Source organism: Salvelinus namaycush, chromosome 11, assembly GCF_016432855.1.
Source record: "Salvelinus namaycush isolate Seneca chromosome 11, SaNama_1.0, whole genome shotgun sequence".
Lineage (NCBI taxonomy): Eukaryota > Metazoa > Chordata > Actinopteri > Salmoniformes > Salmonidae > Salvelinus > Salvelinus namaycush.
This window is the reverse complement of record NC_052317.1, coordinates 18,704,893-18,844,286: the sequence shown is the minus strand read 5'-3', so window position 1 is coordinate 18,844,286 and position 139,394 is coordinate 18,704,893. Positions and strand designations below refer to the sequence as shown.

General features: G+C 43.2%; 4 protein-coding genes and 2 long non-coding RNA genes across 6 annotated transcripts; 3 read left to right on the top strand and 3 right to left on the bottom strand.

The window, feature by feature from the left end:
• Window positions 1-12,751: 12,751 nt before the first annotated feature.
• Window positions 12,752-15,239, bottom strand: buc (bucky ball). Its single transcript, XM_039003141.1, has 5 exons — window positions 15,083-15,239; window positions 13,331-15,007; window positions 13,102-13,212; window positions 12,868-12,969; window positions 12,752-12,783 (listed from the first exon to the last, which is right to left on the bottom strand). Exons 1-5 carry the CDS (start codon window positions 15,237-15,239, stop codon window positions 12,752-12,754), a joined length of 2,079 nt encoding a protein of 692 aa, XP_038859069.1.
• A 920-nt stretch (window positions 15,240-16,159) lies between these two features.
• LOC120055254 (E3 ubiquitin-protein ligase RNF31-like) lies at window positions 16,160-26,114 on the top strand. Its single transcript, XM_039003140.1, has 22 exons — window positions 16,160-16,243; window positions 16,585-16,786; window positions 16,992-17,138; window positions 17,371-17,526; window positions 17,615-17,671; window positions 17,844-18,131; window positions 18,364-18,532; window positions 18,853-19,025; window positions 19,189-19,422; window positions 19,788-20,123; window positions 20,399-20,584; window positions 20,889-21,095; window positions 21,261-21,434; window positions 21,669-21,767; window positions 22,868-22,957; window positions 23,086-23,200; window positions 23,878-23,990; window positions 24,261-24,371; window positions 24,537-24,585; window positions 24,673-24,769; window positions 24,898-25,063; window positions 25,149-26,114. The coding sequence occupies exons 2-22, from the start codon at window positions 16,586-16,588 to the stop codon at window positions 25,197-25,199; spliced, it is 3,219 nt and encodes a 1,072-aa protein (XP_038859068.1). The 5' UTR covers window positions 16,160-16,243; window position 16,585; the 3' UTR covers window positions 25,200-26,114.
• Window positions 26,115-37,100: 10,986 nt separating this feature from the next.
• LOC120055539 (XK-related protein 4-like) lies at window positions 37,101-100,907 on the top strand. Its single transcript, XM_039003405.1, has 3 exons — window positions 37,101-37,792; window positions 89,297-89,496; window positions 99,949-100,907. Exons 1-3 carry the CDS (start codon window positions 37,101-37,103, stop codon window positions 100,905-100,907), a joined length of 1,851 nt encoding a protein of 616 aa, XP_038859333.1.
• Window positions 59,724-60,823, bottom strand: LOC120055540. The gene is made up of 2 exons (XR_005477700.1): window positions 60,588-60,823; window positions 59,724-60,118 (listed from the first exon to the last, which is right to left on the bottom strand). It is a non-coding gene; the product is annotated as an uncharacterized LOC120055540 (long non-coding RNA).
• Window positions 100,908-109,717: 8,810 nt separating the features above from the next.
• Window positions 109,718-113,230, bottom strand: LOC120055888 (transmembrane protein 68-like). The gene is made up of 8 exons (XM_039003924.1): window positions 113,102-113,230; window positions 112,597-112,651; window positions 111,927-112,323; window positions 111,435-111,602; window positions 111,068-111,261; window positions 110,791-110,851; window positions 110,554-110,693; window positions 109,718-110,437 (listed from the first exon to the last, which is right to left on the bottom strand). The coding sequence occupies exons 3-8, from the start codon at window positions 112,249-112,251 to the stop codon at window positions 110,333-110,335; spliced, it is 993 nt and encodes a 330-aa protein (XP_038859852.1). The 5' UTR covers window positions 112,252-112,323; window positions 112,597-112,651; window positions 113,102-113,230; the 3' UTR covers window positions 109,718-110,332.
• On the top strand, window positions 113,133-120,749 carry LOC120055889. The gene is made up of 6 exons (XR_005477730.1): window positions 113,133-113,816; window positions 113,920-115,047; window positions 115,660-115,769; window positions 116,393-116,654; window positions 118,118-118,434; window positions 118,574-120,749. It is a non-coding gene; the product is annotated as an uncharacterized LOC120055889 (long non-coding RNA).
• Window positions 120,750-139,394: the final 18,645 nt, after the last annotated feature.

Genomic DNA, 139,394 nt, shown 5'->3' with positions numbered 1-139,394 from the left:
TTTTGACCAATCACATCATCTCTGAAAAAATATCTTATTGGTGTAAAGACCAATTAAATCAGATATTTTTCAGAGCTGATTGGTCAAAAAAGTATAGATTGGGCTGCCTGTCTAAACTGTGTGTGTGTGTGTAAGGATAAATAATCTAGCTAATGCGCAAACTTGACTGCTAGACCTTTATCACTCAGCAGCCTTAGGTAAAGTTTGTGAATGACATTGCTGCACATCTGTTTTCAAGGCAATCTTTGTCCAGGTTGAATTTGAGTTAAAGAAGCAGTTGTGAGTTTGACTACAGACTTTTTCGGTCATCTAAAAAAAACACCTGGATAGAGCTGTAATGTGAAAGCTAAATATTACATATAGGCACACATTACTAGTACCATATAGCCTTATTCATGACGTTGCAAGTTAAAGTCATGTGGATATAATGATGGCGCCGGAGGAGATGGCTGACGCTTTTCGGGCGCCAAACCAACTGTGCGTGTTTTTGGGTATAATTTGTAACTTATTTTGTACATAATGTTTCTGCCACCTTCTCTTATGACCGAAAAGAGCTTCTGGAGATCAGGACAGCGATTACTCACTTCGTACTGGATGCAGTTTTTTTCTTTAACGAGTCGGACGTGAAGGATTTACTTCAGACACCTGACAAGGCCCAAATCTCCATTCGCATGAAGAGACATCGGGGACGTAGGTCGGGGTGCCTTGTAAGGATCCGACGGCAAGTGAGTAATCTACCTCTACCATCAGTCCTATTAGCCAACGTGCAATCATTGGATAACAAAATGGATGAGCTCTGATCAAGACTATCTTACCAATGGGACATTAAAAACTTATATCTTATGTTTCACCGAGTCGTGGCTGAACGACGACATGGATAACATACAGCTGGCTAGGTTTTCGGTCCATCGGCAATATCGAACAGCTGCCTCCGGTAAGACAAGGGGTGGCGATGTGTGCATCTGTAAATAATAGCTGGTGCACAAAATCTAATAGGTTTTGCTCTGAGGTAGAGTATATCATAATAAGCTGTAGACCACACTATTTCCCAAGAGAGTTTTAATCTATATTTTTCGTAGCTGTCTATTTAACACCACAAACCGATCATGGCACTAAGACGGCACTCAACGAGCTTTATAAGGGCATAAGCTAACAGAAAAATGCGCATCCAGATGCGGCGCTCCTAGTGGCCGGGGACTTTAATGCAGGGAAACTTAAATCCGTTTTACCTAATTTCTACCAGCATGCAACCAGAGGTTTTAAATTAACTCTAGACCACCTTCACTCCACAGACAGACATGTACTAAGCTCTCCCTTATCCTCCATTTGGCAAATATGGCCATAACTCTATCCTCCTGATTCTTGCTTACAAGCAAAAACTAAAGCAGGAAGTACCAATGACTCGCTCAATAAGGAAGTGGTCAGCTGACGCAGATGCTAAGCTACAGGACTGTTTTGCTAGCACAGACTGGAATATGTTGCGGGATTATTCCGATGGCATTGAGGAGTACACCACATCAGTCACTGGCTCCATCAATAAGTGCATCGATGACGTCGCCCCCACAGTGACTGTACTTACATACCCCAACCAGAAAGCCATGGATTACAGGCAACATCCGCACCGAGCTAAAGGGTAGAGCTGCCGCTTTCAAGGAGTAGGACTCCAACCCGGACACTTAAGAAATCCTGCTATGCCCTCCGACGAAACCATCAAACAGGCAAAGCATCAATACAGGACTAAGATTGAATCGTACTACACCATCTCTGACTCTCGTTAGTTTGCAAGCCTGCCACATCTATTATGGACTACAAAGAGAAGCACAGCCACGAGCTGCCCAGTGACACGAGCCTACCAGATGAGCTAAATAACTTCTATGCTCGCTTCGAGGCAAGCAACACATGAGCATGCATGCATGAGTGCATCAGCTGTTCCGGACGACTGTGATAACGCTCTGAAAGCTACACTGCCCTTTCCCCTGAAAATAAAGGAGAGCCGCACACTCTAGGAGCTCAGATGCAAAAAAAATGTTTTATATAATCTCAGAGACCAATTGGTACACTGATTTACCACCCCAAGATATTCCTGAACAACGTCTATTTGCGCCCCTACTGGATGGAAGTTAAGCGTAATGGCTGTGCTCAATGCAATGACACTTATAAAATGTAGATCCTTCAAACACCCACAAACAGGGAAATCGATCCCAATCAAAGGTGTTATTACGTGCTCCACTAAGGCAGTTATTTATCTGATAACTTGTCCTTGTGGTAAAAATAATGTGGGTAAAACAGTGCGAATTAAAAGTACTTGGTGCATCGTAGCACCATTAGGTGCAAAAACTTGACTTACCCAGTTGCGGCCCACTTTTTGGAAGCAAACCACTCGATTTCGTCTCTGCGTTATATTGGCATTGAACATGTCACCCTCCCTAGGAGAGTGGGTGACCTTGATAATTTATTGTTAAAACGAGAGGCTGCCTGAATCTTTAACTTAAAGACCCTTGCTCCCTTCGGTCTCAACGTAGACTTTGATCTGAAGCCATTCTTGTGATTATTGTGACTTTGCCATTGTAATTGTTTGTAAGCTTGTGTAGTCTAAAATGAATCTATGATAGTATGCTATCCATTTGTTTTTTGTATGCTGTTCTTTGTATGCCATTTTAATATTTGAGACTTAACCAATGATTAGGCCGCACTTGGCCATGATTACAGACACCTGTGTGTCTTTTGACACTATATAAATGAGTCATCCCGTAGTGTTTGTGATTATACCCTGATGAAGACAGCTTGGCTGTCGAAACGTTGGATATTACATTTTGCATCTGAGCTCCTAGAGTGTGCAGCTCTCCTTTATTTTCAAGTTTTCTACTCCGCTAGCCAGCACCTCGCCTAAATAGGTGTGCGTTTCTTTTTCTTCTAGATTACACTGCCCTTTCCCACCTGGACAAAAGGAACACCTACGTGAGAATGCTATTCATTGACTACAGCTCAGCATTCAACACTATAGTGCCCTCAAAGCTCATAAGTAAGCTAAGGACCCTGGGACTAAACACCTCTCCTCTGCAACTGGATCCTGGACTTCCTGACCGGCCGCCCACAGGTGGTAAGGGTAGGTAATAACACAGCCACCACGCTGATCCTCAACACGGGGGCCCCTCAGGGGCGCATGCTCAGTCACCTCCTGTACTCCCTGTTCACCCATGACTGCATGGCCAAGCACGACTCCAACACCATCATTAAGTTTGCCGACGACAACAGTGTTAGGCCTGATCACCAATGAGACAGCCAATAGGGAGGAGGTCAGAGACCTGGCAGTGTGGTGCCAGGATAACCTCTCCCTCAATGTGATCAAGACAAAGGAGATGATTGTGGACTACAGAAAAAGGAGGACCGAGCACGCCCCCATTCTCATCGACGGGGCTGGGGTAGAGCAGGTTGAGAACTTCAAGTTCCTTGGTGTCCACGTCACCAACAAACTATCATGGTCCAAACACACCAAGACAGTTGTGAAGAGGGCACAACACCTATTCCCCCTCAGGAGACTGAAAAAATTTGTCACGGGTCATCAGATTCTCAAAAAGTTCTACAGCTGCACCATCCTGACTAGTTGCATCACCGCCTGGTAAGGCAACTGCTCTGCATCTGACCATAATGCGCTACAGAGGGTAGTGTGTACGGCCCAGTACATCACGGGGGCCGAGCTTCCTGCCATCCAGGCTTCCTGCCATCCAGGACCAGGCGGTGTCAGAGGAAGGCCCAAAACATTGCCAAAGACTTCAGCCACACTAGTCATAGACTGTTCTCTCTGCTATCGCACGGAAAGTGGTACCAGAGCTCCAAGGCTAGGTCCAAAAGGCTTAACAGCTTCTACCCCCAAGTTATAAGACTCCTGAACAGCTAATCAAGTTGATTAGGCCATCTCACAGCCCTATCAGAAAGCGTATTGGGTATTTTTTAGATTAGACTGAATTCATCTTTGATTTGGGACTACTAGACAATGAATCTGCTGTGCCTTTCGCAATTGACAGTGAATACATTTTACTTTAGAATTGTTGTGTGCGTCTATAGAATTCAGCTGTCATCATTAGCAAACTACCACACTTATTTTTTAAATATAACTAGGCAAGTCAGTTAAGAATAAACTCTTATTTTCAATGACGGCCTACCCCGGCCAAATGTGGACGACGCTGGGACAATTGTGCGCCGCCCTATGGGACTCCCAATCAGGGCCGGATGTGATAAAGCATACTTATAAATCCCATTTCCATCCACATTTATTTCAAATGCCTCCACTACTCCAAAAGACCAAAATACAAGGAATTATTTTTAAAAAAGTTTAATTTTGTTGTAGGTAGGCCTATAAATAGGGTTATTAAAATATCTTTGTCATTTGTTCTCAGTCTGGTCAGTCAGTACCTGGTGTTTTTTTCCCATTTGCTCCTGTAGAGAAAAATATAATTAATTCAAAATGGTTAACAATTTTCATGATCATTGAACCATTTTAATATCTTCTATATAGGATCTGCTTGTCTTTTCAAAAAGGACATCAGAACTCCAGCATAAGGCTTCATCTTGGAATATTCATGAAGATCATTAAATGGTTCTACTTGCCTCTGGTTTTACCAGATCTGCCATAATACCCATTACAGTGTTCTTGGTAGCCATTCCTCTGGGTGTTCCGCTGTCCAAGGGAGTTTGATGGGTTAGTCTGTGCCTGTGTTCTGTCTGTGGACAAAACCAATAACACCATCAGGTATTCAGCATTGAAAACACCAACACAGTGGAAAATAGTTATATGTTGAACATACCCTGTGGTCCATTTTGCCATGGTCTCCGTTTCTTTTTATTATTGTTCGGGCCATATCCAGTTTCACCAAATTCATGACCAGGCCTGGCCTTGTTTGCTTTCCTGGAATCTGCAGGAGAAAGGTAAAATGTACATGTGTCATTTTCCAGCATCGTTTCAAATGTGCATTTGTGTAAGAATACATTGGTGTAAAGTACTTAAGTAAAAATACTACTTAAGTAGTACTTTAAAGTATGTTTACTTTACTATTTACATTTGACAACTTCATACTTTCCTAAAGAAAATAATGTATGTTTTACTCCATACATTTTCCCTGACATCTAAAAATGTGCGTTACATTTTGAATGCTTAGCAGGACAGGAAAAGGACCCAATTCACACACTTATCAAGAGAACATCCCTGATAATCCCTACTGCCTCGGATCTGGTGGACTCATTAAAACACATAAGCTTTATTTGTAAATTATGTCTGTGTGTTGTAGTGTGCCCCTGGCTATCGGTAAATTAACAAATGTAATTGTGCTGTCTGGTTTGCATAATAAGCCATTTGAAATTATTTATGCTTTTACTTTTGATACTTAAGCATATTTTTGCATCTCCATATACTTTTGATACTTAAGTATATTTAAAAACATATTTTAAGACTTTTACTCAAGTAGTATTTTACTGTGTGACTTTCAATTTTACTCATTTTCTAGTAAGGAATCTTTACTTTTACTCAAATATGACAATTGGGTACTTTCTCAACCACAGTGTACATCAAAATCTTACAGTAATTCAGACCAGTTTATGAAATTATTTTTAAAAGAAACAGGCTTTGCCCTCTTACCCATCTGTCGTTTCTGATTCTGTGGAATGCCACACTGCTGCTCCTGAGGCTTGAGGAGATCAGGGGCCACATTTCCCTCATTCAGTCTGCCTGTGGGGCTCTTCCTGAAACTCACTATGTTTAGCATCGGCTCATGACAGGAGCAGTTCCTCTCCTGTAGCTTTGAACACTTCAGACCACACACCTTGAACTGTCTGTTTGAGGAAGGAGCCGTTAACATCCTAATATCTGTGATCATCTGCTTGCAGCCCTGTCGACTGGGTACAACAGGCCCAGTCTGTTTGGCAGGCTCCTTCTCTTCAATCTCCATTTCCTGGTTGCAGGGACCTGGACAACTGTAACCGGGCTCTTGGTCTCCTGCCATACATTTGGAAGCATATGTTTCAGGGTCATCTGGAGAGCAGGGAGGGCTCTGAGCCCTGTGCTCTGTAACTTCCAGAGGCTTCAGATTTGGGCTACATTGAGCCTTGGGTTTCAGTGACCCTTGAGTGCTATTCAATGATCCTTCAAGACTTGGGATCATTGTACTTTTGCTTGAGAGCATAATAGGCAAACCATCCACACTGGATTTTTCCACAGGCTCCACTGACCAAACAAACTCATTAGCATTTCTCTGTATTTGCCTATAATGGAATGACTCCTGGCATGGAGTAGCATTCTCTTCAGACATTTTCTCAGCCTCTTTCACATTTTCTAATGTCAGCGAAAACCGCCGACTTCTCCTCCTCTCTGTTATATCAATGACCTGACTGGCTCTGAGGCCTTGATTGACCTTAGCAGGATCAGATTCTCTCTCAGTCACCACCTCAGGATTCATAAGGACGTTCTCTATCAGCAATTCCTTGGAGGGGACATATGGGGCCAACGACTGCACTGACCATACTGACTCATTCAACTTTTTCGGTACCTGCCTATAATGAAAGGACATCTGGCTTTGATCAGCTGAAACTTTCTCAGACGACTCCTGTGCCACATCTTCTGGCGCCATCAGTCCATTTTGTATCAGCCACTCTGTAGAAGGGACGTATGGTGCCATTGACTCCACTGACCACACAGACTCATTCACCTTTGACTCCGTCATCAAGTCATGAAAGATAAAAGGTAGCTTCAGTATTTTGTAGTGGCAATTGTCTAAGTTCGGAACACCTTCACAGCTTCCTGTCATGACCACGTTGGAGCCCTCTGTGGTATTCTCATGTGTAATTTCTTGGGTAAGAGTCTGACCACATTTGGGTGCCCTCTCCATTTTGGAAGATGGCGAACCTCCACCAATCAACACATCTGGGAAGGAGGACGACGCACACCTCTCAGCCATGATAACCTCATCCTCCTGGTCAGAGGAGCTACACATGGGGACCATGCCATCAGCAGAGCTAACTGACCACACATCATGATGCACTAGGTGGCCTCCACCATGGACAGGCTTCCCCAGTGCCTCTATAGAGGTCCTGCGTGAGTGGATGGTCTTGGTTCCTGCAGGCGGGTCTGTGCCAGTACCCTGGCCCCTCACTATCCCCTGGAATCCAGTTTCGAAGGCAATGGGGGAATTTGGTTCTGCTTCCGGGCGGCTCTGTTTCTCTGCATTGGAGCTTGGCGAGGATGGGTTGGTGGAGTTGGTAGAGTTGGTGCCCCTTCCAGAATCTGACCCAGCCAGAGGGGCAGCCGAGGGAGCAGAGTCTTTCTCCGCTTCAGGTGGTGGTTCAGTCTGTACTTCGGAGTTGACCGTCTCTCTGGGTGTGGTGTTCTGGTAAAACGTTCTCAACCTATTGTTGTGGTTCTGGTAGACCATGGCAGCAGGAGGAAACTGGTATTGTCTGTACTCAGCAGGGTGCAGCTGGGCATGGGGAAGAAAATAACCTGGAGCCTCCATGTATGGGTGGGGAGGGAATGGTGGCATAACCATACCCGGCATACCGTAACCTAAAGACAGAATTAGAAGGGATGAGCATCATTGAATTGAATCAATTATTAAATAAAAAGACAGCTGAAAAACATGGGGTTCCTCAAATATTGGAGGTGTACATTTTGAGTTTGTACAATGTAGTAGATTAATCAGAACAAACATTTGGTTTAATTATCATTAATATTACTTTATACACCCAGACTGAACATTTCATAGCTTTTATACTACAGAGTATGAAAAAGGATTCAAGCGTACCCATCCCTGGAAAGCCAGAGTATGGGTTGTAGGGCATGGGCCACTGGTAGTTGTAGACGGGAGGAGGAGGAGGGGGCTGCACAGGCTGCACGTAGAAGTAGGGTCGAGGCTGGTGCACATGATGGGGTGGATGTTCGGTCAGATGAGGCCCTACTCCTTGGGGTCCATGCACCGAGTGCCGTGTACCAGGGTTAGGCTGACGAACTGACTGGCGTGGCCCAAGGTGCCTTGCTACCGCATGTCGATCAAACGGGGTTGCTGCCATAACTCAACTAGTCAAAGAAAGAGATTGTAACTATAAGGAAATACATTGAATCAATGAAAAGTCTGACATTGTAATTAAATAATAACCTGAATTCAATCAATGTCATTGAATAATAAGTGCATCTTACAAATGGTGACACTACAACAATTAACTCCAATTTCCCTGAATAAGAAAATAACTCCAAAACAGAGCACACAAATGTTTGAAATGACCTGATCACCACCAAAACAATAGATCAACTTGCGTTGCCTAACAACACGCTGATTAAAAGTGGAAAATAGACACACCTGGCATTAAGTAGATGATTATGAGAGGTGTGGTTTCAGTTTCAAAAACAGTTCCTTATTTGGATTGGTTTACCGCCGGTTGCAAAGCTACCAGTAATTTACCAAAGTTACTGGGATCTTTGGTAATTTAGGTAATTAACAGGTAATCTATAGCAATCTATTGTAACTTTGGTCATTTACACTTTAATAACTTTTTACAAAATGTATTCATATAGTATACTTTTTTAAATATTGGTGTCCATATTGTCCTTGAGTTTCTAGTGGTTAGACCAGGGGTATTCAACTCTTATCCTACGAGGTCCGGAGGCTGCTGGTTTTCTGTTCTACCGGATCATTAATTGCACCCCCTGGTGTCCCAGGTCTAAATCAGTCCCTGATTAGAGGGGCGCACTGACAAAATGCAGTGGAACTGGCTTCGAGGTCTAGAGTTGAGTTTGAGGGGGATTAGACCATATGGTTCAAGAGAAAATAGCTGAATTAATGAAACAGGCATATAATCAACAATGGCATTATTTTCAATTAACTTTGCAACTATTGACTTTTTTCGACAACTCTCACCAGTTTGGTGGCAAAACATTTACAACAAACACATATTGACATAGTAAATTAAAAAATTAAAAAATGTGTAAAAAAAAATTCGAGGATATTATATATTTTTTTTAACCTTTATTTAATTAGGCAAGTCCTGCAGGGACGGGCGCTGGGATTAAAAATTAAAAATAAATATAGGACAAAACACATCACGACAAGAGAGACAACACTACATAAAGAGAGACCTAAGACAACAACACAGCATGGTAGCAACACACATGACAACATGGTAGCAGCACAAAACATGGTACAAACATTATTGGGCACAGATAACAGCACAAAGGGCAGCTGGGGTGAAAGAGGAGCGATTACAATAGAGGAAACCAAGTCTAGATTTAACTTTAGCCTGCAGCTTTAATATGTGCTGAGAGAAGGACCGTCTAGCCATACTCCCAAGTACTTGTATGAGGTGACTACCTCAAGCTCTAAACCCTCAGAGGTAGTAATCACACCTGTGGGGAAAGGGGCATTCTTCTTACCAAACCACATTACCTTTGTTTTGGAGGTGTTCAGAACAAGGTTGAGGACAGAGAAAGCTTGTTGGACACTAAGAAAGCTATGTTGTAGAGCGTTTAACACAAAATCTGATGATAGGGGTAGCAACCATAAAGAAGAAAGGGTAAAAACCATCTGACCCAGATGATTTTTTGGGGTCACGTTTCAGGAGCTCCTTTAGCACCTCAGACTCAGTGACCGCCTGCAGGGATAAACTTTGTAGCGGGGCAGGGGAAAAAGAGGGAGAAGCGTCGGGGCTAGTTGCATTAGAAGGGGTGGGAGATTAGGAAATGTTGGACGGGCAAGGAGGCATGACTGACCCCTCCTGTCTCAGCCTCCAGTATTTATGCTGCAGTAGTTTATGTGTCGGGGGGCTAGGGTCAGTCTGTTATATCTGGAGTATTTCTCCTGTCTTATCCGGTGTCCTGTGTGAATTTAAGTATGCTCTCTCTGTCTTTCTTTCTCTCTCTTTGAGGACCTGAGCCCTAGGACCATGCCTCAGGACTACCTGGCATGATGACTTCTTGCTGTCCCCAGTCCACCTGGCCATGCTGCTGCTCCAGTTTCAACTGTTCTGCCTGCGCCTATGGAACCCTGACCTGTTCACCGGACGTGCTACCTGTCCCAGACCTGCTGTTTTCAACTCTCTAGAGACAGCAGGAGCGGTAGAGATACTCTTAATGATCGGCTATGAAAAGCCAACTGACATTTACTCCTGAGGTGCTGACCTGTAGCACCCTCGACAACTACTGTGATTATTATTATTTGACCATGCTGGTCATTTATGAACATTTGAACATCTCCACCTGGCACAGCCAGAAGAGGACTGGCCACCCCTCATAGCCTGGTTACTCTCTAGGTTTCTTCCTAGGTTTTGACCTTTCTTGTAAAGCAAATGAAAGTCCAGTTAATTTGCTTTACAAAACACACTTCACAAAAATATAACCGGAAATCAGTTAATTGAAATAAAAACATTAGGCCCTAATTTATTGATTTCACATGACTTGGAATACAGATATGCATTTGTTAGTTACAGAAACATTTTTTTTTAAAGGTAGGGGCATGGATAAGAAAACCAGTCAGTATCTGGTGTGTCCATCATTTGCCTCATGCACAGCGACATCTCCTTCGCATAGAGTTGATCAGGCTGTTGATTGTAGCCTGTGGAATGTTGTCCCACTCCTCTTCAATGGCTGTGCAAAGTTGCTGGACATTGGAGGGAACTGGAACACGCTATAGTACACATCGATGCAGAGCATCCCAAACATGCTCAACGGGTGACGTCTGTTGAGTATGCAGGCCATAGAAGAACTGGGACATTTTCAGCTTCCAGAAATTGTGTATAGATCCTTGTGACATGGGGCCGTGAATTATCATGCTGAAACATGAAGTGATGACGGCGGATGCATGGCACGACAATGGGCCTCAGGATCTTGTCACAGTATCTCTGTGCTTTCAAATTGCCATCAGTATAATGCAATTGTGTTCGTCGTCCGTAGCTTATGCCTGCCCATACCATAATCCCACCACCACCATGGGGCACTCTGTTCACAACGTTGACATCAGCAAACCGCTCACCCCACGACACCATACAGACTGTCTGCCATCTGCCCGGTACAGTTGAAACCAGGATTCATCGAATATGAGCATTTACCCAATGAAGTAGGTCACGATACCAAACTCAAGTCAGGTCAAGACCCTGGTGAAGATGACGAGCACGCAGTTGAGCTTCCCTGACAGTTTGTGCTGAAATCCTTTGGTTGTTAAAACCCACAGTTTAATCAGGCTCAGACGATCCTGCAGGTGAAGCCGGATCTGGAGGTCCTGAGCTGGCATGGTTACACATGAGCTGCCAAAGTGAGGCCGATTGGACGTACTGCCAAAATCTCTAAAACCACATTGGAGACTTAAGATAAATTAACATTCAATTTTCTGGCAACAGCTCTGAAGGACATTCCTGCAGTCAGCATGCCAATTGCATGCGCTCTCAACTTGAGACACCTGTGGCATTGTTTTATGACAAAAACTGAATATTTTATTGGCCTTTTGTCCCCAGCACAAGATGCACCTATGTTATGATCATGCCATTTAATCAGGTTCTTTATATGCCACGTGGATGGATTATCTTGGCAAAGGAAAAATGCTTACTAACAAGGATGTGAACGTGCACAAAATAAGCTTTTTGTGCTAATGATGAATGTCTGGGATCTTTTATTTCAGCTCATGAAACCAACGCTACGTTGCGTTTATATTTTTGTCCAGTATAGTGTGGTCTGCAGTCCCCATTACCCAATGATCAAGTTGAAACTTCATGTGTGAAGTTAATGGTCGTCAGCAAACATGTCACCTATTACAGTCAGAATAAAGAACTGTGGTGATCACAAGGCTGTGCTGGCTCCCAGATTACCTTGAACAAGTCAGACATGCCATTGATTAAGGCTGTTATAGTACAGATGTGAAGTGGTCTGCTCTTCCACGAAGTCCATAATGTAAGGATAGCTATCAATTACATTTTGGGTCTTTCAATTACTGATCCATCTTGTAGAGCACTATCCACACCTTTCATGAAACTGAGGCATCAAACTATTCTTCATGATGAATGTAGCACTAGTCTCTTAAAAAAGTCATTTTTTAAAGTGCAATGCAAGGATTTTAATGACACAACAACACTGTGCAGACAAGTAGATATCAGTTTGTCAACATTACACTGCAATGCTTAAAATATCTGCACAATAATAAAAACAAGACACATTTAGACTGGCTCTTAGCTACAAACTAGCCCAACAATTATTTCTTTGCATCTCCTCTCCAAGCCACTGCATTTCCACTGCTTGATACATCTTATTACCTGGGCTTCATCCTCAGTGAACGACACAGACACTGAAAAAGAGTTTAAAAGCTGCAGAGTAGACTGGACCTACACCTCCCAGGTCCATTCTGGTCTGCAGGTCAACATGGGGGTTAGTGTCACAGTACGGTCTGTGAGGCTGCAGCCCAGGCTGTGATAAGGATGAACACAGCGTCCAACATGGGGGTTAGCGTCACAGTACGGTCTGTGAGGCTGCAGCCCAGGCTGTGATAAGGATGAACACAGTGTCAACATGGCTACCATCATCAAGCAGTGGAAATGCAGGCATCTACTGTGTAGCTAGTTGTTGAACTGCCGCCTGAGATTCTTTTTTAACCACGTATACAAACATAACGAGTGTCTATTAATTTATTACAATGTGTTTTGTGTGTATTTCATAGTGCAAGTGAATTTATATATATTAGGTAATACATTTAGAATAAATATATTAGGAGCGGTGCAATTCTTAAATAGGCTAATATCTTGTGCCCCTTCTCTTTGTGGTCCCTGAAAAAATAAGAAAATAAGTTAGTTATCATTTCAAAACGTGACAAAAGTAGTAGTATCTCTATACTGCAACACAACCCTTACCTCTGCCCCTCTGGCAGCGAGAGAACTCTGATTCTTCATGATCGTCATAGTCAGTCCTTCGGGGCCTCTGCTGAACAAATGGCCTTCTGCGTGGGGGTCTCACTGAAGGACACAGAGGGAGGGAAGCATGAGCTGGGACACCAATAACGGCCAGGTCAAACAGTGAATGACTAGTGAAAAGTAGAGAACTGATCAAGGCAATGGGTAACTCGGCAGTTTGAACAGGAAACTCACTTTGTTCTTGTGACCCATTGTACGGTCTCCAAGACTTTGGCTTATATTTGGCACCAGAACTCCCCCAGCTATCGTGGTCTGATGCCACAGTGCCTTCTCTCCAAGGTTTCTCTGGGAAACATGACAAATTCACAACATCACATTTGTAATGAATGACACGAGGATTAAAAGTAAAAACACTATTTAGAAGGGGACATCAGACTACGTCAAGAGATGGAAAGAATCTTACCATTATAAGGCCTGCATGGGGCATTTCTTTGTCCTCCTTTCCCTTTATACTTGTCAGCTTTGACAGTAGCTTTGTGGTCCTCACAGCAGTCAAAACTCCAGAGGTAACCGTGCGCCTGCTCTTCATGACACATGACTTCATGGTGGTCCTCACAGCAGCCCCTCTTTGGTTTACTGTTAGGAAACTGGCAAGCAGAGGGCTGAGGCACTCTGTTAGGGTGATGTGGTTTCTTCACAGGCACCTGACAGGCGCGCAACAGCTCCCCTCGCTCATTGTAGTCATCTTCCTCTAGCACATCTTCATCTGTTTCCTCCCGCTCAACATAACGGCATGGCCCTTGTGAGTCGCCTGGCCTCGACTCTTCCGCCAGGCTCAGGCCACAGCTGAGACAGGTCTTAGAACATTCTGCAAACCCTTCTACTGGGTTGGATTGAGTTGGTACGTTTTCCTTACCAGATAGGTCAGGTGTTTCGCAGGTTGCCTCGGCTAGCTTGCCGCCTCCCACATACACATGACCACCAGAGATAAGGTCCACATCTTCGATATCAGTGGAGAAGAGCTCGTCTCTGGAGGAGAGCTCGTCTATGGATGGGCTGAGGACACTCTGGCGCTCCTGGGCCACTTGCGGGTAGTAGCTACAGTAGTAGGCACTCCCAAGCGGGGACAGATGGCTTTGCGGTGGAGGCACCAGACTGGACGCAGCGGAGTCAACATACCACAGTGGATCGTCCAGCAGCATGCCTGTAACCTGATCACAGGGCAGCCTGAGGATTCTGTAAGGCAAGTCAGAGGACTCTGCCTTGGAGGCTAGATTATCTACAGGGTCCTTCAGCGCAGAGGCAGATGGAATCAGAACCTTGTCACAATCTTGTTCTGGAGCCAGACAGTCAAGTGAGTGGTGGTCATGTGAAGCCCCATTCAGTTCAAGGCTCTGTGTCAAGGCCCCAGAGTCACGTTTTACATCCTCTGGAGGATTAGGCTGTTCTCTGGACTGCCACTCTATCCCAGGTTCTTCAGTGTTCAGGTGGAGCTTCTCAGAGTGGCATTGCTGCCTAGACTCCTCCAGACTCTCCTCATGGACAGAAGAGCTGTCAATGGGCAGCACCCCAGAGCCCAGGGACCAGCAATCCTGCTTGGCCATCTCCAGGCAGCTCTGGCTGGATTCTGCATCATAGACCAGTGCTGTAATAGTGGAGTCACTGAATACGCTGCTGGGCAGAGAGGAGTCCCTCTGCCTCCTCTTACCCTGCTGGGGTTGTCTCTGTGGCAGAGGTCTCAACTCCAGCTCCCTACGCGTCCCACTGAATTCTTCTTCCACATTTCCAGAGGAAGAGATGGTTGTCTCAGAGGTTAGGGACCCTAGGTCAGATTTAGGGTTTAGCTCACTTTCTTCAGGTGGCTTCTCATTGGTTCTGAGCCTGTCCAGACTGTCGATCAGGTTGTGGACAGTGTCGCTCGGATCGGTTTGAACCTCTGAACATGCGGTCTCTCGCAATACACAGGCCTGTTGCTGGTAGTGGTGGCGGTACTGTACGTCGTAGGTCGCAGAGGAGATGTGGGGGTTAAACACCCTACTGTAATCAACAGGCTGCATCGGAGCCTGGGGAACCACATAGCCAGGATACTGCATACCAGTATATGGATATGGAGCCATATATGGACGCACATAAGGAATAACTGGAAATAAAGACATTTTAAATTAAGATGTAAATTAATTTGTTTAAGATGCTAGAAAAATGTGTGCTATTGTACCTGATGGGGGAAGACCATACTGGCCATATGGGTTCATATTCCATTGGTACATATTATAATAAGGTTGAGTTGGTGGTTGAACATAGAAAAATGGTCTTGTGTGATTAGTTGGATGGTGTGGTTGCCCAACTCCCATTGAGTGTGAAGGATTATTCATATCTGAACGAAAGGAGAAATTAATTAGATGATTTGACACTTTCCACAACAAATATTCAATTGAGTAATGTCACAATTGATCAAACCCAGTACACTAATAAATAATCACCTTCCATTGCTTGGTCAGGGCTGAAAGACAGCACAGGATATTATACACCGCAATTCTAGTGCAAAGAGGAAACAAAAAGTTAACGTAAGCCTACACACATCATTAGATGGGCATCCTAAATCGGTGTAGAAACTGGTAGTGTTGCAGAGGCTCTGCCTTCCATTCAAATAAGGCGACAATCTGACTGCATCCACGAACAAGAAATATGTATTATGCCATTACATCAGAGTAATACACATGAAAATGACCGGGGGGGGGAAAAAGTACAAGGACTTACATGTGACAGTGACGGTCCAAAAATAAATAAACCGTAGGCGTGCACGAAACGAGAGCAACACAAAACTCTGCCTTTCTTCACCCTCCCCACCATATTTATAACCTACTGCGCCTGGGCATTGCAACACCCGCGCCCCACACCAATTAGCGTGTAATCAACTGGATATTTTTCAGGTGAGTGACAGGCAAATTAGGCAATTAGTCATTTTCACCACAAGGTGACACCAAAACTTCACAAACAATGTACTGCACTGCTGCTTTGCGACGTTTCCTCAGTCCAAGCCATATTGGCTCCGGGATCTCTGTTTGAAAATTAGGTTTTGACACACAATGGCGATGCACGGGGGTTAGTTTCTTTGCGCAAAGCAGAATACGGCATTTTTCTCACGCAGTTGTTTACATTCGTAGCTAGTACTGCAGATATATTTTACTACGACCCTGTTACTACTTGTTTTAGAATAACATTTTATATAAAAAATATATATAAATACATGTTTTTAGCGCACAAGTCTGTATTGAGGTGCGTGACATGGTGTTTTGAAAGCACCCGCTTTTGAATGAAATGCCATCTCATCGTGATTCAATGGCTGTCACTGCAGACAGTTGAGCGAAAACACTGGGTAAGCAGATTGCTTATATGACAGTATTTTCACATAGGTAGAGATATAATTTCCACTTCAACTTTAGTTAGCTAGTAATTGTGTTGTTGCAAATATAGAGTACTGCAAATGCAGTAAAAGTCTGGTGGCTGTGTGTGTTCCTTGATATGACAGCCTTGTGACTTAACGGCCACACACTGTCGGGGCTTACAGGTAACGTCTTATGAATGAATGAATGAATGAATGAATGGATGTCAGTAAGGCAAGCATCTTGCTCATCAACCCTGCCTGTGGTGTGGCAGTGCCCTCAATGATTTGCTATCTGATCTGTGTGATGATGATGACTGATGTCTCTTTTCCAGGATGGCTAGTACCCTTTCAGACCAGCTAGAGGAGGTACGATGCCATGCGGAAGCTTGTCTGTATTCCACTGGCTCAGTGCTGGAGGTCCGTGCAGGAATATCAGCCATGGCCAACATACCCTTACCACCATCGGTCAAATACCGCTACATTGCTGCGGAGACTATGATAATTGAAAACGGCGTCAATAACAACAGGAAAGAAGTGAGTTAGTTTGAGTGTACTTGAAACATTAAACAATGTCCATATCACAATGACATAATTACCTTCACTTAGCCTACATCTTGGAATAGTGAACTCCTCTCTCTCTCTCTTTATACATTGTACTCATATTTTTGTTCACTGTCTATTCTTTTCTCAACCTTTTTCTGTATCAAACTTTTTTCGTCTTTGTCCTCTCTCCTGCCAGACCATAGGTTCCCTGCAGAGATTGTCCACAGCACTGAACATTCTGGAGAAGTATGGCTGTAACCTCACCAGCTCCAGTAGGCCCAAGTACTGGCGTGCTGTCAAGCACAACAACCCCGTCTTCAGAGCAACAGTAGATGCCATTCAGGTGAGGATGTCTTCAATACAGGCAGGTGAGATTCTGGATGATGATATGTAGTCTACTGTCTTGTCACTATTGTCTTATTGGCATTATGTTGATATAGGCTTAGTTCAATATGAGTCTATAGCCTACTACCTTGCTAATGAAGTTAATTGTGCACACACCACAACACTAACGTTATGCCAACAGTATTGCATAAAACCCTCTATATCCTTTCCTCTCCTCTGTTCTACCCCAGGGAGGAAGGGCAGTGCTTTGTCTCTATGGTTACTCCAATCAGCAGCCAGACGGCCTGAGTTTCCCTGATGAGGTCATGGAGCCTAACATTGAGAAGGTCGCAGCGGTCACCTTGGAGGTCATGAGTCTACGCATGGAACTGGACATGCTCATCAAGGTCTGGACCAATGGCAGTTATTCTGAAATATTTCAAAGAGGTTTCTAAAGTCAGTTGTACCACTGAGTCGTTGTTGATGTTTTCACAGGAGGCTCACCCCCACCCAGAGTTCTTTGAGAGAATTATCCCATCACTGAACCAACAGGTATTTTTCCTATCTCCCATAACCTATCCTCTTCCTCTCTGCCTTCTACATGTTTTTTTTTTGTTCACCCTATTTGCCTTTCTCTACTTCAGGCAGTTTTTATATTTGTGTGGTTTTGTGCCTGGTAGTTTCCACCACCATCAGATGACTGAATTCTCCTTTATGATTCCAGGATGACTTCGGACCCATTTCTGATGCGGTAGCTATTCCCTCCAGCCTCAGAGAGAGCCAGCCCCTGTACATGTCTCTGGCTTCCCTGGCTCAGTCTCCCACTAGTGCCTTTCTTCCAGTACGGACTGCTAACGCCTCAACATCCACCTCTATCTCTACCAGACACACAGGTTGGAAGTGTGTGTGTGTGTATTTTTTACATCTGAAACTTGCATTCAACTTTCCTTGTTTCTCTTCCCCTTTGCAGACAACTGCACTATCTGTGCTATATTCCCAGTGGCTGCCCACTGTAACTCTTGTGTCCAATGGCTCTGTACTGAATGTGATAGACTGTACCACTCCTCTGTAGAGCGAGCCAATCACCACAGGACTGTCGTGGCATCCTCTAAAATGCGAAAGAACCACAGGTAAGACATGACAAGTAAGACAAAATAAAAACTGACAGGAAAGGGTGAGAATCGCTACATTTTCAAAGGTGGTGATTATTGCTGAAATGCAACTCCCTGTGTGTTGGGCACTAGATTCACTTCCTCCCTCTCTTTCCCAGCAGCTCCCTCCTGTCATGGCACTGTACCCACTGTACCAGGGTCAACTCCAACCAGGACGTACTGTGTGAGACATGTGAGAGACCACGCCTGGCCTCCTCTGGCTCTGCTAAGGATGAGTTCCCACAGCCCTTCACCATCACTGGTCAGTATACACACACACACACACACACACACACGCGCACACACACACACACACACACACACACACACACGCGCACACACACACACACACACACACACACACACACACACACACACCCAACCAACCAACAATGTTTGTGTTTTAATAGTGGTGGTTTGCCTTTTTTGCACTCCAGTCAGTCTCACTCCTCTGTATTTCCATGTATAGTTGTTTATTGTCTGAAAATGGGAAGACACTCTTGGTGTATATGAGCTGTTGAGTTAATATTCACCTCTTCCATAGTCCTGTGTTGAGTGTGTTTTCACTGTGTATGTCACCAGAGTGGCAGTGTAAAAGCTGTACGGTGGTGAACGCGGGCAGTAGTATCCTGTGTGAGGTGTGTGAGCGCCCCCGCCTGGCCACCAAGCCTCCGGCAACCCCCACACGCCCCCCTCCTACACCCAACCGGCCTGCTGCTCCGGTACTGGGTATGCCAGGAGACCCAGACAGCCAGGTAAACTACTGTTAAAGTCAATGCAGAAGCAGCACATTTTGAGTTGAAATGAAAGTTTCAGATTGTGCCTTTATCACCATGTATTACAGTTGATATTGTTCCTCTATTCCTGTGAGTGTCTAAGCTCACTCAAATTGTCTCTTCTTCTCCCATCCTTCTGCAGTGGATGTGTCAGTTCTGTACTTACATCAATTACACTCCAGCATCAGTGTGTGAGATGTGTGACCTCCCCCGCCCCGAGCCCGCCAAAATGCGAGTCAAACTCCACCCTCCATCCCAGGTCAAAAGGGTCCCCGTGCTGTCCGTCAAACCCAAAGACCCACCCATGGAGGACCCTGATTTGAGGAGACAGAAACTGATGAGAGAGGAGGGGCTAAAGCTGATCCAGCTCATTAGAGTGAGTGAAGGCTTTCTGTTTTATCTATAATATGGTGTATAATCACATTACCCCACTACTTGTAATATTACAAGCTATTAGCTAATTTAAGATTTTGGTTCAGAAAAGTTTTTATTGTACCATTGCTGGCCAATTTGGTTGCAGTACTATTAAAACTACAGACTACAGATTTCAGAAAACAAACGATGTGTAAAAAAATAACCTTAGCATCCTCTAGGTGTGTAATATACAGTGTGGTGAGTAGCAGCAGCTGAGGCCTAGTGAATATGTATGACAGATTGGTTTCTTTATTTCCCTCTCTCTTCCTGTCTCTGTTAACTCTTTCTCCATCTTCTCATCTGTCTGCCTGTCTGTCTGTCTGTCAGGATGGAGAGAAGAAAGGAGTGAGTCCAGAGGAAGTGTACACAGGCATGCGTGTCTCCGGGGACGGAAACATCCTTCCCTGTGATTGGCTCAAAGCAGAGCTACCTCACTTGCTCGACCAGATCTGTGCCACGGCCTCTTCGTCTCGAGCAGCAGACCTGAAGGCCGGACAGAACCAGAACGGTACTGGTACTGCAGAGGATACAGGTGTGGAGGAGGAGCAGACCAGAGGGAGAGGAGTGACCCTGTCCAGGGCTGAGGCCAAGCTGGCCTGGCTGTCTGCAGGGGGAGACACTGAGAGAGCAACGAAACAGGCTCTCAGAGACAGACACTCTAAGGTGAGAGACAGGTCAGAAAGTCTATTGCCCATTAAGAACTGGTCTAAGGTCAGTTGTACCGTCACTTTTTTCACTTTGCTGACAGCTATGTGCTGGTTTCCCAGGCCTAGATTAAGTCTAGTCTTGGACTAAAACTGACATTCAATGAAGATTCTCTACTAACTATTTTGAGTCCTGAATTAGGCTTAATCTTGGTGTGGGAAATTGGCCCCATATGTAGGAGATTAGCCTTCGAACACTCAAGGAAGGGTTTGGTCTCTCATGTACCTTTGCAGGTAAAGGAGCTGTGTTCTCTGGGGTTCACTGACGAGGTGCGGTGTCAGGAGGTTCTGAGGCAGAGCGAGGGAGAGGTGCGGGGGGCTCTGTCTCTGCTGCAGCGACCCCTCATGGAGCCCTTCCACCAGCGCATGTGGAGCGACCAACCTGAGCCACCCATCGACATCAACCACCCCGACAAACAGGTGGGTCACTGGGGCTCTCTGAACTCCACTATATTTTTCTGGCCATACATTTAGCTGAACACAGAATAGCTATATTGATGATAATCTGTTTATACCTACCACCATTAGAAAGGCCCACAGGTCATACATGTTCTTCAGTCATCTTGACAATTGCTTGATGTCTCACAGTGATAAGAGTTATTTTGAGTGTGGCATATCTCTCCTTTCATCATTCCTCTGTATCTGCTTGTCCCCTTCACTGGTCTGATCTCTCTCTCCTCTCACTCTTCCCCCTCCACTCCCCCCCTCTTCCCCCTGGGGCCAGCGTGTATGCCGGAGGCTGCTGGCGGTGTATGACCTGCCCAGCTGGGGCCGCTGTGAGCTGGCCCTGTCCCTGCTGCAGGAGCGCACCGCCCCCTACACCCTAGACGACGTGGTACAGGCCGTACGCGAGTCACATGACCGAGACTTCATCCGCCGGGTGCTGGCCAAAGAGTGCCCCATCTGCCTGTCAGACTTTCCCCACAGCAAGGTACTCTCTCAAGTGTGTGTGTGCGTCTGTGTGCACAAGCTTGTCTTTACTCAAAATGTAGCAGAAGCTTTTCTCTTTTCTTTTTTTGTTGTTGTTGCAGTATCCCACCCCCCCAACTCTCCTAATCCTTTCTTTCTTCCTCTCCTCTCTTCTTCCCTGTTTCAGATGCAGTCTCTGACCTCCTGTCAGTGCTCGGTGTGCTGTGGCTGTTTCCAGCAGCACTTCACTATCGCAGTGAGAGACAAGCACATCAGAGACATGGTGTGTCCCGTCTGCTGGGAACCTGACATCAACGACCCCGAACACCTCAACAGCTACTTCTCCACCCTGGACATCCAGGTAGTATATCACACAGAGAACAACGTCACACAACATCTCCCTCAGATTTTCTCTTTGAAGAGAGAAGAAACAGTGAGAAAAAACACAATTCCAGGATTTCAGAGGCTTCTCTCCCTTCAAAATGCAGTTGTTGGTGGTGTCAGTGTTATCTCACGAGACCATACATTTGTTTTCTGGGTGTGTGTATGATGGTAACACCTGTAATCATATTTTCCTGTGCGTGTGTGTGTGCAGCTGCGGGAGTGTCTGGAGCCGGAAGTGTATGATCTGTTTCATAAGAAGCTGACTGAACAAGCCCTCATCAAGGACCCCAAGTTCCTCTGGTGTAGTCATGTGAGTTCTAATCACATAATAGCCTTGAGCGGGTTTTTAAGGTTTATTTCCTATGTGTACAAAGGCAAAGGAAAAATGTTAGAATGTTTGTTTCCAGACATAATTTGATAATCCCCATTGAGGCGGCCATAAAATCACAGTAATCACACTTCACTAGCTAAGAAATGGCAGTATACAGTGCATTCGGAAAGGATTCAGACCCCTTTCCACATTTTGTTATGTTACAGCCTTATTCTAAAATGTATCAAATCGTTTTTCCCCTCATCAATCTACACACAGCACCCCACAGTGACAAAGAAAAAACAGTTTTTAAAAAGGTTTGCAAATTTATAAAATTAAAAAAACTGAAATATCACATTTACATAAGTATTCAGACCCTTTACTCAGTACTTTGTTGAAGCACCTTTGGCAACGATTACAGCCTCAAGTCCTCTGGGTATGATGCTACAAGCTTGGCACACCTGTATTTGGGGAGTTTCTCCCATTCTTCTCTGTAGATCCTCTCAAGCTCTGTCAGGTTGGGTGGGGAGCGTTGCTGCACAGCTATTTTCAGGTCTCTTCAGAGATGTTCAATCAGGTTCAGGTCTGGGCTCTGGTTGGGCCACTCAAGGACATTCAGAGACTTGTCCCGAAGCCACTCCTACATTGTATTGGCTGTGTTCTTAGGGTCGTTGTCCTGTTAGAAGGTGAACCTTTGCCCCAGTCTGAGGTCCTGAGCAGGTTTTCTTCAAGGATCTCTTGGGGACCTTCAATGCTGCAGGCATTTTTTGGTACCCTTCCCCAGATCTGTGCCTCGACACAATCCTGTCTCGGAGCTCTACGGACAATTCCTTCAACCTCTGCTTGGTTTTTGCTCTGACATGCACTGTCAACTGTGGGACCTTTATATAGACATGTATGTGCAATGTGCATTTGCAGGTATGTGCAAATGTCCAATCAATTGAAGTTACCACAGGTGGACTGCAGTCAAGTTGTAGAAACATCTCAATGATGATCAATGGGAACAGGATGCACCTGAGCTCAATTTCGAGTCTGATAGCAAAGGTATTTCTGTTTTTTTATTTCATTAACTATTCCTGTCTTCCCCTTCCTACTGTCAGTGTTCCTATGGGTTCATCTATGATGGAGACCAACTGAAGGTCACCTGTTTCCAGTGCAGGAACAGCTTCTGCGCACAATGCAAGAAACCTGTAAGTGACAAACATCCACTCTATTTATGTGTGAGAGAGGGTGATAGAAGGGGATTTTTCTTTGGAGTGAAGCTGGAGCCTAATCTGTATATCATCCTCTCTTGTCTCTGTCACCGTGCATTCTCTAGTGGGAGTCTCAGCACGGTGGTCTGTCGTGTGAACGGTACCAGTCCTGGAAGAGAGAGAATGACCCAGAGTACCAGAGGCAAGGCCTGGCCGGATACCTGCGTGACAACGGCATCAGTGAGTCTCTCTCACACACACACACACACCTTCTTAAACACCTCCTCCATTGAGCTACTGTATCTTTTAACCAGGAAAGGCAGGTACTTGCGGAGGTGTGAACGGCCAGACACTTTACTAGATGTTGGGCTGAGAGAGATCAAATTGGTCTTACTCATAGTTCCTCTTCCAAACCAGTACATTTCATTAGCATCATGAATAACACTCCCATAGAGGTACTGTAGACCTTCTGCCTGAACTAAGCCAGAAGACTAAGGACAAACCGGACTGCTGCTGCTTTTAACTGTTTGTCGGCACAGTCCGGTTTGTCCTTAGTCTTCTGGCTTAGTTCAGGCAGAAGGCCTACAGTACCTCTATGGTAGTGTTATGGGACCGCATAGAATATTGTCTGTCATTTTCTGTTCATTTCTCGACAATTCATGTTGAATTGTTACCTTTCATTGACACTCAGCAGGTGTTCTACTGCACCTCAGCAGGTGTTCTACTGTATTTACCTTTAGACCCTGTTTTACCAAGTTAGAGCAAGTTAGACCCTTTAAGTATTTACAGTCTCTTCCATGACCTTCATTTGTGGGAATTATTAAAACTTGTTTAGTTCCTTTCCCTGATGCATTCTCATGTGTACTCTCCCAATACCCGGGAGTCGTTTCCCTGAATTTACTTCCTCTTTCCCTCAGCATGTCCAAACTGCAGGTTCCAGTATGCCCTGTCCAAAGGAGGCTGTATGCACTTCAGCTGCTCCCAGTGCAGGTACCAGTTCTGCAGCGGATGCAACAACCCCTTCCACACTGTAAGTCCCTTAAATGGCTTGGTGTGTTTGTGTTGTTCATTTGTGTGTCGTTCATTTGTGCATCATCGATTGTGCTAGTTCCTGGCAAGGTTTTATCTTATGGGAGTTGACTTGAATGTCACTTTAATGTGGGTGTTTGTTTTTCCTTCTCTCTGCTACTCTCTCCCTCCCCTACTCTCCCACCATGTCTCTCTTTCTTTTCTCTCTCTCTTGCACTCTCTCTTTCTCTCCTTCCTTTTCCCCCCTCCTCTCTCCCTCCCTCTTCTGTAGACTTGTGCAGTGATCCATTGTAGTGTGACAGGCCTGCATGCCCATCACCCTCGAGACTGTCTCTTCTACCTGAGGGACTGGGAGCCTGGCAGACTACAAGCCTTGCTGCAGGTAGAGACGCACACGACACACACACGGATGCTCACACTCCATTACAATCACCATAACCACATTATAGCACCCTGACTCACATTCAGTTATAACTGATTTTATTGCGAGAATATCTGTAGATGGACTGCATTAAAATGATTGTTTATTGTTATTGTCTGTTTGCAGAACAAGGGTGTTGAGTTCAATACTGACACCCCTCCAGGAACTCAAGCAGGTAAGATTCTATGTGTTATTTTCTTTTTACTCAGAAAAACTGAAACGGAGAAATACTAAGATATATAATTGTCTTTCTCTCTCTCAGGGCTGTGCGGAGTGATAGAGCAGAAGGATGAGAGTGGGCAGCAGACGGACTCGGCCTGTGGGGCTCAAACTCAGCCTGGCCATGCAGGACTGTGCGAGTATGTTTCCTCTCACTGCCACCACCAGTATTTTTCAAGGACTCAAAGGCGCTTTAGAGAACAACAGAGTTCTCCCATGATAAACATGCATCGATGTAACTAACTGGTTTTTGTCTAATCTATTCCAGGAAACACTACAGAGAGTACTTGGTGAGCCTCATCAATGGCCATTCCATCGACCCGGCCCCTCTCTTCAATGCCAACGAGCTGGTGCTGGCCTGTCGGAGATACCAAGTGGATGACGCCCGGGGGGAGCTGGAGGACGATGTGACGTACTATACTCGAATACTGGAGGTATGCTTTGATGGTCCTTGTGGAGGGATTTGTCTTTTTCCAAATATTTAGTCACTTGGTTTGAACATTTCTAATCTTATTTCAGAAACTTATTGATGAAGTACCACTTGGAGACAAGGTTCCACGGAAGAAATGAAAACTACTTGTTTGTTCGTTGAAGTGTTTTTAGTATTGAGTGTTGGGATTTTGGCTCAATAGGCCATCAAATGTGTTTGCGTCAATGTGACTGTTACACCACACAGCAGAAAGCTATGCTTACATCCCCATTATTGTGCTACAGTTATTTATGATTCTATATTAGGGCTAAATGCTCAGTTGCACATTCATTTAAAACAGAGATGTATGCGAGTGGGTGTGTGGGTGTGTGCATAACATTTCAAGACTGATAACAGGGTTACAGCTTAAATAACCAGTTATATTTAGAGGCATCGCTTCATTGCACACAGTCTGGAGGTGCATGCTCTTAAATGTATATTTCTGTCTGGGGAAAAAATGATATATATTTAAACACCCAATAAACCACTAGATTTTCACACCAACTCTAATCTAGCACACCTGATTCTAATAATTAACTGGTTTATATGCTGAATCAGGTTAGTTAAAACAGGTTGAGCCGAAAACCTGCAGGAGGGTAGAACTCCAGGAACGGGGTTGGAGAGCCCTGCAATAAACCAAAAGATCAATCATCCACTATGGTTCTGCAATGCTTTTTATCCAAAATGTTCCTGGTATGCTTGCTGTAAGGGAGGTAGTTGTGTCCTCAGAGTAACTGCAGGGTTGACATAGTTACTGGAATTTTTTGGGGGGGATTGGATCAGTACAGCCCCAGAGGTAGGATTCTGCTTCAAGACTGGACATTTTGAAACTGGAGATTGTTTCCCCTCCAGGTATCATTGTGAAGTATTTCTACAGTAAATAAATCATACACAATCATTAACAATAAACTTCAGATTTTACTTGAGATATTAATTGTTTTCCCTTAATTGCGTTTGTCTTCAGTGTCAGTGAATTATGACTGAATATCACTTTGTGTAAGTTGGCTATGACTAATGTGGGACTGATTATAAAGGATGTGGCCCACTGTGTGTTGCAGCCCCAAGCGCTATGATTAGCAGCCACTGTTATTCACTGTTCAGACTCTGAAAAACACACAGAGCAAGAACTTTAGTGTAACTCAGACCTTTGAAATTGCATTTATTCTACACCAGGTTTCAATGTGCTTATTGACTTACATGTATATGCTCAGTCTATTGTTTGCATAAAATCATGTTTATTAAAAAAAGAGCAGCCTTGACATTTTACGGTCAAAGAGTATTTTAAAACATTTGAGCTTGAACAAGCCTATTGACGGCTCAAATATGAATAATCATATGTGTATTGCTGTTTTTCACTCCAATACTAAGTCAGATGAGTCAGCTGCTGACATGGCTGCTAATGTCTTGTGACAGATGAACTCTCTTGTGCTTGTCTCTAGGATGTTTTGGGAAGCGAAGCAGCCATAGTCTGAGATAGATATCGGTACGGCAGCAGGATCAGAGACAAGTGGAGAGGGGGCAGGGAGAGCCTGCAGGTTTATGGGTACTGCTGTGATGGTGTCTCTGTGCCACAGGGCAGGCGTTGGAACAGAGCAAGGCACACTGCCAAAAGACAGAACTCGTATTTGTACCCCCTGCTTAGGCCAACCATCCAGTGAGTGCCCTGAAGAGATGGGGGTCCTGATGAAATGAACAAAATAGGAAATACACTATACGGCAACATGTTTTCCTGACATATAACACACACCCTCAGGTCGTGGGATTTAGGTTAACCTAAGCCAGAATTGTTGTCATGAAATATAACGTTTTATTTCAAGCTCAGCCAAGCTAGATCAATTGTGTTATTGCTCTATCTGCTCTGGAATTGACCTCTGGGGTAGTTTGACTGGGGTTGGTGATGATGGGGAAGGGAATGGCTTTTTAACATGCACCACAAGACCTGTTTGACCTTCATTATCCACAGCCAGATAGCAGCCCTGCAAAGCAAGTGTATCTGTGGAATGTTTATCAGCCAGCTGTGTCAAACTAAATTGGCTCCATCAGATAAATTTAAAATGAGAACATTCAGTCTGTCAAGGGGCAAAAACTGAAGGATGACAAGTGAACTTGAAAAACACCAATATCATCAAGGGGGGAAATTGTAAACATTAAAAGCTTGAGACTATAAAATACACATAGTGGTAGGTTAGGTTTGTTTACCACAACACTATTGATTACACTGATGCAGGTTGTGACAGTGTTACAGAAGCCAACTTTTTTTGCTGCATAATAGGCCTACAGTACAAGTCAAGCTGACTATCAAGTGCTTCATACTGGATGGATGTTTGACTGGCATGTGCATGGGCTGACATATAAAACAGGTTTTCTGTCAGGGGTCTGACAAAATGGTTTGCAATTTCAATTTTCATACCATCACTATTATTAACAGTCAAGTCTTGTCCTCGGGCTTGCTGAAATGGAAGTGAAATGGAATCTACCAATCAGGTTGTAAGATTCGGAGACGCTACAGTAAAAACTGAGTGCTGTATGTCTAGATTGGTTAAAACCATGATGAGCAGCTAAAGGGACATCCTTATGAAATCAATAGGTTTAGTACCGTTGATAAACTATCAATACATATTTATGTATTTTACTGTCAACACTGAATGAATTAAAAGCTAAAATATCGAACTGTTGTTTAATGTTTAAAGCAGGTTGGGCGTCATCAGTACTTACAGTTGAAGTCGGAAGTTTACATACACTTAGGTTGGAGTCATTAAAACTAGTTTTTCAACCACTCCACAAATTTCTTGTTAACAAACTATATTTTTGGCAAGTCGGTTAGGACATCTACTTTGTGCATGACACAAGTATTTTTTCCAACAATTGTTTACAGGCAGATTATTTCACTTATAATTCACTGTATCACAATTCCAGTGGGTCAGAAGTTTACATACACTAAATTGACTGTGCCTTTAAACAGCTTGGAAAATAACAGAAAATGTCATTGCTTTAGGAGCTTCTGATGGCTAATTGACATCATTTGAGTTAATTGGAGGTGTACCTGTGGATGTATTTCAAGGCCTACCTTCAAACTCAGTGCATCTTTGCTTGACATCATGGGAAAATCAAAAGAATTCAGCCAAAACCTCAGGAAAAAAATTGTAGACCACCACAAGTCTGGTTCATCCTTGGGAGCAATTTCCAAATGCCTGAACGTACCACATTCATCTGTACAAACAATAGTATGCGAGTATAAACACCATGGGACCATGCAACCGTCATACCGCTCAGGAAGGAGACGTGTTCTGTCTCCTAGAGATGAACGTACCTTGGTGCGAAAAGTGCAAATCAATCCCAGAACAACAGCAAAGGACCATGTGAAGATGCTGGAGGCAACAGGTACAAAAGTATCTATATCCACAGTAAAACGAGTCCTATATCGACATAACCTGAAAGGCTGCTCAGCAAGGAAGAAGCCACTGCTTCCAAAACCTCCATAAAAAAGCCAGACTACGGTTTAGACTATGACACATGGGGACAAAGATCGTACTTTTTGGAGAAATATCCTCTGGTCTGATGAAACAAAAATATAACTTTGGCCATAATGACCATCGTTATGTTTGTAGGAAAAAGGGGGATGCTTGCAAGCCGAAGAACACCATCCCAACAGTAAAGCACAGGGGGGTGGGCAGAACTGAAAAAGCGTGTGCGAGCAAGGAGGCCTACAAACCTGACTCAGTTACATCAGCTCTGTCAGGAGAAATGGGCCAAAATTCACCCAACTTATTGTGGGAAGCTTATGGAAGGCTACCTGAAACATTTGACCCAAGTTAAACAATTTAAAGGCAATGCTACCAAATACTAATTGAGTGTATGTAAACTTCTGACCCACTGGGAATGTGATGAAAGAAATAAAAGCTGAAAGAAATAATTATCTCTGCTATTATTCTGACATTTCACATTCTTAAAATAAAGTGGTGATCCTAACTGATCTAAGACAGTGAATTTTTACTAGGATTAAATGTCAGGAATTGTGAAATACTGAGTTTAAGTGTATTTGGGTAAGGTGTATGTAAACTTCCGACTTCAACTGTACTTGCCAATCTTACCATTGTAATAGCTAGCTAACTTGTTCAAGTGAGAGGTTCAAATACAAACTGAAGAGAGAGAGCGAGGGAGTAGTCTATATTTTTATGTGGCTGATATGTAATTGTCCACAGAAATCAGTGGCCTAGGTATTTAGCTAATCTGCAGCAGGCAGCGAGGCCAGCTTGACTCCTCCCATCTCTTCACCTGAACTCTGGTATTGCCCTGAGTGTCTGGGCACCGCCACCCAGGCATGTCACTCCCTCTCTCACACTCCTCTACAGATCATCCTGCTGGAAAGAGACAGGGCCAAGGCATGGGACAGGGTCAGCATCCCTCTCCAAATAGACCTTCAGATTAGAACACTCATGGGCTCCATGCAATGTCAACATGGAGCTTTTGCTGTTGAATTTTATTGAATTGAAGCAGCACTTGAGTTTTTGCATTTCTTTCTGGGTCATTCCACGAAATGAGTGCCTTTTACGTCCTGTTGATATTTTAAGTCGAAATTGTGCTCAAATATTGAATTTGAAAAACCTGTTATTAAATGAGGTGGCCTTTAATATAGAGCACATGGAAAATGCAATAAATCTGATTTTTTTATGTGAATAAAATTCTGCTTTGTGTCCCTCTGTGCATCCTCTGTGACTTCTAGGAAGATTTTAACCCCAACATTTTCCCAAGTTTTCACCATCATTGTAAAGCCCTAGTTTTTTAAATCTTTGCTTTGACAAAGTCATTTCTGAAGATTACAAATTATTTAATGTGATGAGTGATTAATTTTAAGGTAAAAAAATACATGTCCAACTTTTTAAGGTCAACCCTGTTACGTTAACGGAACTCTCGTTTTAATATGGTGAAACATTGAACATCTAATAGTCAAATCATAGTGTAAAAGTATGCAGGTGAGCTGGTTCTACTCTTTTGGACATTTTCTGTTGTTTTGTGGTAGAAAACTGAGGGGGTCGAGCATAACACGTCAACTCTGTTACCCATAGATATACAGGCTAGAAATGTTATGCACACAACAAGCTATCATTCCCCCTGTCATGAGGGATATATGGCTGATTTAAGATGAAATCGTCAACTCTGTTACTGTCAACCCTGTTACTGTCAACCCTGTTACTTTATTTGGCACTTAATAGGCACTTACTATAGTAATTTGTTTATTTAACCTCTTGAGATGGGAACATTTTGGTGAAATAAAAAGTTACACTACTCAAAAGGCACTTAATTAGTGAAACGACCCATCTGTATTACCAAGATATTGCCAAAAGCCCTCTGTTGGCTACTCCAAGGACAACATTTTATGTTGTGGTTGTTATTACTTTGCCCCTGTTCCTATACACCACAATCTAGCACAAGTCAGCACGTAAGTAGCTGCTTTTTCATAAATGTCAGCGATACATGCATCATTCTGTGTTGTTTACCAATGAAAACACCTCATTTGAAATGTCATGGCAATTAAGTCTGAGCTAATTAATTATGTTGCCCCCCTGTTTCCTCTAGCCAAGCCAGCCCCCAAAGTAGACCATGGATCACAAGCACCCTCCCACTGGGCACACACTGGTCGAATCAACGTTGTTTCCACGTCATTTCAACAAAATGACGTGTAACCAACGTGGAATAGACAATGAATTGACATCTGTGCCCAGTGAGCTGGTCTCATACCCAGGGGCCAGACAGACAGTACCCAGACAAGATCTCTCAGAAGGGCTAGGCCAGACAGGCACAGTGTTCCCCTGCCAGTGGGAGTTACACAGTAGAACGAGTGACAGATTGACAGATTTAGAAATAATTAGAATATTGTACTCAGCCCATTGGCTGAGTTGGCAGTTGACAGCGGGTCTTTGATTTTGTTGTTGTCTGCTGCTTCTCTCTACCCCTCTCGCTTGCTCAGAATGACAAATAAAAGGAGAAATCAAAGAATGACGCTAATGAAAATTAACATTTATTGGTTGGTTAGTGACTTGTTACACTCCAAAGGTTTTGGTATTTCAAACCCATTTCCGCGGACTATTTTGTCAACATTATTTTGGCACTGTACCATAGCTTTTCAATGTTTTGACACTTGCCATTTTATATTATAGTACAGTGCCTTCTGAAAGTATTCACACCCATTGACTTTTTCCACATTTTGTTGTGTTACAGCCTGAGTTTAAAAGTAATTAAATTGAGAATCTGTGTCACTGAACTACACACAATACCCCATAATGTCAAAGCGGAATTATGTTTTTAGAAATGTTTGCAAATTAATTAAAAATTAAAAGCTGAAATGTTGTGTCAATAAGTATTCAATCCTTTTCTTATGGCAAGCCTAAATAGGAGTAAAAATGTGTTTAACAAGTCATATAAGTTGCATGGTTTCACTCTGTGTGCAATAATAGTGTGTAATATGAATTTTGAATGACTACCTCATCTCTGTACCCCACACATACAATTATCAGTAAGGTCCCTCAGTCAAGCAGTGAATTTCAAACACAGATTCAACCACAAAGATCAGGGAGGTTTTCCATTGCCTCGCAAAGAAGGGCACCTATCGGTAAATGGGTATAAATTAAAAAAGCAGACATTAAATATCCTTTTGAGCATGGTAAAGTTGTTAATTACACTTTTGATGGTGTATCAATACACCCAATCACTACAAAGATACAGGCAACCTTCCTAACTTAGTTGCTGGAGAGGAAGGAAACCGCTCAGGGATTTCACCATGAGGCCAATGGTGACTTTAAATCAGTTGCAGAGTTTAATAGCTGTGATGAGAGGAAATTGAGGATGGATCAACAACATTCTAGTTACTTCACAATGCTAACCTAAAGTGAGTGAAAAGAAGGAAGCCAGTACAGAATACAAATATTCCAAAACATGCATCCTGTTTGCAATAAGTTACTAAAGTAAAACTGCAAAAAAATCTGCCAAAGAAATGAACTACCACTATTCATATTTTCAAGCATGGTGATGGCTGCTTCATGTTATGGGTGTGCTTGCCTACGGCAACAATTAGGGAGATTTGTGGGATAAAAATACATGGAATAGAGCTAAGCACAGGACAAATCCTAGAGGAAAACCTGGTTCAGTCTGCTTTCCAACAGACACTAGAAGACAAATGCACCTCTCAGCAGGATAATAAACTAAAACACAAGGCCAAATGTACCCTGGAGTTGCTTACCAAGAGGATATTGAATATTACTGAGTGGCCTAGTTACAGTTATGACTTAAATCGGCTTGAAAATCTATGGCAAGAATTGAAAATGCCTGTCTAGCAATGATCAACAACCAACTTGACAACTTGAAGAATTTTAAAAAGAATAATGTGCAAATATTGTACAATCCACATGTGCAAAGCTTTTCGAGACTTACCCAAAAGGATCCACAGCTGTAATCTCTGCCAACGGTGATTCTAACGTGTATTGACTCAGGCGTGTGAATACTTATGCAATATATTTCTGTATTTTATTTTCAATACATTTGTAAACATTTCTAAAAACATGTTTCACTTTGCCGTTATGGGGTATTGTGTGTAGATGAGTGAGAGAAAAAAATGAATACTTTCTGAAGGCACTGTAAATCCAAGACGTCTAACCCAGTTTGAAAAAGTTTCAGACGAAGCCTCTTCTCATGACAAGCCTTGTTTGGTTCAGTGGACAAGCCTCCCTGTGTCACCATCTTTACAGTTAGATGCCAGTCTGAGAGTGGCTCTAGATAGCAAAGGCTACTGTCCCACTTTTAGCATGTCAGCTCTCTTACTATTCGAACGGACCTGTCACAATGGCATGTTGTCTCACCGCAGGTCCTCACTCTGTTTGGAACGTTGGGGTTTGTTGCTGAGCAACTACGGCTGTCATTAATAACAAAGGAAGAAGATTCTTCGCTTGACAAAGTTATCACATTTCATTCAAATTCAGAATGATGAGCATGTTTTCTGTCAGGTCTGCTGATCGATATACCTTTTTTCAATATTCATCACCTCTGAATTCTGCATTTGTGTGTGTTTTACATAATATAATCATTGCAGATAGCAAGTGTAAAATGAACCCACACCCTTCTGACAGAAAGGTCAGACTGATCTGAAACTCAGTTTATGTATCATGTGTGTTACAGGATGGTATATTTTAGAATAGAATAGAATTCTGTAGAATATACGTATAGTAACTATAGTATAGCATGTGAATTACAGTAAATAGACTGTATCCATTGAATTGATACCATGTGTTTTAGGAGAGGATCACAGCAGCCTGCCTGGTTCTGATGACGTATGATGCTGAGGGCTGCTCTATTAATATTGCATACTGTAGATATGTCCCAGATATTTGATGCAACACTGGGCTTTGAATAGACAATGTCATCTGGATCTTTTACTATACAGTGCAAATGAAGCATGCATATTTAGCGACTGCTTTCTTTTATGATAATAATAATCTAGGTTGGAAACATATTTTAAATAAAAAAGACTCCAGTGAGTTTGTATTGTGTCAAGTACTTAACAGTAAGAGACAATGAGGGGTTAAATGCGGAAGACACATTTCAGTTGAATACTTTCCGTTGGACAACTGACTAGGTATCCCCCTTTCCTTTCCCTTTCCCAGTACATTCAGGTGAGTATTTATTTGCTGGTTGCCACTTATGCAACTGATTCAAGAGGCCAGTGGAGTTGTATGATTGCTCCTGTCATAAAAAATGTACCTTGGAAATCATTAGGAGGAATTAATGATGGAATTCAGAGCTAGGCATAGCTATCCATTTGACAGAGCGCCTGTTCAAATCAATAAGAGTAGACAGCAGTAATTAAATTGTGGTTGCATAGGGAGGGATGTCTCCTCCACAGAACAGGAGTCTCTCTTGAATAACTAATATGCTTACTGCTGAAAGATTTTAACAGGGATTTATGGTGGAGTAATTGAAAGTGAGAATTCCACATGATAAACATGAATATGTGTGAGAATTCATTGCTGCAGACAGTTATGAATAATGTACATTTTCAGTTACTTCAAATCAAGAGGTGAGGGGTAAAGGTAGGAAGCACAGCTATAAAACATGAGTGAGATAATGTGGGGGCTGTCCCTAGTTCTGTGAGGTGGCCCTTATTTCATCCAGGCAAAACTTAAACAGCTCACAGCAGCCCTCCTCTTTAATGAGTTCCATCTAATAAGAATAAATATATTGTTGAGGTTCTCTACTACAGTAGTGTTGGTACCCGGGACCAGAAATCGGCACGGGCATTGCAAACACACCGGCCCATTTCTTTCCTTGAGGCCACCAAACAGACAATTTTTTTCTAGAGTCCCCCGTTGTTATCCAAATAAACATTATGCGAAAAAACCCGCAATTCAGACAGGCCCACTGGGCCAAAGATGGCCCAACCCATCTGACATTTGCCCAAACTGCATTTAGGAAAGTCTGTTTCTGGTTGGTACGGAGTGAGCCATTCCTCCACAGTGTGTTGTGCTTATGATGTGACAGGTGAGCTAGGAGAGGATCCAGCACCAGGTGACAGCTAGCCTGACAACTCACACTAAATTCTCTCGCTGCTCTGTCGTTCGCTACATACTTTAGTCCGAGACTGCCATCATTGAAGTTCTTTATGGTGACGAGGTGCACGAAAGGCGTTGTCAGTGATTGGATCGTCTCTAACTAATCAGAGTATCAAAGCCAATGACTCATTTTATAACCCCGCATGCTTGAAAAGAAACGCCTGAAACTAGATCCCCTACATACTGGTCTTGACAAGATGGAAGAAAAACTGGCACAGGTGGTTCTCTTCTGCACTGTTCAACCAATCCAGTAAATGTGGAGGAGGAGTTAAGATGGAGTGTTGCCTTCTTAATGTCCAAAAGAGGAAGCCACACCACAGGCTCTCTTTCATTTCCCCTGAAAACCAGAACATCCAGTTGTTGTGGACTTGGCAGAGGCTACACATTTCCAAACCGCTGCTTTACCTACGTGTGTTCTGGCTCTGGCCCAACCCATCGGTTTCTGGACCTATCAGATCCAGACTCATTGCGGAGAAGAAACTAACGTCTGTGGGTGTGGCGTAGCGTTTGGCCAGAGCAAGGAGTCTGGGTAGCCAGGCAAGGTGACAGCACCATCATTCTGGCCTAGTTACCCATAGGTCGTGTGGCTGTGGCAGTCAGAGAGAGAGAGATGGCCACAGGTACAGCAACATGGCACAACACTGGCCAGTGGTGGAAGGAGATGTGTGACGCTCATCTTCACGTCAGTGGGGCTTGAAATGGGATCTGCCAAACGCTAGCAGTTCGAGTCACGCCAAGGTATTTATCCTCCCCTGCACCACTAATGACAGATGGTCACATCTTTGAAGATTTACCATGCGTCGCAGATTGGCTGCCTGGGTGGGAGGCTAAGGTTGTCATTCGGGGCCCCTAGGTGCCGCAGTGACACTATATAAGCCATTATGGGTGTGTTATAGTGTTTAGGAATATAGAGCTATAGAGTTGTCCTCTTTCCCCCATCTCCTCATTCTCACTCCTCTGTAGCATCACCTGTCTGTCAATCAGTCATTGGGCGTGGATAGATTTTTCTTTGTGACAGGGTCCATATTTATATCTGGATGCTCTCCATCTCTCACACATGGACACAATTCATTAACTATTTTCCTCATTTTAGACAGCTAATACAATCAATCTCTCAGTTTTAAATCGCAAATAATAATATTTTAGTGTCACTGTTCAGCATTTCAACAAAATACCATTGAAGCAAGGCTGTGGCCGTGTTTTAAGGTTGTACATGTATATAGCGTGGTCGTCCTCTGGCCATGCGTGCAGCCAAGCTGCGAGGAGGGCGTGTCAAAATCACAGCGGTTGTGCGGCTGTGCTTCAAATAGCCTATGGTGCGGTCAAGGCATAGCCTGTTATAACTGCGGAGATCATTCATTAAAATCGCAGTCAATGACTGTGTCGGGACCCTCTAGTAATAAATGACGGGACTTGATTGCTTACCGGTGCATTCTGTATAAGGGTAGCTGTAGGCTACATACAGTATGAAAGTGAGTTGACGCGGGAGCTGTCCATGGTGCTGAACCGTTATACGCACTGTACCAGAATACCCAGATGAGAAATAGGCTACATATGTGAATAGTGGGATAATTGACTACTTAACCACAAATCAACACTTTCTAGTGGGTGCGTGCGTCACTGCTCCAGTTATTTATAGCTATTGTATTATTTCATAGTGGCAGCAGGAGAGCCCTATTCCCTCCCCACTGGGCACAGACGTCAGTTCAACGTCTAGTTTTAATTTACATTTGGTTGAGTTGTTAACTAACATGAATTCAACGTGATTTAGGTTAAAGGTTGGGTGAAAAAAATACAAAATTCTCTGAAGTTGATGACTTTTTGCAAATCCAATCAGTTTTCCACGTTGATTAATCGTCATCACATTGCATTTTGGGGTTGAAATTATGTCGATTCAACGTTGATTCAATCAGTTTTTGCCTAGTGGGTCTGGATTTGGTTAATAGCCTATTGTATTTTGCTCATCGTTGGTCAAGTATAACCTACCTGAAATATTGGCCAGGCCTTCGATTCATTTTATTGCAGTCCTCTGGAATATATATATATACTTTTTTTTAAATTAGCCTATACATTTGGTTTAATTAGGCCTATCAGAGTGAATTGCAATATGCTGTAGCTCTATTGTCGCTATTGGGGAGAAATGTGAGGTGAGGAGCGACAGAGGAAGAGTTGCGAAGCAATGATGTCATAGTTTCAAGTATGTGCCTTGGGAGAGCATATGGTTCGTACCCGCTGCCGAGCGGTAGGGTTGCTTTGTTATGAACAGGCGGCGCTGTAGCTGGCGGAAGAGGAGGTCGCCCAGCCCAGTATCTCTACGCCTGGAACACAGAAGCCGAGGGGGAGACGAGAAAACGGGAGGAGAAAAGACGGTGTTGGCTGGAGGAGAAAGAAAAAGCTACGATAATGGCCGCTAAATCTGATGGGGTATTGAAAATTAGAAAGAGCGATGTAGCGTTCACGCCTTTGCAGAATTCGGACCACTCGGACTCAATACAAGGACTCGTTCCAGGATCGCAGCCGGATTCGGGAACCGGGGATGGGGAATTCGTGAATGGGGAATCGCGGTGCTGTGGTTCTAATTCGACATGTCTTCGCCTTGGCAGAGAGCAGCAAACAAAATACACGATATGGGACTGTCTATGGATTCTCGCTGCAGTGGTGGTGTATTTCGCCGATGTAGGCACCGACATTTGGCTTTCTGTCGACTATTACCTCCGTCGCGACTACTGGTGGTTCGGGCTCACGCTATTTTTTGTTGTGCTAGGGTCGTTCTCCGTCCAAGTCTTTAGTTTCCGATGGTTCGTCCACGATTTCAGCACCGACGAGAGCTCCAATGCCGCCGGTGCGGCAAACTGCTCATCCCACATGGACGGGAAGCTGCTGAGCGGTTCTGCTTCACATGGAGATGTGGGCGCCCAACCGTCCACACCTCAAAGACAGGCATCCACCGCGAGCAAGAGCAACACCACAACCAACAGCAACAGCAACAGCAGCACCGCAACCCCGACGAATAAGACAAGCTCGGCGTCCTGTTCATTATTCATATGGTCCGCGCAATCCGTCACCCACATCTTGCAGCTTGGACAGATATGGAGGTAAGCGTTTGATATGCTCTTTCGAATGAAGAGAGTAGCAGCCCATTAGCCTACGTGTGTTAACTTCTGACTGCACGTACCTCATAGCCTACACTTAGCTCCCATCATGCCCAAGAGGGTCTACTGTTATTCATTATTAGGCACCAACTGCCATAGAACGTATAACATTTCAGGTTTTACGCGCACTGCAAAGCATTCTGAGTAGCATACCCTGAGTAGCTTCTTGGTGGGTTATAGGTGTTATATCTTAAATAAACAATCATAGGGAGATAAATAGTCTGTCGTAAAACAAAATGGTATCATGTTTCATGATGTGATATCCTTGTGAATGTGCTTGGTCCAATGGCGAGCTAGAAGTTGTGCATGTTCAATTGAATTCTTCACACCATACAGTATAGGGCTAGATGTATGTAGCCCAGCTTAGTATACAAATGGGAAACTCTTTACAACTATACCTATTATTTACAAACAAGTACATTATGTGTGATGAAAGAAACAGTTAAAAACCACATTGATTTCCCTAAATTAAGAATATATCAAATGTGTATTGGAGACATTTGGGATCTGAACATTGAGGGTGAGGGTATGTTGTGTGTTTATTGTGTGTGTGTGTGTGTGTGTGTGTGTGTGTGTGTGTGTGTGTGTGTGTGTGTGTGTGTGTGTGTGTGTGTGTGTGGACCAGGCCATCAATACACACTCTTTTGCAAAAAGCACATCATGTCAGAAGAAATGGATTGTAAATTCACCCACATCAAGTTCAAAATCTATAGATAGAAACATATACCGAGGCATGATATTGAATAAAATCACATTGTAAATCCATTATTAATGAGATTGAGCTTTAACTTCAAGAATGTATTTAATTAAATACAGGGGGCGTAACAAGCTATTAGTGGATATTGGTTCCATTCTCAATTCAATTTCTCTCTGGTGCCATCCTATTTTTTGTATCCATTCTGTTCCAGTCACACACATGTTATCTGCGACTGGGCAATTTAATGTGGGTGTGTTCGCACATGCATTATTATTTGCATGTGATATTATGTTTTATTGATTTTCTGTTTAGCTCCTGGCCATGCATGATAAGGGCATCATATCATCTACAATAATGTACATTTCATGGGGGCTTGCACCCTTGACTCCTTATGTAACTCCTTGACACTGCCACACTTCAGCACTTGAGCATTTAGGGAAAGAGGAAATTCAGTAGTACAACTAAATGCCTTCAACTGAAATGTGTCTTCCGCATTTAACCCAACCCCTCTGAATCAGAGAGGTGCGGGGGGGCTGCCTTAATTGACATCCATGGCGCCCGGGGAACAGTGGGTTAACTCCCTTGCTCAGGGCCAGAACGACATATTTTTACCTTGTCAGCTCGGGGATTTGATCCAGCAACCTTTCGGTTAAATCAAATCAAATGTATTTATATAACCCTTCTTACATCAGCTGATATCTCAAAGTGCTGTACAGAAACCCAGCCTAAAACCCCAAACAGCAAGCAATGCAGGTGTAGAAGCACAGTGGCTAGGAAAAACTCCCTAGAAAGGCCAAAACCTAGGAAGAAACCTAGAGAGGAACCAGGCTATGAGGGGTGGCCAGTCCTCTTCTGGCTGTGCCAGGTGGAGATTATAACAGAACATGGCCAAGATGTTCAAATGTTCATAAATTACCAGCATGGTCAAATAATAATAATAACAGTAGTTGTCGAGGGTGCAACAAGTCAGCACCTCAGGAGTAAATGTCAGTTGGCTTTTCATAGCCGATCATTAAGAGTATCTCTACCGCTCCTGCTGTCTCTAGAGAGTTGAAAACAGCAGGTCTGGGACAGGTAGCACGTCCGGTGAACAGGTCAGGGTTCCATAGCCGCAGGCAGAACAGTTGAAACTGTAGCAGCAGCACGGCCAGGTGGACTGGGGACAGCAAGGAGTCATCATGCCAGGTAGTCCTGAGGCATGGGTCTAGGGCTCAGGTCCTCCAAGAGAGAGAAAAAAAGAGAGAATTAGAGAGAGCATACTTAAATTCACACAGGACACCAGATAAGACAGGAGAAGTACTCCAGATATAACAGACTGACCCTAGCCCCCCGACACAAACTACTGCAGCATAAATACTGGAGGCTGAGACAGGAGGGGTCAGGAGACACTGTGGCCCCATCCGATGATACCCCCGGACAGTGCCAAACAGGCAGGATATAATCCCACCCACTTTGCCAAAGCACAGCCCCCACACCACTAGAGGGATATCTTCAGCCACCAACTTACCATCCTGAGACAAGGCCGAGTATAGCCCACAAAGATTACGGTTACTGGCCCAACGCTCTAACCACTAGGCAACCTGCCGCCCCATTTAGTTTCATCATTGTTATGTCACATTGTCTGGTGCATTGAGAATACTGTAGATCTGACTCCACCAGGGTGTGTATCCTCAGAGAGTAGACAGGGTATTGTTGAGACACGGCAGTGAGCACAGTAGTCTGGGGAAATCAGGCAAAGTTGAGGGCTGCATCCCAAATGGCACCCTATTCTTTATGTAGTGCACTACTTTGGACCAGAAGCCCTGGTCAAAGTCGTGCAGTATATATAAGTAATAGGGTGCCATTTGAGACAGACAAGGTTTTATAAATGGCTGTGTGTTAATGAAGTTCATCAGACCCAGTGTGAGCCATGTTGGTTCCTGACAACGGTTATGACATGACATCATGTGTATTATTAGCACAATGATTTTGTAATTGTTTGTCCAAACAGGTTTCCATCATATATTTCTCCAAATACTCACGTTGGATATGGTTTATGGTTTGAATAATTCAGTTATTTCTGAATTATGAGTAACCTTTTGTCAAATGCATTTTCTGTATTAGTTTACTCATATTTCACACACACAATGTAAATTGCTTTTCAGTAAAGTTTTCCCCTTTCAATTGCAGCTGTGGGGTTATTAATATGGCTGTCAAACCTCCCCATACAGTATTTGTATTTGTATTTATTATGGATCCCCATTAACTGCTGACAAGGCAGCAGCTACTCTTCCATGAGTCCAGCAAAATTAAGGCAGTTTTATAAAATGTAAAAAACATTACGATACATTCACAGATCTCACAACACACTGTGTGCCCTCGGGCCCCTACTTCACCACTACCACATATCTACAGTACTAAATCTGTGTGTGTGTGTGTGTGTGTGTGTGTGTGTGTGTGTGTGTGTGTGTGTGTGTGTGTGTGTGTGTGTGTGTGTGTGTGTGTGTGTGTGTGTGTGTGTGTGTGTGTATAGTGCATATGTTATCGTGTGTGTATGCAGGTGTCTGTGCCTATGTTTGTGTTGCTTCACAGTCGCTGCTGTTCCATGAGGTGGTTTTTATCTGTTTTTTAAATATAATTTTACTGCTTGCATCAGTTACTTGATGTGGAATAGAGTTCCATGTAGTCATGGCTCTATATAGTACTGTGCGCCTCCCATAGTCTGTTCTGGACTTGGGGACTGTAAAGAGATCTGTTGTGGCATGTCTTGTGGGGTATGCATGGGTGTCCGAGCTATGTGACAGTAGTTTAGACAGACAGCTCGGTGCATTCAACATGTCAATACCTCTCATAAATACAAGTAGTGATGAAGTCAATCGCTCCTCCACTTTGAGCCAGGAGAGATTGACATGCATATTATTAACATTAGCTCTTTGTGTACATCCAAGCGCCAGCCATGCTGTCCTTTTTTGTGGACCTGACCACACGACTGAACAGTAGTCAAGGTGCGACAAAACTAGCGCCTGTAGGACCTGCCTTGTTGATAGTGTTGTTTAGAAGGCAGAGCATCGCTTTATTATGGACAGACGTCTCCCCCTCTTAGCTACTACTGTATCAATATGTTAACCATGATAGTTTACAATCTAGGGTTAATCCAAGCGGTTTAGTCATCTCAACTTGCTCAATTCCACATTATTTATTACAAGATTTAGTTGAGGTTTAGTGAATGTTTTGTCCCAAATACAATCCTTTTAGTTTTAGAAATATTTAGGGCTAACTTATTCCTTGCCACCCACTCTGAAACTAACTGCAGCTCTGTTAAGTGTTGCAGTCATTTCAGTCGCTGTAGTAGCTGACGTGTATAGTGTTGAGTCATCCGCATACATAGACACTCTGGCTTTACTCAGTCAGTGGCATGTCATTAGTAAAAAAAAAAAAAAAAAAGCAAGGGGCCAAAACAGCTGTCCTGGGGAATTCCTGATTCAACCTGGATTATGTTTGAGAGGCTTCCATTAAAGAACACCCTCTGTGTTCTGTTAGACAAGTAACTATTTATCCACATTATAGCAGGGGGTGTAAAGCCATAACACATACGTTTTTCCAGCAGCAGACCATGATCGATAATGTCAAAAGCTGCACTGAAGTCTAACAAGACAGCCCCCACAATCATTGTTATCCTAAATTTATCATCAGTAGTCCAGATGTTTGTTGTATACGTCACATCTTTGGATTGACACTTACAGTACCAGTCAAAAGTTTGGACACGCCTACTCATTCAAGGGTTTTTCTTTATTTTTACTATTTTCTACATTGTAAATAATAGTGAAGACATTAATACCATGAAATATCATATGGAATCATGTAGTAACCAAAATGTTTTTTACACATCAAAATATATTTTACATTTGAGATTCTTCAAAGTAGACACCCTTTGCCTTGACAGCTTTGCACTCTTGGCATTCTCTCAACCAGCTTCACCTGGAATGCTTTTCCAACAGGAGTTTACGAACATGCTGAGCACTTGTTGGCTGCTTTTCCTTCACTTTGCAGTCCAACTAATCTCAAACCATCTCAATTGGGTTGAGGTCGGTGATTGTGGAGACCAGGTCACCTGATGCAGCGCTCCATCACTCTCCTTCTTGGTCAAATAGCCCTTACACTGCCTGGAGGTGTGTTGGGTTATTGTCCTGTTGAAAAACAAATGATAGTCCCACTAAGCGCGAACCAGATGGGATGGCGTATCACTGCAGAATGCTGTGGTAGCCATGCTGGTAAATAAATCACTGGCAGTGTCACCAGAAACGCATCCCCACACCATCACACCTCCTCCTCCATGCTTTACGGTGGGAACTACACAGCCGTTCTATTCTGTGTCTCACAAAGACAGAGCGGTTGGAACCAAAAATCTAAAATTCAGACTCATCAGACTACAGGACAGATTTCCACCGGTCTAATGTCCATTGTTTGTGTTTCTTGGCCCAAGCAAGTCTCTTCTTATTATTGTTGTCTTTTAGTAGTGGTTTCTTTTCAGCAAATTGACCATGAAGGCCTGATTCATGCAGTCTCCTCTGAATAGTTGATGTTGAGATGTGTCTGTTACTTGAACTCTGAAGCATTTATTTGGGCTGCAATTTCTGAGGTGCAGTTAACTCTAATGAACTTATCCTCTGCAGCAGAGGTAACTCTGGGTCTTCCTTTCCTGTGGCGGTCCTCATGAGAGCCAGTTTCAGCATAGCGCTTGATGGTTTTTGCGACTGCACTTGAAGAAACTTTCAAAGTTCTTTGAACTTGGTATTTTACCAAATAGGGCTATCTTCTGTATACCACCTCTGCCTTGTAACAACACAATTGATTGGCTCAAATGCATTAAGAAGGAAAGAAATTCCACCTTCTTTTTTTTTAGCAAAGCAAAGCACACCTGTTAATTGAAATGCATTCCAGGTGACTACCTCATGAAGCTGGTTGAGAGAATGCCAAGAGTGCAAAGCTGTCAAGGGGTGGCTACCTCAAAGAATCTCATATATAAATACATTTTGATTTGTTTAACACTTCTTTGGTTACTACATGATTCTATATGTGTTATTTAATAGTTTTGATATCTTCACTATTATTCTACAATGTAGAAAATAGTAAAAATAAAGAAACCCAGGAATGAATAGGTGTGTACTGTATCTCACAATGGAATACACCCGATTGCATTTCAAATGAGCAGCCAGGCAGCCTCAGTGTATACAGTATATTCAGTGCATTCGGAAAGTATTCAGACCGCTTGACTTTTTCCACATTTTGTTACGTTATGGCCTTGTTCTAAAACTGATTAAATATTTTTTTCCTCATCAATCTACACACTACCCCATAATGACAAAGTGAAAACAGATTTAGAGATTTTTGCAAATGTATTAAAAATAAACATACCTTTTTTTACATAAGTATTCAGACCCTTTGCTATGAGACTCGAAATAGAGCTCAGGTGCATTCTGTTTCCATTGATCATCCTTGATGTTTCTACAACTTGATTGGAGTCCACCTGTGGCAAATTCAATTGATTGGACATGACTTGGAAGGGCTCACACCTGTCTATATAAGGTCCCACAGTTGATAGTGTATGTCAGAGCAAAAACCAAGACGTGAGGTCAAATGAATTGTCCGTAGAGCTCCGAGACAGGATTGTGTCGAGGCATAGATCTGGGGAAGGGTACCAAAACATTTCTGCAGCTTTAAAGGTCCCCAAGAACACAGTAGCCTCCATCATTCTTAAATGGAAGAAGTTTGGAACTACCGAGACACTTCCTAGAGCTGGCCGCCCGGCCAAACTGAGCAAGCTTCTGCCCCGCTTGCTCAGTTTGGCCGGGCGGCCAGCTCTAGGAAGAGTCTCGGTGGTTCCAAACTTGGTCAGGGAGGTGACCAAGAACCCGATGTTCACTGACAGAGCTCCAGAGTTCCTCTGCGGAGATAGGAGAACCTTCCAGAAAGACAACCATCTCTGCAGCACTCCACCAATCAGGCCTTTATGGTGGAGTGTCTATATGGAAGCCACTCCGTAAAGGAACATGAAGCCCGCTTGGAGTTTGCCAAAAGGCAGCTAAAGACTCTCAGACCATGAGAAAAAAGATTCTCTGGTCTGATGAAACCAAGATTGAACTCTTTGGCCTGAATACCAAGCGTCACGTCTGGAGGAAACCTGTCACCATACCTATGGTGAAGCATGGTGGTGGCAGCATCATGCTGTGGGGATGTTTTTCAGCGGCAGGGACTGGGAGACTAGTCAGGATCATTTATTAGTGTATCTGTACTTTACTATTTCTATTTTTGATGACTTTTAGTTTTACTCCACTACATTCCTAAAGAAAATAGTCTACTTACTCCATACATTTCCCTGACACCCAAAAGTACTCTTTACATTTCCAATGCTTAGCAGGACAGGAAAATGGTCCAATTCACACACTTATCAAGAGAAAATCCCTGGTCATCCATACTGCCTCTGATCTGGCCAATTCACTAAACACATGCTTCTTTTGTAAATGATTGTGTAAATGTTGGAGTGTGCCCCTGGCTATCCGTCAATTAAAACAACAAGTAAATCATGGCGTCTGGTTTGCTTAATATAAGGAATGTGAAATGATTTGTACTTTTGATACTTATGTATATTTAAAACCAAATACTGCTTTTCTTTTTACTCAAGTAGCATTTTATTGGGTGACTTTTACTTGAGTCATTTTCGATTAAGGTATCTTTATTTTTACTCAAGTGTGACATTTGGGTACTTTTTCCACCACTGTCTACCAGCTGGACCAAACCGTTGAGGTTTTGCTCCAGATCCTCTCCAGATCCACCCACCTTTTCCACGATAGCTCACTGGCAATTGGATTCGGAACACATCATTTAAGCACAGAATTCACTGGCCCTGGAAGAAAACATCTAGAGTTCTGCTTTCTGGTCACGCCCAGTGTCCATGTTATCTCTCACTACTGTAGAAATACACTATCTCTGGAAGATTGATCATCATCAGAGTGATCGTATAACGCTTGTATAGTTTAATGAGTCAATGGGCCAGACTTCTGCTATACATACTGTATATTGCTATACAACTCTAACTTCATGAGTCAGTCCCTTATGTATAGAGCTTGTATAGAGCTATTATGTACATTGTAATGTATACAGTACAACACTCTTTATTGAATCCAATGCATTCTCTAGCTGCATCCTCATTTTGTCAACCATTGTGTTCATACTGAATCCTGTCATGGAGATGCCTCTCCTTCTATACTTCCCAAATATCACCCTATTCCTTATGTAGTGCACTACTACCCTATGAGCAAAAGTAGTGCAGTATATTAGTAATAGGGAGCCATTTGGGACGCAGACCTTGTCTTGTGTGTGAAGTATCATTCTTAGGACGCCATGTATAAGTGATTTATGGTAGCATCAGTGTATCTTCAATCTGTACTAATGACTACATTTTGTGTAGGATGATGTTAGTAGGCTATTTTGTATTTGGAAGACTGTCATATTTCTAATCTGTGCATAGTATGCATCACAGGTTGTAGTTTCAAGTTCTGGTTACAGAGAATGAGGCATATTTGCTGTTGATTTATTTTTGGAGTACAATTGTCAACACTATTTCACAGAGTTCTGAATTAAAACACGTACATAGTCTTCAATGGTAATAGTTTTCATGTTTTGATTAGTTAACAGTCCCCTGTTCGCCAGGGGCACTGTGAGAGTTATTTAAGAACTATTCAAAGAGGTAGGGTTTCAGACATTTCTGAATATGGGCAGGAACTCTGTCGTCTTGACTTTAGGGGGAAGCTTGTTCCACCATTGGGTGCCAGGAAAAAGAAGAGCTATGACTGGGTTGGGAGCTGCCCTCCTGTAGAGGTGGGAGGGCTAAGAGACCAGATGTGGCGGAACGGAGTGCTCAGGTTGGGATGTAGGGTTTGAACATACCCTGAAGGTAAGGAGGGGCAGTTCCCCTTGCTGCTCCATAGGCAAGCACCAGGGTCTTGAAGATGATGCGAGCTTTGGCTGGAAGCCAGTGGAGTGTGCGGAGGAGCGGAGTGACATGGGAGAATATAGGAAGGTTGAAAACCAGGCGGGCTGTGGCATTCTGGATAAATTGCAGGGGTTTGATGGCACAAGCGGGGAGCCCAGCCAACAGAGCTGAAGTAGTCTAGACGGGAAATTACAAGTGCCTGGATTAAGACCTTCGCCGCTTCCTGTGTGAGGAAAGGTCGTACTCTACGGATATTGTAGACTATGATCCTGCAGGAGCGAGTCACTTTTTTGATGTTTGCAGAGAACGACAGGGTGTTGTCCAGGGTCACGCCAAGGTTCATTGCACTTTGGGAGGACACTGTGGAGTTGTCAACCATGATGGAGAGATCTTGGAGCGGGCAGGCCTTCCACGGGAGGAAGAGCAGCTCTGTTTGGTCGAGGTCGAGCTTGAGGTGGTGGGCCGACATCCAAGCTGAGATGTATGCAAGGCACGCATAGATGCGTGTCCCCACCTGGGTGTCAGAAGGGGGAAGGAGAAGGGTAGTTGAGTGTAATCCGCAAAGCAATGATGGGAGAGACCATGTGAGGATCTGGAAGAGCCGAGTGACTTAAAAAAATATTTGTGATCAACTTTAATATTGCAGAAAGACTATAGCTACCACAAATGTAGTTGTCTGCATCACTTTTGTCTGCATCACTTCCAATCCCCCATATATTTTTGCAAATATACATACATATATCACACATATCTTTAAAAATATATATTTCCTTTATTACCCTCCAACCTTACCACCCCTCCCCCAATTGGAGCAAACGAGTGAACAACCACGCTTAGGCCTGTATTTCCAGCTTATACATACTATATACATTTTATGGACACAGTCTATTTTACAATAGTTTCATTTAGTTTGTTTTTAACTCTTGTCCTTCCTCTACTCTCAACCTCTCCCATATATTTATGATGTTCATCCGGTTTGATTTCTATTTGCCATATCTTTCAAACTGTGCTCTTTTCAAAAAAGTTCTTAACCTATATATGTTTTACGGGCACAATATGTTTTACATTAGTTATCTTGTTGTTATTAGTCCCAACCTTCAGCTCCATTCAATCCTTCCCATCTATCTCTTAACACCATCCATATTGGATTTCTATTTGACATAACTGTGCTGTGATGTTTCACAAAAGTTCTGAACCTTTCTATTCTCATTGTTTCTACAAATTTTAAATTGAAAGTATTATTATATTATTAATCGATTGACTATGACTTTTCAGATCGCCCAGTAGTGCTCCAGGTAAATATTGCAATTCTTCAGCCATTCCTGGACCTGTGACCAAAAATAAGCTACATATGGACAATACCAAAACAAATGATCAAATGATTCTGTCTCTTCGCAGCAAAATCTGCAGAGCTGGGAAGGTTGTATCCCCCATATAAATAACATTTTATTGGTTGAAAGAATTCTGTATAATAAAAAATCCAAGTTTTGCGCATCAGTTCATAAACCATGTGCCATGGAATCAGTCCCTCAAATCTCTTCCCAACTATTTTGCAATCTATATGGCACAGCTGTCAATTTTTTGGTCCTTAAATGAAACTGGTATACTATTTTTATTTATCACAATTTTCTTGAACCAATTATGGTCTTTAATGCAGGGCCGACAGACAAGTTCCTTACTTTTTTCCACTTCCACTTTCCTTTTGTATATCTGAGTTTTGTTTGTTCTGTCTTTTCTGGTGGATTAAATTGAAATTGCAACCAACTTTCTATGGCTTGTTTTAAAAATAGCGAGTGACTTGGTGAAAAGAGAAAAAAGGAGAGGACCTAGAACCGAACCCTAGGGGACACCAGTAGTGAGAGCACATGGTTCAGACACAGATCCTCTCCACGCCACCTGGTAGGAGTGACCTGCCAGGTAGGATGCAATCCAGGAGTGTGCAGAGCCCGAGACGCCCAACCCTGAGAGGGTGGAGAGGAGGATCTGATAGTAAACTGTGTTGAAGGCAGCGGATAGATCTAGGGGGATGACAACAGAGGAGAGAGAGTCAGCTTAGGCAGAATGGAGAGCCTCTGTAACACAGAGGAGAGCGGTCTCAGTTGAGTGAGCTGCCTTGAAGCCTGACCAGTTAGGGTCAAGAAGATCATTCTGAGAGAGATAGAGAGTTGGTCAGACAGCAGGCTCAAGTGTTTTGGAAATAAAATAAATAAGGGATATATATAATATTTTTTTTACCCCCTTTTTCGCCCAAATTTTGACCTTGTCACATCGCTGCATCTCCCCAACGGGCTCGGGAGGCAAAGGTCGAGTCATGCATCCTCCGAAACATGACCCGCCAAACCGTGCTTCTTAACACCCGCTCGCTTAACCCGGAAGCCAGCCGCACCAATGTGTCGGAGGAAACACCGTTCACCTGGCCAGCCGGACATCACTAGTCACAGGATTTAATCTGGCAAGAGAGGGGAGAAAGAGGTCAAGGTGTAGGGTAGTTCTGTGTGAATGGGATTAGTGGGCTCAGTAGGCTGAGTGAATGAGGAGCGGATGCCATCAACCTTTTTTTTCATTAGTGGTTGACAAAGTCGTTCGCAGAGTGAGGGGAGGGGGGGGGGGGGGGGGGGGGGGGGGGGGGGGGGGGGGGGGGGGGGGGGGGGTGGAGGATTAAGGAGGGAAGAGAAAGTGGAGAAGAGTTTCGCAGGGCTGGAGGCAGAAGCTTTTAGAGTGATAGAAAGCAGCTTTAGCAGTGGATACTGAGAAAGAGAAGGTGGAGAGGAAGGATGATAGGTCCTCCAGAAGTGTAGTTTTCCTCCATTTCCGCTCAGCTGCCAGCAGCCCTGTTCTGTTAGCACGCAGTGAGTCATTTGGCCATAGAGCAGGAGGGGAAGGTCGACCCGGCCGGGAGGATATGGGACACTGAGATGCAGACAGGGAGGAAAGTAGGGTCGAAGAACCAGAGTCAGGAGACAGGAGGGAGAAGGATTTAGCAGAGAGGATAGGATAGAAGAGGAGAGAGTAGTGGGAGAGAGACAGCGAAGATTGCAGTGGCGCATCTGGGTAGGGATGGAGGAGAGATGGAGAGAAAAGGAAACAAAGTAGGGATCAGAGACACGGAGGGGGTTACAGTGAGATTAGTAGGCGAACAGCCTCTAGTGAAGATGAGGTACAACATATTGCCTGCGTTGTGAGTATGCGGTGACTGGGAAAGAGTGAGATCAAAAGTTAATTAAATTGAAATTAATTGAAGTCAGGCGTCGGGGGGTTGAAGTCGCCTAGTACGATGAGTGGTGAGCCATCATCGGGAAATTAGCTTATCAAGGTGTCAAGCTCATTGAGGAACTCTCCAAGGGCACCTGGTGGGCAATAGATGACAATGTTAGGCTTGAGTGGACAAGTGACAGTGACTGCATGGGATTCAAATTAGGAGATGAACAGATGAGTGAGGGAGAAAATAGAAAGTCTCCAGAAATGAGTAGCACGGTGCAACCACCACGACTACCAGATGCTCTCGGACTATGAGAGAACACCTAGTCAGATGACGAGAGAGCAGCTGGAGTAGCAGCGTTCTCTGGGGTAATCCATGTCTCTGTCGGTGCCAAAAAGTGTAGGGACTGGAGGGCAATATAGGCTGAGATTAACTCCGCTTTATTGAACGAAGACCTACAGAGAGGAGAGAGGAGCGAACTGGGATAGAAATCACACACATACTTGCCAAAGCTACAAAAGAGCTAAATGAGATCAGAAAATAACTAGGTAAGATACTCAAGTGAGAGAGTGATGTGGAGCCTTCCTCTCTTTACTTCCTCAAACAACTCGCCAGAACAACTCGGAAGAACGTCTTTGTTTCGGCGACAACATTGTCGTTTGACAATACCACCGTTTACAGCTGCCACTGAAAAAACAGGGGAAACTAAAGTACCAACAATAATTGCCTAGCAAAGGTGAAAGACTTGCCTAGTAGAGGTGAAGAAAACACCCCCTAACATACAATACACCCACAAATTATCACGACTGTTAAACAAATAGGCCTGAAACTAGTCCACAGCAACAGTCACAAGTACTGAGCAATGATTTAAGTAAGCTACTAGGTAAAAGACAGCAATTAAATTAAATTGCCCTAGCAAGACAATACCAACAGCTAAAAATTCTGCTGGAGAAGGCAGACGTTTAACGTGTGCCCAACCAATTGTGTTTTTTTGTTTGTAACTTAGTTCTTAAACTTATTTTGTACATAATGTTGCCGCTACCGTCTCTTATGACCAAAAATAACTTCTGGACATTACTCACCACGCGATTACCCACCACAGACTGGCAGAATCCTTTTTTTCCTTTAACGAGTCTGACGAGCCCAACGCGAACAATATACTGCTTTCTCGGGAACAGGCCCAGATCTCCGTGATTTGTGTGAAGAGGAGGCAGAGAAAAAGGGGCCAAAGGGAGGTCTGCCTTCTGAGAATTCGTAGGCGATCAAATAAACCCCCACTTCCTTCCATTCTGCTAGCAAACGTTCAATCGTTGGAGAATAAAATGGATGACCTACGAGCAAGATTAAACTACCAACAGGACGTTCAAAACTGTAATATCTTATGCTTCACGGAGTAGTGGCTGAACAACGACACTATCAACATACAGCTGGCTGGTTATACGCTGTATCGGCAGGATAGAACAGCGGCGTCTGGTAAGACAAGGGGAGGCGGGCTATGTATTTTTTTATAAATAACTAAGGAATATCTAAGTAAGTCTCGAGCTATTGCTCACCTGAGGTAGAGTATCTCATGATAAGCTGTAGACCACACTCTACCTAGAGAGTTTCTGTATTTTTCGTAGCTGTTTACATACCACCACAGTCAGAGGCTGGCACTAAGACAGCATTGAATGAGCTGTATTCCGCCATAAGTGAACAAGAAAACGCTCACCCAGAGGAGGCGCTCCTAGTGGCCAGAGACTTTAATGCAGGGAAACTTAAATCAGTTTTACCTCATTTCAATCAGCATGTTAAATGTGCAACCAGATGGGGAAAAAAAACCTCTGTGTGTGGAGTAAAGGTGGTCCAGAGACGCATACAAAGCTCTCCCTCGCCCTCCATTTGGCAAATCTGACCATAATTCTATCCTACTGATTCCTGCTTACAAGCTAAAATTAAAGCTGGAAGCACCAGTGACTAGATCAATTAAAAAAGTGGTCAGATGAAGCAGATGCTAAACTACAGGACTGTTCTGCTAGCACAGACTGGAATATGTTCCGGGATTATTCCGATGGCTTTGAGGAGTACACCACATCAGTCACTGGCTTCATCAATAAGTGCATCGATGACGTTGTCCCCACAGTGACCATACGTACATACCCCAACCAGAAGCCATGGATTACGGGTAACATCCGCACTGAGCTAAAGGAGCAGGTTGACAGCTTCACGTTCCTTGGTGTCCACATCACCAACAAACTAACATGGTCCAAGCACACCAAGACACTCATGAAGAGCGCACGACAAAACCTATTCCAGCCACCCTAGTCATAGACGGTTGTCTCTTCTACCGCACGGCAAGCGGTACCGGAGCGCCAAGTCTAGATCCAAGAGTCTTCTAAACAGCTTCTACCCCCAAGCCATAAGACTCCTGAACACCTAATCAAATGGCTACCCAGACTATTTGCATTGCAACCCCCCCCCCCCCCCCCTCTTTTACACTGCTGCTACTCTGGTGTTATCATCTGTGCATAGTCACTTTAACTCTACCTACATGTACATATTACCTCAACTAACCGGTGCCCCAGTACCCCCCTGTACAGTGCCTTGCAAAAGTATTCATCCCCCTTGGCGTTTTTACTATTTTGTTGCATTACAACCTGTAATTTAAAATGATTTTTATTTGGATTTCTTGTAATGGACAAAATAGTCCAAATTGGTGAAGTGAAATGAAAAAAATTACTTGTTTCATAAAATTCTAAAAAATTCTAAACGTAAAAATGGTGCATGCATATGTATTTACCCCCTTTGCTATGAAGCCCCCAAATAAGATCTGGTGCAACCAATTACCTTCATAAGTCACATAATTAGTTAAATAACAGACCACCTGTGTGCAGTCTAACTGTCACATGATCTGAGTGTATATATACACCTGTTCTGAAAGGCCCCAGAGTCTGCAACACCACTAAGCAAGGGGCACCACCAAGCAAGCGGCACCATGAAGACCAAGAGATTCTCCAAACAGGTCAGGGACAAAGTGTGGAGAAGTACTGATCAGGGTTGGGTTTTAAAAAAATATCAGAAACTTTGAACATCCCACAAAGCACCATTAAATCCATTATTTAAAAAAATTAAAAGAATATGGCACCACAACAAACCTGCTAAGAGAGGGCCGCCCACCAAAACTCATAGACCAGGCAAGGAGGGCATTAATCAGAGAGGCAACAAAGAGACCAAAGATAACCCTGAAGGAGCTGCAAAGCTCCACAGCGGAGATTGGAGTATCTTTCCATAGTACCACTATAAGCCGTACACTCCACAGAAGAGTGGCCAGAAAAAAGTAATTGCTTGAAGAAAAAAATAGGCAAACACGTTTGGTGTTTGCCAAAAGGCATGTGGGAGATTCCTCAAACATATGGAAGAAGGTACTCTGGTCAGATGAGGCTAAAATTGAGCATTTTGGCCATCAAGGAAAACACAATGTCTGGCGCAAACACAACACCTCTCATCACCCCGAGAACACCATCCCCACAGTGAAGCATGGTGGTAGCAGCATCATGCTGTGGGGATATTTTTCATCAGCAGGGACTGGGAAACTGGTCAGAATTGAAGGAATGATGGATGGCACTAAATACAGGGACATTCTTGAGGGAAACCTGTTTCTGTCTTCCAGAGATTTGAGACTGGGACAGACGTCCACCTTCCAGCAGGACAATGACCGTAAGCATACTGCTAAAGCAACACTCGAGTGGTTTAAGAGGAAACATTTAAATGTCTTGGAATGGCCGAGTCAAAGCCCAGACCTCATTCCAATTGAGAATCTGTGGTATGACTTAAAGATTGCTGTACACCAGCTGAACCCATACAACTTGAAGGAGCTGAAGCAGTTTTGCCTTGAAGAATGGGCAAAAATCCCAGGGCCAAGCTTATAGAGACATACGCCAAGAGACTTGCAGCTGTAATTGCTGCAAAAGGTTACTCTACAAAGTATTGACTTTGGGGGGGTGAATAGTTATGCACGCTCAAGTTGTTTTTTTCTTTTTTTTTTCTTGTTTGTTTCACAATGAAAAAATATTTTGCATCTTCAAAGTGGTAGACATGTTGTGTAAATCAAATGATACAAACCCCCCCAAAAAATCTATTTTAATTTCAGGTTGTAAGGCAACAAAATAGGAAAAATGCCAAGGGGGGTGAATACTTTCGCAAGCCACTGTATATAGTCTCGCTATTGTTATTTTACTGTTGCTCTTTAATTACTTGTTACTTTTATTTCTTATTCTTATCCCAAAAAATGTAAACTGCATTGTTGGTTAGGGGCTCGTAAATAAGCATTTCACTAAGGTCTACCTACACCTGTTGTATTCGGCCCATGTGACTAATAAAATTTGATTTTATTTTATTGAATCATATGATGCTACATAAGCTACTTATGGTTATATGATTCCCTCCCACATACTGAAGTATACCTAAAGGTGCACAAACTGTCTTTTGTGTAAAATACAGTGTGTACTGTGTCAAACCTACTTCCTCTCACTTACACATTGCAGTATATTAGTACTTGCCCACTCAATCCCAGTAGACCATGTATTTATTTACCTAGTGTGGGGCAAGCTGTTGCTATAACATCAGAACACCATTCTAGAGGATAACTCAGCAATGCAATGCTGTAGAGGCAGCTGAAAATAAACCACAGCAATTAGACTTTTAATTAGTAGTTTTCTGATTACGTCATACTATATGCTTACCTGTTGACACCTGCTGGCTAGTTAGTCTGGATGAGTAACTGCCTACCTGTATTGTGGTGTGATGTTGGATGGTGCTGGGAGGGAGAGGCCCCACACACCAGATGGGCTCATACTGCCCACCCAGCATCAGGAAACAAAAAACCCAACAACTGGTGTCGCTCTCTCCTAATTGCCCCATAGTGAAACAGGTTGTTTCCGCTCCCTTCCAGTACTGCAGTTTGAGTGCCTTTCTTTTAATTAATGTTGCAACATGCCTCATTTAACAAACAAACAACTTCAAAGTTAATCAGTGCTGCCATGGTGCGCGGTGTACATAATGTGTATTTATTCACTGCAGACCCCCATCCTTCCAAAAGGATGCCTTACTAGGAAACACCCTGTGAAATGCATGTATTCTTTTTTTTTTTTACAGTTCCCTGCATGTATGTCCTGTCTGCTTTGGAATGGTCAGCCTTTGGACAAAACAATGATGACAAACCTACTTAACTACCACTTGTTTATTATATTCACTGTGAGGCTAATACATTTAATGACTGACTGACCTAGTGGGGGCAACTTAATGACACAGCAGGCTAACCCTGTGCATTCCATATTGATCATTAAGAATTTCTACTTAAAGAGCAACTTGGTCCTGAATGTTTGTGATGCATTACAGCCCTCTTTAGTGGGTATTGATGCTCCTGATGGTTTATTGGCAGTTTAATATTTCATTTCTGTATGGCTTGATTGCGTCTTACGTGTACAAGGTGGACTATAAAGTATGATTGCGTGATTGACCGTAACATCCCCTGTGAGAGTCGTCAAACCATAGATTGTGTAGAAATTAAACAGATAATTTTTATTCTGTATAATGCAGTTGTTAGTTAACTGTGGGAAATAGTGAAAACAATATTATACCTCTGACTCAATGTCCAAAATAAGGTGTGACAAATTTAAACCTCTGTTTTTAACCATATTTGTTTGAGTATGGTGTATTGAATATTAACTTGAGGAATTACAAAGCAAATGGAAGTTGATTCAATTTATAATCGGTAAACATAGGAAAATTCCTAAGCGCTGCGTACCTCACAGAGGAAAGCTGTTTCCTTAAACTGCCACATTTCAGAGAGACTGCTTCTTATACCAGTGAATGGCCCAACAAGTAAGCCTCCTAAATGTATTACTGTGGTCATGAGTGGAGCAGCTTGCTTCCATTGAGCTCCTCCATTATGGAGAAGGCATTCTGTAGGCTTTAGCAGCATGGGGGACTTAAAGCTGATACATACTCCCCATTCAAGGAGTAGAAGGATTGTATAGGATTGGAACCCACTGCTCCAGTCAATACAGAGCGGGAGCAAGCAACACACTCTAAGTCCCATAATGCACAAGGCTCCCAGGGGGATACCTGGCTGGAGTGTTCCATCAACAACACTGCTCCAACACCCCCTCTGCCACTTTCCTCCATGTCAGTTTTTTAAAATCATCTCCCCACCAGCCAATGACACACAAGGTTCCATAAAGACTATGACCTGTGCTTCTTTTTCCTCTATTTCCTATAATCAGAACACAAGAGTCAAAGGGAGGATAGAGGAAGTATTTGCTCTCCCACTGATGACATAACACAGCACTTCTTGTTCCTGAAGGAGTCACAGAGAGAGTAGAGGAGAACAGTGTCTCCATCAGGGAGGGATGTCCACCTTGGATGAACATTTAACCAGATGCTCAGCCTATCGAGTTGCTCTTTCTCCGTTTTCCCCCCTCAACCCACCCCCTCCAGTTTTGGCTGGACCTGTCACTGTCCATTTGTTCTCTGGATTAAAATGAAGACCCTTACCCCATAAAGCGCCCCCAACAATTTCCAACAATTGTTTACAGACAGATTATTTCACTTATAATTCACTGTGTCACAATTCCAGTGGGTCAGATGTTTACATACACTAAGTTGACTGTGCCTGTAAACAGCTTGGAAAATTCCAGAAAATGATGTCATGGCTTTAGAAGCTTCTGATAGGCTAATTGACATAATTTGAGTCAATTGGAGGTGTGCCTGTGGATGTATTTCAAGGCCTACCTTCAAACTCAGTGCCTCTTTGCTTGACATCATGGGAAAATCTAAATATTTTTTTCATCTGTACAAACAATAGTATGCAAGTATAAACACCTTGGGACCACGCAGCCGTCATACCGCTCAGGAAGGAGACGCGTTCTGTCTTAGAGATGAACGTAGTTTGGTGCGAAAAGTGCAAATCAATCCCAGAACAACAGCAAAGGACCTTGTGAAGATGCTGGAGGAAACCGGTACAAAAGTATCTATATCCACAGTAAAACGAGTCCTATATCGACATAACCTGAAAGGCCGCTCAGCAAGGAAGAAGCCACTGCTCCAAAACCGCCATAAAAAGCCAGACTACGGTTTGCAACTGCACATGGGGACAAAGATTGTACTTTTTGGAGAAATGTCCTCTGGTCTAATGAAACAAAAATAGAACGGTTTGGCCATAATGACCATCATTATGTTTGGAGGACAAAGGGGGCCGCTTGCAAGCCGAAGAACACCATCCCAACCGTGAAGCACGGGGGTGGCAGCATCATGTTGTGGGGGTGCTTTGCAGCAGGAGGGTCTGGTGCACTTCACAAATTAGATGGCATCATGAGGGGGGAAAATGATGTGGATATATTGAAGCAACATCAAGACATCAGTCAGGAAGTTAAAGCTTGGTCGCAAATGGGTCTTCCAAATGGACTATGACCCCAAACATACTTCCAAAGTTGTGGCAAAATGGCTTAAGGACAACAAAGTCAAGGTATTGGAGTGGCCATCACAAAGCCCTGACCACAAATTTGTGGGCAGAACTGAAAAAGCGTGTACGAGCAAGGAGGCCTACAAACCCGACTCAGTTACACCAGCTCTGTCAGGAGGAATGGGCCAAAATTCACCCAACTTATTGTGGGAACCTACCCGAAAAGTTTGACCCAAGTTAAAGAATTTAAAGGCAATGCTACCAAATACTAATTGAGTGTATGTAAAGAAATAAAATGAAAGAAATAAAAGCTGAAATAAATCATTCTCTCTACTATTATTCTGACATTTCACATTCTTAAAATAAAGTGGTGATACTAACTGACCTTAGACAGGGAATTTTTACTAGGATTAAATGTCAGGAATTGTGAAAAACTGAGTTTAAAAGTATGTAAACTTCCAACTTCAACTGTATTGTTGCTGCTACCATCTCTTATGACCAAAAAGAGCTTCTGGATATCAGAACTTGAATTATTCACCTCGAATTGGACGAGGAGTTCTTCTTCAATGAGTAGGACGCAAGGGATATACTATGGACACCCGACCAGGCCCAGAGATTCACTGGAAAAAGAAACGTAGATTTCGTGGAAAGAGATCAGGATGCCTTGTGAGGATCAGGCGACGAGAGGCTAATCTGTCCTTGCCTTCCGTTCTGCTAGCTAACGTTGAATCGCTGGAAAATAAATGGGACGAACTGAAAGCACGTATATCCTACCAACGGGACATTAAAAACTGTAATATCTTATGTTTCACCGAGTCGTGGCTGAACGACGACATTAAGAACATACAGCTAGCTGGTTATACACTATCGGCAGGACAGAACAGCAGCCTCTGGTAAGACACAGGGCGGGGGCCTATACATATTTGTAAACAATAGCTGGTGTACGATATCTAAGGAAGTCTCAGGGTTTTGCTCGCCTGAGGTAAAGTATCTCATGATAAGCTGTAGACCACACTATCTACCTAGAGAGTTTATCTGTATTTTTCGTAACGGTCTACATACCACCACAGACCGAGGCTGGCACTAAAACCGCACTCAATGAGCTGTATTCCACCATAAGCAACAGGAAAACACTCATCCAGAGGCAGCGCTCCTAGTGCCCGGGGACTTTAATGCAGGGAAACTTAAATCAGTGTTACCTCATTTCTATCAGCATATTAAATGTGCAACCAGAGGGGAAAAAATTCTAGACCACCTTTACTCCACACACAAGCTCTCCCTCGCCCTCCATTTGGAAAATCTGACCATAACTCTTATCCTCCTGATTCCTGCTAACAAGCAAAAATTAAAGCAGGAAGCACAAGTGAGTCAGTCAATAAAAAAGTGGTCAGATGAAGCAGATGCTAAACTACAGGACTGTTTTGCTAGCACAGACTGGAATATGTTCCAGGATTCTTCCGGAGGAGTACACCACATCAGTCACTGGCTTTATCAATAAGTGCATTGAGGACGTAGTATCCAGTGACTGTACGTACATACCCCAACCAGAAGCCATGGATTACAGGCAACATTCGCACTTAGCTAATGGGTAGAGCTGCCGCTTTCAAGGATGCTTATAAGAAATCTCGCTATGCCCTCCGACGAACCATCAAACAGGCAGCCACCCTAGTCATAGTCTGTTTTCTCTGCTACCGCACGGCAAGCGGTACCGGAGCGCCAAGTCTATTTCCAAGATGCTTCTAAACAGCTCCTACCCCCAAGCCATAAGACTCCTGAACAGCTAATCAAATGGCTAGGGATTTTTAGGGATTTTCTTAGAACTGCATTGTTGGTTAAGGGGTTGTAAATAAGCATTTCACTATAAGATACCTGTTGTATTCGGCGCATGTGACAAATAAAATTTGATTTGAAACTACTACAGCTACTTCTCCGAAATGGCCTCCCAGAGTGGAGCCAATAATAGAGCAGTCATGGTGCCAACCATAGCTCTTCAGGCTGGCCAGCAGGTTGCACATCTCTCAAAGATTAGCTCCCAGGCTCCATGTCGGTGTGAGTGTGTGCCAGAGTCTTGAATTGGCACACAGAGGCTCCATTTGAAAACATCTGTCTCACGTGTGTGTGTGTGTGTGTGTGCACGCGTGCGTGCGTGCATTATAGAATTATAGGATCGCTATGGTGTGTGAGGCCTGGGTATCAGCCAACGTGCCAGGCAGTCCTGGGTCCATGCCTCTACAATCTGCCCACCATGTGATGGGATGTTAGGATCTTTCTCCACCACCTGGATGTTGAATATACCCCAGGCTTAGAGCTGACACAAGATAGTCAGGATGACGTCATTCAGGAGCTTCTTTATCTATTAATAAGTGCAGTAACTTCTGATTATGGGCCATTACAGAATAGATCCACTACATAGTATATTAACCCTTGTAGAGATGAAACGGTATGAAAATTTCATATCACGATTATAGTGACCAAAATTATCACGGTTATCAGTATTATCACAGTATTATTAAAATGTGCTGGACATTTTCAAAAAGTACTGATACACACACTGAAATCATTTCACCAAGTTTTATATTGAAAACAAATAAACAACAAATAAAATTAGCAGCACTATGAAATTTGTGTGTGCATAAACATTAAAATAATAACGTTAACATTAAAGATGCCACCATGTGGCCATGAGAGGTAACAGTTTCCCTAGTGCAGATTTAAATGAACACAACCTTAAGTAGGAAAATCAAATAAACAAACAACAAATAAAATTAGCAGCACTCACTTTGTAGTGAGGCACGCCAAACTTCATCAGCCTCAGAACAAATTGAAATGGCATCATGTCCTTTGCAATGAGGTCTTGAGCATTTTTTGGATGCTTTTTAAATGCTTGCTCGAGTGTCTGTCACAACTGTAGATGAGGAGGGACCAGTAGCATCACAGGGTTTGCCTGCTGCTCGCCCACTCTGTAAACAAGGGAATAGCAAATGTATTATTATTATTATTATTATGTGTTACATTATTATTAACACACAATTTACATAAATACAAATTAGTCTTAAGAAGATAGTAATTGCAATGAGCCCAACAATTGACATAAATACAGGAGTCTTGTATAGGAGTCTACAGTGTTTCTCCTGTTGGAACACTTTTACAACCAAGTCGACGTCTGCCGGATTTTAAATGAACAAAATATGTTGGTTGGGTGACTTAAAACTACATAACGTGTTATCGTGTGCAATGGGAGAATAGAGTCTGCAGACACCCAACGCATACAGCAGCAGAACAACGTGTAGTGTTTTTACAAGAGTAGGTAACACTGAAAGCTTCAGTTTACATTATTGACAAGCTATTAGCAAGTCAGACAGACAAACCATGACATTTTCCCCCATTCCGAAGTCCCCACATCATGTATTGAGCTAAAAGTTAACTTACCTTGTATTCGCTATAAAGTAATGGGTGGTGATCACGAAGATGACTCAAGAGATTTGAAGTGTTGCCCCCTTTCGCAGCGATTATTTTCGCATGTTCTGCAGACAGGGTGACCATCTTCGATTAAGTTTCCCTCAGCACTCTTGTAAAACCAAAAATACGACCACACTTCAGATTTGGTTCTCTAAGAAGCCTGAAAAATCTCCCGGCGCTGGCGCTGTCACTGCCTTCCGCCATGATTTCACACGAAACAAACCCCACGTTGCATGCTGCGCCTGCGTCAAACTGTTGCTAACTTTAGTGAATGCTGGACAGTATTTACCGTGAGTTTTTCAAACCGTGGTAATGAAACACGGTTTTAATGATAATTCAAATTTGAAACGGTAATACTAATCGTTTCATCCCTAAACCTCTGCATTATGCTCACAGTTTACGAATGTAGTGATAATAGTTTTCTTTACAAAAAATCTGACCGATTTAAATATTTCAAACACATGAATGACTTCAGAATCGTATCACATTATGATGAACTGCCTGCATGAAGACTTCAGATCTCTATATAAAAGTTGTAAAAATTATTACAGGGGTGCTCATATTTGCGGTTGGCAGGCTTCTGTCATGCGCATCTCAGATTATGGTCTTTAACGTAGGCTCCTGCCGAGTTGATTGGTCTCCATGGCAATGGAGGTAGAGACTAATGGCTATGCCTTTTCTTTGTATTTCTTTCATTTCTGATGTTGTTGAGAAATTAACCTGGCAGTGAACAGCTACCTGTCTGTCTGTCTGTATGTCTGTCTATCTGTCTGTCCGTGTCTTTCTGAGGCAAAAAAATTACTTTCTATGCCTGTGATATGTGATTGTCCCACCTAGCTATCTTAAGATGAATGCACTAACTGTAAGTCACTCTGGATAAGTGTCTGCTAAATGACTATAATGTAAAAAAGAATGGCTGATATGTAAGAATGTGCTTCATTAATGGTATTTTGTGGTGATAGAATTACATCAGCAGTGATTGTCATCACACACTGTCTGTTGTTTGATGGTAACTGGCAGAAATTTGGGGGAAAAAATGTTTTCACAGAAACAGAGTACAATCACCTACATACTGCTATCAAACACCCACACTACTTTCAAGCTCACAATATTAAGGCTCTTCCTCTGATACATGAAATGGCCTAAAGCAAAGCAGTTGTTGTATTGCATGTTTTACATATTAAATTTTGTACCGAAAATAGATACTAGATTTTACATGGCCACTTCATAAGCAGACACTTTCTGTCATTCCATCCTTTACCTGTACTAACATATGAGGTGTTTGTGCATGTTTGTGTATGTGTGACAGAGATGCTCTCTAAAGAGGCCCTGTGCTATGTGCGTTTTGAAGATTGTCACTCCCTGAGTCCTCAGTCAGAGCAAGGCTGCTGTGTGTGTGTGTGACTGTGGCTATGTGCAGGCCAGGCCAGGGAACAGTGCGTTGTCAGCAGGACAGCTTCAGCGTGAGCCATGATGTGCAGGCAGTCAGTCCTCTCCTCAGAGCCAGGATACTGCTGCCTGCTGCTATCCAAACACAGGGCCTGGTGGGCCATTGTAGTGTCAGGGGTCCTGGCACCTTAGGCTCACTAGACAACCCTACACTCACAGGACACCATCCCCCTGACCTTGGGTGTGTTGTGTGTGTGATCTTGAATGCACACTTTTCCAATATTATATCAAACTGTTAAATACAAAATAGTTCTCATTTCTAAAAATAGAAATGTAAGATTGGACCAGTGTAAAGAAAGAAACTAGCACACCACACTTCTTCCATTATCAACCGATAGCAGGCGAGTGACAGGGGCTCTGTCGCTGCTGCAGTAGTCTAGTTTGCTGCTGTCACTTCTCGTTGATTGTGTTCTCTGACTTTGTCTCCAGGCGGTGTAGAGGCATGCCGAATCTCACCATGACAGTTCTACAGATGTAACTCTGGGTTTGATTATTCAGGCCAAGGCTCTGGTGTTGATACATTCACTTCCTGCTAATCCTACTGCTGCAGTCCCCACTGTCAAGTCAAACCATTCTGACCTCATCATGCCTGCCTTAAAACCACTCACCCCTACTGTCACAGTAAACTATAACGACACAAGGCGAGACCCAGATACAGACACTGGAGGCAGATGGTTTGAGCTCTGATATTTATTATAGTCCAAGAGGTATGTAAAAGGCAAGTCGGGGACAGGCAAGAGCTCATAACCAGTTCAGAGTCCAAAACGTTACAGGGTAGCAGGCAGGCTCGAGGTCAGGGGCAGGCAGGCAGGCTCAGAGTCAGAACAGGCAAGGGTCAGAACCAGGAGGAGGAGAAAAAACAGAGACTGGGAAAAACAGGAGCTAGGAGAAAAATGCTGGTTGACTTGGCAAACAAGATGAACTGGCACAGACAAACAGAAAACACAGGTATAAATACACTGGATAATGGGGAAGATGGGTGACACCTGGAGGGGATGGAGACAAGCACAAGGACAGGTGAAACAGATCAGGGTGTGACAGTAAACATTACTAAGAACATGCGCATGAAGTAAATCGATAGGCCCTTGTGCTTATTTGATGGATGAGAAAGAGTTTTCATTGTGAACATGGTGCTAAACACACCAAAAAAAGGTTATTTGGCTTGTAATCATAGTGGATCCCTTTTTGGTGCTATATACAGTGCATTCGGAAAGTTTTCACACCATGAACCTTTTTCCACATTTTGTTATGTTAAAGCCTTATTCTAAAGGGGATTAAATAAAACATTTTCCTCATCAATCTACACACAATACCACATAATGACAAAGCAAACACAGGTTTTTAGATTTTTTTGCAAATGTAATAAAATAAATAATAATAATACAATTTTTACATTAGTATTCAGACCCTTTGCTATAAGACTCGAAATTGAACTCGGGTGCATCCTGTTTCCATTGATCATCCTTGAGATGCTTCTACAACTTAATTGGAGTTAAAATTTAAATTAAATTGATTGGACATGATTTGGAAAGGCACACACCTGTCTATGTAAGGTCCCACAGTTCACAGTGCATGTCAGAGTAAAAACCAAGCTATGAGATTGAAGGAATTGTCTGTAGAGCTCTGAGATCTGGGGAAGTGCACAGATCTGGGGAAGGGTACCAAAAAAAATCTGCAGCATTATAGGTCCCCAAGAACACGGGCCATCATTCTTCAATCGAAGAAGTTTGGAACCAAGAAGACTCTTCCTAGAGCTGGCCGCCCGACCAAACTGAGCAATCAGGGGAGAAGGGCCTTGGTCAGGGAGGTGACCAAGAACCTGATGGTCACTCTGACAGAACTCCAGAGTTCCTCTGTGGAGATGGGAGAACCTTCCAGAAGGACAACCATCTCTGCAGCACTCAACCAATCAGGCCTTTATGGTAGAGTGGCCAGACGGAAGCCACTCCTCAGTAAAAGGCACATGACAGCCCGCTCTGAGTTTGCCAAAAGGCACCTAAAGGACACTCAGACCATGAGAAACAAGATTCTTTGGTCTGATGAAATCAAGATGGAACTCTTTGGCTTGAATTCCAAGCGTTACATCAGGAGGAAATCTGGCACCATCCCTACGAAGCATGTAAAGCATGGTGAAGCATGGTGGTGGCAGCATCATGCTGTGGGGATGTTTTTCAGCGGCAGGTCCTGGGAGACAAGTCAGGATGGAGGGAAAGATGAAAGGAGCAAAGTACAGAGAGATCCTTGATGAAAACCTGCTCCAGAGCAAAAACATTCCAACAGGACAATGAACCCTAAGCACACAGCCAAGACAATGCAGGAGTGGCTTCGAGACAAGTCTCTGAATTTCCTTGAGTGGCCCTGCCAGAGCTTGGACTTGAACATCCAACCCAAAGTAAAAAATACTTAGTAGTCGCCAAAGTTCCAGAGCATGTCTTTAACAGAATATATATAGAAAGTGAGATGTTCACTGGGCAGTTTGTCACGCCCTGACCTTAGTTATCTTTGTTTTCTTTATTATTTTGGTTAGGTCAGGGTGTGACGAGGGTGGTATGTGTGTTTTTGTCTTGTCTAGGGTTTTGGGTATGTCTAGGTGTGTGTGTGTAGTCTAGGCATTATGTAGGTCTATGGTGGCCTAGATTGGTTCCCAATCAGAGGCAGCTGTTTATCGTTGTCTCTGATTGGGGATCCTATTTAGGTTGCCATTTTCCAGTTTGGTTTGTGGGTGATTGTCTATGAGATGTTGCATGTCTGCCATCATTATACTTAGCGTCACGTTCGTTTTGTATTAGTTTGTTAAGTGTTTTTCGTTTCATTAAAGATGTATTCACATCACGCTGCGCTTTGGTCTCCTCACTACGACGAACGTGACACAGTTACTGTAATTCACAAGTTGAATCCAGTGTACTGGAACGAGATCTGGAATGGCTGGGGCTCACTAAACATTGAATTGAGAACCACTGATTTAGTTGTTTCTCAAAACACAAGGCCTAATGTGAGTCTTTCACAAAACACCATTACTGGCCATAGTGACGTTTAACATGTAATGACATAACACAACAGATTAGGTTAACTGGAGTAAAATTCTCACTCACGGTTGCACAAAAAGAGCTGTGAGCAGACCAAGCCCCAAAATATTTGTACGCCCCTCATTTTAGTTATCACTAAAAGATGAAAGAAAACTTTTCTGATCTGCAAAGAACTGTTGAAAGGCTCAAAGAGTTATTTGAGTCATTATGGTTCCACATAGAACCATCACCCTTACCAAATAACCAAATAGGGGACAAAGCTCTTTATCTAACAATGAAACAGCTGTAGCAAATTACTCAGACAGAGTGCTGAGTCAGTGAAGAGAGAAGGCTTATTACTTAACTAGCTGAGTCTTATTCCCATACTTAATGACAAGACATGATGACTAGAGTTACAGTGGGGTGAGGTTGCCAGAAATAGTACTTTTATTCAACTTTTGAAGTAGAATAAAGTTGTTTACTTCCCTCCATCCTGTGGATAAAATTGTTCTATGTGATCATGAGCGGCAAATGGCTGTCAGCAAACAATGCAATGTTTCTCTCACAACTATTTTCTCCCATGCTCCTTATGGCTTAGGGGGGATACAGCGTTTATTAGCCGGTGTGCGGCGAGGCGGTGACAAACTTTGAGGTATATGAATGCATCTCAAGTCAGGGATTAGACTTGGTCTAGGAGGAATCCCAAACACCAGATTTCCTTTTGATGTCATAGAGAGCTATATATGTTGCCTTTGATGATGTGTAAACGTCCTTGCATTTGACAATGGATATCAAAGGGTTTTAGTCAAGGGGACTGTTAGACGTATTCATTGACAGACAGTGTTTTATACATTGCTTGGAGAAATATGAGGGACAGCTGAGGTATGTGGAATGTATTTTCTGAATAAAGTTTGTAAGGATATAATACATGTCTCTTATGCCTCAAATGTTCAGTGGTTTACTGAAAAGAACATTGCATATTTCAGTATATGACGAACATCTATAGAAATGTTTACTCTCTCTATTATGTTGTTCATGGAATTGTGAATGGCTTGCCTTGAACGTCTTTACCTACGGCTATAGCTACAGCTACAAAAACCTCAGTTAACCTTCAGTAATATTCTGAATAGAAGTGAATCCTGAATAGAAGTGGTTAGGTTGCAAGCTTGCTTTTTGTCGTAGAGTATTCTCCAAATATAACATTCAGGTTTAATTCCAAAATAACTCAATCAATGTTTAGAATTTTTTCTTCACTTACTAAAAATCACTATTTTCTATGTGTTGGTAGCACCATTGATCATCTCCGGTCTGGGTGTGTAGTAAGCGTTGGTTAGAGAGGTGGTGAATGTTCCCTAACAATCCTGGGCTATAAACAGATATTGAGTGATGCCCTCACAGTGTTCCAGCCAAGTCAATGGAAATTGTGTTCTTCAACTTGATCTGTAGCTGGAGACAAGCTGCATTTAATGGCAACCGGAGGGCACAATTATATTTCTTCCTGTCAGGATGGGGCTTAGCTGACTGTAGCTGTGTCCCTTTATCTGGGTCTGTAGTACCCCTAACCACTGTATACTGTTTACCTAACCGCAACGGTCCACCACTGATCTCAGATCATCTGACCCACATCTATTCATCTTGATCCAGAAAGTGTCGCCGCTCACCACATATGCCCAATTGAGGTTCTGTTTTGTATCTTTGATCCAAAGCAAACACCAAACACGTCACTATAACCTACACTCATATATCATGCACATACTGTATATATGTAAGCTGTCTGGCGAAACTGGCAACCAACTGCAAGTGTTTGTAGTGTTGTCACAGTGCCAAGCCTGCCCACGGAATTGATCCCATGGTGATAGCACATTTTTATCAATGCGCTGCTGAAGGGCACTTAGTATTAGGCTGGGCAAAATCAACCCGGGGAAAGGGCTTCCAAGGACATAATACCAAGTGCCTTATGTCCATCTAAAGGACATTTCCTACCTTTTCACAGATTTAACTTTCAAATACTTTATCGAGAATGAAGTGTATGGATGATATTTCGTAGAGTAACCTTACATTGCCTTTGAAACTGAAAGAGCTCTGCTGCAAGGGATGTCTGGGAGAAAAAGTCGGTAGTTAAAGGCCCAGTGAAGTCAAAACTTGATTTCCTGTGTTATAAACTCAGCAAAAAAAGAAACGTCCCTTTTTCAAGACCCTGTCTTTCAAAGATAATTTGTTAAAATCCAAATAACTTCACAGATCTTCATTGTAAAGGGTTTAACCTCTCTGGTACAAGTGGGACGCTAGCGTGCCACCTAACCAACAGCCAGTGAAATTGCAGGGCGCCAAATTCAAAACAACAGAAATCTCATAATTAAAATTCCTCAAACATACAAGTATTATACACCATTTTAAAGATACACTTCTTGTTAATCCCACCACAGTGTCCGATTTCAAAAAGGCTTTACAGCGTAAGCACCACAAACGATGATGTTAGGTCACCGCAAAATCACAGAAAAACACAGCCATTTTTCCAGCCAAAGACAGGAGTCACAAAAAGCAGAAATAGAGATAAAACTAATCACTAACCTTTGATGATCTTCATCATATGATACTCATAGGACTTCATGTTACACAATACATATATGTTTACATTGGCGCCATGTTCAGAAATGCCTCCAAAATATCCGGAGAAATTGCAGAGAGCCACATCAAATAACAGAAATACTCATCATAAACTTTGATGAAAGATACATGTTTTACATAGAATTAAAGATAAACTTGTTCTTAATGCAACCGCTGTGTCAGATTTTAAAAAAAGCTTTGCAAAAGCACAATATTCAATAATCTGAGAACAGCGTTCAGCCACAAAAGCAAGCCATACAGTTACCCGCCAAATTGTGGAGTCAACAAAAGTCCTAAATAGCATTAGAAATCTTCACTTACCTTTGCTGATCTTCGTCGGAATGCACTCCCAGGACTCCCATTTCCACAAGAAATGTTCGTTTTGTTCGGTAATGTCCATCATTTATGTCCAAATAGCTACTTTTGTTAGCGCGTTTGGTAAACAAAACCAAAGTCACGAAGCGCGTTCACTAAAAGCAGGCGAAATGTCAAAAAGTTCCGTAACAGTCAGTAGAAACATGTCAAACGATGTATTGAATCAATCTTTAGGATGTTTTTAACATAAATCTTCAATAATGTTCCAACCGGAGAATTCCATTGTCTTCAGAAGTGCGATGGAACAGAGCTCACTCTCACATGAACGCGCATGGTCAGCGCATGTTCAGGTCATGGCAGACCTTACTCAAACCCCTCTCCTTCGGCCCCACTTCACAGTAGAAGCATCAGACAAGATTCTAAAGACTGTTGACATCTAGTGGAAGCCGTAGGAAGTGCAAACTGACCCATATCTCACTGTGTATTCGATAGGCGATGAGTTGAAAACCTACAAACCTCAGATTTCCCACTACCTGGTTGGATTTTTTTCTCAGGTTTTTGCCTGCCATATGAGTTCTGTTATACTCACAGACATCATTCAAACAGTTTTAGAAACTTCAGAGTGTTTTCTATCCAATACTAATAATATGCATATATTAGCAACTGGGACTGAGGAGCAGGCAGTTTACTCTGGGCACCTTTCCTCCAAGCTACTCAATACTGCCCCTGCAGCCATATAATCCAGCCACAGTGTCTGATTTCAAAAAGGCTTTACGGCGAAAGCACACCTTGCGATTATGTTAGGTCAGCACCTAGTCACAGAAAACCATACAGCCATTTTCCAGCCAAGGAGAGGGCTCACAAAAGTCAGAAATAGCGATTAAATGAATCACTAACCTTTGATGATCTTCATCAGATGGCACTCATAGGACTTCATGTTACACAATACATGTATGTTTTGTTCGATAAAGTTCATATTTATATCCAAAAATCTCAGTTTACCATGGCGCGTTATGTTCAGAAATGCATTGTCTTAAACAAACATCCGGTGAAAGTGCAGAGAGCCACATCAAATAACAGAAATACTCATCATAAACATTGATAAAAGATACAAGTATTAAACATACGAATAAAGATAAACTTCTCCTTAATGCAACCGCTGTGTCAGATTTCAAAAAGGCTTTACGGCGAAAGCACACATTGCGATTATGTTAGGTCAACGCCTAGCTACAGAAACCCATACAGCCATTTTCCAGCCAAGAAGAGGGCTCACAAAAGACAGAAATAGCATTAAAATGAATCACTTAACTTTGATGATCTTCATCTGGTGGCACTCCCAGGTCTCCATGTTAGACAATAAATGTTAGTTTTGTTCGATAATGTCCCTCCTTATGACCAAAAACCTCCTTTTTGTTAGTGCGTTTTGTCCAGTAATCCTAATCTACAAGGCGCGTGCACAAGTCCAGACGAAAAGTCCAAAAAAAGTACAATAAAAGTTAGTAGAAACATGCCAAATGATGTTTAAAATCAAACCTCCGGTTGTTTTTGTCATAAATAATCAATAATATTTCAACCAGACAAAAGCTTCATCAATAGGAAAGGAGAAACAAGAAAGGTGCGTTCCCGATCAGGCGCATGGCTGATGTCTGGAAATTTCCACTGGCCTCTCATTGAAAGTGCTGTATCTCCCTCCCTGAACTGGGTCCTAAGTCTTTGTATGGTGGATAGGCTTTCGGTGGAAAAACAGCCTTTCAAAATAATAGTACTTCCTGGTTGGATTTTCCTCGGGTTTTTGCCTGCCATATCAGTTCTGTTATACTCACAGACATTATTTTAACTGTTTTGGAAACTTTAGACTGTTTTCTATCCAAATCTACTAATTATATGCATATCCTAACTTCTGTGCCTGAGTAGCAGGCAGTTTCATTTGGGCACGCTTTTCATCCAAAATTCTGAATGCTGCCCCCTACCCTAGTGAAGTTAAACACTCTTTCCCATGCTTGTTCAATGAACCATTTACCATGGCAAACCATGTGTAACAACACCTGCACAGGATCGGTACATCCGAACATCACACCTGCGGGACAGGTACAGGATGGCAACAAGAACTGCCCGAGTTACACCAGGAACGCACAATCCCTCCATCAGTGCTCAGACTGTCCTCAATAGGCTGAGAGAGACTGGACTGAGGGCTTGTTGGCCTGTTGTAAGGCAGGTCCTCACCAGACATCACCGGCAACAACGTTGCTTATGGGCACACACCCACCGTTGCCGGACCAGACAGGACTGGGGAAAAGTGCTCTTCACTGACGAGTCGCGGTTTTGTATCACCAGGGGTGATGGTCGGATTTGTGTTTATCGTCGAAGGAATGAGCGTTACACCGAAGCCTGTACTCTGGAGCGGGATCGATTTGGAGGGGGAGGGTCTGGGGCGGTGTGTCACAACATCATCGGACTGAGCTTGTTGTCATAGCAGGCAATCTAAACGCTGTGCGTAATAGGGAAGACATCCTCCTCCCTCATGTGGTACCCTTCCTGCAGGCTCATCCTGACATGACCCTCCAGCATGACAATGCCACCAGCCATACTGCTCGTTCTGTGCGTGATTTCCTGCAAGACAGGAATGTCAGTGTTCTGCCATGGCCAGCGAAGAGCACGGATCTCAATCCCATTGAGCATGTCTGGAACCTGTTGGATCGGAGGGTGACATCCCCAGAAATGTCCGGGTACTTGCAGGTGCCTTGGTGGAAGAGTGAGGTAACATCCCACACCAAGAACTGGCAAATCTGGTGCAGTCCACGAGGAGGAGATGCACTGCAGTACTTAATGCAGCTGGTGGCCACACCAGATACTGACTGTTACTTTTGATTTTGATCCCCCCCTTTGTTCAGGGACACATTATTCCATTTATGTTAGTCACATGTCTGTGGAACTTGTTCAGTTTATGTCTCAGTTGTTGAATCTTATCTTCATACAAATATTTACACGTTAAGTTTGCTGAAAATAAACGCAGTTGACAGTGAGAGGACGTTTATTTTTTTAGTTTATGTATATATATATATGACACTATGAGTGTGGAATAATACTGTGAAATTGTGAAAATGATGGTAATGCTTTTTTAGTGTAAGAGGTGTTTGAAAAGACCGCCTGAAATTTCATTTTTTGATGAGACGGAGTTTTGGCCTGCCTGGTGACGTCATTAAATTAGTTAATAGACCAATAAGAGAGTTCCAAACCTTTCGGCCAATAACAGATCGTTTTCAGTTTTCCCCACCCCACTCAGACCACTTCCAGACAGTCCTAGCAAAATTATTGCTTGAGAAATTGCTCTTTGCTAAAAAGCTATTTTTGTTTGTTTTCAATTAAAATGGCACTTAAAGTGACACTCTAGTCTCCTTTTCACCTCATTTATCACCTGATTTACTTAATAAAAGGTACATCTCAGTAGGTGGTCCAGGTAAGTCATGACATAGCACACACTTTTGTTCTCTATTGCTCCTCTATTGTTCCTCAAGTAAGGGGGAGGCCGATGACATTACGACTTCCCATCAGACCAACTCCTTGAATGCCCTACTCCTTAAACTTTGCAGTTGTGTGTAAAAAAACATTATTTTGCTCAAAAATATTTTTTTACCCTTAAGTGTGTGTACTTTACTGTATTTATACTTGGGATATCGCTTTTCAACAGTAAAAGCAAAAAAATCGCTGGAGTACGTATTTAATTGTTACCCATAAATTATTTGAAATTAGCTAAAAATGGCTGCAATGGACCTTTTTTAAAGCAAAATCTTAAAAGCAGTACTTTCAATTTGCCAAATGTTTCATTCCCTTTGTCTTTGTCTCTACAAAATGTCCAGTATCCTTTATTATTACATGACTGATAGTCAAATTACAAATTAGACAGAAATTCAGCATTTGAACAACAGGCATAATGAACAGAAAGGGACCAATTAGGAAAATTACAAATAGTCTTAATCCAGTAATTTGTCACTCAGTGTCAGAATGTTTCACCCTGAAAATGTTTTTCATCTATATTCTTATAAGAAGGATCTAGTTGGCATGCTATATGCTTATCATTGTTGTGTAAATTATGTATCAATCAAATCATAGTTTCATTGATCAAATGGGACTAAGCTGCTGCGTCCAATGTCACTTTGTGATGGATGGACCTTATGGAGTAGCACTGGGCATGGGGACCAGGCAGTGATGGGCCTCCTGTGCCCAGACTGGGACATTATCGTCTGGGATCAATTGTTGCAGACAGCTGCTGTAATGTCCCCCTGAGGAAGGCCTCAGCCCAGCCTGTGTGCCGGAAAGGGCCAGGGAGGGGAGACAGAGGGGGGAAGGGAGACGGAAGAGGGAACAATGGTGTGCAACTGCAGCCTGCAATTCGGGGCGTTTCTGCATGTGGGAATTCTCCCATTGGTTCCTTTTTGAACACTCCCTCTCAATCATCCCACTGGTTTACAAGCATTTCGCTACACCCGCAATAAAATCTGCTAAACACGTGTATGTGACCAATAACATTTGATTTGCATGAACGCATCCCCCCTCATGCTTGTGACACTTTTGAATGTGGGTCAAAAAGGAAATAATCTGAGTGTCTTTCGCTCACACCTACTGAACTCCTGCCCTTACCATCGTACAGAACTGCGGGAAAACATTGCCCGACAGGCAGGGGCGAAGGACACTGTCTATTGGTGTCGCTCCTGCCCTACCGCTAGCACAGCAGGTGGGAGGCTGGGGCGACACTGTGTGCTAGCTAACTAGCTAGCTTGCAAGTTAGCTAGCACATGGTGTTGCCCCCGTCTCCCACCTGCTGTTATCTGGAGAAAACCGTGCCAGACATGTGGGCGAGAAGGACACTGTCTATCTGTCACCCCCGCCTCCCGCTAGCACAGCAGGCGGGAGCGACACTGTGTTAGTTAACTAGCTAGCTTGCTAGTTAGGGACACCATGTACTAGCTAGCATGCTAGTTAGCTAGCTAGCACACGGTGTCGTCCCCACCTCCTGTGTACCGGATTAGCTGGCTAAACTAGCACACAGTGTCCTTTGCTCCCGCCTGCCGAACACCTGCCCTCGCTGTCCTTAACAGAACTGCAGGAAAACAGTGCCCGACAGGCGGGGACGACGCACACTGTCTATCATTGTACGGCTAGCTAGCTACCATTGTCGCCCCCGCCCCTTCTTCTGTGGGGTTTATCGACGGCTGGCATCCAATGTTATTGTGCATTAACACCATCTACTGTACTAGAGCGTCCCCGCCTCCTGCCTGTCATAGCTTTAAAAATGTATCAATAGAAGTATAAAGAGGGGTTCCTGCAGCTGCCCACATGCAGGAACGCCCCGAATTGCAGACCGCAATTGCACCCTTCTCAAGGGAAGGGGTGTGTGGGGGAGGGGCAGTGAAATGACCAAATGGGTCAGACAGACTAGCATCCTCCAGGGGGATCACTCCCTCCCATCCTCTTGAGTCAGCTACTCCAACACACAGGCGAAACCGCACACACGCAAACACACACATTATGACCACAGTAATGACAATGTATTGGCAATGACGTTCAGATGAGATCAGCGCTCGTGGGTGACCCTACCCCGATCACATCTTCTGTCACAGCTGATGGATGGACATACACCACACCCTGATGTATGCAAATACACTCTATTGTTGGTTTCAAGGTGTCATTGTCAGTGTGTCACTGGTTGAAATCACGCAGACAGTATTGCATTTGTGTCAACCTTTGTTGTCCCAGGACAGGAGAAGTCAGGGAAATAATACAATGTATTAGAAATGTTTTCTTTCAACAATTAATGGAATTTCTTTGTTTCTGGATAGATGATGTAGTAGATTAGCCACACAGCAAGTACAGTATGTACCTTAGCTTGTTCTTTGTCTAGGGTTGCATTTTGTCAGCCCTTTTTAAGATGAATTATACTTAACAATACATATTCCAATTATGATTTCTGCACTTTCACTTTATAGCCGGCACTCTGCATGACGTCTATGAAGACCAGTGTTCCTTCCCAAGATATATTGTACATCAATACTTAATGTTTAGAGGGCAGCACTGCATCTTATGTTATGACAGTACTGGTTCAATGAAAGTCCTCCTCAGCCAGCCAAAGCAGCGCAAGCACCAAAAGGTGTTCTCATCTCTTTAATCTCTATCATTACCCCCCTGAGGAAATTAATTGGCCTGATATCTCATATCTGGGATTACAAAGAGTGTTAAGGCAGATTTGGAGAGGAATCCGGGTCCATCCATCTGGGTTTAATAAGCGTTTTTTTATTCGGTTGACCATCCATAAGCACGCACACAAAACCCCCTGCATCCATAGTCATACATCACTAAATGTTAAATGCAGCATACCAAGCATGAAGATATTATACAGTAGGCCCTATGTGGTTTGTATTTGTATTTAAGACTCAAATCCATGTGTGTTTTATGTGTAGTTCAAATACTGGTGTTCTATGCATAATTATTGTTATTATTATTGAGTTAACAAATGTTAATGCGATGAATTTGGATAATTAAGTGTCAGATGTTTTTGATATATGTACTGCTGTACGAAACGGATGCTCTCAGTGATTATCAACTTTCAACTCTTGAGTCCAGTAGATACTCATAAGCCACATGGGATGCAGAGGAGTTAGTCTATGCGATAGTGTTTAATGTAGTACCATCGGAAGCTATTCAAATTAACCTTAAAACTTCTTGTCAATATGGGGGCGCTGTTTTCACTTTGTAAAAATTCGTTCCCAAATTAAACTGCCTCGTACTCAATTCTTGCTCGTACAATATGCATATTATTATTACTATTGGATAGAAAACACTCTCTAGTTTCTAAAACCGTTTGAATTATATCTGTGAGTAAAACAGAACTCAAGTTGCAGCTAACTTCCTGTCAGGAAGTGAGAAATCTGAAATCGGGCACTCTGTTCCAGGGTCAGTTTATTAATTTGCATGTAATCTATGAGTCGACATGCACTGCATACGATTTCCCCTAGATGTCAGTAAGCAGTGAGAATTGGAATGGGGTTGCTAGGCAGATCTGAGGCCATATAAAGGCTCTTGGAACGTGGGGTGCACTCTTTTCAACGTTCGTCATGGCGCAAGACAGACCTCAGGATGGCATTCTGAAAAGCTCTCGTTATAGGCCTTAGATATATCCGGCTCTGATTTTATTCGATATAGGTGTTAAAGACATCATAATGTAGTTATTTTAAACCGAGTTATATCAGTTTATATCAGTATATTGCGATTTTCGGATATTTCTTTGTGCTGCGTTATGAAGAGTTGGACACGTCTGGGCCACATAGCTAATGTTTGCTGCTAATTCCTAAGTTGAAGACGACAATCTACAACCGAGCAACGATGATTCTGGACAAAGGACCACTTGCACAAGATTCTGATGGAAGCTCATCAAAAAGTAAGAACTATTTATGATGTTAATTCGTTGTTCTGTTGAAAAATGTTACACTACTATTCCGCCATTAATTTCGGTGCGGTCTCGCTTTAACGCACGCTGTATGTCGTAGTAACGTTAATTTTAAAAATCTAACACAGCGGTTGCATTAAGAACTAATGTATCTTTCATTTGCTGTCCAACCTGTATTTTTTAGTCAAGTTTATGATTAGTTATTAATTAGATTAGGTGCCTCTCCCAAGATTTCTCCCGACATTTTGTTGGCAGCTTGGCTACTATTCTCATTGTATAACCACGATTTGTGCCGCTAAATATGCACATTTTCGAACAAACAATATATGTATTGTGTAATATGATGTTATAGGACTGTCATCTGATGAAGTTTTGAGAAGGTTAGTGAAAAATGTAATATCTTTTGCTGGTTTATTCGCTATCGCTAACGTGCATGAATCAATGCTGCTGTGTGGTTGGCTATTGTAGTAAGCTAATATAATGCTAAATTGTGTTTTCGCTGTAAAACACTTAAAGAATCTGAAATATTGGCTGGATTCACAAGATCTTTGTCTTTCATTTGCTGTACGCTGTGTATTTTTCATAAATGTTTTATGATGAGTATTTAGGTAATTCACGTTGCTCTCTGTAGTTATTCTAGTTGCTTTGGTGAGAGTTGTGATGGTGGCTGCAATGTAAAACTATGATTTATACCTGAAATATGCACATTTTTCGAACAAAACATATGCTATACAATAAATATGTTATCAGACTGTCATCTGATGAAGTTGTTTCTTGGTTAGTGACTATTTATATCTTTATTTGGTCGAATTTGTGATAGCTACCTATGCAGGAAAAAAATGGTGGAAAAAAAAGTTGTGTCTTTTGCTATGGTGGTTAGCTAATAGAAATACATATTGTGTCTTCCCTGTAAAACATTTTAAAAATCAGAAATGATGGCTGGATTCACAAGATGTGTATCTTTCATTTGGTGTCTTGGACTTGTGATTTCATGAACATTTTATTATATGATATCCCTGTGGCTTTAGACTAGGCTATGCTAGTCAGCTTTTTTGATGGGGGGGATCCCGGATCCGGGTTTGTGACTCGTTAGAGGTTTTAAGTAGTATTAAGTTAGTGGCAAAGGGGAAGAAGATGTAAGAAACAAGGATTTTTCTTTTTGTTTTCAAACTAAGATTCTGCACGTTGCACCAAAAGATCTCAATAGCCCAGCTATTTGTCATAGAGCCAATACCACAGTTACAAATTTGGGCCATCTGTTACATTGCTTTAGTGACAAATTGCCCTCTGGTCTTAGGAATCATTGCTTGCACAGCAAAAAAAAAAAGTGCTTTTCAGGGAGGCCTGTTTGCCATAAATGCTTTGGAAACTAATGGAAACTGTGAGTGTCTATGCGTAACCCTGTGTACTGTACCTACTATAATGTGATGTTATACTTAATGGCTGTACAGTACAGGACCATAGGCATTATACACCTCTATTTGCTAGCCTCAGTATAGATTCCATCTCTGCATGAATTTCAACTGGGATTATTTGCTTATCTTCACCGATCTTCTAATCCTAATCTTTACTGGCGATAAAATGGTCTCAAATCTACTCCTCTATAACCAAGAAAATATGAACAAGACCAAACGGCCACAGGAGAGAGAGGGGGAACATCTTTGGCACCTTGAGGGTGAATCTCAGAGGAACCACGGGAGAGAGGGGCTTACGGCTGCTGGACATGCCTGGATGTCACTACTGGCTGAATGTAATCTTCTAGGTTACTCATGTGTGCACTGCTCTGGGTGCATATGCCATGTGCACGCTGCACCTCACACACTCAGCCATTTTGTTTCAGGGATTTTAATTGGGATGATAACATGGAGGGAGAGGAGAGGGTATTGGAGGGAAATTTGCAGGTATAAGAGTACAGTATCTGTACAGTCTGGTAATGTGGCCCATACAGTATGACGATTGTGCTGAAGCACCCATAGTCCACACTCAGCACTATGGGCAGTCTGACCTGAGGGGACAGGCTCTCCATGTGCCTAATGAGGGACACATTAACTGGAAAGGAGGATGCCTTGTAGAGCAGTGTGTATGTGTGTGTGCCTGTGTGCCTGTGTTGACTCAATGTGTCCAGGAGGCAAAGCACTGACAGCAGAGCCCCTTTATGCCGGCTGATTCTCAGGCTAGGAGGGGCTGTGCTAGGCTGGGCTTCTATCTGCCTCACTGGAGAGTGTCACAGTTACATGCCGCTCTCTCTGAATAGGGCTCAGTGTAGACTGAAGTTTATGCGCTGTGACATAGCAGTGATAGCATCTGTGGGTCCTGGCATGCAGAGCAGTCTGACAGAGGCCCAGGCAGCCCAGCCAGCTCTCTGACTGACAACATGGCTCTCCGTGGCTTCATGGTTACTGCCTCCTCCTTCTTGTCCTCCTCCTTGTCCTCGTCCTCCTCCTCTACCTCCTCCTCGTCCGCCTGAACACATACTGCGACGGCTGTCCTTCTGTCTATAGATAAGACACATTTGGACAAAACATGAAAACGCTACAGACTATCGATCTGGAATACTGGTGGGAATAGTGTTGAGAAGTATGAGGTCCAGTCCACAGAACTGCAGGATTTATTTATCTTGTATGCATCCACTGATAAAGTGAATGTGATTTTAAATGACAGGATGGCATACAGTGCCACCAAGTGAACCCATTATTAGGTGATGAAAACAATTGAAGGTGACGTACTGTATTATTTTAATGGATTGCATTTAAAGACTGGAGTGACAAGCCATCTGGTTCCACCGTCCAGTTTATGCTTCAGGTACATCCTTAACATCAAGTGTGGCTGTCAATCACTCAAGGTTTTCTCTGTGACATTCTACCTCCAGACCGTCAATGGCTATAAGCCTGGAACCTATGTGTCTGCTGTGACTGGTAAATGCAAGAAATATGGCTGTGTCAAGAATTTAGTGCACAATAATATCCCGGCGAGAGTTTTATTTATGGCGGTGAATCCCATTGACCTTCTTCATTGGGCATCATGCAGAAAAAGTGGTCCTTTGATAATTGCTGAATAACAAGGTTCAATTGATTGGGTTCCTCTTGTCAGCGGCACAGGAGGCATTCATCATGTATGGGAAGGAGGCAGGACTGGACTGGGCTGAGCTGCAGGCTGGGGAGTCGCTGGCTCCGGCTCCATGAGGCATTGATTGAGCCATGAGGGACACACACACACACACAGAGACAGACAGACAGACAGACAGACCTTAAAGATATAATCCTTAATTCAAACAATAACAAAGCATTGTCCCCATCCCGGTTTCACTAAAAAGCTAAGGGGTGGGGCTAGAGAAATGTAACCACTCTCAAATTCAGAGACAGAGCTATGGATGCAATGACTGACCATCCATTGTATCAAATAGTTTTAAACGTGTTTTGAGTTTATACACTGTTTGTTTATGTTAATGTTGTTTACAAACGTTGGAGTTAAACAAATGTATATTTTGGGTTTTGATGAGGTACGACAGTTGAACTAAGCTTATTAGGCATTTATAAGTTATATTCTTCAAGAATCAACCAAAAATGGATGTAGAACCTAAGGATTTTAGCTTTAAAGAATTAGTAGTATTAGAGGTGCAGTATTTCTGTGTTGTGATCTCACCCCGGTCTTCTAATTGACTGCAGCGACCACGGTTGTAGTGTGCAGTGTGTCTCGTTGTAGTGTGTCTCTCCCTGATGTTCTCTGATTGACAATGAGAAGCAGGAAAAGGCAGTAATTAGCAGACTTAGTTGGTCAACAGTGGTGTGGCGGTGAAGCTTTGATTTACTGTGAGAGATGGAAATTCCCTCCACACTTCTCCTCCTGGCTGTATCGAAATCCTCATGAATACGACGGTAGAGGTAAAGTGGTTGCTGTGGTTACCAATCAAAATGGCATTCAGATCGATAGGGAAATAGTCCTTGCAAACCAAGCCCATGTTGGTAATTATGATGAGTGTTTGCTGTCTCTGCGTTACCCCGAGGGTCCTGAGTGGATGCATGAAATCGTGCCACTATACAGTATAATTCACTATAGAAACACAGACCTCTAGAGAGGATTGCATACATGCAGCTGATGGTGATGGTGGTGCTTAGCAACGGAGGGAGCGCTTAAAGATCACGCGTGTTCCGGCACTGCAGCCTCAGCCTGTGACTGCGTCCCAAATGGAACCATAGTCCCTTCATAGTGCACTACTTTGGACATGGGCCCATAGGGCTCTGGTCAAAAGTACTGCACTATATAGCGAATAGGGTGCCATTTGGGACATTGCCTGTTCTGTTCCTTTCTTCCATGGTGTTTCTGTCTCCCAGGGCTTGTAGCCTGTCTCTGCCAGTCAACCTCAGAGCCTGGCTCTTTCCACCTCAGTCTCCCCCATAAAAGCAAAGGCTTGTTCCACTGACCAGTTACCATTCTCCAGCAACCATTAGCAGGTCAAGTGCTCTCCAACTGTGAAAGATGAGTGTCACTCAATACTTGAGACTGTCTGAACTAGATATTTGACTATACAGTGCTGTATAGATGGGATCACCAGTTGAAATGTCTGAGTGGCTTGATTTCACACACACACACACACACACACACACACACACACACACACACACACACACACACACACACACACACACACACACACACACACACACACACACACACACACACACACACACACACACACACACACACACACACACACACCAAACACAGACAGTATAACGTTTTAAAAGATAGTGTAGTGTGGTCTGGCTCTTTTGGAGGTGATTGACAGGACCCAGAGCTTGGGGAATAGATGAGGCTTTGGCAGGAGAGAGATATATTGGTTGGGAGAAAGTGTGCGCGCCTGTGTGTGTTTCTGGAGCTGTCAGTGGGAGTGGGAGTGTGTATGTGCGGGGGAACGGGGGTGATAACCACACTGGGCCACTGATGGCTGGGGAGGGATGGAGTAAAATTAGACAGTGATGAAGGGGATGAGGCTGGACCCTACAGTATGATGCCAGAACCAGTGAGACATGAAGGATAGAGCCATCGGGAGAGCAGCTCTGTCACACAGAGAGAGAACAGAATAGCCACCGCCAACGGCCCCAGAACCCACAGAGAAACAGCAAACAGAACAGAGCCAGAGGCCCAGGCCAGCAGCATGAGAAGTAACAAACAGGACGAACTTACCTGGGTCGTGTTCATTAGAACAGAGCCAGAGGCCCAGGCCAGCAGCATGAGAAGTAACAAACAGGACGAACTAACCTGGGTCGTGTTCATTAGAACAGAGCCAGAAGCCCAGGCCAGCAGCATGAGAAGTAACAAACAGGACGAACTAACCTGGGTCGTGTTCATTAGAACAGAGCCAGAGGCCCAGGCCAGCAGCATGAAAAGTAACAAACAGGACACACCAATCTTGGGTCGTGTTCATTCATTGCCAGCAGCATACCACTCTGCATACCACTGCTGGCTTGCTTCTGAAGCTAAGCAGGGTTGGTCCTGGTCAGTCCCTGGATGGGAGACCAGATGCTGCTGGAAGTGGTGTTGGAGGGCCAGTAGGAGGCACTTTTTCCACTGGTCTAAAAAGTATCCCAATGCCCCAGGGCAGTGATTGGGGACACTGCCCTGTGTAGGGGTGCCGTCTTTCGGATGGGACGTTAAACGTGTGTTCTGACTCTCTGAGGTCATTAAAGATCCCATGGCACTTATTGTAAGAGTAGGTGTGTTAACCCTGGTGTCCTGGCTAAATTCCCAATCTGGTCCTCAAACCATCGTGGTCACCTAATAATCCCCAGTTTACAATTGGCTCTTTCATCCCCCTCCTCTCCCCTGTAACTATTCCCCAGGTCGTTGCTGTAAATGAGAACGTGTTCTCAGTCAACTTACCTGGTAAAATAACGGATACATTTTTTAAAAAATGAGGCACGAGACAGCAGGAAACCTATGAAGATGAGCTTTCTTGTTAGACAAGTTCAAGTAGCTCCTCCTCGGTTTAGAAATGTTTCCTCCTGTGTGGTGCCTAATGAGCACGATCATGGTTATTAAAAGCCAATGAGAGACATGGAACGACTAGACAAGTATTTGATTAAGCATTTGTGCTGTTATGTTTGAGAATTGTGTATGTGTTTTATGACATTGTTTAGTTTGTTTCAAGGACTGATAGAAACATTGAACAGACAATAACTTGATTGTTTTGTATTGTGTCACAGCAAGGAATCATATCTAAGACATATATACAGTATCTAGAAATGAATCAAACAAATAACTGCCTTTGCAGTGAGTGGGAGTATACTTTACAATACTCTTCATTGGCCAGTCTTAAAAGAAGCTGGAGAGATTGATGCTTAAGAGGAGCAAACAGACGTTTTTAGGAGAGTCTTAGGAATCCCTACTGATTTGAAATACGGTGATCAAAGGTCTGAGCTGGTAGAGCTATCAGAGCTCGGTCTCCACTGATCCTGTGAGTTGGCATGCATGGCCTGTGAGGATGCTTCCCTGTCCTGCACGCCTCACACAGTCAGTCAGTCGCACAGCCCTGTGTGGAGCCTGTCATCAACACGTTTCTTAGTCTGGTGCTATTTGGACAATGTCAGTGTTTCTTAGCTCAGCCCTCAAACATAGACGCAGGCCTGCTTTGTGTGTATTGTATTATGGGTGTCTACTCAGGCAGGCGTGTTGTGTGTACACTGTACAGTAAGCTATGGGCCCATCCACAGGCATTGTTGCTCTATGCACGTCTGTTGAGCCACTCTTCAGACTGTCATTGGCTGAGTGTTAGAAATAATCCCATTTCAGGGAAGGATGCACAGCAACATTTGGCTAATCCCATTTAGAATGGCGATTATCACCACACCATGCAAAGCCCCGGCTCTCCGCTGCAGGAATAACATCATCCAGAGGCCAGTTACCCATCCAGTTATCCAGCCACAACCAGCGTTTCACATACTGGGGGGCTTGGTGCTGGGGATGATATGAAATGGGTAGTTACCATGAGCGGGATATGTTTTTAAAGGAAATAGCAAACAAATGGTCCTACTGATGTCCATTAATTCAGTACTGCAGTACTATTTGCTTCTATGGTATTGCACAGTATTTCATCATGGTAGTGTCCTGGATCAACCTGGAAGATTAGCTTTGTTTTTCATCGAGAGAACATGTGAGCAGTAATCTGTTGAGATGATCTCTAGATTAGCCTTGACAATGTGGAGGAGCAGTGAGTGAGGAGGGCTAGTATCCGTTCTGTCTTCATGGCAGTGTTAAGGGGATGGGGTGGAGTGCATCATTATGCTGTTCAGGGCCTGGAGCCCATTCATTGAGAAGGTCAGGCAGGAAGATTCCACTGAGACTCCCCAGTGCAGACCTGGACCTTGACTAGCACACACACCAGTAAGAGTATTCCTGTTTTGATTGATAAATCATGAATAGGTCATTGGATCATTGACAGGGCAGGAGGGAAGTATTCTTGTAGTTTGCATAATACTTTACCACTATCATAATCATGCATGTATGTAGATTATGTAGAGCTTCCATGCCAGACATTGTTATACTAAAGTCTAATGAATCAGCAGAGGACTAATATTGTCACACCCTGGCCTTAGTTATCTTTGTTTTCATTATTATTTTAGTTAGGTCAGGGTGTGACATGGGGAAGTTTGTGTTTTTGTATTGTCTAGGGTGTTGTATGGTGTAGGGGGTTAAGTAGAGTAGATGGGTTAGTGTTCAGTGTAGGTGTCTAGGAAAGTCTATGGTTGCCGGAATTGGTTCTCAATCAGAGACAGCTGGTTATTGTTGTCTCTGATTGGGAGCCATATTTAAGGCAGCCATAGGCTTTAGCTGTTTGTGGGTAATTGTCTATGTGTAGTGTTTGTGTCAGCACTATTTGTCTGTATAGCTTCACGGTCGTCAGTTTGTTTTTTTGTTACGTGTGTGTATTTTGGGTGTTTGGCAAGTGTCCTCAGCCCGGTACCACCAGTTCCGGCACCACGCACTAGGCCTAATGTGCGTTCCCAGGGTCCAGCATGCCCTGTTCCTTCTCCCCGCACTAGCCCTGAGATGCGTGTCCTCAGCCCGGTATCTCCAGTTCCGGCACCACGCACCAGGCCTACAGTGCGTCTCAGCCGGCCAGAGTCTGCCGTCTGCCCAACGGCGCCTGAACTGCCCGTCTGCCCAACGGCGCCTGAACTGCCCGTCTGCCCAACGGCGCCTGAACTGCCCGTCTGCCCAACGGCGCCTGAACTGCCCGTCTGCCCAACGGCGCCTGAACTGCCCGTCTGCCCAACGGCGTCTGAACTGCCCGTCTGCCCAACGCCGTCTGAACTGTCCGTCTGCCAAGCGCCGCATGAACTGCCCGTCTGTACTGAGTATTCAAAGCCGCCCGTCTGTACTGAGCCTGCAAAGCCGCCCGTCTGCCATGAGCCTTCAGAGCCGTCCGCCAGACAGGAGCCGCTAGAGCCTTCCGCCAGACAGGAGCAGCCAAAGCCTTCCGCCAGACAGGAGCAGCCAGAGCCTTCCGCCAGACAGGATCAGCCAGAGCCTTCCGCCAGACAGGATCAGCCAGAGCCTTCCGCCAGACAGGATCAGCCAGAGCCTTCCGCCAGCCATGAGCAGCCAGATCCGTCAGCCAGCCATGAGCAGCCAGATCCGTCAGCCAGCCATGAGCAGCCAGATCCGTCAGCCAGCCATGAGCAGCCAGATCCGTCAGCCAGCCATGAGCAGCCAGATCCGTCAGCCAGCCATGAGCAGCCAGATCCGTCAGCCCGCCATGAGCAGCCAGATCCGTCAGCCAGCCATGAGCAGCCAGATCCGTCAGCCAGCCATGAGCCGTCCAGCCAGGATCCGCCAGAGCCGTCCAGCCAGGATCCGCCAGAGCCGTCCAGCCAGGATCCGCCAGAGCCGTCCAGCCAGGATCCGCCAGAGCCAGCCAGCCAGGATCCGCCAGCCAGCCAGGATCCACCAGAGCCAGCCAGCCAGGATCCGCCATTCAGTCCGGTGCTGCCCCTCAGTCCGGTGCTGCCCCTCAGTCCGGTGCTGTCCCTCAGTCCGGAGCTGCCGTCCCTCAGTCCGGAGCTGCCCCTTATCCTGGTGCTGCCCCTTATCCTGGTGCTGCCCCTTATCCTGGTGCTGCCCCTTATCCTGGTGCTGCCCCTTATCCTGGTGCTGCCCCTTAGTCCGGTACTGCCCCTTAGTACGGTGCTGCCCCTTAGTCCGGTGCTGCCACTTAGTCCGGTGCTGCCCCTTATTCCAGTGGGGTGAAGTTGGCGGGTGGTCATTTGGAGGAGGCTACGAAAGCGGGTAGTGACTATGGTGGGGTGGGGACCACGACCAGTGCCAGAGCCGCCACCGTGGACAGACGCCCACCCAGACCCTCCCCTAGACTTTATGCTGGTGCGCCCGGAGTTCGCACCTTAAGGGGGGGGTTATGTCACACCCTGGCCTTAGTTATCTTTGTTATCATTATTTTATTTAGGTCAGGGTGTGACATGGGGAAGTTTGTGTTTTTGTATTGTCTAGGGTGTTGTATGGTGTAGGGGGTTAAGTAGAGTAGATGGGTTAGTGTTCAGTGTAGGTGTCTAGGAAAGTCTATGGTTGCCGGAATTGGTTCTCAATCAGAGACAGCTGGTTATTGTTGTCTCTGATTGGGAGCCATATTTAAGGCAGCCATAGGCTTTAGCTGTTTGTGGGTAATTGTCTATGTGTAGTGTTTGTGTCAGCACTATTTGTCTGTATAGCTTCACGGTCGTCAGTTTGTTATTTTGTTACGTTTGTGTATAGTTGTTAGTTTCTTGTTTTTTCTCTCTTCTAAAATAAAAGAAGATGTATTTTGCAAACGCTGCGCCTTGGTCCACTTTCTCACAAGAAGACGATCGTGACAAATATACAGCTAATCATTTCAATTAATGTACATCATAGGTTCCAATTTCTAGCGAGGGCAATTTTGGGCCTTCACTATGTTTCATTGAAATGTACAGCTGTGTGTCATCCGCATAGCAGTGAAAGTTAACATTATGTTTTTTGATGTCTTCACTATTATTCTACAATATAGAAAAACCCTTGAATGAGTAAGTTTGTCCAAACTTTTGACTGGTAATGTATATATATATATTTTTAACAAATACAAAGAATACCTCATGATAAGCTGTAGACCATACTATTTACAGAGAGAGATTTCATCTATATTTTTCGTAGCTGTCTATTTACCACAGACCGATGCTGGCACTAAGACCACACTCAACGAGCTGTATAGAGCCATAAGCAAACTAGAAAATGTTCATCTAGATGCGATGCTCCTAGTGTTCAGTGATTTTAATGTCTTATCTCATTTCAACCAGCATAAAACAACTCTAGATCACCTTTACGTCACACAGAGACGCGTACAAAGCTCTCCCTCGCCCTCCATATGTGAAATCTGACCATAACTCTATCCTCCTGATTCCTGCTTACAAGCAAAACTCAAGCAGGAAGTACCATTACCATGGCTAATATGGAAGTGGTATATAGCCAAGTTACCATTACTGATTGTGTATTTATTATTACTTTTATTATTATGTGTTATTACTTTTGTATTATTTCTCTTTTTTCCTTCTCTCTGCATTGTTGGGAAGGGCCTGTAAGTAAGAATTTCACTGTGTCTACACCTGTTGTTTACGAAGAATGTGACAAATAACATTTGATTTGATTGTACAAACATCAAAATAAAATCATTAGCGCCAAAAACCATACTTGGGAATATTTTGACTTAGTACTACAACCGTTAAAAACAAAGATTTATGGTAGCTGAAGACTGAGACTAAGCATTTGGGTTTGAAGTGCATTCATGTCATAATACAGGGGACGGTTGAGCTAACGTAGGCTAATGCGATTAGCATTAGGTTGTAAGTAACAAGAACATTTCCCAGGACATAGACATATATGATATTGGCAGAAAGCTTCAATTCTTGTTAATCTAACTGCACTCTCCAATTTACAGTAGCTATTACAGTGAAAGAATACCATGCTATTGTTTGAGACGGATGCACAATTTTGAACATAAAAAGTTATTAATAAACAAATTAGGCATATTTGGGCAGTCTTGATACAATTTTTTTAACAGAAATGCAATGATTCATTGGATCAGTCTAAAGCTTTGCACATACACTGCTGCCATATGGTGGCCAAAATTTATATTGCACCTGGGCTGGAATAATACATTATGGTTTTTCTCTTGCATTTCAAAAATAATGGTACAAAAAAAATACAAAAGAACGGTAGATTTTTCTTTGTATTATCTTTTACCAGTTCTATTGTGTTATATTCTCCTACATTACTTTCACATTTCCGCAAACTTCAAAGTGTTTCCTTTTAAATGGTACCAAGAATATGCATATCCTTGCTTTAGGGCCTGAGCTACAGGCAGTTAGATTTGAGTATGTCATTTCAGGCAAAAACGGGAAAAAAGGGGCGGATCCTATTGGTTTACCTCTGTTGCCTGTGAGCGTGAGTAGGTTGGCTGTGTGCCTAGGTGGGTTAGGGGGATAATGTGTCTGTGTGAGGACCCCAGACACACCCTGGGAATGGGGCATCTGGCACCGCGGGGCAGGACTGGTGCTGGGACAGGGCTGGCAGGGTCGTATACATTAGGGCACAGCGTAGCATTTTTTTTTAAAAGCGTTCATCAATTGAAAACAGAAAACAAGTGCTTCTTATTGTACAAGTTTAGGAAGTTGCTCCCTGTTCCAGTCCTTTTCTTTCTTCGTTTGGGGCCAAATGAATACAACTCAGGTGCCAGTAGGCAGGGCCTCTGTTGGAGACAAATTCAGGGCTCCTCAGTAGCTGCGTCCTGGAAAAACAGGAGTTGGATCAGTCGGTGTATCAATTCACAGTCTGGCTACGTTTCATTAGGGCCATATTCAGTCATTAGACCTTTAGCAAAGACCGTAACCCAAGTCAGAATTTCATAAGCATCCTGTCTACTGTGTTCTGTTTTAAAGCAGAAATGTGATTCTTAGAAACCTCTGAAGTGCAGTTACCCTAATAATCACTAGCTAACCCTGGAGACTTGAAGGCCTACACAGAGTCATAGAAAGTTTAACTCATCTTAAGAAACCTTTAATTGATATCACTTAAATGTGCAACACTGACTGTTCAGATGTAGTAGTATTTCTGCTAGGGAAATATAAATGTTATAAATGTGGTACAATCGCAGATGAGATGTGGTGATAAGTACAAATGTATAAACAAAATCTAAGTGTTCAACCTCAGTCCTTTCAAAATGGTGTTGCATAGAATCCACATTTAATGAGGCACTGAGGGAAAGTATCATCAGTCAAAGCTTACACCTACACTAAGTTTGAAAGCAGCAGTTTTGCGAAAACATCCAACTGCAGTTCCATAATTTCCACATTAACTTTACAGATGTGGCACTTGTATGTGGTTATTTGTGACAAAATTAGTTTAATATCCGTGCTCTTAATGTAGAGAGCTACAAAAATTATAGGGGCACAAAAACACTAATTGGTCACCATGTCGGCCTCCCCTGAACATGTTCTCAGGTAATGGAGTAGTAGAAGCAGTGTACAGTGCTGTACTAAAGTAGCCCTGTGGTGGGCCGGTAGATTCTGGACGGTTATGTTTGGACGGTTGCCCAGACTGCCAGTGAAGCATATTATTTTTGTGTGTGTGAGGATTTCATAGATTGGTGGAGCTGTAGTCAATAGCTAGCCTCATCTTAATTCTGCGCATGTCTCTCTCTGACAGTAAAAGTGTATGTTTGCGAAATAAGCTCTTTCAAGCCTTTATGTTTAAATGGTTAGATTAGCATTGTAAATATAGATGTAGTTAATTACCTGGGAATAGCTAGCAGCTTAAAAGTGATGTTCCATCCACTTGAAGCTCTGAGTCCCAAATGGCACCATATTCCCTATAGTGCACTACTTTTGACCAGAGCCCTATGGGTAGTAGTGGACTATAAATGGAATAGGGTGCCATTTAGAACTCAACCTAGAACAAGCAAGCAGATAGCTGTTTCTGCCAATGCTGAGGTTAACTAATCTTAAGTGCCACTTGAGACATTTTCACTGTGTAACAATTAAGTCCACTTTTAGAAAACAATTGGTCTTTATTTATTTAATAATTTGCAATGACAGGTTAAATGTACTTATAAAATGGGAGGTTAGAGCCCTGAATGCTGATTGGCTGATACCACGGGTATGACAAAACATGTATTTTTACTGCTCTAATTACGTTGGTAGCCAGTTTATAATAATAAGGCACCTCGGGGGTTTGTGATATATGGCCAATATACCACGGCTAAGGAATTTGTCCAGTCTCTCTGCTTTTCTTTGTGCCTAAGAACAGCCCTTAGCCGTAGTATATTTGCCATACACAGTACCACATCCCCCCGGGACTTAAATGTATCATAATCATTATTCTAGCTACAATACCAAGCTGAAGTTATGTAACAATGACATCACTTTCTCTGTGTTTATTGTTTATAGCCACACTATGTCTGTATTCACAGAATCAACTGCAATAGCACTAAATAATTCACATCAAATTCATGTGCATCCTTAGGCATAGCTAACACACAGGATAACCCAACACAACATCAGAAACCCTCTTACTGCTGAATGCAGTCTGTTGGATAGGAGCTGTAAGACACAATTTTAGAAGTTCGACTTGGTGAAATTCATTCTAGATAGGATTAGAATATGAAAATGGATGAAACACATTTGAGTGGCACATATAAACACAAATATGATATGACTCTCTATATACATGCACAACCAAAGGGGGTCATACTGTGGAGTCGAGGGGTAGCACATTAGCTGCTACGCCAATGGATCCAAACTTTTTGACAAGGTATTGTTTTGTATTGTTTCCTTTTGTTCCAGGTATTTCCACGCCATCTACCTGGGCATCCGGAGCCGGCGCAGTGGGGACCATGACCGCTGGAGATTCTACTGGAGGATGGTGTATGAGTTTGCTGACGTCAGCATGCTGCACCTCCTGGCCACCTTCCTGGAGAGCGCTCCTCAGCTGGTCCTGCAGCTCTGCATCATCATCCAGACCCACAAACTGCAGGCCGTCCAAGGTACTGGCTGGAACCACACCCTGTATTAACACTCTCCCTTTCACCTCATCTATCTGCCACTATACACATACTGTAAATACACAGGCCATCCAATGTACTTCCTGAAACCACACTTTCACATACTCTCTCCATCCTCCACTATTCCCATTCATTGTCTCTGTCTGTTGTAAATCAGTCACATTGCACTGTTAGGGTTTCCCAAGTTGGGATACCACGGTTTAAAAGGACACCACCACCCAAGTGTTCTATTGTGGTCCAGGCCTGTGTGGAATACTTATTTGTTAGTGTAAGCAGAAGCACATCAATGTAAAGTCTGCTCTTAGAAATGCAGGCCTAATGTAATGTTAAGTACAGAAAGAGTGTGGTTCTCTCTCCGGGGCAATGAATCATGTTTAATTACACTGGCTGGACTGGCACACACACACCTCGCATGCCTCACGCTCGGATACACACACACACACACACACACACACACACACACACACACACACACACACACACACACACACACACACACACACACACACACACACACACACACACACACACACACACACACACACACACACACACACACACAAGCAAACGCACGCAGGGGGGGAAGAAGGCTGGCCACATTTAGACCAGTGGAGGGCTTCCAGGTCTGCTGTAGGCTTGAACACTATCACAAGTCTTCCCCTTGTCCATCGTCCCCACAACTCCATAGCCTTGCTTTGCTCTACCTTCTCCTCTGCTGTGCTGAGCCGCGGAAAGTAGAGGATTTGCTGCACTTTAGAGGCACTTATGCTCTTTCTGCTGCGCTAAAGAAGATTGGACCTCCTCTGACGTTAGCGGCGAGGAGGGTTTGTAAAAATCTGTGATGCGCTTGAGAGGGAGAGAAAACAATGGAGAGGATGCTGACGAGTCTCTGGATGTAGTCACTCGGTTGTATTTCCTCTTGTCAGTCTCTCTCCAGTCATCATTTCAAAACAATTATATTCATACTGTGGGAGTTGCATAAGATTTACAAGTGGAAAATGCACATAATGCAGGATGTTAATCACTGTAGCTACTCTGAGTCTAGGAGCCTTGGGAGAAGAAGAGAGAGTGTATTTATAGGTTCCTCTTCTTCCATTTGATATTCACAGGCTGCTATAGTACAATGGGACAGAGAAATGTGGATGGATTGATGGGGTAAGTTAATTGCTCTGAAAATCCCATCCTCGGCTCACCAAGACTTGAGGACATTATGGCGGATTTATAGAGCACCTAAAACCCTCCCATGTGGCATCGCTGACCTTGGCTTGACCTAACCGTTTTAGTCCCCCATTCAGTTTAGCTCATTAACAATTTTCTATAAAAATACATGAAAATATGGTTGTTCAATATCGGGATGGGTTTTGACGAATAAACAAGTTGTGGGTGTGTCTAGGCTTTGCCCCTTACTGGCCAATCAAAACATGCTCCATGGCGAAATATGTGGTTGCTTCAAGTTGTGTAATTACGGTCTTTTATGTATTGTCTTGGGATCAATTTCAATTCCAATGTTAGTTTGTTAAATGACTTACAGAAATGAATCAACAAAATGTAGACCTATCTTTGCTAAATATGTTAACTTGAACCCATTTGCAGTCCACATTGTTCTAAGTAATTGCATGGCTTCAATAGCATTCACACTGATATATGGGCTAGGTCTACTGTAAATTACATTATGGCTGAGCGTGGACATGCCAAACATTGTCAATAAGCAAGATTAAATTAATTATTGATAAGGCGTAAAAAGAGGTGAATAATTCTAATCAAATTCTAAACAAAACAACAACTTGTTTTAATAGGCTATGTCACACTTACAGGCCCCATCATTTCTCCATGTCGGCATATAATATTAAAACAACGCAGACTATGGAGGGTTTCACGCACATCCAAAACGGGACCTGCTTGGCTAAAATAATGTGGGCCTGCCTACAATGCATAGATAAAACAGTCAGCTCACTGTTTTACTCCTCTCAAACTTAATATTTTAATACATTTTGGTGATTTAAGATTTATTTCCAAGCGGTCTCAGGAGCCAAACCTGTTATCGACAGTCTTGACTACTTCGCAATTGCAATGGGCAGACAAAAAAAGCCTTGTTTTTTTATGTTTCTAAATACGAAGTATACAGGCACCAAAAGCACATTAGGTCACTCTTGTTCAGTGGTGGAAAAAGTACCCAATTGTCATACTTGAGTAAAAGTAAAGATACCTTTATAGAAAATGACTCAAGTAAAAGTCACCCAGTAAAATACTACTTCAGTAAAAGTCTACAAGTATTTGGTTTTAAATATACTTATTAAATAAACAAAAGTAAATGTAATTGCTAAAATATTCTTAAGTATCAAAAGTAAAAGCATGAATCATTTCAGATTCCTCATATTAAGCAAACCAGATGCCACAATTTGTGTTTTTAAAAATGTATTTACGGATAGTCATGGGAACACTAACACTCAGACATAATTTGCAAACAAAGCATTTGTGTTTAGTGAGTCCACCAGATCAGAGACAGATATAACCAGGGATGTTCTGTTGATAAGTGTGTGAATTGGACAATTTCCTGTCCTAAGCATTCAAAATGCAACGAGAACTTTTGTGTGTCAGGGAAAATGTATGGAATAAAAAGTACATTATTTTCTGTTGGAATGTAGTGAAGTAAAAGTAAAAGTAAAAGTAGAACTTTAAAGTATTTTTACTTAAGTACTTTACACCACTGATCTTGTTCCATGTGCAGTGTACGTCACGGCTAGATAGGCTGCGTTTCCGCTGTCAAAATTCATGCCATAACACACTGTGTTACCACTAAAACCAGCTTTCAGTTGGTCTTAAATATCCCTGTCAGCGCTGCCTGAAATGAGCACTTTGGATCATGTCTTCAAGGACACACCTCAAATATTTCCACCCTGCCCATCTGAGCGCAAGCGAGCTCATGTAAGACAGGTAAATTGCCGAACCCGGCGTTAGGGCTGGAAAATGCCAGTGCGCAAGTTTTTACATGACGAAATTGCAAACTAATGTGCGTTTGACACTAGTGCCGTCCTTAACGCCAGCCAAAAATAGCCAAACTCTCTCTCTCCCTCTCTCTTGCTCTCTCTCATATTCTCACTCACTCTCTCATTCGTTCTCATTATATTTCCCTACCACTCTCTCTCTCTAAGTGAAGTTGCCATAGCTACTGTGGTTTTAGCCCACACTAGCAGTGAGCCAGAACTCATCAGTCGTCAGCCTTTTTCCTCTCTTACACTCTGTCAGAGTGACACACTTCCTTTCTGGGAAAATAAATATTCTCCAGGAGGCCTATCTAAACCAACACCTGTAAGTGAGCAATTCTTCAGCTTGACTGTATTTCTTGCAGCACTTTTCCTGAATTATATCTACTTTATCCTCACTGCAATCGTAAGTACTATCCCAGGTGACAAATAAGTGGTATTCAGCAATCCCTCTCGGTCCTAAGTCAAGGGTACATCACTGTTGGTTACCTATTGCTTGAATATGCAATCATATTTGACTTGGTGACTCTCATATTGGAAAAGAAGAAGAGAAATGAGAGATATTGTTTTAAAATCTTCCTCTTGCATCAACACACTGCGCTATCACAGGGAGCTAACATGGAGAGCTTTATGAAATGTCAAGTCATACCTTCTGTGTTGATTTAAGAAACCATTTAACCCAGTGGCATATCACACACCATTCATTTGTCTGAAGTATTTAGGTAAAGCAATACATCCTATAATCTGATGAACTGGGCAATGTATTTAAAAACCCACCATGGTTGGGAAGAGCTTGCTTTTTCCTTTTCCAAATAAGCTTGTGTTAATGGGTTTGATAAGGCTGCTTCAGGCCTGTCCCAGGCCCTCTCTGTGTGCTCTTCAAATCACTTGTCTTCATTCCGCTCTCTGCTAGATAAGTTAATTGAGGTAATGTCTTCTTCCTTACCACAACAGTATGTCTGACTCTCTCCCCTTGTTCTGATTTTATTTTAGAAGGCCAATCCTGGCAGTTTTTAAAAAATCCCTGAGGTTAAGAAAAGTGTTATTTTGATCATACAGCCATGGCCACAGACATTCACCTCTCACTCACCCACTCACTCACTGACTAAAAGTAGCACTGAGAGAGTTATCCAGAGAGTTAGTTATCCAGCTCTGTTGCTTGCAGTGAGAATACCATATGTTGCCTTTTTATAAAAGCAGTGACAAATCTGTGAAAGAAACTGTCAGCAACACAGTGACAATGCCAAAGGCATGAGTCTATGAGGAGAAAACCACTCACACTGAAAAATCTCAACTGTACAGTATACCAGGAAGCAGACACTCATCAACGTTTTATTTCCACAATATCCATTTCCCAGTGCTGCCAACAGTAATGACCCTGCTGCTGCTGCTGAAGCAGGTATTTCCACACAGGCTACATCTGAAATTTAAACCTATCCCCTACATAGTGCTTATACTATATAGTACCCTGTATAGTACTTTTGGCCAAAGCCTTTGCTGTCTGAAATGGCCCCCAATTCCCTTTAATATAGTGCACTAGTCTGGTTAAAGGTAGTGCACTACATAGGGAATAGGGTGCCATTTGGTACATTGCAGCCCCAGTGCTGCAGTGATGCTGCTGTGGTTTACGTAACCCTGCCTCTCCCTGGTCCCCAGCCCGCCCCCTTTCCCAAATTACTGAAGCTTCTGTGAGAGGAGAGGAGGAGCATTACATCACCAGTTAAATCACACTACCCAGTAGCCAGGCAGCACGCTGCTGGACTGTGGCAGCCCGGCAGATTCCTCTAGCTTCCCTCCCCTCCTCCTTCTCCTCGAGATGTGCTGTGTGTGTGTGTGTGTGTGTGTGTGTGTGTGTGTGTGTGTGTGTGTGTGTGTGTGTGTGTGTGTGTGTGTGTGTGTGTGTGTGTGTGTGTGGGCAGAGGAAGGGCTTTGCTTCCTTCCTCAGACACACACCCACACACTCACGTGCATGCACTAAACTAAACGTGCACAAACACACGCGCGCAGGGCCTAGCTCCAGAATAAGAATGGCATCCCCCTCCCAGTCCCCTGCCACTCCTGGCCTCAGCCTGTTAATCATCCCACTCCACACAGTAGTCATTAAACCCTTTCATCACGCCCCAACACCTAATGGCCTGGCCTGCATCTAACTGGGTTAAAGACTGTTATTAATCAATGACAAAAAAATACAAACATGTAAATAGATAGGCCAATCAATATAGTAGATAGATACAGTTGATAAAAAGCATCTGCTTAAGGCATAGCTATATTATTGATCGGCATACAAACAGAAGGAGACAGACAGACAGTTATCTGATTCTCTCAGCTCAATGTATTGTATACACTCTTAGAAAAAAGTAGGAACATGACAGAACATCATTGCGTTCTTCCACTTCTGTCTACGCAGAAACATGCTATCTAGAACCTAAAAGGGTTATTCAGCTGTCCCCATAGGAGAGCCCTTTGAAAAACTAGTTTTGGTTCCAGGTAGAACCCTTTCCACAACCAAAAGGCTTCTACTTGAAACCAAAAAGGGTTCTACCTGGAACCAAAACTAGTTTTTCAAAGGGCTCTCTTATGGGGACAGCTGGTTCTAGATAGCATTTTTTTTGTGTAGACAGAAGTGGAGGAACACAATGATTTTCTGTCATATTTCTACTGTATACATCACGCCATCCAGTTTTGACATCCTGGAAAAGAGAGAGTGGTCTCTCTCAACAAACTGACTCGGTTTGACTTTGAAGTGAAAATAATTTTAAAAGCACAGGAGTCAGCCATATGTTAACGTCTGATTACAAAATGCAATTGACTGTAATGGTCCTGGGTGTTAAAGGCCAGGAACAGGGAGATAAGTAATGCATATACTGCAGTTACACTTAAGACCATAGGGACTATTTGGGAGACATTACACAAAGGGTATCTACAGAAAGGGTAATTGGGTAACACTTTGCTGTACTGTAGGACTCCTTGAGTGAGGTGACAGGATTGACATTGGTTCCAGATACATATCCATCCACAAGGAGCCATAGAGTTTTGAGTGAGGTTCTAAATAAGATATTGATGCTTTGATATGCACATACATTGAAGTTGTCCTATATTTTCTCTATCATCTAAACTCTTCATTTACATTTGAAAGGGTGTTTGGAAGGCTTTCATTTTCAACTTTTGAAGCTGGATTTATTCATCCAGCTCCAGGATAATTAATTGATTTATGTATGAGGTTGTTGCTACATGGACCAAAATGTCCATAGCAGCCAGTCACATCATAATCCATGATCTAGATTAGACAGACAAGTATCCTGCCCACAACAGTCTTTGGTCTAGAGAATGTCAAGTATGGATTTCATTTTGTGCCCCATCATCAAAGCCATCTCTGGTAAAAGTAAAACGGAAATATCCGGGACAGCTCTACCACCAGACAGAGCACAGCTTGTTGCCAGATGTCTTTGTGGGTAATTCTTTGTTATTAGAGGAGCCAAGGGAGCTGCGTTGCAATAAATAGTAATTATCTCAGTTTTAAATGTGGTCTGATCTATTATAACCTTTAAAGTCACAATAATATGCTCACAGTTTGATCAAGAGCTAGTCCACCCAGCCAGGCCCGCTAGACTATTGTATAAACTGGGGTCATGCGGCACAGCTCGACCAGTATTCATTTCCCAGTTTGCTTCACTGTCTCTTTGCTCTTGAGGATGTAATAAAACAATGGAGTAAGTGTGTTTTCTGAGCGGACTCTGGCTCACTTTATGGGAAACAGTAAGTAGCTGTCATGCCCCGTAATAACGACTGTTCCTCACTTTTAATTTGCACATGATTGAATAGCATGGTTTATTATTAAGCTCCCCCCCAAAAAAGGTAGGCCAGTTGAGAACAAATTCTCATTTACAACTGCGACCTGGCCAAGATAAAGCAAAGCAGTGCGACAAAAACAACAACACAGAGTTACACATGGGATAAACAACAGTACCGTCAATAACACAATAGAACATGTGTATACAGTGTGTGCAAATTAAGTAAGGAGCTAAGGAAATAAATGGGCCATAGTGGCAAAGTAATTACAATTTAGTAATTAACACTGGAGTGATAGATGTGCAAATGAGGATGTGCAAGTAGACATACTGGTGTGCAAAGAGCAGAAATAAACAAAAAACAAATATGGGGATGAGGTAGGTAGTTGGTTGGATGGATGGGCTATTTACAGATGGGCTGTGTACAGCTGCAGCGATCGGTAAGCTGCTTTGACAGCCGATGCTTGAAGTTAATGAGGGAGATATAAGTCTCAAACTTAAGTGATTTTTGAAATTTGTTCCAGTCATTGGCAGCAGAGAGCTCTATAGGGCTCTGGTCAAAAGTAGTGCACTATATAGGGCAGGGGTATTCAACTCTTAACCTACGAGGTCCGGAGCCTGCTGGTTTTCTGTTCTACATGATAATTAATTGCACACACCTGGTGTCCCAGGTCAAAATCAGTCCCTGATTAGAGGGCAACAATGAAAGAACACAGTGGAACTGGCTTCCAGGTCCAGAGTTGAGTTGGAGGGCTATAGGGAATAGGGTACCATTTTGGATGTATCCCAGGATATTCATGGGGTCCTCCTCCATGTGATTAAAGGGTCGCATGAACTTGAATGGCTGCCAATGAACCTCCTTATTGCTCCTACTTTCAGTGTTTACAGTCAGATTGTAGTCTAAAGAGTTTCCATTGAATCCCTAGGGCAGGGGTAAGCAACCCTCGCACTTCATGCTTTTAATTTAACCGACCTGGAAGACCAGGCGTGTTGAATTTAGGCGCTGAAATGATCAATTAGCTCAGTTGGTTAGGTGTGGTGCCTAGTTGGAACAAAATCCTGCAGTACCTGCGGTTACGGAGGAATAATAAACAGTAGATATATTCAATAGGATTTAACAAAGATAGTAAAATGCAGTCAATTCAGTCTGTCCACTTGTGCTCTTTGCCTCTTGTACTTGTCTGTCTGACCAAAGTATTGTGTGTGTGTGTGCGTAGAGACATCTTGGGGAGGTCAAGCGCGGGCGCGCGCGCGCGCGCGCGTGTGTGTGTGTGTGTACATGCAAGTGCGTGTGTAGGCTGTTGTCTCCCTCTGGTATCGAGTCCAGGAGATGGTCTCCTCTCACTCTTGATAGAGGACGATCACTCCAGCGCCATGAGGACTTGGCACTTGAACCAAGGCACCCAGCTCCTCAGAGAAACCCAGTGTCAAACCCAGTGTCATACAGCCAGGGATCCCTGGACCTCTGCCATCACCACAGCCATCTTTTCTGGATTTTACTGAGTACAAAGCAACAATACAGTCCCTCAGTTCAGATATTTCAGAGCTAAACGCCACCAGTGGGTCTTGTGAATTGCTGTATTTTACAGGCAGCTTGGAAAAGAATGGGTTTCATATTGAGCTAATTGCACTGCAGAGAGTCACTGAGTGGAGGAATATATAATGTTATGCAGTTCCTCCTGAAGGGTTGTTTGTCTCCCAAATGTGCTTGTGTTTGTGTTTTGGTGCAAAAAAACGTTTGTTTGGCTCCCGGTTCTGTTTGGTGTTGCGTTGCTCTTTGAAAACATTATACGTACCGGTACAGTATCTATTAAAGAGTCATCACATCATGGCAGACTTTTACAGGAAGGAAAAACTCCACACATTACTCCCATGTAGTTTTTTTTTCCTTCATTTTTTCATTTTTTTATTTCACCTTTATTTAACCAGGTAGGCCAGTTGAGAACAAGTTCTCATTTACAACTGTGACCTGGCCAAGATAAAGCAAAGCAGTGCGACAAAAACAACACAGAGTTACAAATGGGATAAACAAACGTACAGTCAATAACACAATAGAAAATCTATATACAGTGTGTGCAAATGTAGTAAGAGTAGGTAAGGCAATAAATAGGCCATAGTGGCAAAATAATTACAATTTAGCATTAACACTGGAGTGATAGATGTGCAGATGATGATGTGCAAGTAGAGATACTGGGGTTCAAAGAGCAAAAATAAATAACAATATGGGGATGAGGTAGTTTGGTGGGCTATTTACAGATGGGCTGTGTACAGGTGCAGTGATCGGTAAGCTGCTCTGACAACTGATGCTTAAAGTTAGTGAGGGAGATATAAGTCTCCAGCTTCAGTGATTTTTGCAATTCGTTCCAGTCATTGGCAGCAGAGAACTGGAAGGAAAGGCAGCTAAAAGGGGAGTTGGCTTTGGGGATGACCAGTAAAATATACCTGCTGGAGCGCGTACTACGGGTGGGTGTTGCTATGGTGGCCAGAGATAAGGTGGGGCTTTACCTAGCAAAGACTTATAGATGACCTGGAGCCAGTGGGTTTGGCGACGAATATGAAGTGAGGGCCAGCAAACGTGAGCATACAGGTCGCAGTGGTAGGTAGTATATGGGGCTTTGGTGACAAAACGGATGGCACTGTGATAGACTACATCCAATTTGCTGAGTAGAGTGTTGGAGGCTATTTTGTTAATGACATCGCCGAAGTCAAGGATCGGTAGGATAGTCAGTTTTACAAGGGTATGTTTAGCAGCATGAGTGAAGGAGGCTTTGTTGCGAAATAGGAAGCCGATTCTAAATAAAATGTTGTATTGGAGATGCTTAATGTGAGTCTAGAAGGAGAGTGTACAGTCTAACCAGATACCTAGGTATTTGTAGTTGTCCACATATTCTAACTCAGAACCGTCCAGAGTAGTGATGCTAGCGGGCGGGCGGGTGCGGGCAGCGATCGGTTAAAAAGCATGCATTTAGTTTTACTAGCATTTAAGAGCAGTTGGAGGCCACGGAAGGAGTGTTGTATGGCATTGAAGCCCGTCTGGAGGTTTGTTAACAGTGTCCAAAGAAGGGCCAGAAGTATACAGAATGGTGTCGTCTGCGTAGAGGTGGATCAGAGAATCACCAGCAGCAAGAGCGACATCATTGATACACAGAGAAAAGAGTCGCCCGATAATTGAACCCTGTGGCACCCCCATAGAGACTGCTAGAGGTCCGGACACCAGGCCCTCCGATTTGACACACTGAACTCTATTTGAGAAGTAGTTGGTGAACCAGGCGAGGCAGTCATTTGAGAAACCAAGGCTGTTGAGTCTGCCAATAAGAATGCGGTGATTGACAGAGTCGAAAGCCTTGGCCAGGTCGATGAAGACGGCTGCACAGTAATGTCTTTTATCGATGGCGGTTATGATATTGTTTAGGACCTTGAGCGTGGCTGAGGTGCACCCATGACCAGCTCGGAAACCAGATTGCATAGCGAAGAAGGTACGGTGGGATTCGAAATGGTCGGTGATAAGTTTGTTAACTTGGCTTTCAAAGACTTTAGAAAGGCAGGGCAGGATGGATATAGGTCTATAACAGTTTGGGTTACCATACTTTCTGATTATGTTATACCTGTGAATGTGACTGCGAATCTCATGAGTTTTTTTTGTCCTTTCTGTGTCTCCGTAGGAATGACAGCGGCTGCCTCCCTGGTGTCTCTGGCCTGGGCCTTGGCATCCTATCAGAAAGCCCTACGAGACTCCCGGGATGATAAGAAGCCAATCAGCTACCTGGCCGTCATCATCCAGTTCTGCTGGCACTTCTTCACCATTGCCGCCCGGGTCATCACCTTCGCCCTGTTCGCCTCCGTGTTCCAGCTCTACTTTGGTATCTTCATCGTCCTCCACTGGTGCATTATGACCTTCTGGATAGTCCACTGTGAGACCGAGTTCTGCATCACCAAGTGGGAGGAGATTGTCTTCGACATGGTCGTGGGGATCATCTACATCTTCAGTTGGTTTAATGTGAAGGAGGGTCGTACTCGGTGTAGGCTCTTCATCTACTACTTTGTGATCCTGCTGGAGAACACTGCTCTGAGTGCCCTGTGGTACCTGTACCGCGTCCCTCAGAGCACCGACGCCTTCGCCGTCCCCGCCCTCTGTGTCATCTTCAGCAGCTTCCTCACCGGCATCGTCTTCATGCTCATGTACTACGCCTTCTTTCACCCCAATGGGCCCCGATTCGGACGCTCACCCAGCCTCGTGCTGGACGACCCCACGGCTGCCTTCATGCTGCCTGCCGAGGGGGCCACCAACTCGCTGAGGTCCAACCGTGGTGCGCCTCTCATCTCAGGGGACGGCACCATTGGCAGGGACGGCAAATACACAGAGAGGGACGGCTGCATGCCCGTGTTTCAGGTGAGACCCACCGCCCCCTCCACGCCGTCCTCCCGTGCCCCACGCATCGAGGAGACGGTCATCAAAATAGACCTGTGTCGGAACCGCTATCCGGCCTGGGAAAGGCACGTATTGGACAGGAGTATACGCAAGGCCATCCTGGCCATCGACTGCTCCCCTACGCCGCCCAGACTCCAGTACAAAGATGACACTACAGTTCAGGAGCGCCTGGAGTATGAGACCACGTTGTAGCCCTACACTGCTGCCTGGATGTTGGATGCCTGGATGTTGGATGCCTGGATGTTGGATCCTTGGAAATGCAAAACCGTAACAAAGGATGACCATCAACTTGGATTTACAGCAGGACTGTGGCAATAATAAGTTATTAGCTCTCTCACTCACTCTACATATTAGCATTGAACCATGATGTTGATTGTCATGGGCAAGAATAGACACAATTTATTAGTTGATGTGACGGAGGGATATATTAATGTTTTCTAAACAGAGTTCCTCTTTTTGGGTTTATTTGGTTGATGTTGTCGTTATTGTATTTACATTTTTTTTAAATTTTACTTACGTTCGTCAGGGAATCTCTTATTTGATAAAAGGCCATTGCGCACACACACATATAAAAAAATGTAGCCCAATAGTCTATCATAATAAAAGCAGTGTTCTAATGAATGATATCATGCCCTTTCATAACAGATCCTTATGAAGGTTCGTAACAGGTTATAACAAGTTATTAATGTTTACCTACGATATCTCATATTTACATGAATTTCTATTACCAACATCTTAGACCTGCAAATATGTACTTTACATTTATAGGATACAAGTAATATCCCCTGATATAGTGGACGTGTTGATTAACAAAAATAAGAAAAAAAAGGTCAGTTAATGGTCCTGATTCATATTTAGGATGGTTCTAGTTATTTCTAATTCAAAGAAAACAGGTGACAAAGTAGTACACGCGTAGTCCGTGATGTAATTAGCGACATGAGTAGGGCGTTGTGTCTGTCATACTTTACATGTGTACTGGCCCATGAGTTCTGATCTGATTTCATCAGCCATGTTGTCCTAGTGCCAAAAGGTCTGAAACTACTGGATTTTGTGGCTGTGACTGCCAGTAACTGGATATTAGTAGATTCAGGCAGGGCAGAACTGCTATTTACTTTGAAGAAGCTTAGTACTGTACATGGTAATCATGCTGTTTATATGCTAAATAAAACCGGAATGTTCGTGTATTGTGGAGAGACTGAAGGACAAACCTCATCTTTGTTCTCGCCTGGATAAAAGGCGGCATGCCAAGAAAACCTTCCTGGCAGCTCCTATTTACAGTCCAGCCTCGTCCAGCTGTGGTCTGGGCTGCCATGCGTCCATATGGCTGATAAGGATCAGTCTGCTGGGCCACATAGTGCTGTTCTGTACGGAGAGGAGGAGAGGATAAGAGACAAACGAGCAGCCACTTCAGCCAAACTACTCTCATAACTGAAGCACCTGCAGGATCTACTGTCATCATAGATGCCGCATTCTTTTTTACGTTTTACCTAACTGATGTAAAAGTGTATTGCCATCCGTGTGTGTGGGGGGGAAGTGTGTGTGTGTGTGTGTGTATGCGTGCGCGCTCATGCGTGCTTATAAGAGAGGAAAAGCATGGCGCAGGATGGTATGTGTAGATGCTACAATCAGTGGTCAGTTTGTCTGCAGCTATATATTGTAGTGCAATGAACTAGAGACATGCACTTCAGCACTATGGTGTGAAAGGCTGCTGTAGCCTATACTCAACACAAGATCAGTACCAATTCTAGGGTGTATACCACTATCATTGTAGCTGTCAACATCCAACATCAATGGTGTCAAGATGGTCTTTTGAGCAGGAAACAACAAGTATTTCACCTTTTATGCTCTGACTTAAGCCCCAGGCACTATGACTGTGGATGTGATATCTAAAAATATCTTCAAATATCTTGCAAAGGTGTCTTCACAAAAAAGAAAGTGTGTAGCTTCTCTTTCAGTTCTAGGTCACAAGCGCTTCTTTTTTATGTCTTGTTCGTTTGAACTATGGAGAGAAGAGGGTGACAAGGAGGAGGGAAAAAAACAAGCACAAAACTTCTGTGGAATTAATCAGAGCACATTGAGGGAAGGAAACCATGATATTCAATGTGAGAGTGAGAAAAGGCCATTGATCAGTCCAGAAAGATGTGCCTGTTGTTTTCGACTAGAGCAAGATTTGAAATCTCTACTGAATGGTTCAGATTAATTTTTGTTGAATTGTTTTTGTTGAAATGTCTTATTTTAATTATTCATATCCGTTCGTATGTGGGAAATTCTTGGTTTAATTTGCTTTCACATCATTTGCCTTGTTGTTGCGACATCACACAAATTGTCTTAGTTATGTCTGTTCCCTTCTGTTCTGTGGTATGTTTTACTCAACACCATTAAATATTCAGAAGTGAATGCCGCTACACGTTCAAGGAACTCTCTAAAAAGTTTTTGGGGGTAATACATGCAGAAGCACTGGGTAAAACCATGTCCACAGCTCTGTTTACTTCTTCTGAGTTGAATTCAGTGTGGATGAGCATAAATGGTGCAACACGTTTTATTACAACTTATCTTTTGAGTTTCTCTCATTAACCCAGGGCTGTCATATGGATCCGGCCCGCGAGCCCCTTCAATCCGGCCTGTTGGAGTGTATATATATATTTTTCATTAATAAAAAATGTCGAATTATTTCTGAGGAAAAACAATCTCAATCGACATTGAAATGGCAACAACAACAACAAATATGAAACGGTAGAAATGATAATGGACTTACATTTATAGTCTCTTTATGCTGCTCTACACCAACTCAACTCCAAGAAAACAGAGCTGTGGACATGATTTTACCCAGTGCTTCTGCATGTAATACCAAAAAAAAACTTTTTAGAGAGTCTCTTGAACGTGTAGCGGCATTCACTTCTGAATATTTAATGGAGTTGAGTAAAACATACCACAGAACAGTCACCGAAAAGCTAGACAGTCAGGGAGCATAAACATTTCCAAAAGCGATGGATAGAGGGCAATTTTCAGCAAACTTTGACGGCGAGGAAATATAACCAATTTTAAGTGTGCCTCTCCGGACCTTGGTGAAGACCGAATGCAGCCTGTGGGGCAAAATGAGTTTAACACCCCTGCATTAACCTGTCTGTGTTTTAAGGTTAATTTTAAAAAAGCAGATTTTTATTTATTTACAATGATGACAGAAACCAAACGGCACGGGGGGAAATCAAGAAAGCACAGGCTTAGAAATGAGCAAATTATCATGAATGGCACAACACTGGTGCTTTTGTTCTATTTTATCTTGGGATCTCTTATTTAGGTCTGCTATTGATGATACACTTAAAGAGGTCAAATGAATTGCTCATCATTAACTAGTCAATCATTGAAGGTCACTTGGCCTGGTTCCATCTCCTCATCAATAAAACATGTAGTAAATTATTCTCTCAATGTCACGTTGCACGTCTTTAGCTTGTGTTGCTTTCCTTTAGTCAATCTGATCCATGTTAACATGAGATTTTATCATCCCATTATTTGCTTTCAACTGCTATTTTCATTTTCAGTGAGAGTCCCAGTGTTGATGATTTATTGGGGTCACGGCCACAAATAGACAACGCGAGTCTTGTTTTTCAGAATAGTGGTGTGTCTGACTGTGTCCTCATCCAGTGATATCCACATAGGTTTCCTCAGTATTCATGTATATTGCGAAAAATGTACAGATACAACAACTGCTGTCAGTCCCATCCAAATTAACACCCACTGGACTCACCCAGTACACCACCTCTACAGTGGCTTGCGAAAGTATTCATCACCCTTGGCATTTTCCTATTTTGTTGCCTCACAACCTGGAATTAAAATTGATTTTTTGGGGGGTTTGTATCATTTGATTTACACAACATGCCTACCACTTTGAAGATGCAAAATATGTTTTATTGTGAAACAAACAAATAAGACAAAAAAACTTGAGTGTGCATAACTATTCACCCCCCCCCCCCCCCCCCCCCCAAAAGTAAATACTTTGTAGAGCCACCTTTTGCAGCAATGACAGCTGCAAGTCTCTTGGGGTATTTCTCTATAAGCTTGGCACATCTAGCTACTGGGATTTTCCCCCATTCTTCAAGGCAAAACTACTCCAGCTCCATCAAGTTGGATGGGTTCCGCTGGTGTACAGCAATCTTTAAGTCATACCACAGATTCTCAATTGGATTGAGGTCTGGGCTTTGACTAGGCCATTCCAAGACATTTAAATGTTTCCCCTTAAACACTCGAGTGTTGCTTTAGCAGTATGCTTAGGGTCATTGTCCTGCTGGAAGGTGAACCTCCGTCCCAGTCTCAAATCTCTGGAAGACTGAAACAGGTTTCCCTGAAGAATTTCCCTGTATTTAGCGCCATCCATCATTCCTTCAATTCTGACCAGTTTCCCAGTCCCTGCCGATGAAAAACATCCCCACAGCATGATACTGCCACCACCATTTTTCACTGTGGGGGTGGTGTTCTCAGGGTGATGAGAGGTGTTGTGTTTGCGCCAGACATTGCGTTTTCCTTGATGGCCAAAATGCTCAATTTTAGTCTCATCTGACCAGAGTACCTTCTTCCATATGTTTGGGGAGTCTCCCACATGCCTTTTGGCGAACACCAAACGTGTTTGCTTATTTTCTTTAAGCAATGGCTTTTTTTCTGGCCACACTTCCGTAAGGTCCAGCTCTGTGGAGTGTACAGCTTAAAGTGGTCCTATGGATAAATACTTCAATCTCCGCTGTGGAGCTTTGCAGCTCCTTCAGGGTTATCTTTGGACTTTGTTGCCTCTCTGATTAATGTCCTACTTGCCTCGTCTGTGAGTTTTGGTGGGCGGCCCTCTCTTAGCAGGTTTGTTGTGGTGCCACATTCTTTCCATTTTTAATAATGGATTTAATGGTGCTCCGTGGGATGTTGAAGGTTTCAGATATTTTTTTTATAACCCAACCCCGATCTTTACTTCTCCACAACTTTGTCCCTGACCTGTTTGGAGAGCTCCTTGGTCTTCATGGTGCCCCTTGCTTAGTGGTGTTGCAGACTCTGAGACCTTTCAGAACAGGTGTGTGTATATATGCTGAGATCATGTGACACTTAGATTGCACACAGGTGGACTTTATGTAACTAATTATGTGAATTCTGAAGGTAATTGGTTGCTTCCAGATCTTATTTAGGGGCTTTCATAGCAAAGGGGGTGAATACATATGCACACACAACTTTTCCGTTTTACATTTTTTAAATTTCACATCACCAATTTGGACTATTTGTGTATGTCCATTACATGAAATCCAAATAAAAATCAATTTAAATTACAGGTTTTAATGTAACAAAATAGGAAAAACGCCAAGGGGGATGAATACATTTGCAAGGCACTGTAAAAATACGAGACTTGTGCGAGACTTACAATCTAGCCAATGTTCTACTATTTCTATCTTTAGAAAAAAAGTAGTGTTGAGCTTAGGGTCAAATATGAATATGTGTCAGTCACTTTTATAGGGCAGAGTGTCAGGAAAGGTCAAAAGAGTCATTATTAGTACATCAAAAATACATTCCCTGTTGTCACAACGGAGTGGGAAAATCTCCTTTGGTCTTGTGGGTGATAATGATGAAATTATTATTACACCATCTGTAAAACCCATCTATACAGAAACACTTTTCAGGAAGGCGTCTTATTCTTTAATAAAAATAAATAAATGTTTTAGCACATCCAGGGATGAATCTCAGACTACCCTTGTTCATCATCATCTCTGAAAAAGTGTGTAAATTGTACATATACCTACCTCAACTTGGTTTCTGAACAGAATACCCTCCTCTGACGTCATTGATACATGATACTGTACTGATCTTCTTACCAAGAGCATAAATCCAAATGTGAAACAAATGATAAGGCGTTCAGTGTTTTGATGGTGGATGCTATTCTGTTTACCACTGTAAGTGCATCAGCAAGCAGACTGAGACAACAGGAAAATGCACTTGTCAACAAACCCGCTTCATTGTTTAAGAGGAATTCATGGTTGTGACTATTTAAGCTGCTTAGGCCTATATCTGTTTCGTTTGCCTTAAGAAAATATTTCTATGCTTTTGTTTAATTTCTTTCAATCTCATAAGGATTTGTTTTTGTCCTCTGGTTTTGTGGTTATGATGATCAAAGTGGTGTGAGGTCTCTAGGTTTATCAAAGTTCTCTGTTCACGGCCCAATAGCAATGTGTTTCTATACAGTTACTGTGCTTATACTATTATATAATTATCCACAATGCAAGATAGACCTATTAAGCTCACAGTTTAAATGAGAACCCTTGACCCAGGAAATTAAATTGTCTTTCTTGTAGCAGGTCATACTGAAGACTTCTAACAAAAGGAACTACTAATATTATGTATTGATTTGGATCCATTATTGGGGGTTGAGTTTTGTTTTGAGGTATTCATCAACATTAGATACTAGTAATGTAGACAAATAGCAATGATGTATTGTATCATACTATTCCAGCCCTACTGTAGCCAATATAACATTAGTACAAGCACAGTAACAAATGAACATAGGAATGTCATTCCATTTTGTTAACTTCTAAAGCATAGTGTACAGATGTCATTAGTGTCTCAGTTGCAAATGGAAGATCACAATAGTAATTGAAAAACAAACTATATAACTGTAAATAAATGTATGCAAATGTACATGTTAAAAGAACATTCCTCTCAGAGTCCTGATTGTGAAGGGTGTCTGTTGACTGGAGGTCGCCGCCACAAGACGGCAGTTACATATGAAGTAATACAGATTAAAATAGTGTGGTGTATGTGATGTATTAAATGACAAAAATGCAAAAAAACAAAAAAACTGTTAATTATTGGTATTTTAAGTTGCATTGTGTAATGAAAGTCTGAAGTGCTTGGACTGCATTAAATCAGAATTAAACTAATGGTATTGTAAATTGAACAGTAAAAACAGAACATGACATTTTTGTATATATTGGATTTTTGTAAATTTTTATTTGATTCTAATGCAACACAAAGTACCTAAATTAATTTAATAAAGTACACTGTGGCCATTTTTTCAGCCTCCACTTAGTTAATTTGTGTTTTGTTAACACAGGTTGTCACATTATGTGCATGCAACTCTAAAGATATGGATATAATGGTAATGTATTATACCATGATTCATATATTTTCACTAGAGCCACTGGTTATACAGCATTCCAACAGCATTGTTATTGATATAATGCAGTGTTTGCAGAATGGGCAGTGAATGAACAAAAGATCAGCACATTTACACACCGATACATTTAAGTGCATTGAGTTCTTGGCTTTGAATACTGTGTGTATACAGTATGCAAATAGGTAGGTGTGGGTAAAATGTACATTCTGCATGATGACATACTAGATAATAGGTGCAATTTACCTCTTCATTCATTATTGAAGAGGCTGTATCCATTGACAATGTATGTGTCCCAAATAGGACCTTATTCCCTATTTAGTGTACTACTTTTGACCAGACCCTATGGGCCCTATAGGGTGCCATTTGGGACACAACCAGTGGCTACTGCAGCCCACCAGAGGCGAATAGGTGAACAGGATATGACACAGGACAGGCAGGGAGAGCTGTACAGGTGTCAAAGCCTCATAACTAGACAGTACTGGACTGAAATAAGCTGTACAATATGTGATGTGGATGCCAACAGTGTTCCATTACTCAGATCTTTGCAGGCCTGAGTTTGAGCTCTAAGCATCTCTGCAGATAAACCAAAACAGTTTCGCTTTGTTCTTAAGAGTAGTAACAATGTAGTATAACACTGAGTTTGTGGTGTTGCTCATCACTGTGAGATGTAAGTGTGATGGAGTTTGTCTGCTGAGAAATATCCCCAAAAGCCATTGAAGAAATCCCATCATTCTTTATTGGATATATTATGTAATTCTCACCTTTGGATTGGCATCAGTGGGCAGTGTTTTTATTCAACAACTTAGTACAGAAAAATACACTAAATGGGTTTTATCATAGGCTACACATTACAGTGAACTTTAACATTAGTTACATTTGACGTATATGCCAGAAATAATTACTTGATCATTCTTATTGAAGCATTACAACCCTGAAAACCACTAGTGCAGAAAAGTTACCCAGAGGTTTTATTCAAGAAAATTGTATATTCTGTTTGAAACCACTTCCCAAATACTGTATCTTGAAATGGCTGTCTGTGGCTCCATTTGCATTTAAGAGTACTGAACAAAAATATAAAACGCAACATTCAACAATTTCAAAGAGATTACTGAGTTACAGGAAATCAGTCAATTGAAATAAATAACTTAGTTCCTAATCAATGGATTTCACATGACTGGAAATATATATGCATCTGTTAGTCAGACACCTTAAAAAAATGGGCCTCACAATGGGCTTCAGGATCTCATCACGGTATTTCTATGCATTCAAATTGCCATCGATAAAATGCAATTGTGTTTGTTGTCCGTAGCTTATGCCTGCCCATACCATAACCACACCACCACGGGGCACTCTGTTCACGTTGACATCAGCAAACCGCTGACCCACACACCACTATACATGTGGTCTGCGGTTGTGAGGCTGGTTGGATGAACTGCCAAACTCTAAGACGTTGGAGGCAGCTTATGGTAGAGAAATTAACAACAGTAAAGAAATTAACAACAGTTCTGGTGGACATTACTGCAGTCAGCATGTCAATTGCACACTCCCTCAAAACTTGAGACACCTGTGGCATTGGGTTTTGTGACAAAACAGCACATTTTAGAGTGGCCTTTAGGTGCATCTGTGTAATGATCATGCTATTTAATCAGCTTCTTAATATGCCACACCTGTCACGTGGATAGATTGCCTTGGCAAAGAAGAAATGCTCACTAACAGGGATGTACATTTTTTATTTTATTTGTACATATAGAACATTTCTGTTTTCATTTATTGCAGTTCATGGGACCAACACTTTATATGTTGTGTTTAAATTTTTGTTCAGTGTATAAAGAGTATTTTTAAAGGAATTACTTGTAACCAGCAACACTCATTAAAACATGTTTATTGTAACATTACAAATAATTTCCGTCTTGAATCACACTGACAATGGACCTCAATAGGTTTTAAAAGTGCATAGGCTACAGTACATACCTACATAATACAACAATGTACAAATGAAAGAAATTATATAATTATTTCAATCAAAAGGCAAACATTCTACACAGACGAAAGAAAATAACACAGCCCAGTCTCCATACCTATATTGTTCCCTGTATATCAATTGCTATATTGTTCCAATATTTGCAGTTGTTAAACAAAAGAAAGGCCTCTTAAATTGAAATTGTTGCCAGTGGAACTTTGAACAATTTGTGCAAATCAATTGTGGAATCATACAACAATGCACAAATGTCTTCAATTTGCACATTTGACATTAACCATTATAAATGACACTTGTAGGCTATATGACACCTTTACAATTTACCTTATTTTCTGTACTTGGTTTGTGACAAACTGAGTGGAAAAAGTACTAATATAGTGAAATAACAGAAACCGGGAATCAGTTAAACATTCAATTGATCACATGATAATACTCAAACAGTTTGTCTTAAAAACAAGTAACTGCTTCATTTAACTAACAAAAGGCTATTCAAAAGGATATTTATTTGTCTTTATGCCTGCTGTGGAATCGCTCTAGTAATGCTCGAAGGACATTCCCAGGAATTATTTGGTGTCTGTCAATGAGTGCTTGAACTGCTTGCTGTGTCTGCAAATAAGAAAAGGAAAATTCTCTGACCCCATCTTTCCCAATCATTTGACTTTTGTGTGCTCTACATGTCAGACAGTAAGTAACCATTAAATTACAGTTGCATAATGACTTACCTTTTCAGCTAATTCTGCTGCACTAATGTTATGGTCGTATGGGATGGGGTTGCCTAGGTATGTACGAAACTTCACAGGAAATCCCCCATAGACAGGGGCCATCGGCACGCGGAACTTTTCATACGACCATCTGAAAAAGCCTGAGAAATATAAAATGTTCACGTTAATTTGAGCTATAATGAGGTTTAAATAAAATAAGTTACACTGCAATTAAAATTAATAGTTAAGCATACATACTTAACCGTCCGAGAGATCGGAATCCTTCCCTGACGTTTTGAGTAAACATCGGAATTATTGGCTGAAAATTTTAAAGAAGACATTAAATATCTAAGATGATTTCAGATAAAGTTATGCTCCTGTGTGAGAGTAAGAAGTGACATGTACTGTCTGTCCCCAAATGGCATTCTATTCCCTATAGGGCTCCAGTCAAAAGTAGTGCACTATATAGGGAATAGGGTGCCATTTGGGACACATCCTGTGAGAACAAAGAAGGGAGACAAAAACCAATATGTACCACTTTGGAATCGATAGCCACTTGTGCAAAGCCCTTTCTCTTCCCCCAGAGCAGTGGATAGGTCTCATCACTGAGGAGGGCTTCCCTCACGCCTCCAGGTGAGATGCCCAGGAGGTGGCCACTTTTTAGGGCCTTCACACACTCCTCCTGGGGCCCGTGGATGACACTGAACACCTCCAACAGCAGCTTGAACCCTACAGAGAACATTAAAAGGTCCTGCTTTTAGGGTCTAAGTAGCTCATGTAGTAAGAATGGACTACGGCAGCTGTAGGCTATACAATTTACTGATCAACTAGATACAGAGGGCTGAATGTAACATCTCACATTTATATTTAGATACTGGGAAATTAAACTGTGAAGATCTTACCTGGAACTTTGAACAGAAAGTAATCAGCGACTGAGTGAACAATCCGTCCCTTTTGAATGATGACCTTTGCCAGAAAGTAATAATAGTCAATGGGAATAGCCCCATGATAATAGACTATAAGAGCTGCTCCTTCATCTGGAATCTTCTCCATACCATGGATTTCATATCCTGTTTTGAAATAGACACATTTATATAAGCATTGGCAATAGTCATTGTCATGGTAAAACAGAAGTAAACAAAGCAATAAACAAACACCCTGCAACATCCCCTGGCATACACACAATATTTATTTAACTAGGCAAGTCAGTTAAGAACAAATTCTTATTTACAATGACGGCCTACCCCGGCCAAATCCTAACCCGGACGACGCTGGGCCAATTGTGCGCCGCCCTATGGGACTCCAAATCACGGCAGGTTGTGATACAGCCTGGAAACGAACCAGGGTCTGTAGTGATGCAGTGCCTTAGACCACTTCGCCACTTGTATAAATACCGTGCCAGATGAACCCGTGGCCATCCCATAATGTTGCCAGCGTTTTTCTAGCACCATCCCACAGGTTGTTGGAGTAGGCCTCCCTGAGCTGGTTCTTGTGTTTGTACACATGGAGGAAGAGGATGGAAAGGTAGAGGAAGATCACAATGAGGAAGGGCATGATGAAAACGACAACCAGAGGGGTGAAAACCCAGGCCAGGTACTCCAGATAGCTCAGATAGTCTTCCAGGGGTCCTAGTCCTGACCATTCCTCAAATGTGTGAAAGAGGCAGGCTAGAAAATCATCTCCATCACCAAACATGCAGGACTCGTTCCCATTTGACATACTGCCTGCCACAGTTAGCCTCTCCCAAAGGAAGCCAAGTCGAATGAGGACACCATCTGCCAATGGGCAGGACTGAAATATAGAATGGAGAGAAGATGGCTAATGTACAATAGCAATACATTAAAGTAAATCAAATTACAATGAGAGCATGTTTTACACATGCTGGTTAATATACAAATAATGAAATCAGCATGCATAAATTAACAATTAGCTAGATGAAGTGCAGCTATTTGATAAACAACCCAAATAGCAAGTAATCAAATGGTATTTGCAGCATCACTGAATGAAAAATTATAAAATGTAGCTAGCTAGCTATAAGTTCTTAAAAGGTAATACTTCACAAACCTTTTATTTTTCCAGCGTAAATAATACTGGGGACAGATCATTCCAGGGCCAGACTCTAAAGACAAATGAAAGTAAATGCCATTCATTCACCACTTGTGACAGCTGAGTTAGCTAGCTACGTTAGCTGTGTACTGTCTTGACACCACTCGTTAACGCGCTGTAATAACTAGCTAGCTAGCGAATAACATACTAGCTAGTGAGCTACAACTTTAAAGTCCAATTTAAAACTAGACACCTTAGCAAACCTGACACAATAATGAAAAAGCTGCTCATTATGAATCGCATTTCCCTCGATTACCTAGCAAACTTTTAATTTACACAGTAGGTACAAAGATATACTTCTGTTTGTGGTAACGTTAGCTAGTTCTTGAGGCTGAATGACCTCAATTACGTTAGCATTGACATCAATGCATAACGAGCTAACGTTAGTACAGCTACTGCATGAACATCTATACTAGTTATTGCATAAATAACAATACCATATTTTTATGAAATAATTACATACTTTTTTAGCACTGGTTTGATCCCCTTGGAAAGTCGATAGCAGGAAGATTACAGATTATTTTCTTCTTTGTTCAACCGGTTCCTTATTCATGTGACACAAGCAGGAACGAATGTCATCGAGGCAAAACAACTTGTGTGGAATGAACTGCAGTGGAATATGCTTTATGTTAGCTAGCTTGTATATTTTATGTCTGAATTTGATCAGATAGCAAATGTGAACCACATGATGATTAATAATGGAAGATCGAATGTGGTTGTCGACATTATTTTTAGCCAAATGAGCTTGGCTGGAAATGATCATGGGACAATACACTGATTGTGCTCAAGAGCTTTTGTACAGTAAGTAACGTTAAATTAGCTCACAACAAGTACAACACTCAATGTCAACTGTGTTGCACTGTTTTCACTTTTCACTATCTTCTTTTTCTCCCGGTGTGTAGGGATCGTAAATTTGTATAGATCATTGGGCATACCTCACACCTTTTAATGATTGACATGCATTTTGATTACTTTTTCACAAGCTTTGAAAACTGAAGGTTTTGTCTGTAACTCTGCCTATTGTTGCACTCTCTGAGGCAGAGGATGAGCATGGAGAAGAGCTGTCAGAAGATGAAGAGGCTGAAGAGGAGGATGGACCGATCGATGAAGAAGCCCAACTTAAGGCAAGCATGGGACTGCCTGTGGAGTTCATAAGTTCCTCTGCACAGAAAAGAGCTGTACGTAGTAGCAAGTAAACATTGCCTATGTCTGTCCGTCACCATAGAGTCCACCTAAAAGAAAGAAAAAGATAATGTTGCCCCGATGCTCTCTCTCTTGAAGGGGACAAAGTTGATGAGGAAGAATGCCATCCACTGGGAAGCAGCTCCTGAGAATCTGGATGAAGAAGAGCTACATTCACTCCAGGTGGAGAAGAATGATCCCACTGTTGAAAGCACTAAGGCTGCGTTTGATTTGATCTCAGTGAGGGGCCAGGAGGAAAGCAGAACCTCCACCCTCCCAGGCAAAAGTAGTGCACTATATAGGGAATAGGGTGCCATTTGGGACATATCCTGTGAGAACAAAGACGGGAGACAAAAACCAATATGTACCACTTTGGAATCGATAGCCACTTGTGCAAAGCCCTTTCTCTTCCCCCAGAGCAGTGGATAGGTCTCGTCACTGAGGAGGGCTTCCCTCACGCCTCCAGGTGAGATGCCCAGGAGGTGGCCACTTTTTAGGGCCTTCACACACTCCTCCTGGGGCCCGTGGATGACACTGAACACCTCCAACAGCAGCTTGAACCCTACAGAGAACAATAAAAGGTCCTGCTTTTAGGGTCTAAGTAGCTCATGTAGTAAGAATGGACTACGGCAGCTGTAGGCTATACAATTTACTGATCAACTAGATACAGAGGGCTGAATGTAACATCTCACTTTTATATTTAGATACTTGGAAATTAAACTGTGAAGATCTTACCTGGAACTTTGAACAGAAAGTAATCAGTGACTGAGTGAACAATCCGTCCCTTTTGAATGATGACCTTTGCCAGAAAGTAATAATAGTCAATGGGAATAGCCCCATGATAATAGACTATAAGAGCTGCTCCTTCATCTGGAATCTTCTCCATACCATGGATTTCATATCCTGTTTTGAAATAGACACATTTATATAAGCATTGGCAATAGTCCTTGACTAATCAAGCAGCGCACCCATTGAAACAGCCGATGGAGAGCCGACTCCCTGTCGTGACCCAGGGGAGTCAGAGTTTGGAAGAAGGCTGAAGTGACGTCAGGCGGGCACTAGTGAAGTGATCGATCTGATTGGGCAGACTTTTGTCAGTGGTAGCTGGCCAGTGTGATTAGGGCCAACAGCAAGCAGACCATGTCAGTGGAAATGATGATAAACCTTGTGATGGTGGTAATTGCAAAAGAGCTGCCTCTTCAAACACCAAGCCCACTGAGTCAAGAGGTGAGTCCCCCCACCAACCTATATACATGCTTTTTCTGTTTTTGAGTTTAGTCAACTATCCTGTATCGTTGAGGAGACTGAAACTATATTGACATATCAATGATTTCTATCTCTCAAACAACAATGTCATTAGAGTAGCCAGGCAGCCCAATGATCTACTCAAAATGACTTTATGTACAACAGACCTCGTTTTTAAAATGTATTTTAGTCCTTGTATTTCTGGGCTTTTTCCAAATTGTGCATTGATTCTGTCAGAGTATTTAATGCATAATACAATCAAAAGATGTGTTCCTTTGAATGAAAGGACCATGTGACACAGGCCCATGCATTTTTAATGGCTCTTCTTGTGATAGAGAACAGTGGCGCGCACCACTGCCTGACTCAACGTCTCCCTTTTCTCTGGGATTTTCCATCCTGTCCGTGACTGATCCCATACAACACAACACTGCCCTCATTTATATGGCATAGAATATCTGTTTTATCTGGCTTTGTAGCCATGTTTTATACCACATGCCAACTTCCTTTTCCCTGTTTTATCCTTTTGATCAGAAAACATGAATGTAGAATGTAATGTTGAAGGGATAAATGAATGTACACGTTTCTTCCCTCCAGACACAGGATGGGTGTTCCCAGAAAAATAACAATGAATCAAGTGAGGGAAGAGCATCTAATAGTGATGGTGAAGAAACGCCACATAGAAGAATTGCAAAAGTAAAGCGGAGGTAAGCTACATGACATAATTTATCTATATATCCATCCCTTGCTGCATTTTTCAGTATTGTCCTCTATTGCTCAACCAATATAGTATTACTGAATATCACTGCTTCAATTGGCTGCCATATGCTGACAGTGACTGACATATCTTTCCTATGGGTTTGAATTGGACTATGCTTCAAGCTGTAAAGGTTTAAAATATTGACTATGATGCATTGAATGTAAAAGTGTCAGCCTGGGGAAGGAATGAAAGTGCTTATCCACTGTCTTTTTCAATTTCAGTTTGATCTAAGGAGATGTTTATGTCCAATGATAAACACTCCATCATGTTTCAATTAACCAAGGATTCTGTAAATAGATTCTGTAGAATCTGTATAGATGTAAATCAGTAAGAATCACATGGTCCATTCCAACCCAAAGGCTGGTATTGGGGACTGATATATGATTAAGCCTACACAATGCTTTGTGAAATTTTAACAAAATTGTTCTGCATGCTCCCCGAATGGGGAGGGCTCTGGTCAAAAGTAGTACATTATATAGGGAATAGGGTGCCATTTGGGATGTAGCCTTGTTCAATCATTGTGATTGTTTGTTAGGCTAATGATGTCATCTGATCTATTGATTGACACAGTCATGAACTGGATGTGGAGGAGAACCCTCAGATGTCTGTAGAGGAAGCCTGGGATAAACTGTGATTAAAGCGCAGCCACGACCCCATGTACGTGAGCATTACTACATCAGACTTAAGCCCCAGTCACCACCAGGGTGGGAAGGCTGGGAGGAATAGGAAGCTACATGGAGGTAGGAGAGCATCCTGCCACATCAACAAGCACACCTTCTTTACTGAAGAGGGAGATGCCACAGAGCCCAAGCTGAGCAAGACCTTTCAAAAAGTAAGCCTTGTAAACATTTGACCAATTATTCTGAAATTATTTTTGATAGCAATACCAATAGTCACAATAGATGTTATTGCGGGTGTAGAACAATGCTTGTGTTCCTAGCTCCAACACTGCAGCAGTATCTAACTAAATGCTTGTGTTCCTAGCTCCAACACTGCAGCAGTATCTAACTAAATGCTTGTGTTCCTAGCTCCAACACTGCAGCAGTATCTAACTAAATGCTTGTGTTCCTAGCTCCAACACTGCAGCAGTATCTAACAATTCACAACAATGCTCACAAATCTAAAGTAAAATAATGTAATTAAGAAATATATAAATATTAGGACGAGCAAGGTTGGCGTGGCATTGACTAAAATACAGTAGAGTAGAATAAAGTATATACATATGAAATGAGTAAAGCAGTATGTAAACATTAAAGTGACCAGTGATTCCATGTCTACAGTATGTATGTATATAGGGCAGCAGGGTTGAATAACCGGGTGGTAGCTGGGCAGTTATAGCACACACCCACAGTTCATAGCAGCTTCTGACTAGCAAATGGATGAGTGTGGTGAGGAGGAAGATGTGCTGTGGTTGACACCGGGGGAAGCTTTGTCAGAGAGGTCTGCATCATGTCTAACTCAGCTACCTGTAGCCTCAGCCTCAGTGTTCACTCAGTGTCCACTGGCAGAGGAGAGAATGGGAGAGCAGCCAAGACTCCACAGGAGCCCCTCCTATCCCCCCCACCCCCCCCCCCCCTGTCAGTGCTGCCCTCCTCTGACACCCTCTGACACACTGCATCTCTTTAAACATGCAGCCACTGTTTTCGGCCGACTGAATTTATTTACAATGCGCCGGCACACTGCACTGGTTCAAGGGTAGCCGTGCTGTTTAAAGTTCATGTATCATCCGCTTATTTGAGTCAGTCACATTTCATTGGTAAGACTACCTTTGGACGGCTGATGTAGGAAGTTCACATCACTGGCTGACCTTCAGAGGGTTCAGTTGGTCGCTATAAACTCAGATGCTTGTTCACACCATAATAGAGAAGCTAGGAAATGCTGCTTTTCTCTGTTTGCTGACTGTGCTGGATTTTCTTATCCCAAAGAAATTGAAACTTGTCAAAGTACTTGAGTGTGCAGAAACAGCACTTCAAATAAGCAGAAACTTAATGTCTTACTACATTATAAAGTAGTGTCGCACTGTGGGAGGTCTTAAATGCAGTGCTTTTCCATTAATCTCTCTGTATGAGCTCACTGAGTTGATCTTCTGGGCAAGACTTGCCGTTTTTACTGTCTGCAGCAAATGGCTCCATCATCCAGCAGGCCCGCTAGAAATGACTTCAGCACTGATTAGGCCTATTTAAAGTATTATTTTGTTGTCAAACTTGTCATGCTTCTCTGTTGATTTAGTGTTTATTGCTCATGCTTGTGTCTTGTACTTGCAGATCACTCACTCATGTCCTGATCTGTCTTCAGGTTCAGAGATTCCTCCAGAAAGTTCAGAAAGATAATGACACAGCTGTCCCAGACACACCAGTTGACCAGGCAAACAGGGGGAGCCCTGCTTGTCCATTTGCAGAGGGAAAAGAAGAAAGACTGGAGGAAGAGGAGCAGGAAGATAGGAGGGGGGAATACCCCTCTGGAGTTGGATAGTACTGAGCAACCCTCTCATCAGAACCTCTTCACCAGAATAGAAGATGAAAAGGATGATGAGATTAAATTCAGAAGAGAGGTGTACTCACTGGACATACCAGACTACTTAGTTCCCGGAGCACCTGAACACAATAACACAGGTGAGTTTGCGTCAACAGCCGGTTTAGACCTTTTTCTAACCCAGGGTTTCTTCATAAACAATTCATGTCAGATCTACGTTAGTGTATTTCTTGTTTGATTGTTGTAGTCTTGTACAACTTTTGCACTACCTATTTCCAGAGGCTACTGGGAAGAAATAGAAGAACAATAATACCAAGAAAAGAGGGAAATGTGGAGTGATGCCAGCTGAGATTGCAGTGAAGCCCGAGCTGGCTAAGTACTGGGCCCAGCACTACCGCCTCTTCTCCAGGTTCGATGAGGGCATCAAATTGGAACAAGTTGAGTCACAGAGCAAACAGAACACACACACACACACTTCAGGAAACACAACCAATTTCTTCATACAGGCTCAAGCAGAAAGGGTTAGTCGTATTTTGGAACGACTTTACGTTATTATTGTTGTTAACGTGTTAATATTTCTCTAGTTTGAGAACAACTATTGTAGTCTCCCAACCACTTCTATTCATGCAGCCCAAATGGAGTGTTGTCAAATGTGAATCAGGAATGCACTTTATTCTGAAAAGAAAAGGATTTGCCTCAAGGTGACTGAATGTTATCTTTCTCTTCAGTTGAGAAACGGATGGCTGTTATGTCCAAGGTAAAAGCTACAGTTTTGCTGCTCTTGAAGTCTAACATCATGTTGTTTTCAGAGAAGCAGAGGGAAAGAGAGGCAGGGAGGTTGAGATGGTGGTGTAGTGGGTGCATGGATTTGCTGGCTGGCAGACAGGGCACTCCGCTTCTTGTCTGTAGGGAGAAGTGCTGACGCCAGTGAAGCACACCTCACACTTCACCCTGTGTCACATGACATGACAGCATCAGGCTCTCTCCCTGTCTCCCAGCAGAGCAACTCTTTCATGACTCTTGAGTCTCTCCTTTCCTTTACTCTCTCTCCCTTGCAGCTGAAACAGGTGTCACAGGTTCTGTTCCGAGTGCATCTGCCCACCTGTCAGTTTCTCCTCCCCGGGAGCTGTACTCAATTTGTCTCTTCTCTCCCTTGGTTAATTGTTTGCAGGAAATATTTCAATATAACAGTCCTAGTGATGACACAATTGTAAAAAAAAATTGGGGGGTGTATCTACCAAAGGTCTGTACAGATCCGGAAAGATACATCCGTTGTTTTACTCTGCCTGTAAACACGCTGGATGCTTCAGAATCCATTGAAGAGCTTGAACGATTCATTGACGAGAGATACTTATGAACTAAACATGTCGCTGGTTTCAGAGGATTCAAACACTGTTAAGGACAACAAACCCAATCAACAAACCAAAGCCAAGTTGGCCAAGCGGTATCAACGATGGCATAAAACCATCCCCAAGCAAGAGGGCGTGAGTGGGGAGAGGTTTACGATATGGATGTTGACTTGTTGAAATCCATCAATGAAAGGCTTGCCAAACTTGATATCTTGGATATACTACGAGAGGACCTCAATGCATTATGTGACAGTCTAGAATTCAGCCAAAGTCAGATTGATGATCTAAGGAAAGAGAACACAGTGCTGAAAGGTACTGTAGACTCTATTCATAGCAAGGTGGAGGTGGTGCAAAGGGAGAACAAACAACTTAAAGAAACCTTGCTTGATGTACAGTGTCAATCAATACGGGGAAACTAATCTTTTCAGGGATGCCAGAGAATGACAACAGCAAAAGCTGTGAGGACACTGTCCGAGACTTTATGTCAACTCAACTAAAACTGCCCACAGATATCGTGCGTAATGTCACTGTCTCCAGAGTCCATAGAATGAGTAAGGCCTCTGGGAAAAGGCCACGGGCTATTGCATGTTTTGAACATTGTAAGCAAATGGAAATGGTGAAGAGCTGGGGCAGAGAACTCAGAAACACAGATTTTGGATTGAATGATCACTTCCCCACGGATATCCCATCATGAAGGAAAAGCGTTCCCGGAATCAACGAGTCTCCTTGGTGATGGATAAACTTTATATCAACAGGCAACTGTATCGGGACTCTAGAGTAACTCACTGGCTATTTGAATCCAACTGTATCGGGACTCTAGAGTAACTCACTGGCTATTTGAATCCAACTGTATCGGGACTCTAGAGTAACTCACTGGCTATTTGAATCCAACTGTATCGGGACTCTAGAGTAACTCACTGGCTATTTGAATCCAACTGTATCGGGACTCTAGAGTAACTCACTGGCTATTTTAATCCAACTGTATCGGGACTCTAGAGTCTCTCACTGGCTATTTGAATCCAACTGTATCGGGACTCTAGAGTAACTCCCTGGCTATTTGAATCCAACTGTATCGGGACTCTAGAGTAACTCACTGGCTATTTTAATCCAACTGTATTGGGACTCTAGAGTAACTCGCTGGCTATTTTAATCCAACTATATCAGGACTCTAGAGTAACTCACTGGCTATTTTAATCCAACTGTATCGGGACTCTAGAGTAACTCACTGGCTATTTGAATCCAACTATATCGGGACTCTAGAGTAACTCACTGGCTATTTTAATCCAACTGTATTGGGACTCTAGAGTAACTCACTGGCTATTTGAATCCAACTGTATCGGGACTCTAGAGTAACTCACTGGCTATTTTAATCCATTGTTTAAATCTGAGTTTGTGTTGTAGTGTGTCATGACAACTTCAACTATAATGAATACATGATCTATTGATCTCCACTTGATAAGGAAAGGGTTGCATATAGCTCAGGTTAATGTATGTAGCCTTCCTAACAAAATACATGAGGTTTTTAACTTGGTCAACATAAATAATATTCATATTATAGCTTTGACTGAAACGCATTTGGATGCATCTGTAAATGATGGGAAAATGTACATCCATGGATAGAGTACTTAGAAGGGACAGGAATAGGAATGGTGGGGGTGTAGCACTGTACATTCAGAATCATATACCCATTAAGAGGAGGAATGACCTTAATGTATGTCAAATAGAGGCACTATGGGCTCAAGTACATCTGCCTCACCAGGCAGCCATATTGGTAGGATGTGTGTATAGACCTCAGGACACCTTAGAGCTCGATCTGGATGACTTATGCACTGGGTTTGACCAGGCCACAAATAGTAGCAGAGATGTATTTATATTGGGTGATTTTAATATACATTGGAAGGATCATAATAATTCAAATATAACTAAATTAATGATATATTCCGAGAGCTGTGGTTTGAAACAAATGATTTATTGTACTACTAGATCATCAACTAAGTTGGGTCATCGTTCAGACACATGCATTGATCTGATATTCTGTAATATACTATTGCAATGCTTAAAAGCCAGATCAATGCCAGTGGGCTGGACAGACCATAATATTGTGACCATAACTATGGTCAAGAGAAATTTTAAAAGATTTAATCATGAGCTATTTCAAAATGATTTGGCCGCTGTACCCTGGGAGCTGATTTATCTAGAGGATGATTTAAATCATGCTACAGAATGTTTTATTGATTTGCTCACTGAGGTAATGGACCATCATGCCCCAGTAAGAAAGAGTACTGTTGGGGCTCGTCTATCTCCATGGATTGATGATTAACTGGCTGAGGCATTTTCTCAAATAATATGGCAAAAGTCTTAGCAGCCAAATCTAAACTAGAAATTGATTAACAGAATTATAGAATACTACGTAATTATGCAGTTAAATTAAATCATAAGAAAAAAACATTATTTTACAAAAAATATTTTATTGATTGTAAAAATGATTGTAAAGAGGTATGGAATACAGTTAAGGGCCTACTTGGAACATCTATATCATCATACCCATCTAGTGTGGAGGTTGACAGGAGAACAATAACAAAACCAGCTGACATTGCCAATCATTTTGCAGATTTTTTTTTACAAAGAAAATGAATTTACTGAGCGACAATGTAAACACCCATTCTCCCAAACAAGCAATTGTCCAATGGATTGATGATCATATCATGAGCAAAAACACCTGCTCTTTTAGTTTCCAAACGGTGTCAGTGGAGGAGGTGTTTAACCTATTCAAGTCATTACCTGATGGTAAATCTACAGGTTATGATCTTATGGACTATTTTTTTACTTCGCTATGCTGCTCCCCAGATTGCAGCTCCACTGAAATATATATGTAATTGGTAATTGGAAAAGGGGACATTTACAAATGTATGGAAGCATGCTAAACAGTGTTTAGCAGCATGGAATTGGGTACAGTAATATCTAACTGACAGGAAACAGTCCAGCTATATCAATGGGTTGTTTTCTTCCCCTCATGCTTTTAACTGTGGAATACCGCAGGGCAGCTGTCTTGGGACACTTCTTTACTTAATATATACCAACAACCTTTCTTATTGTCACGAATATTACCGAAGGTGACTCCCCTTCCCGTTCGGGTGGCACTCGGCGGTCGTCGTCGCCGGTCTACTAGCTGCTACCGATCCCTTTTTCCTTTTCGTTTATGTCTGTCTAATTGTTTTCACCTGTTTCTTGTTGGGGTTTTGGGAGGGGTACTATTTAGGTTAGTTTCGCCCGCTAGTGTTTGTGCGGGCTTATTTTGTGTGTTCATGTTTTACGTCGTGAGTGGATTATTTGATTGTGGGATTTTCGCTGTCCAGCTTTATTTAAACAGTGGTCTGTGGGTTGTTTTGCGCCTGTGTTTTGGCGTCACCCTTTTTGTACCTGTTCCTGTTTTATGCTGTGGACATTAAAGCGTTTTGTCCCCGTAATACTTTTGCTCTCTCAGCGCCTGACTCTACACCTATCATTCACCTGACGTTACAGAAGCCCGCACCGACTGATGGAGTCAGCAGGAGCAGCGACCACCCCTCTCCCCACGATGGAGGAGAGAGTCCTGCATCATACGTCCATCCTACATCGCATTGGTTCGGCAATGGATCAGATGATGGAGAGGATGGATCGTTGGGAGAGGAGTGGTCTCCCTACTACCCCACCTACCCTCCCACCAGCAACATTACCATCTCCTCCAGCGGGAGCCGGTGCCAGCGTCCTGCGCATCACGCCTCCGAGGGAGTACGATGGAGCAGCGGCCGGTTGCCAGGGATTTCTACTCCAACTTGATCTCTACCTGGCCACCATTCGGCCTGCTCCCTCGGACGAGGAGAGCGTGAGTGTCCTCGTTTCCTGCCTGTCGGGTAGGGCCCTGGAGTGGGCCAACGCCGTATGGAATGGACCCGACTCAGCGAGGGGTCACTACCTGGAGTTCACCCGCCGTTTCCGGGCTGTGTTTGATCATCCCCCGGATGGCAGAGCGGCGGGTGAGAGGTTGTTCCATCTCCGGCAGGGGACGAGGAGCGCGCAGGATTTTGCGCTGGATTTCCGTACTTTGGCTGCTGGAGCAGGGTGGAACGACAGGGCCCTGATAGACCACTACAGGTGTAGCCTAAGGGAGGACGTCCGCAGAGAGCTGGCTTGTCGGGACGCTACGCTCAGCTTGGATGAGCTGATCGACATGTCAATCCGGCTAGACCATCTGCTGGCTGCTCGCGGACGTTCTGAGAGGGTCCTGTCAGTTCCACCTCCTGCCCCCCCCGCTCCCATTCCTATGGAGCTAGGAGGGGCTGCGTCTAGGGAGACCGGAGGAGGAGGCTCCTCCTGCACCCATTGTGGCCGGAGAGGGCACACTTCCGGTCGGTGCTGGAGGAGTCCATCTGGGATTCGAGAGGGCAGGCAGAACACTCCTCGGTCACCTCAGGTGAGTCAGCACCACACTCTCCCAGAGCTTCCTGTTGGTCACATGTTTTTGTTAATCTATTTTCTAAGGTTTTTCCCATCTCTCCAGCATAAGGCGCTAGTCGATTCAGGCGCAGCGGGGAATTTTATTGATCGCGGACTCGCTAAGAGGTTGAGGATTCCGCTCGTTAAGGTAAACCCCCCTTTCCCCGTGCACTCCTTAGATAGTCGACCATCAGGGCTGGTCAGGGAGGCCACGATACCTCTGGATATGATGACGCAGGGAAATCATAAGGAGCGGATTAGTCTGTTCCTTATTGATTCACCTGCTTTCCCGGTGGTGTTAGGGATTCCCTGGCTGGCTATTCACAATCCTACGATTTCGTGGAGACAGGGAGCTCTCCAGGGGTGGTCTGATGAGTGTTCAGGCAGGTGTTTAGGAGTTTCCATCGGTGCGACAACGGTGGAGAGTCCAGACCAGGTTTCCACCGTGCGCATTCCTGCTGAGTATGCCGATTTGGCTATCGCCTTCAGTAAAAGGAAGGCGACCCAATTACCACCCCATCGACAGGGGGATTGCGTGATAAACCTCCAGGTAAACGCTGCACTTCCCAGGAGTCACGTGTATCCGTTGTCCCAGGAGGAGACGTTGGCTATGGAGACATACATCACGGAGGCTCTGGGACAGGGGTACATTCGGCCCTCCATGTCACCCGCCTCCTCGAGTTTCTTTTTTGTGAAGAAAAAGGAGGGTGGTTTACGTCCGTGTATTGATTATCGAGGTCTAAATTCCATCACTGTGGGTTTTAGTTACCCACTACCTCTCATCGCTACGGCGGTGGAATCATTTCACGGGGCGCGATTCTTCACAAAATTGGACCTCAGGAGCGCATATAATCTGGTGCGTATTCGGGAGGGAGATGAGTGGAAAACCGCATTTAGTACCACATCTGGCCATTATGAGTACCTCGTCATGCCGTATGGGTTGAAGAATGCTCCAGCCATCTTTCAATCCTTCGTTGATGAGATTCTCAGAGACCTGCACGGACAGGGTGTAGTGGTGTATATTGACGACATCTTGATCTACTCCGCTACACGCGCCGAGCATGTGTCTCTGGTGCGCAAGGTTCTTGGGCGACTGCTGGAGCATGACCTGTACGTGAAGGCAGAGAAATGTGAGTTTTCCAAACGAGCCGTTTCCTTCCTGGGTTATCGCATTTCCACCTCGGGGATGGTAATGGAGGATGACCGCGTAAAAGCCGTGCGTAATTGGCCGACTCCGACCACGGTAAAGGAGGTGCAGCGGTTCTTAGGGTTTGCCAATTACTACCGGAGGTTTATCCGGGGTTTTGGTCAGGTGGCGGCCCCTATTACCTCACTGCTGAAGGGGGGCCCGGTGCGCTTGCAGTGGTCCGCAGAGGCGGAGAGAGCTTTCTGTCGTTTGAAGGCGCTGTTCACCGACGCGCCAGTGTTGGCGCATCCTGACCCCTCTTTGGCGTTCATAGTTGAGGTGGACGCATCCGAGGCTGGGGTCGGGGCTGTGCTCTCCCAGCGCTCGGGTACGCCACCGAAGCTCCGCCCCTGTGCTTTTTTTTAGAAGAAGCTCGGGCCAGCGGAGCGGAATTATGATGTGGGGGATAGGGAGTTGTTGGCCATGGTCAAGGCTCTGAAGGTGTGGAGACACTGGCTTGAGGGGGCTAAGCACCCTTTTCTCATCTGGACCGACCACCAGAATCTGGAGTATATCCGATCAGCTAGGAGACTGAATCCTCGTCAGGCAAGGTGGGCCATGTACTTTACCCGATTTCGTTTTACGATTTCGTATCGACCAGGTTCCCTCAATACTAAGGCTGACGCGCTGTCCCGACTATACGACACTGATGACCGGTCCATCGATCCTACTCCCATCATTCCGGCGGCTAAGCTGGTAGCACCGGTAGTATGGGAGGTGGACGCGGACATCGAGCGGGCACTAAGGGCGGAACCTGCGCCTCCACAGTGCCCGGAGGGTCGTAGGTATGTGCCGCTCGCTGTTCGTGATCAATTGATTCGATGGGCTCATAGTCTACCCTCGTCAGGTCACCCGGGTATTTCAAGGACGGTGCGAAGTCTTAGAGGGAAGTACTGGTGGCCTACCTTGGTGAGAGACGTGCGATTCTATGTCTCCTCCTGTTCGGTGTGCGCCCAGAGTAAGGCTCCTAGACATTTGCCACGAGGGAAATTACAACCCCTCCCCGTTCCACAACGGCCGTGGTCCCATCTATCGGTGGATTTTCTTACTGATCTTCCCTTGTCTCAGGGGAACACCACTATCCTGGTCGTTGTGGATCGGTTCTCTAAGTCCTGCCGTCTTATCCCGTTGCCCGGTCTCCCTACGGCCCTGCAGACTGCGGAGGCACTATTTACCCATGTCTTCCGGCACTACGGGGTGCCCGAGGATATCGTTTCTGATCGGGGTCCCCAGTTCACATCCAGAGTATGGAAGGCGTTTATGGAACATCTGGGGGTCTCGGTCAGCCTGACCTCGGGGTATCACCCGGAGAGTAATGGGCAGGTGGAGAGAGTGAACCAGGAGGTGGGTAGGTTTCTGCGGTCGTATTGCCAGGACCGGCCAGGGGAGTGGTCAAGATACATCCCCTGGGCAGAGATTGCCCAGAACTCACTAAGCCACTCCTCTACCAACATGTCACCATTTGAGTGTGTGTTGGGGTACCAGCCGGTTCTGGCACCATGGCATCAGAGCCAGACCGAAGCTCCTGCGGTGGAGGAGTGGGTGCAGCGCTCTAAGGAGACCTGGAGAGCCGTCCAGGAGTCTTTGCGTCAGGCGAGTGGACGGCAGAAGAGGAGCGCTGACCGTCACCGCAGTGAGGCCCCCGTGTTTGCACCGGGGGACAGGGTCTGGCTCTCGACCCGAAACCTGCCCCTCCGCCTGCCCTGCCGGAAGCTGGGTCCGCAGTGTGTAGGGCCATTTAAAGTCCTGAGGAGAATAAACGAGGTGTGTTATCGATTGTTACTTCCTTCGTATTATCGTATTAACCCCTCGTTTCATGTGTCTCTCCTCAGGCCGGTGGTAGCTGGTCCCATGCAGGAAGGTGAGGTTCCGGAGGTCCCTCCGCCCCCTCTGGATATAGAGGGGTCCCCGGCGTACACGATAAGGTCCATACTGGACTCCAGACGTCGGGTGAGGGGCCTGCAGTACCTCGTGGACTGGGAGGGGTACGGGCCGGAGGAGAGGTACTGGGTCCCGGTGGGGGATATATTGGATCCAAATCTACTAAGGGAATTCCATCGCCTCCATCCGGATCGCCCTGCGCCTCGCCCCCGGGGTCGTCCCCGAGGCCGGCGTCGGCGCGCTGCGGGGGCCGCGCGTCAGGAGGGGGGTACTGTCACGAATATTACCGAAGGTGACTCCCCTTCCCGTTCGGGTGGCACTCGGCGGTCGTCGTCGCCGGTCTACTAGCTGCTACCGATCCCTTTTTCCTTTTCGTTTATGTCTGTCTAATTGTTTTCACCTGTTTCTTGTTGGGGTTTTGGGAGGGGTACTATTTAGGTTAGTTTCGCCCGCTAGTGTTTGTGCGGGCTTATTTTGTGTGTTCATGTTTTACGTCGTGAGTGGATTATTTGATTGTGGGATTTTCGCTGTCCAGCTTTATTTAAACAGTGGTCTGTGGGTTGTTTTGCGCCTGTGTTTTGGCGTCACCCTTTTTGTACCTGTTCCTGTTTTATGCTGTGGACATTAAAGCGTTTTGTCCCCGTAATACTTTTGCTCTCTCTGCGCCTGACTCTACACCCATCATTCACCTGACGTTACACTTATGCCTTATCTGAAACTCAACCTACTATATTTCCAGATAATGCTACAATTTATACAGCAAGACAATTGGTTCAACAGGTACAGCAAGCTCTACAAGTAGATCTGGGAAATATCAGGGAGTGGGTTTGTCTGAACAAACTTGTTTTGAACACCAAGAAATCCAAGGTATGCATGATCAGAAAGATAGCTAAATATTTACCAGGAAAGATTCTTAAGCAAACAACCAAGCACTAATTGGGAGCCAGGTAATCTACTGTTCTGTTGTCTGGGGAAATGCATCAGCAAGTGAAATTAGGAGGCTGCAGATTGAAAAGAACAAAGCAGCAAGAATTGTTTTAAGGTGGAGATATGGTTATTCTGTTGGAGTCATGCTCAATGCTCTTGGTTGGTCATCAATCAACAAGATAATTGAAAAAAAACATGCTTATTTTATTTCACAATGTACACCATTTAAAACAGCCAAACTATTCACAACAGTATTCAGTTGGTAAGAGACAGACATTCAGTAAATACTAGGAATATAGTGTCCATCATCTGTGTTATCCAGACAGAAAAGAGAAATAGGCAAAATAACATTTCGATTTAGAGCAATAAAGAAATGGAATAATTTATCTGAGAAAACCAGAAACATTTCAATATATACATTCATACAATACTTTAGAACCATTTTAAATATAATAAATTGGAAGGTTGTGCGGAACTATGGTAGATGAAGGAATCACTCTATATTCAGACTGTTAGAGTATTTATCTGGTCAATATGTCAGTGTATTATGTCTGTTTGTAACAGTATTTATGTGAAAATGTGATCTTATTATAAATTGTGCTTTAATGTTTAAGGACTCTTGGAAGATTAGTCCAAATGAGAACTAAAAGAGGTCCTAATAAAATCGAAATCAAATCTCTCTCTCTCTCCCAACAAAAAGAGCAGAGACTATAGCAGAAATAAAAGCAACCTTGTAGTCTAGAATGACAAATATTCATACTGTTAGTTAGGGTTGGGCGGTATCAGATTTTCATACCATTTCTGTACCATACCAGGGAATACAGCATTACCGGAAAAAACAAGGGGCACTATTTCAAAAAAACCAAAAACAAAACTATGCCCCTGATTGTAACCAAGAAGCTTTATCTTGACATTTAGCTAGAAGGTTAGCAAACCAAATGTATAGCTGGAGCCCTGAGCTGGATATCATTTATTTGACACATCTTATATTTCTTATATTTATACTTATAGTTCTAAGCAGAGGCATAGCATCCCGCCCTACTGTTAGTAGGGTTATAAAAGTTTTTTTTAAAGCTCAGTTTATACCTCACTGACGGCCTTCTCCAACCTATTTCTGGGAAAGAGTTTATCTGTTATCAGAGGGCCTATCTCATCCTTCCGAATCTCCCTATTCTCCAAAGTATTATGACTAATATGTCTTTAGTCTACCTAGCTCAAATAAGAAGTCTTTCACAGAGCATTCTGAATTCTGTTTGAAAACGAGATCAGAGCCTTCATAACTATTCAGTTATTCATGTCAACAGAGAAGAGCCTAGATGCATACCATAGCATGGCTGAAACCCACTGCAGATTACACCTACTCCTATCAGATTCCTATGGTGTCTACTGCTCAATTAGACATAGGGGTAAAGTCTGAGAAAGTGCCTGTACAGCTTCATCATGTGTAGCAGTGCCTGGCTAATGATAGATAGCAGATTGTGAAGAGGGGTAGTCTAGTCTTCTGGGACTGAAGTGATGTAGCTCGGTTTTAAAACTTCCGACATGGTGTTGTCTTCCCTTCAAGATCTGTTTGAGAATACAACTCTAACTAGTCGCCCATAGACATAGTTGCTAATAGACATTAGGGGAATGCATAAGTTCAATATTTTGTTTGGACCCTCCCTTGAGCCCCAGTAAAATTAGCATTGGAAAATCTGTCCTCTCCTCAGTCACTTTTCTCAGAATGGAGGGAAGGAAGGCATAATAAAAGAGTGTGAGAGACGTGAAGCGCTAAAAGAGTAGAGACCACTCCCATCATTGTTTGCCTTAACAGGTGTTTATTCTCTGAGGAGGCTGTGAAAACAAGCAGCGGAACAGAAAACAGCAATGACTGCTAGACTCAGTTAGAGAATGATGGCAGATGGTCTAGGGGTCTCCGAGGGGAGACAGGAGGACGTGGTCTATGAAGCATCCCAGTCTCTCCACATAGTTTAATATATCTCAATATCCACAGCATACTTCTTGAATACTTTTTGTGTTGTCTTGTATAGTATAATCATAACTAGGCTTTTCCTGGTGTGATGGCAAACCCACATCTACTTTATATTCCAGCAGGCCTAATATTAGTATTTTGCCTGCAGTAAAATGTTGTGAATGACAGCTGTTTTGAAATGTAACTGTCACTGATAGTGTTCTGGTTCTTTTGATGAAGTTGCGCATGGCACTAGCATGACTTCATAAGCCCACAAAATAAATCAACTAGATTATATATTATATTTCTGGACTTGGCTTGAATATCAGAATGGCAGTTTGAACAAAACCATTTGACACTTGTCTGACCCCTGGTGGCTATGCTTTGCATTGGGGACCACAGTATTTCTCTTTGCAAAACATATTATATATTTGCCTTGTATTATAGTAAAATGACATTATAGTAAAATGACAGAAATTAGAATATATATTAATTGTATCTTTGTATTCAGTTTGTTAAAGCCTTTTACTCCTGTCTGTCTGTCTGTCTGTCTGTCTGTCTGTCTGTCTGTCTGTCTGTCTGTCTGTCTGTCTGTCTGTCTGTCTGTCTGTCTGTCTGTCGAGGGCTGGTTCTCCGTCACCCCAGAGAAGATAGCCGACCACAGTTTCCACTCATAGACACCTTCTGTGGAGTAGGAGGCAATGCCATCCAGTTTGTCCTCACTGTGAAGAGAGTTTTTCCTGATTCTGTGATGTGACCAGGAAAACCTCTGGGCACTTGTTATATCCTATAGGTTAACAATTATTGTCCTGAGTGGTACTCCCTGTGTGTCTGACTCTCTGTCCTCCCTGTCCCTTCCCCCTTGTAGTGCTAGCCATTGACATCGACCCAGTGCGTCTGGCCCTGCACAACGCCCAGGTCTATGAGGTGGCCGAGCGCATCGACTTTGTGCAGGGAGACTTCCTAAAGCTGGCACCACGTCTTAGGGGGGGATGTGGTGTTCAGACTACCTCAGCGCAGACATCTTCGATATCAAGAGTATGATAACTTCAGATGGATATCCTTTATTCCTCTCGTTATAGCTGCTCTCAGGCTTTTATAGTCAGGCAACGGGCCAGACTCCAGCACTCAGGGCAGGGCAGGATAGAGGCAGAGGGGTAGAGGTAGAGGCAGAGCGGTAGAGACCGAGGCAGGGCTTTTGAGAACAGGGCAGAGTGGTTGAGGCCAGGGCAGAGCGGTAGAGACCGGGGCAGATGAAGAGCAAGACATGCCTCTATTCTGGGTCAGCTGCAGCTTAACTAGGTCTTTTTTTGCAGCACTTGACAATATGACTGGACAATAATCAAGATAAGATAAAACAGGAGCCTGCAGGACTTGCTTTGTGGAGTGTGGTTTCAAAAAAGCAGAGCATCTCTTAATTACGGACAGACTACTCCCCCACCTTTGAATCTATATGTTTTGACCATGACAGTTTACAATCTAAGGTTACACCAAGTTATTTAGTCTCTTCAACTTGTTTAACAGCCACACCATTCATTACCAGATTCAGCTGAGGTATAAAACTTATGGAAATATTTGTACCAAATACAATGCTCTTAGTTTTAGAGATGTTCAGGACCAGTTTATTACTGGCCACCCATTCCAAAACCATATGCAACTCTTTGTTAATGGTTTCAGTGACTTCATTAGCTGTGGTTGCTGATGCGTATATGGTTGAATCATCAGCATACATGGACACACATGCTTTGTTTAATGCCAGTGGCAGGTCATTGGTAAAAATAGAAAAGAGTGGAGGGCCTAGAGAGCTGCCCTGCGGTACACCACACTTTGCATGTTTGACATTTGAAGAAGCTTACATTAAAGAAAGCTCTGAATCCATGATATGGCTGAGGTTGAGAAAACTAGCTAACACATGAGTTTTCTCAACAACAGGTTATGGTAAATAATATCGAAGGCTGCTCTGAAATCTAACAGTACAGCTAGCGCCCACAATCTTCTTATTATCAATTTGTTTCAGCCAATCATCAGTAATTTGTGTCAGTGCAGCACATGTTGAGTGCCCTACTCTATAAGCATGCTGAAAGTCTGTTATTAATTTGTTTACTGAGAAATAGCATTGTATTTGGTCAAACACAATTTTTTCTAACAGTTTGCCAAGAGGTGGCACCAAGCTGATAGGTCTGCTGTTAGAACCAGTGAAGGGGGCTTTACCACTCTTGGGTAGTGGAATGACTTTGGCTTCCCTCCAGGCCTGAGGACAAATACTTTCCTCTAGACTCAGATTAAAGATATGACAGATAGGAGTGGGTATAGAGTCAGCTACCATCCCCAGTAGCTTTCCATCTAAGTTGTCAATTCCAGGAGGTTTGTCATTATTCATAATTTTTCCACCTCTCCCACACTAACTTTGCAAAATTCAAACTTACAATGCTTTTCTTTTGTTTGTTTATATGTGTTTTTTTTATGCATGAGTACGATGGCTCACTGTTTGTTGGCATTTCCTGCTTAAGTTTGCCCACTTTGCCAATGAAGTAATCGTTAAAATAATTGGCAACATCAAATGATTTTGTGATGAGTAAATCATCTGATTCGATGAAAGATAGAGTTCAATTTGTCTTTGTGCCGATAATTTAATTTAAAGTATGCCACAGTTTTTTTCCATCAATCTTTATATCATTGATCTTGGCTTCATAATACAGTTTCTTCTTCTTTTTGTTGAGTTTAGTCACATAATTTCTCAATTTGCAGTAAGTCAGCCAGTCAGATGTGCAGACAGACTTATTAGCCAGTCCTTTTGCCCAATCTCTTTCAACCATACAATTTTTCAATTCCTCGTCAATCCTTAACAGTTCTAACAGTCAGTTTCAAAACAGGTGCATGTTTATCAATAATTGGAAGAAGTTATTCCATAACTTTATTCAGTGCAGCGTCTGGATGCTCCTTATTAATCACATCAGACCAACAAATATCATCTACATAAGAGTCACAGCTAATTAATTTGTACGATCTCTTATACACTATTTTAGGCTTAGCTTTTGGAACTTTGGCTTTCCTGGATATACTGTAGCCACTATATTGTGATCACTGCATCCAATGGGTATGGATACAGCTTTAGAACAAAGTTCTACAGTATTAGTAAAAATGTGATCAATACATGTGGATGGTCTTGTTCATGTAGTGTTTGTAAACACCCTGGTAGGTTGTTTAATAACCTGAACCAGGTTACAGGCACTGGTTACAGATTAAAACCAGTCAATATTCAGGTCCCCAAGAAAGTAGACCTCTCTGTTTACATCGCATACCCTATCAAGCATTTCACACACATTATTTAGATACTGAATGTGAGCACTGGCCTATAGCAACACCCCAAAATAAAAAGCTTTAGATGTGCCAGGTGAACCTGCAACCACAACACTTCAATAACACTTGACATAAGATCTTCTCTAAGCATTACAGGGATATGGCTCTGAATATATACAGAAACACCTCCCCCATAAGCATTCCTGTATTTTCTATAGATGTTATATCCTTGTATTGCTGCTGCTTTGTCATCAAATTAATTATCTGATTGAGTCTCAGAAGTGGCTAATATACCCTATATATACAAAGGTATGTGGACAGCCCTTCAGATTAGTGGATTCAGCTATTTCAGCCACACCTGTTGCAGACAGGTGTATAAAATCGAGCACACGGCCATGCAATTTCCATAGACAAACATTGACAGTAGAATGGCCCGTACTGAAGAGCTCAGTGACTTTCAACCGGGCACTGTCATAGGATGCCACCTTTCCAACAAGTCAGTTTGTCAAATTTTTGCCCTTGCTTGAGCTGCCCCGTCAACGGTAAGTGCTGTTATTGTGAAGTGGAAATGTCTAGGAGCAACAACTCCTCAGCCGCAAAGTGGTAGGCCACACAAGCTCACAGAACGGGTCCGCCGAGTGCACAAGCGCATAGTGCGTAAAAATTGTCTGACCTCGGTTGCAACACTCACTACCAAATTCCAAACTGCCTCTGGAAGCAACGTCAGCACAAGAACTGTTCATCGGGAGCTTCATGAAATAGGTTTCCATGGCAGAGCAGCCAGTTTGTCTTGTATGTCCAAGTCAACCACCGTGTTTTTCCCGTGCTCCTGCCTTCTCTATTCTCTTTTTGCCTGTCCTCCCGGTTTTGACCCGTGCATGTTTCTGGACTCTGGACCCGCCTGCCTGACCATTCTGCCTGCCTTGACCTCGAGCCTGCCTGCCACTCTGAACCTCCTGGACTCTGAACTGGTTTTGACCTTTTGCCTGTCCACGACCATTCTCTTGCTGACCCCTTTTTGGATCAATAAACATCTAAGAGTCCAACCATCTGCCTCCTGTGTCTGCATCTGGGTCTCGCCTTGTGCCCTGATAGACAAGTAGAGGAGTATTGGTTGTTTGCATCTTATTTTGATTTACAGTCTTTGTGCATGCTAGTCATGCTTGGCTAATTGTCTACCATTGAGTCAAGATGTACAGTGCATTCGAAAGTATTCAGAAATGCAAACATTTCGAAAAACATGTTTTTGCTTTGTCATTATGTGGTGTTGGGTGTAGATTGATGAGGATGTTTGGAGTTTAATCCATCCAAAATAAGGCTGTAATGTAACAAAATGTGGAAAAATTTAAGGGGTCTGAATACTTTCCGAATGCACTGTATTTGTTGATATTTCAGTGTAAATTACATAACAGTAATAGTCTGAAGGCCTATAGAGGTGTGAGGTTTCTGCAGGGCCTCTTATCTGGAGGAGGATAAAGGCTACGTCCCAATTCTCCACCCTTCTCCTAAAGTGTGCACTTGCACACTTCCCATTTAACAATGGTGGGAACTCCCTCCAGACAATGCTTACACCAATCCATTGCTTATAAATCCATGACGGGGAGTGTGCAAGTGCATAGTTTGGCTGAAGTGGGGAGAATTGGGACTTAGCTGTAGTCAGAGCTGATGATGCCAGGCGTCAGCCTGCCCTGCTGAGCCTGTACTGAACGTGTTCTTGGGAATACCCATACTTCTCCTTTATTTAGATGACTTCCCATTTCTGTGCTCTGTGCTATCCAGTGGCCTGGGGCTGTATGTGTTCACACTGTCAGATCACAGGCTCCCAGAGCAGGAACAGGCCTCATACTGTAGACCTCAATGATATTGTATTCTGCCACCATCATGTATTTTATCAACAGTGTAACAAAGCAGGCCATCACCTATTTGGTAACACATTGACCTGGTTACTTAGCAGTGGCAGATCTAGCTATAGCCTTTTATTGCATATCTACTACTATAAAAATGTAAGTCCGTGTTTGCTGTTATTAGAAGATAAGAAGTATACTGAGCATAGAAATAGTATGTGAACCCTTTGGAATTACCTGGATTTCTGCATAAATTGGTCATAACATTTGATCTGATCTTCATCTAAGTCACAACAATAGGCAAACTCAGTGTGCTTAAACTAATAACACACAAATTATTGTATTTTTCTTGTCTATATGGAATTTAAACATTCACAGTGTGGGTTGGAAAAAGTAGGTGAACCCCTAGGCTAATGACTAGTCAGGAGTCAGCTAACCTGGAGTCCAATCAATGAGACGAGATTGGAGATGTTGGTTAGAGCTGTCCTGCCCTATAAAAAACATTCACAAAATTTGAATTTGCTGTTCACAAGAAGCATTGCCTGATGTGAACCATGCCTCAAACAAAATAGATCTCAGAAGACATGCATAAAGCTGGGAAGGGATACAAAAGTATCTCTAAAATCCTTGATGTTCATCAGTCCACGGTAAGACAAATTGTCTTTAAATGGAGAAAGTTCAGCACTGTTGCTACTCTCCCTAGGAGTCACCGTCCTGCAAAGATGACTGCAGAGCACAGCGCAGAATGCTCAATGAGGTGTCAGCTAGACTTACAGAAATCTCTGGAACATGCTAACGTCTCTGTTGACGAGTCTACGATACGTAAAACACTAAACAAGGTTAGTGTTCATGGGAGGACACCAAGGAAGAAGCCACTGCTGTCCCAAAAAAATATTGCTGCACGTCTGAAGTTCGCAAAAGAGCACCTGGACGTTCCATAACGCTACTGGCTAAATATTCTGTGGACAGATTAAACTAAAATTGGAAGGAAAACAACACTTTGGAGAAAAAAAGGCACAGCACACCAACATCAAAACCTCATCCCAACTGTAAAATATGGTGGAGGGAGCATCATGGTTTGGGGCTGTTTTGCTGCCTCAGACAGCTTGCTATCATCGACAGAAAAATTAATTCCCAAGTTTATCAAGACATTTTGCAGGAGAATGTTAGGCTATCTGTCTGTGAATTGAAGCTCAACAGAAGTTGGGTGATACAACAGGACAACGACCCAAAACACAGACGTAAATCAACAACAAAATGGCTTCAACAGAAGAAAATACACCTGACCTCAACCCAGTTGAGATGCTGTGGCATGACCTCGAGAGCAGTTCACAGCAGACATCCCAAGAATATTCTTGAACTGAAACAGTTTTGTAAAGAGGAATGGTCCAAAATTCCTCCTGACCGTTGTACAGGTCTGATCCGCAACTACAGAAAGTGTTTGGTTGAGGTTATTGCTGCCAAAGGATGGTCAACCAGTTATTAAACGCTAGTAAAACTAAATGCATGCTTTTCAAACGATCGCTGCCCGTACCCGCCCGCCCGTCTAGCATCACTACTCTGGATGGTTCTGACTTAGAATATGTGGACAACTACAAATACCCAGGTGTCTGGCTAGACGTAAACTCTCCTTCCAGACTTATATTAAACATCTCCAATCCAAAATTAAATCTAGAATCGGCTTCTTATTTCGCAACAAAGCCTCCTTCACTCACGCCGCCAAACATACCCTTGTAAAACTGACTATCCTACCGATCCTCAACTTCGGCGATGTCATTTACAAAATAGCCTCCAACACTACTCAGCAAACTGGATGCAGTCTATCACTGTGCCATCCATTTTGTCACCAAAGCCCTATATACCACCCACCACTGTATGCTCTCGTCGGCTGGCCCTCGCTACATATTGGTCGCCAGACCCACTGGCTCCAGGTCATCTATAACTCTTTGCTAGGTAATGCTCCGTCTTATCTCAGCTCACTGGTCACGATAACAACACCCACCCATAGCACGCGCTCCAGCAGGTATATCTCACTGGTCATCCCCAAAGCCAACACTTCCTTTGGCCGCCTTTCCTTCTGCTCTGCTGCCACTGACTGGAACGAATTGAAAAAATTGCTGAAGTTGGAAACTTATATTTCCCCCACTAACTTTAAACATCAGCTATCTGAGCAGCTAACCGATCGCTGCAGCTGTACACAGCCCATTTGTAAATAGCCCACCCAATCTACCTACCTTATCCCCATATTGTTTTTATTTACTTTTTTGCTCTTTTGCACACCAGTATTTCTACTTGCACATCATCTTCTGCACATCTGTCACTCCAGTGTTAATTTGCTAACATGTAATTACTTCGCTACTATTGCGTATTTATTGCCTTACCACCTCACGCCATTTGCACACACTGTATATAGACTTTTTTCTATTGTGTTATACGTTTGTTTATTCCATGTGTAACTCTGTGTTGTTGTTTGTCGCTTTGCTTTATCTTGGCCAGGTCGAAGTTGTAAATGAGAACTTGTTCTCAACTGGCCTACCTGGTTAAATAAAGGTGAATTTTAAAAAAGAAAATGTATCCAAGGGTTCACATACTTTTTGCACTGTGAATGTTTACACGGTGTGTTCAATAGAGACATGAAAATGTATAATTGTTTGTGTGTTATTAGTTTAAGCAGACTGTGTTTGTCTGTTGTGACTTAGATGAAGATAAGATCACATTTTATGACCAATTTAGGCCGAACTATACTTTTTCTTGCCACTGTATATAGAGCTAGCTACATTGGCCCAAGTCATTAGTTGATCAATTGATACTACTTGACATTAGATAATGGCACTAGGCCCCTATTTATTTTTTATTAGAGTTAGTGAGTCTAGTTCTTTGTCTGTTTCATTCTAGGGGAGTCTGGCTCTGTGTTTGGCCTTAACTGTTACTGTCAGACCACTGTGGTCTAGCCAAAAGAAAGCTTACATGTCACTGCACAGAATAGTTCTCTATTTTGAAGACGTGCTGGCTACTCTGTCAAGAATAGCCTTGGCAGTTTTGCAGTGATACATGTTTTACTCTATTTTGATCGAAGAACACATTTTCTTGGATGATCTATTGTTGTATTAAAGCTAACCATGCCATCTTACTTTGCCTTGTTCTCAACATTGGCTTTATTTTTGTGTGGACATTTTCGTTTACATGTTAGCTACACACTGGATATACATTTTAGTCATTTAGCAGACACTCTTATCCAGAACAATTTACAATTAGTGCATTCATCTTAAGATAGCTAGATGAGGCAACACATACAAATTGCATCAAGTACATTTTCCCTCAAAGTATTTATCAGCATAGTCAGTGCTTGGAAAATATGACATGGTCATCAGGCTTCAGAAAATAGACAGTCAGCTGAGTGAGGACCTGCTGAAGTTGGCCTCAGTGATGCTTGGGTCCACATATGCGACTCTTTCTCTCTTAGTGAGCTCAGCACCTGCTGGGCAGGCACCCTGCATCACAGCAGTGACCAGACCTGCTGTTTGCAGCCTGGCCAACAGTTAAGCCCTATTGATTCTGCTTCAGTTGAGCTGATAGCTATTAGGATATCTCTGTCACACTGACACCCAAGCCTCCCACTGGGCATAGACGTCAATTCAACATCTAGTCCACGTTGGTTCAACGTAATTTAATTGAAATGACGTGGAAATAACGTTGATTCAACCAGTATGTCCTCAGTGGGCTGGGCCTGCCTTTCCCGAAGAAGAGTGCATGTGTCACGCTCGCTATCCTCAAACTCCCTGTCATAAATCGACCAAGGCGCAGCGTGCATGTAGTTCCACATCTTTTAATGAAAGTGAAACCGAAACAACCAAAAAACAATCAGGTAAACAGCAAAGAACGTGACGCAACCGAGGTGCACACAAACACACACGGAAAATAATTACCCACAAAACACAGGTGGGAAAAGGCTAACTAAGTATGGTTCTCAATCAGAGACAACAATAGACAGCTGCCTCTGATTGAGAACCACACCCGGCCAAAAACATAGAAATAGAAAATCATAGAACATAGACTGCCCAAGGTGCGGACTCCGGCCGCAAAACCTGAACCAATAGGGGAGGGTCTGGGTGGGCATTTCTCCGCGGTGGCGGCTCTGGCGAGGGACGTAGACCCCGAACTGGGGACCCTCGTAGCGGGCCCTCTG

Excerpts from the sequence above, each read along its gene's own strand:
- buc (XM_039003141.1), bottom strand. The coding sequence starts at position 15,239 with ATGAATAATCCTTCACACTCAATGGGAGTTGGGCAACCACACCATCCA. Across the intron at positions 15,008-15,082 it reads GTATGGTCTTCCCCCATCAG|TTATTCCTTATGTGCGTCCA; the intron begins GTACAATAGCAC and ends CTTTATTTCCAG. Across the intron at positions 12,970-13,101 it reads CAATGGGTCACAAGAACAAA|TGAGACCCCCACGCAGAAGG; the intron begins GTGAGTTTCCTG and ends TGTGTCCTTCAG.
- LOC120055254 (XM_039003140.1), top strand. The coding sequence starts at position 16,586 with ATGGCTAGTACCCTTTCAGACCAGCTAGAGGAGGTACGATGCCATGCG. Across the intron at positions 16,787-16,991 it reads TCAATAACAACAGGAAAGAA|ACCATAGGTTCCCTGCAGAG; the intron begins GTGAGTTAGTTT and ends CTCTCCTGCCAG. Across the intron at positions 23,991-24,260 it reads GCAACAACCCCTTCCACACT|ACTTGTGCAGTGATCCATTG; the intron begins GTAAGTCCCTTA and ends CCTCTTCTGTAG.
- LOC120055539 (XM_039003405.1), top strand. The coding sequence starts at position 37,101 with ATGGCCGCTAAATCTGATGGGGTATTGAAAATTAGAAAGAGCGATGTA. Across the intron at positions 37,793-89,296 it reads CAGCTTGGACAGATATGGAG|GTATTTCCACGCCATCTACC; the intron begins GTAAGCGTTTGA and ends CTTTTGTTCCAG. Across the intron at positions 89,497-99,948 it reads CAAACTGCAGGCCGTCCAAG|GAATGACAGCGGCTGCCTCC; the intron begins GTACTGGCTGGA and ends GTGTCTCCGTAG.
- LOC120055888 (XM_039003924.1), bottom strand. The coding sequence starts at position 112,251 with ATGTCAAATGGGAACGAGTCCTGCATGTTTGGTGATGGAGATGATTTT. Across the intron at positions 110,852-111,067 it reads TGGCTATCGATTCCAAAGTG|CCAATAATTCCGATGTTTAC; the intron begins GTACATATTGGT and ends TAAAATTTTCAG. Across the intron at positions 110,694-110,790 it reads CCGATCTCTCGGACGGTTAA|GCTTTTTCAGATGGTCGTAT; the intron begins GTATGTATGCTT and ends TATATTTCTCAG.